We start from the raw sequence: 141882 nt of genomic DNA on the forward strand, positions 1-141882 counted from the left end.
TTCAAATGCTAAAAAGGCGTTCTGGTACACGGCTTTTCCCAAAACGCCTAGTTTGGTCTGAAAGAGCATTGTTTCTTCTTCAAATTAGTGAAATAAAATTTTGGGGTAAATAAAATCGCGAGCGCTGAGATAGCGAACTAAATGCAGCACTTCTTCCTGAAAACGTGACCTTTGACCCAAGTGTAACGAAACCGATTACTGCAAGAAAACCCGGAAGAAAAGCAAACGCTTCGTTATTTTGAAACAATTTCTAGGGATATCTCTCCGAAACCATGATTGCAAGAAACTATTTCCAGATATGAAATCTTACAGGATGAAGGAAGGAGCTAAAGGGTGCATTTTGACACAATAACTTTGTTTGCTGAGAATTGAATTGAAGTCAATTCCAGTGAAATTTGCAAACTTGAAGTATGTTAGCCGATACTTACCTGAATATTTATATTTATAGAAGAGTCGTCTTCTTGGATTAACCTTCAAAAGAAGCAGGATCCAGATTTGAAAACCTCTAAAAGAAGAAATGTTTAATGTTCCGTGACCTGCCCGCTGCTATAAATTCCATGCAGATGCCAACCGCATGTTTGTCGTAAAACCAACTGAACTCCACTGACAGTTTCCATGTGCAACCCCAAAATAGACAATCCCCAAAAATGTAAAGTGAAATTGGCTGTCTTCAAGAACAATTAGAAGCTAGAGTCAAGTTCCATTACGTTTTAAAAGTGCTTGATTTTACTTTGTTCACTCAGTAGTTACTGTCACTTTCGAATACTGTGTAGTATCGGTCACGCCAAAACACTGCAGACCGTGCAGACTGAGTAAGTTTCCCGTACAAAGTCTCGTACGCGTTTGTCTTTTGAATCAAGAGTCAAATATTGCGCTTGTGCAGCCTTTGGATAAATGACAAACTTTCAGATATATTTAACGCTATTTTGTAACTAGACCCAAAAAAAGGAGTCACAATGAAAAGCCCAAACAAGTGTCTGCAGTCTGCACGGTCTGCACTGTTTTGACGTGACCGATTCGCGGTATTCGAACGTGAGAGTAGTGAACAAAGTCGACGCACACAAATAAAATCAAGCACTTTTTAAAGGTAATGAAACTTGACTCTAGCTTCTAACTGTTCATGAAGACAGCCAATTTCACTTTACATTTTTGGGGATTGTTTATTTTGGGGTTGCACATAGAAACTGTCAGTGGAGTTCAGTTGGTTTTACGACAAACATGCAGTTGGCATCTGCATGGAATTTATAGCAGCGGGCAGGTCACGGAACATTAAACATTTCTTCTTTTAGAGGTTTCCAGATCTGGGTCCACCTTCTTTTGAAGGTTAATCCAAGAAGACGACTCTTCTATAAATATAAATATTCAGGTAAGTATCGGCTAACATACTTCAAGTTTGCAAATTTCACTGGAATTGACTTCAATTCAATTCTCAGCAAACAAAGTTATTGTGTCAAAATGCACCCTTTAGCTCCTTCCTTCACCCTGTAAGATTTCATATCTGGAAATAGTTTCTTGCAATCATGGTTTCGGAGAGATATCCCTAGAAATTGTTTCAAAATAACGAAGCGTTTGCTTTTCTTCCGGGTTTTCTTGCAGTAATCGGTTTCGTTACACTTGGGTCAAAGGTCACGTTTTCAGGAAGAAGTGCTGCATTTAGTTCGCTATCTCAGCGCTCGCGATTTTATTTGCCCAAAAATTTTATTTCACTAATTTGAAGAAGAAACAATGCTCTTTCAGACCAAACTAGGCGTTTTGGGAAAAGCCGTGTACCAGAACGCCTTTTTAGCATTTGAAAATAGGCTAAATGTAGACCTCTTGTAAAGCTGTCTTGGGTCGTTAATTTAGAAAATTCATCAAATATTTTTGTTCCAATCAAATCACAATCTATTTAGCTCTAAATAGACAAGAAAGGAAGTACAAATACGACGTGTAATCAGATTGTAATGAAGATTTTTACTTTTGAGTTTACGAGCCTCTGAATATGCCGCTCATTTTCGATGGATTTTGGCCGATTTGGGGCATCGAAACGAAAAAATTGCGGAAAAAAAAAAAAAAAATTTTTGATTTATCGAGCTTAAAACAATATTTTTGTAACTAGTACCCGTAGGGCTTCATTCTGGGCGAGTTGGAAGAAATTCGATTTTTTCGCTATTTCCAAGTCTAGTTGATATTTAGACGAAGCTGCTCTTAATATTTTGGTAGTTTGAACACTTAATATTTTAGCACTTTAAACACTTCATGTTTTAGCAGTTTGAACAGTTCATGATTTAGCAGTTTGAACACTTCATGTTTTAGTAGTTGGAACACTGACTTAATAATTTAGCAGCTTGAGCGCTTGATTTTTTAGCAGTTTGAACACTTCCTGTTTTAGCAGTTTGAATACTTCATGTTTTAGTAGTTTTAACGCTTCATGTTTTAGTAGTTTGAATACTTCATATTTCTTTAGGGTTTCTTTAGGAAAAGTGTTCATATGGATGTTTATTCCTTTGAGAATCTGATCGCTTTAAGAGGTAAAAATAAATTCCAGATGTTTTCATTGATTTCCGGCCGCCAAATATAGCGTTTCTAGACTGAACTTTATAATTTTTTGAGAACTGGGTTAACTGAAGCACGGAATATCCGACAGACCTGAGATTCGGAGATAAAATTCTTAAATTCTTTTATTCAATGATTTTAATTTTGCTTTTCCATAACTTGGCAATAAAAACAAACAATATCGAAAATTTGTATGAAAAACGCGAACAATGCGTGTTTTTTTTATCCAGCCAACTGTAATTTTTTGCAAATAAAGTCCATTTGATGAGTGGCAGTGCTTTTAGAAAACGAAATGATCAAAACAACAGAATGAAGCTATGTTTGACTAGTAGCCAGCGTCATTTTGATCAGTTCAGTTTCGAGCCGTTTAAAACTCGGCCCAAGACCCTTAAACTCAGTCCAACATACGTAGCGCAAGGCATATGGAAATTGCCCTCACGTTTTGCGAGAATTAAGCTAAAAGCAAAAGAAATGCATCAAGACAGAGAAAAACTTACAGCGATTGTACAAGTGCTAGGGGGTGTAAACGTTTCGTTAGAAACAAACTAATATTATTCTATTAAAGAAAAAGATATCTTTACAGCTGTGAAGCGTCTGGAGCACTTGTAAAGGAACTTTGAAAAAATAAACTTTTAATTCATTTGTTATGTTACTAAATTTGCACCATCTGAACGTCAGGAAAGAGTTAGACATACTTGTGACCAGTTTCGTGAGCGATTACGAGCGCAGTTTGTAGGCCCACCATATTGTTAACGTTTCCAGCCACTATCTTGCACATGCTCCTGAGAGAAGCGAGTCCTGAATCATAAAGAAGAGATAAAGTACTAACCGAAAACTACATGCAAGGCGGAATTGAATTGTGCATGAAAAACTGAGAGCAACATTCAGATACGCATAGAGGGAAGGAAGTGAAGAAGGCTCAATGTAAATGAAGGCTGCTAATAAATACAGCGAAGAAAATTTAACTGGCATATAATTATATGACAGAAAAAATGTCTCCTTACCGCCGACTCCACTTCTCATGCTGAGCGAAAGGATAAGAAAACAAAACAAGGTCAGTCTAAGAATTTCTGTTCAAATGTTCAAAATGTTCAAAATGTTCAAATGTTGTTGTTTAAAGTGGTCAATGCACTTAACTACATCTAGCTAGTTGACAGGCATGCCACTTAAACTGAAAGAAACAAATATATCAACTGATTATCATAGGCTTAAAAATCCCAACTGGCCTGAAGCAGACCAGTTGGCTATTCACAAGCATGACCAAGGAGTTGAACAAAAGTCTACCGAGAAACAACTCCAGCTTAGTGGTCAGAGCGGGACTTGAACCCGCGACCTCCGGATTTCAGGTCCAGCGCTTTAACCGCTCGGCCACGCTGACTCCTTACAAGCGTAAGAATAGCTTTTGTGCTTTCTGCTTATATCTGTGAAATGGCAAGGGACAGACTACCTGATTTATCTCTTCCCTCTTGTCAAATTCTTCTTCACCTCCTCTCCGACTGATACTCACAATACATGTAGATGTGTAGAGCGCGACCGCACACGGTATGAGTACCACATTTTTTTTAAAAAAAAAGGTTTAAAGCTCAAGGCGTGCCTTGCTTCCTGTTTCGTTCAGTCGACCACATCTTCAGTTTATGAATTTTTTATGCAGCGTTTTCTACAATTTTGTCATCAATATGAATGATTCTAAATCAGAGAACGTAAGCTTTGTTTCAGGTTTAATTTCTGTGCTTATCGTCGTTTTGACAGAAGAAGGTCACTCTTCCAACGGATTGAGCGAGATGTTTTCGTGGGTGCTTATTCGAACTGACGATTTTTTTTCAAGAAGGCATGCGCCACTGACCGCCCTTTTTGTCCTCTCAAGGCAATGTGAGTAAGTCGGCTTCGGCCGAGATGGCTGTGGTCGCTCGGCACCCGGGTTGGAAAGGCGTATAGAGTGGTCTGTTGCAAAAGCTCTCCCTGTTATTTTATGAAAGTTCCTCTCTTCATGAGGTCTATCACATCGCAAGAACCTCCAAACAAGAGTGCTGCATCCGACTCATCTCGTTCTCAAACTGTAAAGAAAACCCCGTATCCATCTAATCAGGGTGAACGTTCCTATGCAACAGTGGAAGATGTTGAGCTCTCTTCAGAACTTCTAGACCTTACCACCAAAGCTTCTACTAAGCCACTGACCAAGGCGAAATGGAAGGAGTTATCAGCCAATTCTCCCACCGGCATGCGGGAACCCACTATGGAGGCAGGCATGAAGGAAGAAATCCGAAAATCAAACGCCGTTCGGAAGACCGAAGATGTCTTTGTCTTTGACGATGGTCTTGCTGAGAAGCAGAGGCCCATTATCACAGTGGCAGGGCCAATACTATCAGCGCTGATGCACCTGGACTCACCCCCTGACGAGGAAGGGGAAAATGGAATTATCCTGATGTCATGCGGGAAATGTTAGAAGACGCTTTTGCCATGCTAGGTAACGTAGGATAGGATAGGGGATAGGAAGCCTTTATTTCAACACGATGAATTTTAAAGCTAGAAGCTCGTGGGGTCGTGTATAAAAACGTCATTGTACGTCTGAATGTTTGGCGGCAACGACACTTTTCAGAATGCTGATCTAGGGAAACAGGCATTGCGCAAGGACCTACTAACAGATAAACATTTTTTTCGCACATCAGTTACACGACACACTTTCACGACAAGGCATCAAACTCCAAACGGATTTGTAAGCCAAAGGAAGGCAACAAGCCACAGGGTCATCCTTTGGTGACCAAACCCCGTTTAGGCGGGGACAGCAGGCTAGGGCAGGCTGAAAAGGAAAATGACACTAGTCTGGAGGGTCAGGGGCTAAATACAGCAGAACCATCTGCGTATCTCCTCTCACTCCTACACAATCAAACGGCAAACCGACAATGAACTTTCCTAACGAATCGGAAGCTTTTTTCGATAGACAAATGGATTCTTCAAGCTGTTTCGGAATACAAGATACCCTTTGTCATGACACCATGTCAGTGGCGAGCTCCACCAACGGTGGTCCAGGAGGGGCAGTAGGCAGAACTGATGAGAGAGGCAATTCAGTCTCTCATGTCCAAGGGGGCAGTTTCCAGAGTACATCCTTGCCCACGGCGGTTCGTTTAAACACCTTCTGCTGGAGAGGGGATCAAGCACAGGGGAGTTTCGTTCTGTGATCAACTTGAACGTAATAAAAAGATTTCTCCCCTAAGGAGAAGCTCACAATAAAGGGGCTCGCTACTGCCCGCTCTCTCCTCTGCCAGGGCGATTATATGATGAAGCTCGACTTCAAGGTCAAGGGTTACTACGCAGTCCCGATACACCAGGAATCGAAGAGATATCTCCGCTTCCAACATTTGAATTCCGTTGCCACTTCACCAGCCACTCCACTCCGAATGCTTCTACTTCTGTCGCAGTGCATGCGGATGACTTTTGAAGACTATTCTGGTAGCAACGGACTGGTAATCGGCAGAGATCAAACGACAATGGGGGAGTTTGCCAGGGCATTACTTATGTGTCATTACAGTTTACTGGAGGTCAGGATTTACTGGACTCCTCATGCTACAGTTAGCGGAACAGTTATTAAAGCTACTGCATGTTCAAGATTTTGGATACTTTATCCAGCAACCCTTATAGTTCGCACATGTATTGCGAGTATTAATCGGAGAGAAGGTGAACAAAAAACATTATTTCCCCGGAAGGAAGATACTTACCTGCCGGGGAAATAAAGTTCTTCCAACTTCCTTGTAGACTGATACCAGCAATACTGTTCCCCAACCAGAGTCGGATCAGACTTCTCCCCTCCTTATTACTGTCTTTTGTGACCTTCGCACTACTCTCTCAGAGAAGCAAGGAACGTCTTAAACTTTTCTAAAAATGTGGTTCAGCTCTGCACCTGTATTGCTCGTATCAATCTACGAGGAAGTCCGAAGAACTACATCTCCCCGTCAGGTAAGTAAGTACCTGCCCTTCGGGGAAATATTATTTCTTGATGTAGATAAGGTAACGCTGTAGCTTTTCGATCGCTTTCACCATTTACATTCAGTTAATTTCCCTAATTTTTTCGTAAAAAATATCGAGTGCAGAGCTATTTTTCAATATTTGACTGAAAGGCATGAAAGGATTTCTAATTTCGGGCATTCTACCCCAGTTCCCTTTTCCTGTTTGGTTATTTACCTGTATATAAGGGAACATACGTCAAAATGATCGGGACTAGCATCGTCTGGGTTGTTAATAGATCTTAAATAACTTGCCAACTTCTTCATCCATAACATTTTGGTATCTGTGTATTCTACTTCTAAAACCTGAGGAAGTTGAAGATATCAAACATTAAAACTGACAGTAAAACGGGCACCAACATTAAACGGGAACAGTCACAATAACACTAATGTATTATTGTAACGGTAACACGATATAAACCGTGACAGTAATGATGACAATAATTATGAGCTATAACTATAGATTCCAATCCTAACCATGCAATTAGCACAAGGAAAGTAGTAAACCGTTCAGCGGCTTACCTTTTTGTCGATTACAATTATTCCCGAAACTACGTAAGAGATACGAATATCTCCAATGCTCGGATCCATTAGGAGACCTGAAATCTACAACAAACATGCAGAATATCAAAATGTTGAAAATTTAGCAACGTGATGTTCACTGGATAAAAGTCATAAAAGACAAGAGGAACAAAAAGAGCTCCAGAAATTTAACAAATCGAATGTGGTTTAGCGTTGTCTGTACTCTTATCGACAATGATATGCGTCATGACAGTGATGACGATTAAGTCTAAAATCTGAATGACACCAGTTGATAGCTCTTGATCAAACTTTTCTCTACGTTTTTTAAAGTTTAAGTCATAAGGAGGTTAATTTCCAGTTAATAGCCAGTGACAGCGCATAACTGCTAAACTACTAATCTTCTTAACAGCTAATCTGGACACTCCCCAGCCACTTTCAAGATATTTTAATGGGCAAGGGACGTCAATATTCAACACTAACAAAGTTAATCCGGGCAGGCTCTTGCTATATTTCTTACTATATTTCCCAACAAAAGAAGGAACTGTTGAGGGTCGCGATTTTCTCTCTCTAGACTGGCTGCTGTATCAGCTTCGAGCATCAGGAATGCCTCCATTGTTTTGAGTTTCATCTTTTCTTTCTTAACTTCGTCCGATTTGTTATTGGTGCTCATCAAATCTGCAAAACAAGAGCTTCTTTGAAATAGTATGATGCTATAAAACGAATTTTATTTAGGGCTTGTATGTGTCCCGAAAGTGGTACCTTTTTAGGCTGAAGAAACATGAAAATGTAGGAATTTCACGAGCTGAGGTAACGAAATTCATTTAGGTATTGAAATGTCCTTTCAAAATATCGGCCACAAACATATCTAACGGTTGACTCTCTTTTATGCGCTTTTATCTTACGTTCGCTCGCACGTATTTTGAACGAACTTTTGGCTCATAGACGTTGCCTGTCTAGATAAATGATTGATTGATTGATTGATTGATTGGCTGATTGGCTGATTGACTGATTGACTGATTGACTGATTGACTGATTGACTGATTGACTGATTGACTGACTGATTGACTGATTGACTGATTGACTGATTGACTGACTGACTGATTGACTGACTGACTGATTGACTGACTGACTGATTGACTGACTGACTGACTGATTGACTGACTGACTGATTGACTGACTGACTGACTGATTGACTGACTGACTGATTGACTGACTGACTGATTGACTGACTGACTGATTGACTGACTGACTGATTGACTGACTGACTGATTGACTGACTGACTGATTGACTGACTGACTGATTGACTGACTGACTGATTGACTGACTGACTGATTGACTGACTGACTGATTGACTGACTGACTGATTGACTGACTGACTGATTGACTGACTGACTGATTGACTGACTGACTGATTGACTGACTGACTGATTGACTGACTGACTGATTGACTGACTGACTGATTGACTGACTGACTGATTGACTGACTGACTGATTGACTGACTGACTGATTGACTGACTGACTGACTGATTGACTGATTGACTGATTGACTGAATCATGCAGTCATGTAAGCTTTATAAGGAGCTAACCAATGCAAGATTCTAGACAAAGGATGTTGTGTGCCTACCGTGGGCTTGGGAAGGGGGAGTCATTTACATGGAAGGTAAATGAAAGGGCCATATTGTCTGTCAAAAATCGATGTATAAATGGTCAGGTTTTGGAACTTGGGGCGTAGCCTTTTCGTATAAAACTTTGTCGGGCAATCGCCTGGGCTATGTTTTATTTTAGCCGAAGACTGTGACTTGTTCGTTCAAACCCTACGTAGCGTCTTACCTTTAAGTTCACATAACAATGGCTACAAACGTATTACGAGAATCTGATTTAAGTTTAGGATCTTGGCAATAATGTTGAAACTTCTTGATACGTCTTTGATGTTTATTGTAATTTATTTGGAAAGTTCCAGAGTTGCGTGATTCAGCATATCGAAAGTAATGAATATATACCGTACAATTCTGAAAGTAGCGATCTCTCCTAAAATAACGTTAATTTTTTACTTTCATATTGAATCCGGAAAATAACGGTCCCTCCGAAAGTAACGACCCACTCGAAAGTAGCGGCCAGGTGAAGATTACTACTCGACTGCAATAAAAAACCGAATTATATTTGATGTAATATTTGATATAACGTTTCAATCAGTATTAGTTACATTGCGATATAATATCACCATACCTTTCTTCCTACAGTACCAAAAATGGGGCCGTTATTTGTTTATACAGTCTGCTTTGTTTATGTTGGTAGTTGTTTAGTAATAGACATGAACAGAATTTTTTATTGTGTTACATGTCCGCTTTGTCTGAAACGACTGTTACCGTACAAACGTTTTTTAACCATAACGGCTGCCCGAAAGACGGCTACCCGAACGTAACGGCCCGTTTTGCCTCCTAAATCCGAAAGTTCGTAACGGGGGCCGTTACTTTCGGAATTCTACGGTAATTTGCTAAAAAAGGTAACAAGGTGGGGAAAGTGAAATTGCGACGAATAAGTGGGCAGGCTGTTAAGGTGTGAGCGAAGAGGATCGACCGTAAAAGAGGATCGATCAAAAAGAGGAAAGGAGGAAAAAGAGAGACCAAGAATGAAAAAAAAAAAAAAAAAAAAAAATTAAGGAAAAAGATGTACATAGCGGCAGTTTCTTCGATGCAGAAGGTATGCATAAATCAATCGAGTTAGAAAGTTGACAATGAACGATGATGCCATTCGAGAGGTTGCCGGAGGCAAATTTCTATTTCTTTGGTTTACAGAAGAATAATGGATATTTATAAACCTCGACTCCTCGTCAGTTGCTAAGGCATTAAGCCAGCAATGAACTGTTGAGTTAATCTTTATTGCATTCTCACCATTTGCTCATTTTTTTAACAGTAGAGAGATTGATTTAATATGGAATGAATAGCAGTATTAAACCAGTGTAGTTGCTCGTTTTGTTCTCGGGGTTTCGCTCTTGCAGTCAGTTTCCTTATTTTCTGGGATGTTCTCAGCACGTAGCAAACGAAACTTGTAATCATCGTTTATCGCATCAAAGACTGCCATACCGATATGCCCCACCCTCTCCACTCCCCCAAAATACCCATCTCCCATACGCACCAAATAGAAATATAATTCCTACCTGTTTTTGATGTTTGGTCATCAACGTGAATCTGAAGAGACCTCTTGTAAATTAAATGAGGTGTCGCTTTTTGTCCATTGGGAGCTGCCCTCTTTGCAAGATGAGTCGGTAGTGGGTGTATGAACAAAGTATCACTTGATAGTTTTAGCATCCCAGTCTAGGGTGATTTAAAAATGAAAATAAAACTAATAGTTTTGATACAATGTTCAAGTAAGGATTTTAAAACTTTTAATACGACACATGGACTGTGTCACCCATTAGTATATGAGTTATGGAAAACTGATCGTTTAAGTTAATGTAAAGTTTATCACAATTCTTTTCTAAACGTTCGCACTTTAAAAAGTGCACTGGCATTGAAGTTTTGATGGAAATTGTTGCATACAGTGTATGTACATACCAGTCCTCCTTCATTGCTAACTGCAACCATTGAATGTGGATCGGACACCACGTGACCAAGATAGTATGTGTTTTTGGGCACGCTAGCATGTGACACTGTGCCATCAGTACGCCTCGTCTCCATGATGAGGTTACGTGACATCAACTTTCGGTTCAATGTAAGGTTCAAGTCCAGTTCTCTACCAAATGCAGGGACTTTATAAAACACGTTTTCGCGTAGTTCATCCGTTCGTCGCTGACGTTGGTCATGAATTGGAAGACCTCTTTCATCTAGCTGGTACGGACTAGTTACATCATACTCTGGAACTGCAGCAGAAACAGGGAAAACAGAGTTAAAATGGTTGTTTACCATTTGGTGCAAATGGTGAGCAAAAATGCCTGAAAGTAAATTTCGTTCAGATTGGTCATTTACCATTTACTTAAAAACCTCCAATTTACAGGAAGAAACTAGGACGAGCTCGGCCGGATCATAATTCCAAGGTGCAGTGGCGGTGAAGAATTGCAAATAGTAAGCACATTTTCCACTTGAATAATTCGTTGAAAAAAATTTAGGACTTCCTTTCAAGAAGTTCCGTTTAATTTAAACATTTCCCGGTCAGTCCAGCCAAAATTGTCTTACATTAACATTGTAACCGAAATTTCGGGAATTTTTGGGTAAATGGTAAACAACCAATTTATGACTAGGCCGGGTGTAGAAAACCTTTTTCAGGGCTCGATAAAAGACTAGATATTCTTTAAGGTCTTGGACAAAACAGGGTTCTCAAAATATCATCAGAAAGAATGCAAACCACATCACACAAGAAAATAAATCAAGCAATGAATATTCAGTAATAAGAAAAGCGAGTCGATGGAAAAATAACCGTCTTGAAGAATCTAGCATTAGTGAATCTAACTAAAAGAGAACCATATTATTCAAGTTACTTTCTGCGACTTTGATCATTGCCCCAGGCATGATCTCGATCACTCTGAAGCACATTCATAGAATGTTAGAGAGATAGACATCTCACTTCCTAAAAATTTGAACTATGAAACTTCGGGGAAATGAACGACAATGGAAACTATCTTCATTACCACTTTAGCGCGAATTAAACCGGTTTTCCTACCTTGTAAATGATTATCAACGCCGAAAAAGTAATTCAGGTCGTTTTCTGTCATATGATGGTGAAGGGACTGTATGGGAAACAATCATGCATCAGAAATGAATGAAAAAAAACAATAGATTAATAACCTAAATCAAGAACATATCTAGTAGTTCTTAGTGTTTAAGTAGAAGCTACTATTATACGGAATTCTCTATTCTGATTAGGCTCACTTTCAGGCGCGCGTCGTATTTCTGCTGCAGAAGCTGGATCACATTTTATTGGACAATGTACTTAAATGGCGTGTTCACTTGTTAGCTGTGCTTGTATAGTTATTATGAATAATTGTACGACTTTCTTTGGGGTTTATCGTACTGGGTAACTTTGATATCTCGCTTTTGAAAAAAATTCACAGATGACTCCGTTTCTGACAATATTCGCTCGCCTTACTTGAGTGTAAAACGTTTCTTAGATAAAACTGGCAATCTTTGATCTCTTTACACTTTATTTAACCTGTTTCTTTTCTCTCTCTCTGGGCAAAACTAGAAGGGAGGCTGGTATTACATGGAAAATTACAGTCTTTCCATCGTAAAGCAATTGATGTACATGTACTTACGTTATGGCGCATCGTCCTTGCACAAGCTATGGATTATAAGTTAAAATATCAGTGAGAAAACAGTGATATTTACGACATTCTAAAAACGTATTGGAAGAGAAAATTTCAGTTAGACCCTAGATAAAAACGGTAAATATAGCAAATGTGTTAAATAAGAGCATTACTCAGGCACATTATACGTTTACGTAAAATTGTGAATTGTTTCCAGTCGACTCTCTGGCTGCCACTACTTCGATTGTCACTTGCTTAAAGGTTTGGTTTGGGACTTACGTCATTCCCAAGAGCTCTGCTGCTGCAGTTTTACAAACAATCAAAATAACATACATGATACGTGCGATTTACCCTGAGGTTTAGGTGTAATGTCATGCCAGGGTCGTGGGGGTTTAAGTGAAAACTTTCTTGTTTTCGTAGCATATGATGTATTAAAATAAATGGTCAAATGATTGTTTTACAAGAAAACATGTTTACCTACATGTATTTTTATGCATATGATGCTCCCTCAAACCCAAGCTCCTAAAAATTGCGTTAGTAAGATAGCAACAATGCCAGGATTACTGTAACTGGTTTCTTGGTCTCTTACCCTCACAAAACAATGCTGTTAGGAGAATCATGAACAAGGCCAGCGACTCAGTGAGCTTCATCCTAAAACTAAAGATTGCATAAAGTTGAAGTTATGTATAAATGTTAGATAAAGTCACTTTTAATTTATAAGAGCGATAAAAGATGTCTTGCCTCATTATCTAGCCCTCTCAAATGTATCAGGGGCAATTTTGATCAGTCAGCCGGTTGAACAATTTTTATCCCCGGAACAGCATTCATCATTTAAGCTCGTTCTGTACGTTCCGCCCCTAATAAACCCTAAATTATTGAAATTCATGAGAAACTATTTTTTTATGTATTTGAGTTACTCACGTGCTTTTTTATCGATCGAGATATTCTCTCCGCGCAAAGAAGATTTTTACCAGTTAGGAACCTGCCGTCAGTGAAGGAATTTCTCTTGATCGGTCGATAATCGACTCTGATAAGCAATTGCAACCCAGTGTGTTTAAATACCCCCTCGTCCCGTGAGTCTCCAGAGCAGGAGACTCCCGTTTTGTTTACTTAAATTATTATTATTTTTTTTTACATTAGTCAGGAAATATCAAAGCAGTTCTTAACTCTACTATTGAAAATGTCCTATAAGCCCTGAGAGACTTAAATTACTCACGTCTTTTTCAGTTCTGTCGACTTAGTAATTCGAAAAATTCATAGTTTTAAGAAAGTTTGACCGTCAGGCAATTTTTATTGATTGAAGACTTTGTGTCATTCGAAAGATTTCATTGGTCGAGTATAGACACTAAACAATCATAATTTATAACTGTCCGCTTGTCAAAGAACTCTTTCTTTGTGTACTTAGTTACTTACGCCAATCTTTGGATGAAATTCCGACAGCTACATGCCAGCTTGCCGGGACAGGGTTACTGAAAATTGAACTATTTGACTGTCGAAGGAACCTAAACAGCCTGTATACGCAAATCTAGAAAATACACTTTGGAACAAGGTCAAAATTTCATTTAGATTTATGCACTACTAAGCTCGTTTTGCCTCATCTGTACCTTATAAGAAACACGTTACATAAGACATGAACACGCTAGGACAAAAATAAGAAATAGATCTATCTTCGCTTTTACTTATATAATTGTGTAACGACAAATAAATGCTTATCAAGAGAAAAAAATAAAGAGCAAAGCAATTTCAAATCCATAGGGGCGAATCTAGGGCGTGAAAAAATGGATCAAGGGTCGTCGACATGCAGAAAATCCTTTTGCATCCAAACAAGTAACATTTTATCAGTTGCGCGATTTTTTTTTTTTTATTTCACCATTCCATCACAAAAACGGGGTGAGTAGAATAATAAAATTTCTACTGTGTAGGTTAGGAAATAGATTATATAACATGCTATCCTCTCCTCAGTTTGCATGCAAAATTATCCGCAAGTTATCTCCTACAGTTATCGATTTACAACGCAACAAAGTTCAAATAGATGTTAAACACATGCACAAAAGTTAAAAATTTAAAACTGTCAAAGAATCTTCAGTGCTTACTCTCTTTGCTACACCAGAGCAGATGTTTGGTTTCCCCTCGGTTTTCAGAGAGGATAGGGTTTCATTAATCTTCTGGGCGGACAATTTTGTAGTGACCGAGCAAACGTTGGATTCCTTACCTTATCAGTTTTTTCGTTGATGATACGCACAGCTTTATTCTCAGGCTGCCAACCGAGTCTTGTTTACAAAGCATCTATTACCACGGAAGTAAGATTGCAGAATGTTTGCTTAGGTCTCGGTTAAACTGTAAACACCTTGGGCATAAAAATATTGCATTTGAAAAAAATGTTTGTTTTAGTAAAGATAAGTGTAAACATGTTTTCAGGATCCGAAAATTCTGTTGACATTGCTGCACCAGGTGGAACATTACTTGCTAGGAACACCGACTTTCAGGGGTGAAAACGTGACTTTATACTAAAAAGACGCTCGTGCGTCAGATGCGAGTATTCCTTCGACATGAAGCAAAAACACATTGATGGACTCGTTACCTCTCTAACTGTGGTTTTGACAGCTATTTTATAAAAACAGGAAGACTAAATATTAAACACGATGTCTGTATTATCAGAAACAACAGATTTCTAAATTGTTACATGCTCACTAGTAAATAAAGCGAGCAGAACCCTGCCAAGTTTAGCTATACAGTTTATGTACAGTCTCAGTCAAGCTAAGTGAATTGGACTTTTTATGCAAATATTATATCTCAAAGCAAGAATTAGAGGAAAGTTCAAACAAAGGAAAACTGTTGTGAGCAAATATTGATTGAACTCAAAATAAACGTGATAAGATATTGACAAGACATACTTAGGCATAGTGGTAACAACAACGTTTCAGCCTTCCGAACGGATAAGCGAATAAGCAGACTGCTGAAAAAACAGCAACCTCTAGGTAAATTAGACTTGTCTCATTTTAAAATTGTGTAGGTTAAAGACTTGTCTCATTTTAAAATTGTATAGGTTAAAGAAGCCTATATTTGAAAGCCTCAAGAAAGGCTGGAAATTAAGCAGTCGCAATCACGATTATAAGACTACAGTCAAGTAAGCTTGCAATCCGCTCTAACTAATTAACAAATAAAGAAGCCTAAGCCGTTTATTACACTGTGATAAAACACGAGGGGCATTTGATAACACGAGGGAAATGTAGAAAACACGAGCCGCAGGCGAGTGTTTTCTACATTTCTCGAGTGTTCTCAAATGTCCGGAGTGTTTTATCAGAGTTTCTTTATTTGTTTTATGATATAGAGGTAATGTGGCGAAAAACAATAAAACAAGCTTTTTCTATGTTTTATACTCTAATAAAACATGGATTTTTGACCAATCAGAGCGCGTGCAGGGTCCTGTCGATATTCATGATAAACTGTGATAAATCACTTGTAAAGCCAGAAGCCTTTTTGCCCCATATCGCTTTCATTAAATGTGCAGTTCATGGTGATATCAAATTAAGATTTGAATGAAGGAAACGTTATCCAAGCCTTTCTTTTTCGTGCGTTTAACGGCAACCGAAAAAGCAAACAGAATTTTTGTAGTGAATAATACACAGAGGTTAAACAGGAATCATTTAAATATTTCTTTACTTCCATCTTTGTATTCTATAGGCGAGAAAAAGTTATCCATCGATTGGTAAATTAGTATCTCACGTTAACGGGTAAGATGATAAATCGCAAGAAATTCTAAATTATGATTTTCACTTGGCCATCATTTAAAATAATTACAATAACAAAACCAACTATCGTCAAAATATGTGAATAGAAAAGACCTGAGCACACTATTGTATGTATTTGAAGAAAATAAACAACAAACCCAATGCAATGTTCCCAGTGTTTATAATTTCTCTTTTTACTTATTAAGGTGGCTGACAACAGTTAATTGCTGCAATAATGGCATCAAACAAATGACTGCTTATGCCGTTGCTGTGGTAACCTGTTGAGTATCTTGAATTGTTTCCACAAAACGCTATGTAATTACTTTTGCGTGATTACATTGGATTACTTTTACCTTGTTTGCTTTTCTGATAAGGCAGACCGACATTTGTAAATCCTGTAAATTGTACATTGGCATCTCGGCCATTTTCAGCAGGAGTTTTGAAATTACCAACACCATAAGCGATCATAGTTTACTTTCTAAATAACCATCGATCACGATATAAGGGCAAAAAAAAAAAAAAAGAAAAAAAGAAAAAAAAAAGAAAAGTTGTAGAATATTAACTCAAATCTTCGTTGAATGGACGTTCACTTCAAATTTATCAAAGCCAATGTGGAAAATTTTAACGTTTACACGTACCGGCCGTAAACAGATGACTCTTTCTGCCCATATGACCAGGATAGCTCTACTACGTCAAATGCTGCGAAGTTTTTTTATGAGATGTCGGCCGAGTGACAGCCTGGTTCTCGTCACCGACCTATTTTATGCAGCTATAAATTTTAAGAATTTTGCTGTTTTTATTATTGTTATTATTATTATTATTATTATTATTATTATTGTTGTTATTATCGTTTTTCAGTGACTGTCACGGATGTGTTTCTGTCTGATGGTACTGCCATGTCAATAAATTTACAGGTTTTCGTTTTGTGGTCTTTAATCACTGTATCGGGTCTGTTGGCTGTTATTTTCCTGTCTGTGTGTATTGGCATGTCCCATAATATCGTGACATCCTCGTTTCTTTAGGTTTTTGTGTTCTTCCAGCACTTTTTAGTATTGTTATTGTTATTGTTATTGTTATTGTTATTGTTATTGCTATTGCTATTGCTATTGCTATTGCTATTGCTATTATTGTTATTGTTATTGTTATTGCTATTGCTATTATTGTTATTGTTATTGTTATTGCTATTGCTATTGCTATTGCTATTATTGTTATTGTTATTGTTATTGCTATTGTTATTGCTATTGCTATTATTGTTATTGTTATTGTTATTGTTATTGCTATTGCTATTATTGCTATTATTGCTATTGTTATTGCTATTGTTATTGCTATTGCTATTATTGTTATTGTTATTGTTATTGTTATTGCTATTGCTATTATTGCTATTATTGCTATTGTTATTGTTATTGTTATTGCTATTGCTATTGCTATTGTTATTGTTACTGTTATTGTTATTTTATGATTATTATTATTATTACTATTATTATTATCAATATTATTTCTTAAAACATAAGCAGGCGAATATTAACGTTAAAAGCCGACATTTCTGCGTCATCGTGACACCATTCTCAAGGCAAAGTGAATAAATAACGCGAAGATTTGATTTATATAGTCTCTACGAATTAGCATAATAACAAGGATCACAAGTTCTTCAAGTGAATACTTTTGCGCGAATTGAGTCCGTTTGCACGTTTAGGGATGGTTTAAGTTTTCTTATAAAAAGCATCCAACGAATGCTTCTAACGAATTTGATTGCCTGATATATAAATCAAATCTTCGCATTATTTATTCACTTTGCCTTGAGAATGGTGTCACGATGACGCCGAAACGTCGGCTTTTAACGTTAATATTCGCCTGCTTATGTTTTAATCATTATTATTATTACTATTGTTATTATTATACAGCAGTATAATATTGTACCTACACGAAAAAAGAAATTAAATAAAAATAACCCACGAGCGAAGCAAGAACCGCACTTGACCCATGGCCGCGCAGTTAAAAAACAATGCCCTATAAGCATCGTTAAAACCATTAAAAAAAAGAAAATAAATACCACGTTTCATCATCTTTAAAGTTCATTTCTTTATTTTGAAACGATTATATTCTTTCTCAACTGAGATAACATTCCTTGTTTGCTTCATCAGTGTCAATGATGAGTACGTTGCAATTCCTAAGCCATCACGCCTGCAATAAAAGAAAAAAAGATGGCAGTTTACAGCCTTTGTAATACGTCTGTATTTCATTTATTATGACTAGGCACAATTTTTAAAAAAGATCACGATGTTTTTCGATGTGTAATGCATGTTTTGGTATCACTCAACGTGAGTCATACCAAAACATGCTTTACGTCAGCTACAAAGGGCATTTGTAAAACCGTTTGACCTTATAAGAACCCAAGAAAGCATGCTCCATTAACTATAATTACATTCAAAGATAAATAACAAAGAAAGAAAGTGTGAATAATAACAATGGCTAAAGCGTAAGTGCTGAATTGACGTAATTGAATTGTTGATAGAATAAGGCTCTTCCCAGTTAACGTGTTTAACCTTCTTGGGTTTGAGTCTAAATCTCGAGGAGACAAATTACGGCGAAATTTTATCTGTCTTGGTTGCGTTTCGCCCAAGGAGATAAACACACCGTAGCAATATAGTGTTTTGTAGGCATCCCGTGATGCTGTTGTTGTTGCTCGTGGAAGCCATGATATACAGGGCATGTAGTTTGTTATTTAAGTAAACTTAGTTGTCTTAGGTCGGAACTCAGTTTACAAATCCTAACCATCAGACCACTCGCAACAGTTCTGATCCCAGAGCGAAACATAATTTAACTATTAAGATGATGGTAGAGGTTACGTAATAAGGAGATTCCCTAAAACAAGATATACGTTAAGCAACGAGAGAGCTAGACCAGTATAACTTGACTAGCTTACCTCAATAAAATTCATAGACGTAGAAAGTGTTAACTTTCCCGACGTTGTTCCAGCAATCTGTTGATGGTCCATGCAAATTATATGTATCCTTTGCTTTGTTTCCAGTCCAGCATTCTCCGTAGAACTGGATACCAAACACTTTGTTCTCAGGATAGTTGTCGTGGATGAATTGTGCACATTTTTCAATGATCTCGCTGATTTTGGTCCAATCAATATTTGAACGAAAACTTTTCACAAAATTCTGGATAGCGTGTGGTTCACCGTCATTAAAGCAGCCAAGACCTCTATACTTAAACAATGGCGCGGGAGCTGCAAACGGTAAATTATTCATTATAATTTTGAAATTGTTATGTAAACACATAATCGAAATACCAACTATTGTATGCGCTGCGAAGGGAACGCGCTGCTGTCAGTTTTACGGGGTAACGACATTGTATCCTCTTTCTTAGGAGATGGAAAAAATGAAAATATGGCAGACTGGTGGTTTTGCTTCGGATATGTTGAGACATATCGCGACAAATAACGTGGCAAAAAATAATACAAATAAAAATATATCAGGAACATAACATGAATGCAGCACATCAATCTCAATGTATGGAAAAAACACGATCCTCCTTATGGTGAGAAAGCTATTTAGGATGGGTTTCCATGTCTCTAGGTGATCGAAATTGTTAAATATTCATATCCCAAGGTGGTTTTTCGCAAAAAATTCGATTCCATCGAGAATATTTCGGTACATTTTATTTTTACGCGAGAGGTCTGCACCAACATTACTATCAGAGATTAAGTGAGGTGTTAAACAATGGGATTGGGCAAGTTACGCCTCCGAAAAATTTGGAACATTGACCATGCCTTAAAGCTAGTCCGTTTCAAAACATGCCGCTTATTGCATGTTGCATAAAATGCCAAACACTACTTATTATGCTACAGAGTTTACCTTCATAACTTATCCCATTAATTTAATTAGCACAAAATATATTTCTCTGTTATGTGAATATAAATCCAGAATAAATTATAATAATGATTTACAATTACAGTCGACTCCCGATAACTCGACCCTTCTGGGGAAATAGTAAAAGGTTCGAGTTATCGGGAGTTCGAGTTATCGAGGGTAAAATTATACAGATAATGGCCTGAAGGGAAATGAAAATTACTTCGAGTTAGCGGGGGGTTCGAGTTTGCAAGGGTTCAAGTTATCGGGAGTCAACTGTACATCCGAACAATGAGTATCTTACTTGGACAAAGCTCCATATTGCACTTCATTGCGGTCGGTGGCTTAGTAGCATAATAACAGAGAATCTCAGGAGCTATCACCAACTTTCCTTTGTCATTTAGTCGCTTACAAACGAGATTGCGGCTCTTAAATCCTCCGCCACACGTTGATGAGCACTGGAATGTCAAAAAGTAAAACTGTGAAAAATAATTCTACGCCAAATTTAACATCTTTTAATCTGTGTGGAGTTAAGACAGACTGCTAGTTTTGTCTTAATTGTCTCCTATCTTTTGATCAGTTTAATCTGCCATAAATAGCTTCCAAATTGGAATGAAAAGTTCGAAGAGTCATTTAAGGTGTCTCAATAATGTTGTTGTTATTTTTCTGAACCGTAGCATTTGCAATCAGCTTTATACCAGTCTTACCTTGATCGTATCGGTTGTTGGAAATAGATTCAATTTTCTTGTCATGTACTTCTTTTAGGATAAACAGTAGAAACAGATTTTTTTTCTATTCCCGCAAACTAGATTGTAAATTTTAGTAATGTCACTCCTGCTATAACATTTGGGCAATTATCGATTTCGAGCATTTTTTTAAACGCCTTGAAAATTGCTACATAACATATTTTTGTAACATTCAACACCATCTTGATAGTGCAAAGAGTCTTACTAGTAAGTTTTATTAACATTGATTCTCTGAAACCCTTTGAAATTTCACCAGAGGGCATTTGAACGCCGAGGTAAAATAGGGAAAACGACAGCGCGGTAAATTGCAACGTAATTTATCTATCACCGCGGGAATGTAGTACACTTTGAATATTTAGCATAATATTATAATTCGTAAAATTGTGACGCAACGTTTTCGTAGGTTAAAGAGTCTTCCTTACTGCTAAATTTTAGATCGTCGGTTGGCTACAAAATAAATCGTTTCTATTTTCTATTATCTGAGCTTTCTAAATTAACCAAATACGACGTGTCGTTTTCAGATTTTTGAAAAAGCGCTAAAAATTGCTCCCCCGCCCCCCCAAATAAATCAAGCTAGTATAGGAGTAATGTTATGAAAAACTCTCGCCCTCAAGATCTCGCAAAAAAAAAGAAAATAATAATAATTATAATAAAAAAACTTTTATGCCATAAAAACGTAGCTTCAACAGACGTTTTGGTGTTAGATATATTTTGATGCAATTCCATCAAAATAGGGTTCATCTGTCCGTCAATTTAGTATTGCTGATATTATGCCGGTAATTATAATGGTTTAAAAAACTTGTGTAATTGTCGAAATCAAACGTGCTGCAGTACTTTTATTTCTTGAGTATTACATGTTCTATGTGCCATAGTTTGATATATTTATTCAAAAATATGGCTCTTGCAAAATTCAAGTTTCTAGTTCATCGTTTCCATGGAAAGAGTGCCTTTTTAAAAGTACATTATACCAAATGTTATTCTATTTTCTCAACTACCAGTATAATCGATTCCAATGGTTGACTCGGGCTGCGTCCTCGTCAGCTATGACGTGATAGAAATCTCGAAGTCATGATCTAATCTTTAGTGTAAGTTCCACATCCATCTGACTAAAGAAAGAGTGATGAAAAACTGATTGAAAATGTTGGGAATTTATCAGAAAAAAAAACCTTACCGATGCTCCAGTGAAATTACTTGCCCATTTTTGCCTTTTCAAGCGATAACCATATGGAAATTATTAAGACAAACTTTTTAAATACACTGTAAATCAGCACCACCGATGATCTTACCTGTGACCAGGCGGTTGCCTTCCATTCCACGTGACAAATGATCTCATTACAGCTTCTTTTCGTACCTCCCGAAGGCTTGTCACCACTACAAGAAGAGTCCGGCAGGATCTCAAACTTGGTTTGCGAAATCTTTCGGCGACAGCGAATTTGACGCTTTTGCACTCCTTTGCCGCAAGTTCTGGAGCAAGAACTCCATTCTGATATGTACCAACTTTAAGAAAGAAAAAAACAAGGTTAGGTTAAATTGCATGCAGGTGGATGAGTAATCTTGGTCTAGATACTGGAGGCGTGCATTGTTAAGAAGAAATGCAGTCCTTCCAGTTTTATTCTGTCCCCTCCACACATTATTTTAAATTTGCCTACATATAAGCCCCTATTCGAGCGTATCTCGGATTTGAAACCTTATATTAGCAACGGTTAGTAATTAGCTTAGTCACAAGATTAGTATTTCGTTAAAAAACTGTTCAGGTCTGTCGAGTCAATAAACCAGGCAAGAAATGGGTTTGAAACATCATGTTAAGGTAACCCTAAGAACTAGAAGAAATATGCAAAACAACAACAACAAAAAAGCTTGCGGAAAAACTATACTGCACGAACTAATTACGCCACTGATCACCGGGAAACTGACGTCCATCGGGAAAAGCCATGTTTGTCCTGGTTCAACAGCTATCTAACCGGTATGCTTCGGCCACAGACATCGGTATTGGCTGGCGGCGTTTCGATCATGGGTTAATCAATCATTACATACACAGTTATTCATATGTCAACGTTCCTCCAAGCTACTTGTACTTAGGAATAGCAAAAAGAGGTGGTCAAGAAATCTTGAAGCTAGTGTTGCAGGGGTTAAATTGCCTTTAGTTCGGAAAAACTCCATGAGGAGAAAGAAAACCGTTGAGCTTACACAGGCTGGCATGGATGGGTGTTGCACGACCTTTCTACTGCTGGTTTTCTTGACTTCTGTAAACACAGCTTATGTCCAACGTAAGATCCATCATCGATTCTTGTACATTCCACTGTTCGCCTCTCCTTACCTTGAAAATCATCACAAATAAAAAAAAATATATAATGTTTATATAAATTATAAATAGGCAGGTACGTGACAAATTTTTTAAACTGAAAGAAAATAATTTTTTATATACACCAGAAATCGGGTGGAAACAATGAGATCAGCAATTTGTTAAAACTTTATTTTTATAAATGACGGTTGTTTTTAATCCTCTTTTAGCTTGTTATATTTTGGGGACGAGGTTGCATCTCCTGCGGGTGGGACGGAATCATGATGTGTATCATTCTGCTTTGACGGTTAACTGTCCTCAGCTTTACTGGGCTCAGTACATATTTCTTGAAATACGCATTTTTGTGATGATTTGTGATAAATGAGATACGCTATTTATTGATTAAACCGGCTTTGGGCCTTTGCCTTCAGCCATTTTATTAAGTCTCTCAATATTTGCGTTTTTATGGGCGCCCAGTAAACGAGCGTGGATAATGCAGCCCAATGTTTTTTTACGAGTTTCAGCTTAAATGGGAAAGAAAAAGGACATAAATCATGCATTTGAAAACACTCTTCAACTTCTTTAGACGGTCATCATAATCATCATCATCATCATCAAAATCAAATCTTTATTTTCTCATAATGATAAATAAAATAATATAATAAAACTTAATTATATATTTAGAGTTAGAATGATTAACTGAATTAAGTTATTTTAGAGCTCTGTACGTTGGCGCTGGACCTGAAGGCTAATGCCAGCCTTGCATATTACGACTTAACGAATAGACCTGGCCTTATCTCAAAAACTACCTTGATTATTTTAGAAAAATCTTCGTTTACCTGTGGCACATTTCCTTGAGCATTTACCCCAAGATGTTATGTTCCACTGAACATCCTCGACTCCAACACTAGAAATCAAAGTCGGATCATAGAACTCGTACCACACTCCCGTCTTTGGGTAGCCAGGAACAAACTACAGAATGGAAAGACATATTTAGAGTTTTAGAAAATAATGTTGCTGTAATGTCCCCGTGTTGCTGTTTGGCGTAACATCACATTTACAATTGCACCGTTCACATTACACGTGTCTTTAACGGCTCATAACAGCACATAAGCGGATTGTAAAGCAAATCCACGATCAGCTCTACAACACCCAATTTTTAAAATGAGGTAAGACAATCTTACCTAGACTCTACCTCATGCCCCCTATCAATATTGTATGAATTTAGAACTACATACATTGAAAGAGAGGTCTGAGGTGGACAGAATCAAGGGTTCTTTTTCCCATTTTCACTCTATCGCGTTCTTTCAAGATAGATGTGATTCTAGGGTTTGTTTAAGCAATGTTGCAGGTGGCTCTAGTTTTTAATTTCTGTCATTCAGGAGGAATTTCATGTACGACATTCAGAAATCATCAAAAAAAAAAAAAATCATTGTTAATGTCATTTGTCCTCAGCATGATTCCTTCACATGAGCCTTTATTGCAAGCCGGTTTTAGACTAGTTCAGGTATATCCTCCCTCCTCCATTTGATATTTTACATCACAATTGTGAATTCATCACTTTCCGTATCACTTACCACTATTGTTAGTTTTTCAGTAGTTGGCCCTGGAATGTAAACCGTGTTTATGTCGATGTCCTTTTCGTGATAGTAGTGGATCTCAGTTCCTGCCGCGTAAACCGTTTTGCTCCATGTAGGTATCGGTATCACATACCTATCGTCTTTGTCCTTGATACCTAATATATTTATCACATTTCTAAATGAAATTACAGTTACTAAGTCGTATATTGCAGGAAATGAATTTAACTCTATATATTAATCAATCAATAATTCAATCAATCTACCAATCTACCAATCCACCAAACAGTAACTAAACAAATACAATACAATGTATAGAGAGGAGCCGCATCAGCCTTAGCTGGTTTTCATTCGGTCGAAGTGAAATTTGTTCCAACGGAGCAAGGTGCGAATCAACAACAAACTCAACTCACATACATGTATGCAACCAGGTCGGAATCAAACGCGGCCCAAATTGGTCCTTAAACAGGTGTATTCTTACATTTACAAAACGTATGCCTGAAAATTCCAGTTTAGAAACATTTCCCCATTTAAAGCGTTTAATCTTCTTATTTTCTTTAAACAAAGTTTGAGTCCTTGCTTACCAAGCAGGTTTTGGTCTGGTGTGTCTTGTTCCACATACACTGAAGTGGACCCAATAGGAACTTCGAAAATCGTGCAAGCCACATTTGGTCCTAGACGTCCAAGAGAAATCAAAAAATGATTGGCTTGTTAAACAAGAACTGGAAGTTTCAGTTTTGTTAAGTTTCCCTTTTAAACAAATGGAAGCATACTGTTATAAATACTTGTAAATTGTGTCAACTAAATTTACTGTCAATTTCACGTAGCAAAAGCGCCGTATTGTCTCACAGTGCAGATGGTGTATATCAAGTTTATCAATACTATCGGAGCCAGTCTTACGCATAATCACTTGGACACTTACCAAATCCGGGACATTTGTCGTTCCAATTCCTTTCGACAAACTTGCATTTTGAACTGTCACCTCCACAGACTCCACATCGATCACGCTTTAGCCCAGAATCCAGCCCGTTATCACAGCCTACATGCTGTTTCAAAATACACAGGGCGGGGAATTTCAAGATTAAAGACATTCAAAACTATAACAAATTATTCTTAGTGGCTTGTTGAATATATATCATTTTTCTACCTACTGTAACAGACTAAACCAATGCAGGATATTATACTGTAAATTAATTTAGGTGTTAGTTTCTCGTAAAGAAACTGTTAGGCTGCGCCAATGGGCAAGTAGAAGACCTAGCTACTATCAATGAAATTGATTAATGTAAATAAACCGCCGTGGGGAAGTTATTGAAACTGAGGAGGGTTAGCTCTTTGATCAGAGGAAGGGCTAACGCTCAAGCCATCAGTTTTACTGATTAGCCTCCAACGGCGGTTAATTTACCTTTATCAACTTCAAGCTGATAAATAGCTAAGAATTACTAGATAGGTTTCTCTGGAGTCCAGGATCAACTCCTGCTTTTATTTTTGTTATTTGTCTTTAAAATGTGTCATTGGGTGGGTGATGCACTTATTTTCCTAAATAATTTTGAAATCAAAGTTAAATATTGTCATATAAATAATAATAATAATAATAATAATAATAATAATAAACTTTTTTGGGGCGCATTAAAAAAAAATTCAATGCGCTTACATTGCTATAAAAAATAAATATCAGTATTTCCACTGTATCAGATGGTAAAAATGTAAAATTAAAGTCGAGTCGTGTCAAGAATTTTCTAATAGTTCCCTTTGAAAGGACATTACTAGGGTCTAATATGCTTTAACCCTTTCCTCACCACGGTAAAAATATCCTAATTTATAATAATTAAAAGCAATTTCCAATTTCCCGATAGAAAGATACAGTTTCTTTAATATCTAACCCCTTGATTTTGTTTCTCCAGTTTTCTTTTAGAAAGTTTTTCTTTGTAAAAATTAAGAGAGTGAGGTGTTAAGTATCTTTCGCCTTTGAAAGGGTAATTTCACTTCTCGTGACATCCCAAAATACTTCTTGTGGTGCTAATAAAACTAGAAAAACCTTTTCAATTAACAATTTCTGTTTGACCCAGCAATTCAGTATTAAAATGACCAAACTGTATTGTGCTGATGACATATTGTTGCGCCTTTCACCACAGCGAGAACTTCTGAGGTTAAAAGTTTGTCCCAGACTGTGCGCCAAAACTCAACCTATATTTAAGACAGAAGGAAAAAGAGACAAAAAAATATCGTAAATCATCTTACCCTGCACTTTCCCTGGATACAGACGTCTTTAATTGTGGGATCATTGGTACACCTTGTCCCATCCTTCACGGGTCGATGTTGAGGATAAGCAAACTTTCCCTTACGGCAAGTTAATAAGCACTCATCTGAGAAAGAGTAGGCAATATTTGTTAGACATATACAGGCAAAAACTAACGATAGACAAATCCGACGTTTCGGCGACATCTTGGCGCCATTGTCAAGGGAAACTAATTAAATATGCGATTTCAAGAGGAACTAAGAGTTCAGAGTTTCTAATTTGTATAAGTTAGACAAAGACTTTAGCGCGAACTGAGTCTGATTGTCTTGAAATCGCATATTTAATTAGTTTCCCTTGACAATGGCGCCAAGATGTCGCCGAAACGTCGGATTTCTCTATCGTTAGTTTTTGCCTGTATATGTTTATCTAAATCATTGTGTTGATTAATATTTGTTAGAATTTTTATGAATAACAAAGTCTCAGAATCTATGCATTGCAATTGCAGGTCTTGCCTTCATACGAAGTCTCAACGGGCAGTTCTGCCAACAGCAAAAAACTTAGCTTACATATCTTTAAAACATCCGATTTCCATTAACCTCAATTGTTCACTTTAGTTATTTTCTAAGGCACATACAGCATTGTAGCTCTAGCCTCAAATCAAGTGGCCCATTTAAAGATGAAGCATATAGTTGCTTCACCACTGCCAATATAATTATTGTAACAAAACATACTTTTCTGAGCCCAGCCCAGCAATTAAAGGATGAAGTGGTTTGTTGAAACAGCGATAAAACAAGTTTGAATGAACTAAATATTTAGAGGAAGAAACTGCAAGAGGGAATACCCCTGCTTCTTTTATGGAATGCAGCGCTTTCTAATGCTGCCAAACATTATCTACATGTACATAATATGAAAACTATACATATCTTAAATAAAGTAACGTTAAAAATGCTCTTGTACCTGAGGTGAGATATTCTGAATAGTCGGGATCAATCTCTTCGCACTGGAGTTGACGAAAGGACTTTGAACCAGCAGGACATGGCTGTTGTAGGATAATAACGTGAGTTAGTTTTTAATACATTGTTAGACTGATCCGCCTTGCATAGTTTAGCTATTTGAGGATCTGTCCGATGTGATATTTACCATGCGATTATACAGCCGTGGCAGAATACCAATAAGGACGATGATAGGGAGGCGTACTCTCCAACCCAGATCCCCTACGGCCAAGCGTCAAGCAGAGTGAGATTTGGATATGAGATTAAGCGACAGCAGAAATACAACAACAAAACTGCAACACCAGTAACAAAACTAACTGACCTTTGGGTTGCAGATTCTCCAGTGCCCTTCAGCTGGGCCTATACAATTCTTTCCACCATTCTTTGGTCTTTACATGAAAATGAAGGAACGATTCGACGGATGGATCGATAAATGAATGAATGAAAGAACGTTTGAGTGAATCAACAATGAATCAACAGTCAATCAATCAATCAATCAATCAGTCAGTCAGTTAATCATTCAATCAGTCAATCAACAGTCAATCAATAATTCAATCAATCAGTCAATCAATTAGCCAATCAACAAGTCAATTAGTCAGTCAGTCAGTCAATCAGTCAGTCAGTCAGTCAGTCAATAAACCATTCAATCGACTAACCACCCAATGAATTAATCAATCCATCAATTAATCAATTAGTCAAGAGATCGACCGATCGAGCGAGCAGGCGGCAAAGCAAGCAAGCAATTAAGTGATCTGTGCCTCGGAATTGTTTATATTTACGTGATAAGAACGTTTTAAAAAGAAATGAAACGGTTTAACAAGGCCAACAACAGTATCAAGCACATTTCACTAGTTATACTTTGACGGATCAATACGTACACTTCTTAATATAACAATGGTCATAACACAAATGCTCAATTATTGGTGTAGAAGATTTGGTCATCGTATCTTCATAGCATAATAGGTCACCATAGTAACATTTCATCCTGTTAAAGGCACTCTTCCTTTTATCTTTAAGTCCTCGTAACTAAAAAACGTACTTGGTGACCCCCATGTTTATTATCGAATTGTGGCATGGTCACAGAGCTCGATTCTTAAGTTAAAACAACTTAAAGCTAAAGTTGAGGGTGTTTTAACAGGTGAGACTGTTGTTATGGTTGTCTGTTATACGAAACATTGACCGAGACTTGTCTACCAATGATTGGAGATTTGTGTGTTCATACTGATATTGTAGGGTCGTCCGACAAAGGGTGTCAGTACTGATCCATCAAAGAATAAGTGATAGAAATAACTGGAAACTGTTTTCAGCCACCCTTAATCCGCCACAAATCTTACACTGGATTCGTGCAAGTTCTTGTCCTAGACTGAACACCTCCACCACAGGGTCGGGTACACTTTGCAAACACTGACCAGTTGCTCCAGCGACCATTGATAACGCGTGATCCATCGTCTGTACATTGACCATTTATACACCACTGAAAAACAAACACAGGAGTACTTAGGGATGTAATGTTCATCAGAAACAGTAGATACTCATACAGTTGTACTGCACCTAAAGTTAACATGACTTCACTGTGACTGCATCAACAGCCATTTTATAGTTAGATTATATGAAGAAAGAAACGGACAAAGAAACGGCCGCCTATTTCTTAACAAGCGCACACTGTTACGTTACTGACTATCTGCAACAGAAGAAATAGTAAATAGCGTAGCCAATCTGAGAACGACATTCGCGATAGAACGGTAGTAGAGTTATACTAATACTGAACAGATACACGTCAGCATGGAATCTAATTGTTAAAGAGCCAAACGTTTCGATTAGCGTTTAACTTGGCTTGTCGCATAACTATCGCCATCGGTCCATTGTTTGACATCGTTTAGTTTAATGTAAATTGGGTTTAGTTTACTTTAATTTGGTTGTTTGATTACCTAAAACACGAAACGAAGAAGAGAAAAGCAGTATATCTGATGACTGCGTGATTTCATTGTTTATGCTCACTATTAAGAGTGTTCTCGGTTACGTCTATACGATAAATTAAGCATATTTAAGGATGTTCGCGCCCAAAATGCTCCCACATACAGATTTTTTTAAAACTTGCCACTCAGAAAGGTAATGATCTACTTTTGCCAAAAAGGCAAAAAAAAATGGGGGGTCATCGACTTCGTCTTAGAGAGAACATGCCCGGAAGAACACCCTAAATCTTAAAAAATCGGGCTTCGTTAGCGAATAAGGCTACAGTGTCTGTAAGCCCCAAAATATTGCAATTAGATCTTTAAAGTGAAATGTTCCCTGCCAAATATTGTTTAAGTGGACGTATTAAGTGAATTTAGTCAACTGGTGAGGTTCCTTAAAGAACAAGTTCGCATTTAGCGACCATAGTTTCACGCGCCTTGCAGCCACAAGATGGCGGGATTCGATGTCCCGTGAACAGAAATCTTGATTTTTTTTTTTTTTACTTCCCACATTGATTTTTTGTTCATTTTTGGAAAATGTGGAGATAATTGTAAATAAATCTGTTTCTGGAAAGAAAAGTAGGGATCACCGAACGTCCAAGATCGTTATATCCAAGTAAAGCTATAGCAAAGGTCATCTGCCCTATTTTAGTAATTAGCGCGCATGCTCGACGCATGACGTGGCGTGTGAATTTGCGTGCGCAATAAGGATGCGCAGTAACAACTAGCACGAGCGTCCTTAAGGTGCGCAGTTCAACGTAAATGTTCTTCAGCCAGTACACATTAGCTACATTTAACACACTTACATTTCACCTGTTATTTTGCCTGTAAGATTGAAATATGTGCAATCAGGAGCCATAATCAGGGACGGAGACCGTTAGTCGGGATCCGCGCTCACCTGTGATGTGGGACAATTTTGCTATTTTAAGAATAAATTGCGCCACCCTGATGACATATATCCACCCGGATCCACGCGCAAGTCTTGGGTTCTCTTTTGGATGTTGTCATGTTAGCGTTGACGTTTTCGTACATTTTTTGTTCTGAGCTAATGGAAAAGGTGAGTTTTTCGGGGTTGAAAACAAGACTTTAATTTCGCTGCGCTGTGAATGAATAGCATCTGCTCGCGCTAGTTGTACGCGTAAGCTTTTGCATTTCTTCTGACTTATGAATATAGCTTTATAAGAAAACTCTCTACATGTACTCTGGAATCCGGTTAATTTATGAGTTTCTAAGATCAATGCTTAATCATAACCATTGTTATTCTTATTGTTTCTGCTTGTTTGACGCGTTTATGAAACGTTTTGGAAGGAAAGTCCGACGCGTACAAGTAGCTCATTTGCATGGTGCAGCGCGTGCACTTTCAAGTCCGAGACGGTGTTTTCAATCCTCCGTAGGAAAAAAGATGGCGACTGGTACATTTACCCATAGGTCTTAGCGAGCGAAAGCCTTAACAACTTTCATAAAAACGCACAGAAGAGTTACAAAATCTTCAAACCTAGCATACACAATGTCCTTCGTACAGGGACAAATATTGTAAAAATTTGGCTTTCTTTGTGCCTTGCAGGCTGTGTTAAGTTCGCAAGGTATTGTGGTAAAATGTACAGCCGCCATTTTTTTTCCTACGGTGGATTTTCAACAAATTTTGACAAAGATTTCTTTCGTTCTCTTTTGTGCTGAGACAGACTACGAGTAGTCCCTCTTTCGTTTAGTTCGTCGAACGAGACCGTAACTAAACCGCGAGGAAAAAAGGCCGCGTGAAATAGAGTGTAGTAATGTAAAAGCAGTAGTAAATTGAAACCAGTTACCAGCTATCACCAAATCTTCGACCACTTTGGCACAATTTCGTTCTCGTTTGAAAGGTGTGGAGTTTACAGGGTGCCAGTGTATAAACTGTATTTTCTAACTCAAATTTTTAATATTAGGATTAGTTGCTCTTAGGAATATTTTATATTTTTATTGTGATTTTATCTTAGCGAAAATTGAAATTGTAAGTAGTAACGTTATTGTAAATAGTCGTGCGTTTTTTGTCATGAGCCCCTGGCTCGGGAGATTTGGCAACCACTCCCTACGTTTACAACTCAAAATAAATTTACCTTACCTTACCTTACCTTAACTTACCTTACCTTAAAAGAAGCAACGGAACACAATTTGGTCAGTTATAAGGGGGACATACTTAAATTCGACACTGTCTGTACTTCACTCGAATTCGAGCAGTTTACGAACGAAATACTTAAGCAAAATTCCAACAGACATAAACGTAATGAGTTGTGGGCCAAAAGCATAAAATTTCAGACGACATTTCCCCTGCGCGACATCCGCAAAAATGCTCGCAGCATGTACGCGCGTGTGCCCCACGCGATGGCTTAAGTTGTAAAAATAACAAAATTGTCCCATATCATAGGGACAGTCCCAATACTAGAAATGGCGCGCGCTTACGGTCTCCTTCCCCGATTATGGCTCCTGGTACAACTAAAAGATCAAAGTATGCTTACATGTCTATCTCCACATCTGGTTCCATCAACAGGAGATGTCGGAGAGAAATAACACTTCTGGCCATCTTCCGTACATCCCAATGCTTGACAAGACGTCTTCAAAAAAATTAAAATAATATTAATAATAACGATTAAGTTTTTTTAGTTTCGTTCTGAATTTCATAGCTAATAATCTCGTGTAGAAAAACTGTTTCACTCACCAAGCGTTGCGGGCATGCGTAGAAGCGGTCGCCGAAAGCCATCTCGCACTGTTCATCTCTATTAATGACTTGTCCTGGAAGTTTGCCGTAAAACTCTTTTGCATCTTGTATAACTTCAGATATTGGGGGGATGTCATCTAGGCAGTTTGATCTCTGGCTTTGAGGGCAAATAAATGGATTACAAACCCATTCATCGCAAGAATTCTTTGTCAACGTCTTTGATTACCTCACAAATCCCAGTGCGACATCATTTATAGGGAAGAATGTCAACCAAGAACATATGTTTGAGCAATTACATGCCTGTTCAGTTAATACACTGAATAATCCAAATCAAAGTGGCTATGAACTACTCAACTTGGAAAATTGATCGTCTGTAAACAGTGACAATTTTGATGCCACTGACTTGAAGTTTTAGTCCGTAGGTTAAATTAAAGTTAAAGCCCACTGGCAAAACGCAACAGTAAGAGAATACACGAGGAGATGCAACACTATTGGAAACATTCATGAAGTTGTTGGTGATCCTCGTCCGAGTCACTTATAAAGAAAGTACGGCTTCTTGTCCGATCAGCAAAACAATTATAATCGGATTCTCATTTTCATTCCTACTTTTTTCGCTCTTTATTTCCCAAGCGATATCAGTGATTTTTTCTTTCTTTGTTACCTTTTGACAGGAAATTAATTATCCAACGTAGAGTCATAATACGACAAGGACCGCGCTGCTTCTCGTCCGCTCAACAAAATTAAGCCCTTTTCGCCGGGGTTCCTGCTTGGATGGATTCCAAAATACGGAAGCCCCGTGTTGTAATAACTTCTGTTTTTTTTTCTTTTTTTTTCTTCTCTTTCCAAGGCGATATTAGTGACTGTGTAACTCCCAATCTTGTTTAATGTCTTTTTTTTCTATTTATCAACTATTTTGTTCAAATCATTTCGCCATGTCTGTATTCATCTTTGAAGCATTTATTTCAATACTGTATAAATAATAGCGAAACACGTCGTTTGAATTCTCCTCGATTCTCTTGTCTGTTGATCGTCCAAAACTTTTAATCACGGCTTAAATCATAATTCGAAAATTCATACAGATCTTCAGTTTTGTGATCTTCAATATCTCCTCATTTTTCGGCAATCGAGTACTGTTAAACCTGCACAAGCGGACACCTGCGGGAAATAAGCTAGTTATATAATTAGCTTCTATTTATAAAAACGTTTGTGCGAAAGTCTATTCAATGTAGATTATTTCTGCGTTAATATATTTAGTACTTGCGTCAGAAATTCAACGAATATCTTAATTGACACGATGTTTGAAACTCAGGGGAGGGGGGGGGGGAATCCTCTATGAAAAGGTCGGAGATTCCCGTCGTCTCGGGTACAAATCAAGGTTTCTGGTCTCACTTAGGGTGTTGATGACGAAACCTCACCATTCTTAGCTGTCAAAGTGTCCATTAGGGTGCACTCGAAGCAATGATAATAATAAAAGAAACGCTCTCATTTGTTTTCCGCTGATCTCTCGAGTACGCGAGGCGGGTCTACAAGTGCGCGCAGGATCCTTTCTTGAACAGTGGCTAGGAATCGAACCTGTTCCGTCTTAAGTGATATCTTTTAGGGGTCTAATGAAGCACGAGTAACGATCACATTAGTCTTCTTTAGGAGTTCAATTCAAATTTTCAATTCCAAATGTCTAGCAGGAAGTGACCCAGTGAAGGAGTTATGGAGTGAAATCGTCCCACCACTACAAGTTAAAAAATAAAAATATTTTCCAAGTTAAAAAGGCAGCTGTTGAGGTATTAAAACTGATTTTCTTTTGCACTTTGGGGAAATGAAAAACCACAATCCATGTCATGTCTAACTTTTGTGGTGTTAGTGTACCTCAAGAAGTCCTGAAAACGTTCCCGGCTACACGCAGACCATTTCATGGATCCAGGTCCGATTGGTATTGTCGATGCCATTAAATTGATATGATTCGCACAGCCGCTGGAGGAACCATCATGCCCAACGCCCATCCTTTGTCATGAAATTTAATCAATCGACAGATATGTCATGAGTATAAGGTGTCTTAAATTCATGGAAGAAAAATAAAAAATAAAAATGTTCTTTTAATGTTTAAACATGAAATTAAAACAGGAAACTGAAGAAGGCCGGGAACTAACAGGGGATGTTGAGAACCCAGCAAGGGAGCGGTATCTGATATAGGGAGGGCAAGTGTAATAACATTCAGCTCCGCTTTCTTTCATTTTTGAGGAAACGGGAAATAACTTACGTATGAGCGAGTTCATGAGTCAGGACTAAAGCGCTTCCAAGACCAATGTCGTTAGAAAGAGCAGCGCCAAAGACATCTCTGCAAGTGGATCCTAAGCTGGCAATCCCTGAAGGTTGAAATGATGCCTTTTTTAGAAGTCTGTATGACAACTCCACGTTGTTTTCGATAACTTCGTGAAGAAACGAAATGTGGAAGGGTAAACTGAGTTTAAATAATCATTGATATGAGTATGTTTTATTGTGAAGGAGCGTCCAGTTCTTACTGCGTACAACTTTTCGTTTCTGGCAGATATATCGTCAATCAACGCTGTAATAGGCACGACTCTTTATTGTATGTTTTGATAACAGTACGACACAGAAGGATAACACGTGACTATCTAGAGTCCTGTAATGCTCAAATCGAAAACATAACAAATTGGTTATTTATGTCTATTTCGCTTTAATTACCCACTTTGTGGTAATAAATGATCCGTCTAGTAGCCTAATGCTATCAGCGGATCAGCTGACATTTATATCAATCTTTTAACTTCAATTGCAATTAAGTCTGAAATTGTGTAAATTAACAAGGAGAATGCGTAAACTAACCTCCAGAGCTCCTATAGAAGACGAAGAAAAAAGAGAAATTAAATTACATATTAAACTGATTATCGAGATAACATGACATTATAACTTGTGTGACCATGTATGTACGGCTAAGGGATATTGAGTTAATAAAGCTCTAAACTGAGTTGTGTTATGTATCTTCTCCGCAGACTTTACTCACCTTCTTGTAATGAGAACGACGGCATCAGCATGATCAGGATCGCTGTCTGAATGTGGAAAATTTTCTTTCGCCCAGGACTCCATTGCCTTGATACGCTCTGTTCTCGATGAACTTGAATCATATCCAAACTGACTCAGAAAAAAGTAAAAATGTCTGACTGGCTTACATGCAGACTGGCTGACTGGCTGACTGGCCGACTGGCCGACTGGCCGACTGGCCGACTGGCCGACTGGCCGACTGGCCGACTGGCCGACTGGCCGACTGGCCGACTGGCCGACTGGCCGACTGGCCGACTGGCCGACTGGCCGACTGGCCGACTGGCCGACTGGCCGACTGGCCGACTGGCCGACTGGCCGACTGGCCGACTGGCCGACTGGCCGACTGGCCGACTGGCCGACTGGCCGACTGGCCGACTGGCCGACTGGCCGACTGGCCGACTGGCCGACTGGCCGACTGGCCGACTGGCCGACTGGCCGACTGGCCGACTGGCCGACTGGCCGACTGGCCGACTGGCCGACTGGCCGACTGGCCGACTGGCCGACTGGCCGACTGGCCGACTGGCCGACTGGCCGACTGGCCGACTGGCCGACTGGCCGACTGGCCGACTGGCCGACTGGCCGACTGGCCGACTGGCTGACTGGCTGACTGGCTGCCTGGCTGCCTGGCTGACTGGCTGCCTGGCTGCCTGACTAAATAAATGAATGAACGATTTTATACCCCATCTTTCTTCAGAACCAGTCCAACAATCACCGGTGTGATCTTAATAGAACCAATACTGCTGTCGTGGTATAGTTGTGTAGCCTTTGGTATATAAACAAATTTATGTGTCAGTGCTGTATACGTGGGAATTAAACAAATGTAAAAAATGTAGGTTTTATTCTGCAGGCGGAGATGTTTCCTTCCGGCCGGTCTGCCTGTTCAAATTTCGGCAGAACTTAGAGGTTAGGCGTTAGGGACGCGTTAGATCAGTCACAACAATGTAATATTTGACTACATTGGTATTTAACCATAAATTGTCAAACAAGAGTTACAAAAGTAAAAGAAAGATCATAGAATTTTAATCCGAAAAGGGCGTGGGCTGTTAGTTTGTTACTCGCATTTCTACTTGAAAAATAAGTAATGACTCCAAGACGTATCTGTAAAACCATCGGAAAAGTTGTAAATATCTACATCCCTGAAAGGGAAATGATGGTAGCAATATACACTGCTCATGGTCTCGCAAAGGTTCATCGTGGACTTCAATTTCAGAATGGTCGGTTTGAAGCACTTAGCATTAATTTCACATTTGTACATATCTTCCTGTTTTACCAGAGAAACCCAGATATCACTCGCTGAAATGTCGCATCGGTTCTTCCATGTTAGCGGCCAAGATTCATAACGTGACATGCTTCCCACTTAACCTTCCCTTCAACTTGGAAAATGTATGAACTGTCGAAAAAAAAAGCTTACGTACAATGTGAGCGATTGCCAGTAAGTGAAAAGTCATCTCGTCTTCACCGTAACCTGAAATCGCAAAGTTGTCTGCTACTAAGGCCATTTCCAAGTATTTATGTGGGGCATCACGTTTTTGCCTTCGGTGCCGGTTTGGCTTCGCTCTTTTAATGCGATGTTCACCATCTTCTAAATTGAAAAAGTAAAAACACTCGTTTAAATACAGCTGTTTAATTTCTGCAGTTATACCGTGGACTCGTTAGTGAGAAAAACAACAACAAAAACAACAGCTAACAAAACTGAAGAGTTTGTACCTGAAATATGGTAAGTGGACGAAAGATCTTCAATTGATCGTCGATAGATGACGTGAGGTTGTCCAGCATTGAACTTAATGCTTCTAATAACGTGGGACGGAAGTGGGTTTATATAAAATGTGTCGTTGAGAGTCCGAATCATCCCTGCCTACGAAAGAACGACAGAAATGTATCCCAGTTGAATGTAAATAGTAAACTAAACAATAAGATTATTCGCTCTCGATTTCTACCGCGTGATAGTTGACGAGGGCTGCGCGCTCGTCAACTATCACGCGATAGAAATCGAGAGCGAATAATCTAATTGTTTTAGTATAAATCTACTAGTTGTTCAAAACTTTATCTACATCCTATTCACAGACACTTCGAAAACGCCAAGAAGCGGCCTTCATTTTGTCAACAAGCGCACACAGATACGCCACTCACTATCCATCACAGAATAGATAGTGAGTAGCGTAGCCAATCAGTCACAGAACGGCATTCGTGATAGAACGTTAGTAGATTTTTACTAAAATTGAATAGAATTTGCTAGCATTGTGCTTAAAGGATACTTGTAAATATTTCTTAAACATGTAGCAGGTTGTAGATGCAACATTTGTTACTTATTAGGGTAAATTCTTCTTTGTTTAAATAGAAAACTTGACTCTGCTTTGTATGTACTAAGTTGGACATTTTGCTTAGACTGATCGGTCTCGTAACCATACCAGTCGTTAAACAGAAATACATCAAAAGTTAAAATTGATTCAGAAAAACCACTGAGACCATTACAGTAAACACTTTGTTTCCGATGAATTAATAATGTTGAAAGCAGCTAACAACAAACACCGTCTGTTAAACTAATGAATGAATACTGTTTCCTTACCAAACCGTTGTTCTCATTTATAGCAACCAGTGACCCTGGATCGGACGTCACGTGACCGGTGTAATATACGCCACGTGGAATCTCCTTATACGTCGAACTACCGTTGATATGTACCGTCTGAACTAAGGCTGCCGATGTTATAAAAGGTCTAGCTTTCGTGAGATTCATGTGAATTGATCTTCCAAACGCTTCCACTTTGAAAAACCAAAAGTTTGCTTCATGTGCATTTCTACGCGTTCTTGTTTGGGTTCGGAGAGAGTAACCAACCAAATTCCCAAATTCATCTGCCTGGTAGGGCGATATAACCTCATATTCTGGGACTGAGAAATAGAAAGTTCGTTTTAGTAGGACCACACAGCTGATTGGCTACTGAGCTATCCGAGGTGTAACTGATTAGGAGTAACGATGTGGTATTTACTCCATGTTGCCTAGTTTGTTTTGACTCTGTTCACAATATTAAAAAAAGCGATAGCATAGAGAGAAGTTCTTAGAAGTGTTTCGAGTGTTTCGTGATATCCGCAGAAGAATCGATCCCTAAAGAAGAAGAAGAATAAGGACTTTATCATCGCGTCAATTACAGTTATCAGTTGGGTATCCCCACTGCTAATAGGGGACACCTATAGCTATAGCTAGAGCTATCTAAAAATAATATACAGAAAAGTCCTAAAAGAGAAATTAAAATTATGGGTTACAAAGGTAACAGCAACTACATCCATCTAGGATGTTGCCTAGATCTAGCCTCCTTACGGGGGTCTTAAACTGCTTGAATGAAACTGTGTTGATTACGGTATTCCATCCTTTTTAAATTTAGAACTTGAGATTGTTTCTAGCGAGTATGATACGAAATTGGACAATCAACGGAAGAAAATCTTAACTGTGGCATTTGATAGAAGCTATGCAAGCATCCCATCATATATATCGTTACTGGCGTAAAGTGTCAGCAGCTGTCGAGCATTATTGGAATAATAGGAATATGTATAATATTACCTCAATATATATGCCGTCGTTGAAATTTAACACCAAATCCGTCGACATTTACTACGAACTGTTATTTTTTATGAATGATCGGTTTAATAAATGGAACGATTAATTGACGCCGTCCTACAACACGAGACAATTCGGGCAAAGAACCACCCAGTGTTGATAGATCAGTGATAGAAAAAGTGCATACCTGTACATACAAGGAAAAAAAAATAGCCAAACAAAATGTCTTCATTCCCTAGGAAACCACGAGGGGGGATTCCGTTCATTGTGTGCCGCAACTTTCAGAATATCCGCACGTATACATAACATAATAAAATATAGAAAAAGCCCATTTAAAAATAAAGATGGGCAGTTAGTTCAACACCTTGCTCTCGTGGGTCAACTCCAAATGTTCTCTGTATGTCTTTATCTTCCATGCGATGATGCAAATCATTAAACTGCAAAATATAGCAATATTCTTATTAGAACATGTCAGTAGAATAGAATCATGTGGCCACCGACATCAGCAGGCATGATACTAAAATTTATATCACCATCTGCTTTGTGTAAGAGCCGTTACTATGTCAGCAAATTTACAATTACACTTTTAACCGAACTTGTTAGTTAAAGTTAGAGTATATATCGTTTGAATCTAATCGAAAAAATAGCACAGGCATTGACATTTCTTTATCACTGTCCACTTTTAACAAGCGTTATTACTGATCTTTGAGTAACACAGACACTGAAGGGTGGACATAACATTACCTGTTGTCTGGAAAATGGAGTGCTTACAACCAGTCCTAAGCCAAGGGAAACAACAGCAAACGAATTAAGTATACTACGTAAGGTTTAAAAAAACTCACTTCAATATGACTGGGAGTGATGATATTGCTACTAAAACGCATTGAGCACTGGGTCGCTTTAATTGTTTTTACACCTGCGAGAGCTTTGTGAATTAGAGGTGTCCTTAGTCACTGAAGTGGAGGGTATTGTTTTGTTTTGTTTTGTTTCTTTTTTTGCACGAAGTATGTTTTTCTCGGTAGGGTCCAAAACATCCAACCTATACTGAGCCTACTGCTGCAATGTTTCCCGAGCTGCTTCTTGATCTATTCTCAATAAACTTCAAACTAGACCGGCTGTTTACTAACTGTGAGGTCAGAATCTAATGACAAGCAGTCATCATACACGGACTTCGACGCATTCGATGAAAATATCACTTACAAGTAATGAGCTTTAATCGCTGCTTAATTTAGTTATTACATTACATTAAATTACATTTTTTCTGTTTAACATTTCTTTACGATAGACATGTTAAAGTTGCACTTATTCGTAAATTCAGAGATTATCTCTCGAAGTTCTTTTAAAATAATGTAACAATCCTGTTTAGACAATGTTCAGTTAATCGAATTATAGAATTATATTATTGGTCTTATTTCTTTTAGACCTGTAGAATGAACGCAGATCTGATCAGTCGTTGAAAGGGCTCAAACACAAATTATATGCGTATAAACTGATCAAGGTTATAATAGCCATGGTTTAAATATGCAATTTGTGATATAGTGGAAAGATATACATGTACATGACAAAACATGGTAATGCTACGGGAGTAATACGGTAAAATGTTTTTGTACGTGACTCACCTACGAAGAAATTACACATGCAGTAAACAACAAAGAGCATCGTGAAATCTGGAGACGACGAAAGTAATCTATTAAAGAAAAACAGCAGTTGAGAATAAAGAAATGCTTAGGCCGTGGCGTGTTCCCGAAAAAAAACAAAAATCAAAAACAAAAAAAGAATTGCAATCAACTTTAAAGTTGTAATTAAATTACCCTTTTAAGGGAGATATAATTGTCCTTGTAGACTGACTCCTAGAGTAGCGCAGAGGGTTTTAATTTCCAGTACTTTACCTCTTTTTCCATAATTTCCTTTTGTTTTTATACGGTTGACATAACTATATATGAACAGCTGTTGGATCTTGAATGTCAAAGTAACAATGTTACAGCAAACAGATTTTTTGTTTTACATATCACCCTTGAATTGTTTTCCAAGCTTTTTCCGGTAATTACTAGAACTGACATGCTTCCATTCAATATACAATGAGAAGATTTGTCAGGGAACTGGTATCTTTGTGTACTGTATTAATGGATATATGTAAACTTTACATGTGGTTTTTATTTTAACGGATGCAATAATGAAAAAAAGGGTAGGAAGTGTGCCATCGGCGCGAGTTTGGATTTCTTTCCGTCTTTGTTTGGAAAACAACAGTTATACTTATGTTCTAAACTATTTCCTCTCTTGACTAATTACTTCTGTTTTTTTTTTTTTTTTTTCATCGCGAGTTCCTCATTACCTGCAGTAAAGGATTTTGTTGATTTTTGCTGTACAGCGTTTTATAATATAATAAATGTGACAAATTCTTCTCAAAAAATTGTTCGTGGCAAGTCTGACGTGGCGTTTGGTCTCGGCCAACAGACTCTTCAAGGACCTTTCAGAATCTTACAGTAAATTCGTCGAGCATCGGGCACAAACTCCTGTTCGCGAATTCAAGATGTTAGCAGTCTGACCCTCTATGGGGAAAATTTCCTACCGTACGTTCACGAGTTCATTTATCCAATAAATGTGACAAATACTTGGGGAAAATTCTTATTCTTATTTTCATGTCACAGAATCACATTCAATAAACTGACAGAGCCACTTAAAGTCTCTCAATACATTGTGCGGAAATTCTTCGGGAAGATAGGGCTAGCCCTAGTGATGGAGCGAGAAGTATGTAAGTGAAATAAAAGCTACATCTTATCGTCACCTGCTTGTCGTATCAGCTACCAAGTACACCTTTGTCAAGTGGCAAAATGTCTCAAATGCTTGCCGGTTTCTATTAGCGGGGGCTTTTAAATGTTGATTCTTAACTGACAGTACGCCCCAAAATGGCTTTCAGTTTGCAGAGCACTGACAATACACAGTGGGAGCTATTGTTCCAGAACAACAGTGGCACGTAGAAACTAAGAGGGAAAGGATGTTTTATAGTACAAGCGGAAAAAAGAGTCTTAGTAGTTACACTTACAACGTATTTGGACAGAACAATTCAAAAAGAAGGCAAAAACGTTGTATGACATGGCGTTCCCGACTGAAAAAATGTTATGGAGGTAACAAATCCTAAGAAGGTTAAATATTTTTTGTTTGCCTTAATGGCTCTGTTAGAACTTATTCTAGCATAAATTTAGAGGGAGCACCAGCAGAGCAAGCCCAGTTTAACAACAGTATATTCTTTTGTACTTAAAGAGGAAGCGTGTAACAGTAAAAAAAAAAAAAAAAAAGAAAAAAAAACAGCAAATGTTTGGCCTTCTTAATTAAGTAAAAATAAAATAAAGGGTACAGCGCCCCTATATATATCATCAGTCACTTTCAACTGAGGGCAAAATTTCGTACTACTTACTTCTCGCTGTTAGGGTGGCTTGGTTTCCATACTAGCGCCATTATTTCTCCATCAGCTGGACTCTACAGTGGTTTAAAACGTCCATTCGCCAGCTCTTCAATTTATTCAGACGTCCATTGCCAGTTACGAACAACTTACGATTTAAAAGGTATTGATCGGTGAGTTTCATATCTAACGAGTTATCTAATATCGGTGAGTTTCATATCTAACGAGTTATCTAATATCGGTGAGTTTCATATCTATTCATATCTAAGAATTAGCGAACTAAATTATAGGCTTTGATTGTGATTCACACAAGAAGAGAGTTTTTAAGTGTCTTGCTTGCATACACTAGTTTTACCCTTAGTTTCATCCATCCGCAAGTATATTTTCATCTCTCCGCCTACTTTTGTTTAAGCTCGTGTCATTATTTTAACGTGCAAGTAACAAGGGAGAACATCTGACCGGTTCCTCGTTGTTTTGATGCCCCGATACAAGTAACGGCCACTAATTCAAATTTAATTCCCATCGCGGAAGAATCTTTGAGACGCGGCTCTTTCTTTCGATGAAGCTGCTAGTCATTTATTGTCAACGTTCTCTAGACTGTGAAATTAAAACTTTTTTTTTACTTTTTTTTTTTTTTGAAATTTTTGGAGAATCCTGCACGATTTAAGCTGAAGAAAGTCACCAAACATCGTTCTCGAAATAATTATTCTTACTAGTATTTGCTAAAGTTTTTTTGAAAGAAATAAAAGCGGAGATAAGCGTCGACCCGGATTAGCCCCTTGGCTCGTATGTAGAATTTACTTTCTGAAAGAAAAATAATTGGACCTAACCCAACTAAAGAACCAATTCGAGAAATTCTTAAATATAATTTTTATTATATTTTAGCATAGAAGTTGTGGGTTCAACAAAAATGCTCAAGATAAGTTTTGATATAACAGAGTGGACACTCAATATAAAATTTTAGTAGGAATTTTTTTTATTTTTTGCTATTTTGAAACACATTGACAGTCTTTGTGACAATGCCGAATTGTGAATGTTAATCCATGTGGCCAGGTTAATTGTCAATGGAGAAATGAAAAATTGACAACCGCAACCTAACTTCTGTCCTACTTAAATAACATCCTCCCCTATAAAAAAAAACAACTGGTCATTTTAGGCTCGAATTACTTGGGATGGAAAGCGGACGGATCCCTCATGGGTTACCTCTTCCCCCTTTGCTACGCAAAACTAAGAGCAATTTGTAAAACCCTGGGACATACGCGTAACAATGCACCCCTCCCCACCTCGAGATACAAGATGGGTGGGGTGGATGGATCCCCCTTGGGTTGCTTCTTCCCCTTTTGCTGCGGAAAACAAAGAGTAGATTGTAAAGCCCTAGAACGTATGCATTATCTTGCTCCAACTCCTACCCCACCCCGAAGGACAAGAGGGGTGTTGCGGATGAAATACCCCTTTTATTTTCGTTGTGACAAGACTTGGCCTAATTTTTCGCATTTAATAAGTAGTCCCTTGCCTGCTCTACAAGAAGAGATATTGTTGGTCATGACGATATGTGGTGTCAAATGACGTCATGAACACTGCATCTTGGATCCGCAGTTTTGGATCTCACTATTTCCTCACAAGGTCAAAAAATAAGGAAACTTGATGGAAAATTATATCAAAATGATAATGGAATGATTATGTAATGCTGCAGGAAATCTGTCAAATAAGACGAAATTTGCCTTGATCGTCATATCCAAATACAGTTGCCAAAGCAATTTCGAATGACGCAAGAATAGAAAAATCGACAAATCCAAACTTGGACAAGGGAATAATGAAATGCTAATTTTAAAACGTTTCAGGCTCACAAACATTCTGAGAAACCTCTGGGATCTCGCTCAAGACTTTTTGTTCCGGAAGCCTCTAAATTCCTCTGTGAAGGCGTGATAGGTTCTATGAATTCTCGATGCTATAAGTTTTGTTCTACTGATATTATCAAACTAAAACTAGCGTATACTAGAAGTTGCCACGGTTACTTTACAAAATTGCAGACCAAAATTAAATCTGAAACCTCACCGAGTTTTCTCGTTCACAATTTATAGCATGAATGTAATATACGAACTATGAGGAACTGTCCTATTTAGAATCTCACATTTCGCTATGGCTGACGTCACATTTGAATAATTTGTATATGGAGGTATGGAGTTGGCAATGTCTTTCAAACTATCAGTAATAATGAAATGCAGCTTTCAGTCACTGATTTTGTTCTGTGAGATAAAGTGTAAGTCCTTAAGATCAGTAAAATGAAAGGCTGAAAATCTCTGAAAATAATAATGTTAACGATCTAGGAAAACATCTCCTAGAAATGTGTAAATCTTTAGATTTAAGAATATTGAATGGAATATGCAAAGGTGACTCGCTCGGAAAAATTGCTTTTCACGGAAATCAAGGTTGCAGTACGGTTGATTACATAATTGTTAGTCATGAAATTCTGCACCTTTTCGAAACGTTTGTTGTTCGAGAGCCATCACTTTTTTCAGACCATTGCCAGCTACTAAGTTGGATAAAAATTGACTCATCATTGTTAAATAGCAAAGATACAAGTAACGAAGGTGAATTCTTCAACCTTCCTAGACAATTTAAGTGGACAGAAGATTCTAAAGACTCATTCACTTCTGCGCTACAATCCGATGAAATTAACAAGTTGATTCATGACTTTGAAATTTTTAACTTTGATCATGTAGGAGACGTTAACGAAATAGTAGATAAATTCATAAAAATATTAGAAACTGCTGCCAAACATTCGTTACCATTGGTAACAGTGAACAAGAACTCCGAAAAAAGGCACTCTCAAATTTGGTTTGATAGCGACTGCAGTAATGTAAGAAAACTTTTAAGCCGCCTTTCACATAAAACCCATAAAAATCCTTTCGACGAGCAATCTCGACTTGAATATCTGTCTGCGAGAAGACAGTACAAACAGTTATTACGACATAAAAAACTCAAATATCGGGATAACAAAATTGATGAACTCATTAAAACTAGAACCTCAAGCGGGTTTTGGACCAATTTAAGATCTTTATCGGCTCAGAAAAAAGCTTCACCTGACTCGAATGTTCGTTTGCGCAAGCTATACAATCATTTTCAACAATTACATTCGGCACCAAATGCCGATAATCTCTGTGAGAAACAAGATGAAATTATCAAGAAGTTAAAAGACAGAGAAACAATCCTGTCACAATTTGCTGAATTAGATCAACCTTTTTCTGAGGATGAAGTTAAACATTCTATAAAAATGCTCAAAAATAAGAAAACTGCTGGCCTTGACCGAATAAGGAGTGAAATGTTAAAATGTGGAATTCCTTATCTGACTACCTCTTTAACAAAATTATTTAATTTCCTACTCAATAAAGGAATCTATCCAGATAATTGGTCTACTGGACTAACAAGTCCTATTTTCAAATCAGGGGATAAGTCTAATCCATCGAATTATAGAGGCATTTGTGTCACTCGCTGTTTGGGTAAATTATTCTCGGCTGTCTTAAATAAAAGATTTCTCTCTTATCTTAAAAATCACAATTTATTACATTACTCTCAAACTGGTTTCCTTAACGGTTTCAGAACAACCGACCATATCTTTTCCCTAAAAACACTAGTTGACAAACATGTAAAACATACAAAGAAAGGCAAATTATTTTGCTGCTTCATAGATTTTCAAAAAGCATTTTACTCTATCTGGCATAATGGGTTATTACACAAGTTATTACACAATAAAATAGGAGGACAGTTTTATCGTTTAATCACTGATATGTGTTCAAAAACTAAATGCGCTTTAAAAAACGGAAACAAAAGAAGTTCCTTCTTTAATTACAACAGAGGAGTGCGACAAGGATGTATTCTTTCACCATTGCTATTTAATTTATATCTAGATGAATTTCCACGCATACTAGAATCCTCAACTAGTACAGATCTAATTATTTTACCAAATGGGTCTCCTTTCAATTGTTTATTTTATGCAGATGATCTCATATTAATATCAAGCAGTACTGCTGGTCTTCAAAACCAACTTAATACCCTCCAAAATTATAGCGAGAAATGGTCATTAAATATTAATCTAAAAAAGACGCAAACCCTAATTTTCCTACTACAAAATCGTAAATCAACACGTGACAAATTCTCCTTCTTTCTGAATGGAACTCCAATTGCCAAGGCTTCACAGTACACCTACCTTGGCGTTACTTTTAGCACTGATGGAAGTTTCTCAAACTCTAAAAAGACTTTAGTTGAGAAGGCTAGAAGATCTATTTTCGCATCCAAGCGTTATCTTGATTTCAATAAACTTCCTATCAATATGTGTAATAAACTATTTGATACACTATTTCAACCTATACTTTTATACGGATCCGAAATCTGGGGAGCATATGATAGCATAAACCTCAAAAAATGGGAAAAAGACCCTGTGGAAAGACTTCATACACAGTTTTACAAATATTACCTCGGTCTCAACAGAAGAGTACCAAATATTGCTGCTCGAAACGAAACAGGACGGTTGTCATTAAAATGTAATATTCTTTCAAGAATTATTAAATTTGGGCTACATCTTATCTCTCTCCCAGAAGATAGCGTTGCCAAACAATTCCTCAATATTTCCAATCAACTAGCAAATGAAGCAAAGTCCTCTTTCATGTTAACAGTCAATGAAATCATCAAATATTATCTAGATGATCGAAACCATCCGCATAATATAAACACACACAATTACAGTGAACAAATCATTAAACATAATTTACAAACACTAAAATGTCACATCTCAAATGATATGAAAAGACACAAAATGGAGATAATTCGGTCTAACAGAAAGTTGAATTTCTACTCAAGTTTTAAAAGAGATGTAAGCAAATCTGAGTAACTAGAACAAGTGAAGAACCTCAAACACAGACAAGCTTTGGGAAAACTCCGATCTGGTAATCATAATCTTAGAATTGAATCTGGGCGACACTGTACTCCTAAATTACCTGAAACTCTTAGAATTTGCCAGTACTGCTGTTCTAACCAAATTGAGAATGAAATGCATTTCTTGTGAAGGTGAATTAATCAACATGACACGAGCGTGGGACAAAGAAAAATTCTGAGTCCCCGACAGGAATCGAACCCATGACCTCCCGAACACCGGGCGGGCGCTCTATCCACTGAGCTACAAGAACTCATGGAGAGCAAGGTCATTTAACTGAGTTCATATATGATAGGTGCCCTGCATACTGCTAGGATCAACGCTATCGAATTAGGCTAAATTTTAAATATTAAGTAAAACTCTGGACCTGTTTCTTGACGGGTAACTATCGCAACTCCAGGTGCAAAGTATTTGGCGGTATTGTATGTTGATAACTTAAATATAACCATCCATGCTATCCCGACTCACATACAGGAATTAAGATCAAAATTTTCCTGCCGTGAAGAGAAGCATCACCCCTATTATATTTTTAGGAGGCAGCGTGGCCAACAACATTTTTACCCTACCAAACGCGCTATCCGATTTTATCATATAGACTCAAGCGCTTAACTGGAAAATATACCACTCGTAAAATTCCTACGAATTTACATCCGGGACCGTAGTGGCGTATTTTCCTCATCCTGACTAGTGTGGATGTTGATGACGGCATTTCGCGCCATTGCATTGTACGGCTGCCAAACGCCTGTTGAAAGAGGGCGAGCGATACGGGATCGAGTTGAAATCGCTGAAGCCGACATAAAATCGTTGACTTAGGAGCACTAAAATGACAAAAATGCCAAAATGAAGAAAGAACTTCATGTGGCTTAAAAATATTCAAAGGTGTTTCTTCAAAGTAAACCAAAGGAGAGATATTCAAGAAATTTCAGCCGCCGAGCTACAATTCACACACGGTTTGTGCCTTCGACTCGCTTCTGTAGTTTTTGTTGACGTAACAAGAAACACATTACACGTTGGCTCAAAGATATGAATTTTATGTTCTCGGGGCAAAAACAATAAGTCACTCGTTCTCTACGCTCACCCGTGAGACATTGTTTTTGCCACTCGAACATAAAATTCATATCTTCTCGCCACCGTGTAATATCTCGTGTATCCGAAGTCACAGAGCTTTACATGTACGAGGCACTTTGAAAGAAATGGGATAGCGTTTGAGCGCTTTGCTCCATTTTTTGAATCAAACAAAGAAATGACCCGTCACATCGCGTGTAATTTCTGTTTTACCGGTTTTACAGTAAAGTAGTCCTAACTTGTGTTTTGCAGTTAAAGAAACCTGCTGCTTGCGCATCTAGGATGCCTTGAGTTAAACATGAAGCTTTCTAGTATAAGCTACTCCTTTTTATGTGATGTAAGGTCGTTTTTAGTTTCAATTTTTTCCCGTTTGTTTAAAGTTTACTCCTTGTCAAATATCCCCACTTAAGTCTTCCTTCGCCCTTGCTGTAATGACTTTTGATATCACTTTCGGGTCCGGCTTCGGGAAGTCCTTTCTTTCTTTCTCACGCCCATAGATTAAGATCTCTGAGAAAGCTTCTATGAAATACAACCCGGTGACTTAATGACACCTGATACCATCTTAAGGTTTTGTTCTGTTATCGTGTCTTCATCTTAATGATACCAGTTCTTCTAAAAAGGTTGGAGCTATTTTGAACATCGGGGCTTTATTTTCCTGGTGATTCAATATATATAAATAAAATAAATAGAACGTAAAAGATCTTTTTTTCACATTTTTGAACATTGCAAAATAATATAGTCTTCTAATGTCCGTTTCTCTTTTTATCGCTTAAAGGAAAATACATTTCGTGTCAAAAATTGAAATGGTTTTGATTTATTTCGTTGTTAGATCCGGACTGTTGTAGTAACTCTAGGGAAGATAAGACAACCCTGCAGACTAAAAACACTTAACTTCATTTATTAACTGGACTTTTGTTTTACCAGTAATGATAATTGCATGGTGACGTCATTTGTGTGATAAATACTTCTCAATAATACATCCAATTTTTATAGTAGTGTAGACTACAAGGGACATCTTGCTCTTAAGCCGTCTTTAGCAAAAGGGTTAAATGACCCGTCGTATATAACGGCGGTGATATCTTTGATTCTTATAATTACTTGACAAAACTACGGGTAATATTACTGATTATTCTTTAGCGACGTGAAGTCTAAAACAGATCCCTAAGCGATATTTTTGTATTAAGGCAAGGTTATGAAACATCAAATCAATGGCTCTATTTATCAAAAAAATACGTTTCAGCTGAGAATTGAAAATTTTTTAGAAAACACTATGCCATTTTGAAACTAACCGAGATATTTTGGTCAGGTGCGAATGCTGAATACAAAAGGGGAAAACGTTTTGCCTTTGAATAGTGATTAATGTAACAGTCAGAGATTAATATATTGAAACAAGAAGACGTTTTGGAACTTTGTAAAACAAAATTTCTTTGAAAATAGTTTGTTTTAGATATAAAACAAACCTGACATTTAGATCTCAATTTCATTATGTTATGAGAACCTTGCAAATGCTGGCACCTGTTCATTAAAGAATTGTAAATCGAGGAAGTGATTTAAATAGAGAAACTCATTTGCTTTTATTCACTTGAAGCAGACAGTTGCCCCGAACTTTTCATCCGACATTAATGCCTTATTCTGTCACTTGGTAGGTTTCTTGTCTTGGCACGTTTCTAAAAAGGTAAGTTTTAGACCTTCAACTTAATATTAACTTCCTAGTTTTATTCCCTCTGTTGTTTTCTAACCTGAACAAAAGTGTGTAAATTTTGATGTTAAAATGCCTATAACGCACTAGTCTGAGAAACCCGCTTTAACTTGTCGGTCAGTTCCTTCTCAGATCCATACAAACTTTGAAATTGAAAGCAATTAGTCAAAGTCAACTCCCCGAGAAGATTCTTTTGTTCATCATTGATGCTTTCTATTCTCGTGAGCTGTCCACTCGACTGTTCACAGATATCTGCATACATTATGTTGTTACAATCCAGTTTATGTTTAGTAATAAGTCATTTCATATTTTCCAAGAAGCTCTTTCTGAGGGCTGGCGCAGAACTAGAAAGCAATTTTGAACTTTTCTTTCCAAAAATGTTCGGGCTGATATTTGGAAGAGATTTTCCGTCTTAAATCTTTGGGCTTCCCCTAAGAACACATCACAGTAAAAGTTTCTGAACATAGCAATATGGCAGAACTATATACATTTCAAAATAAGCTCTGAAAAAGCACCTTACAAAATGAAGAATCGATATCTTTCCTTAATATTCCGCTATTACACCCTTTCACCTTATTAAGTCAGAAGAGAACGCGTTGAATATGAGCCCGTATTGCACTGTAGAGTCGTCTTTTGTTTTCATCCGCATGTGTCTTTTGCGATAGATACGATTTTCGGAAGTTACAGGATGTATTCTTAAAACTAAAAGTAGAAATACCAGAAAATAACATAACATAGGCGATATAATTGCTTGTATTTTACTCACACTTTTGGAGCTCGGAGAACATTGAATAAGATGTATTTATAAACAACATATGAAAATAAACCCACGGGATCATATTTAAACAGAAAGACATCATTATCAAGTGAGTATATTCTGTGAAGCTGTATAAAGGTGTAATTAATCCTGGACTGTATCTCACTCAGGAGAGGTATCATTTTCTTGGATTTAAAATACCCACAATTTAAATCGATTAGATTATCAGTCTAACATCGCTGGATCTTTTTTTTAATTTTTTTTATTTGTTATCTTGCACAGGATGGCAGCCATTCCAAAACTACTCTTGATTCTCTGGTTCTTTCCAGGAGGTAAAGTGATTTTTGCTTTTATGGAGTTCGCTAACTAACCGTCAGGGTTTTCAAATGGCCTACTTGGGAGCAGGTAGATTTATATGCGGTATTTAACAAAAAAAAAATTATTTGATTATGAAACGCTGAAATCCCAGTGTCATTTAATTGCGAGACGTTTCCTGTTACTCAACAGTCTGCACTCTACTTGTCTAACTGTAAGTGATATTTTACAGTACAGTATTTTGGTGGACAGGGAAGTGGTGGTGAAAAGGATGTTATATTCACATGCTGTAACTCCTTAGAGCGCTTCCTAAAAGCGTAGTAAAACGTTTGAGAATCCTGTCACTGGAGAATCCTGACTTTGGGTAAACATTTCAAAATCCATCTGTAATTGTCATAAGCATTATAAAAATAAAACAAACATTACATCAAGTTCCGAGTAGTATATATATAAAAAATAGCAACACCTAAACATCAGTTTGAAAATGTGCACTATATTTGTTGGAAAGATGCTTTCATGCCACTCATTCTTACAACATTTTATCGACTGTACTTAAACTGATGTATTCTCAATACATACAGTTTGTATTTCGTTTTGAGCTCGCACACTCGTCAGACAGCGACAGAACAGTGACTGAAACACAAACGAACAGGCAAGGAATGTTTTTATTCACATTTCTTCGTATTTTCAGCGTAGTATTTCTACAGTACAATCACGAAAAATGTGAACCTAATAAACATTATCATCAATATAACTGAAAATAAGATCGATTGGAACATTTGTCAGGGCAAAGCAAGAGCAAAATACTCACGTTTTCGATACGACGGCAAGTCGGGTAAAATGAGGTCCTCGGCGAGGCGAGCACTGCTGATAGATGAGTCGAGAGTTCTCGTGCGCATGCGCGGTTGAATAAATTTCCTTTGGGAGCCGTCCTAGCTCGTCCCCCCCCCCCCCCCCTCCCTGGTATCTTAACGTCTCTATGAATAAGATCGATAACGGAAAAGGTTTCTTAAGGGCATTCACTGTGGTAGTTAACTCAACCTTACACGGCATTGAAAATTGGTTTTCGGGCTATTTGAAAACATGCTCTATACAGTTTTGAAACTCATTTAGCCGTAGATAAAAGTTTAGGAATTATCAGTCACGTGACCAGAATCATCTCTGAGTAAACCAATCAGAACGCATAAAAAGCAATATTCACTCGTTTGTATATATTAAGGCTGATTAACAATATTGACAACAAGAATTCTGAAAATCTTAAATATAAATGTTGTCTTTAATATCTTTAAAAGAAGCTGTATGTCTAATCTGACATTGTATAGTCGACTTTTTACTTTAAGTCATTTTTAATCACTGTATAGATAGTATTTCTCCTCTTTTCCATTTTACGCATGTGCCTCTTTTTTTCTTTTTTTTTTTTTACCAACAGTTCAAGCTGGAACTATCCCAGGGAAGGTGAGTTGTCTATTAAACAAAAAAATAAGGTTTAAATCACTAATATTCAATAGCATCTTGTCAACAAAAAGATAATGCATTATTATATTTCTGCATCTGTTTTTTTTTTTTTTTTTTTTTTTTTCAGTCCTCTCAACTGCTTCACCATAAGATGACCAAAACAGAATTAGAAAACTTTTTTGGAAGTGATGATCTCTCACAAGGTAACAGTTGTTTTAATACCGGGACAAAACGACATTTAACTTTCAAAAGAATGACATTGAATGTTTTTACGTAATCATAAATACGTATTTTCGTACGTATTTTTTTTCAGCGAATAAGTGACCAAGCACCCTTCTGTGATCTCCTTTCTCTTCAACGTCTTCTTGGATCCCTCTTCATCTTTCTCTCATTGTAGTTGGTGCCTAATGAAGTCTTCATCTCTCTTTTCATGGTGCTTCGTCAGCTATTCCTTACCCCCACTCCCCTCCACCCCCTTTTGCTTCCCGTGTAGGTTCCATCATAGCGCCCGCATTATTATGCCGGTGTTTGGCTTCCAAAGAGTTCGTACCGGCTGGTGCCATCGTCTTCTCTTGTCCTGTTGCTTTCAACGGAAAACCAGTGAATTTTAGATTTATTTGGAGGCTCTTAGTGTTTACGAAAGTCTGCATCCTGTTTTATGTGGCTCCGGTTGTCCTTAAGGCTTCAACGACGTATATGAACACTGATCTGACAGGTGACTTGTTTAGTCCATCCACTGCAATAGTATTGTTCTTTAAAGTAGAACAACAGTTTACCTCGATTATTCAATGTTATCAGTGACAGCAACTTCGACTAAATGTACGCAAACAATGTTATTGTTGCATATCATGATCCCGGCGCGAATATTGCATCGATATACTCATCGCGCCAATGCGTCTCTTGACTAGAGTTCTGCCGATTTCTCTCGTTCAGAGTTAAAACTCCTTTTCTCTTTATTTTTTTTAGTTCCTGACTACGATATCACTGAGCTGTATCCATCTCCAGAGGAAAATAAAGGTGACCGCGAAACGAGAAGTATCCGAAAAGATGATCAGTCAAAAGAAAAGTTCTATAAGATGAAGATTTTCGACGAAGAGCTTCCTCTGAAACTTTCGTTAAACGATAAGCTCGTGTCACCTTACATGATGGTAGAAGTTCAGCGAGGTGATGGGACTACCGACTATCATCCAGCCCCTGAAAATAATTTTTATCTCGGAAAGGTGACATCTGACCCCGAATCTATGGTCGCTGTACGCGACGCGGAAGGAATGGTGAGAGCTAGAACATTGCTTCGTACTTAACAAGATAAATTGAGGACCATAACACCTGCGTCTTATATTCAGCCACCAAGAGAAAACATAATAGAACGTTCTAGAAATGGCACGGTATATTATGGCATAATTGATAATCCATAATGGGGATTAGACCATACACACTAGATAACACTGAAAAAAGATGCTTTCCCAGTTCAGAGACGGAATATTTCATGATAGGAATACAAATACATACACTATCTTTTTTTTCTTGGCAATATGGAAAGCTACAATCTCGTGCAATCTCTCTTTCTCTCTCTTAAGGGTTGCAATGGCAATTTATACGACTCTGCATTGCATTTTAAGTTATGGCACTAGCAGTTGCTTTGAAAGCACACCTCATTTTATTGTAATTCAAGTCAATGTTCATTTTATTCATCTAGCATGGAGTGATCCGGCGTTCTGCTGAAACTTTGTACGTCCATCCGCTGCCGACTCATCTAGCAGAACACGTCGGACACAGGCAGTTACAAAAGCCGCATATTGTCGTCAAGAGGTCCATGAAGAGCTCTTCAGGTAACGGCACCAAAATAAACAGCTATTACAGCTCGTGGAATTCTAATAAAAATTTTATTTCCTGCTTTCTGACTGTATTCTTAATAGGTCGAACCCTAGATGTACTTTTGTACTTTCACCGTATTGATTATTATTATGACAAAGTAAAGAAATAAATATGTTTTGAAGATCAAAGGAATCCATCCAAGAGGGAAGCGCGCTCAGCTGGAACATCAAATAAATACTTGGAGGTTGCCCTTTTAACAGATGATTTCACAGCTGCGAAATATGGCGAGTCCAAAATATCAACATTTATGCTCACCTTAGGGAACATTGTAAGTGTTTTGCGTTGATAATATGCCATGATTTTAAAGGTATTCTACGCTGTTAGGTTGATGAATCACTAAGAAAATAACTGAAAAACAAGGCAACTGCGACGTAATACGTCCTATATTTTTGCGTCTAAGCTGCACAGTGCTCTGGAATGAATACTGCAGAATACGGGGACCAATTAAACTAATTTTTGACTATAAGTGTAATCTTGGATTTCACTTTCTTTATGGCGTCTGACAAATTATTGCATGTCATTTGCCTTGACCTGTATAATTCCTAGGTTGGGGAAAACTTCAATGTAAGGTAAAGTTGCAAGACATGTCACGACAGAAACGGCTGGCATGGTCAGTTTCAAACTTCAATAACTTTATTTTTATTTTGCCTGGTAAGACGCCTTAATTAAAACAAAATTATTATCACTATTTTAGAAGAGAAATCACCCTCCACTGTCACGCACTGTCTTTGTTAATTACATGCAAACGCGCGCCCTACTTACAAGAACACGATTCCTTGATAAATTGGACATTGGCATAAATTACAACACCCTACTCGATGTTTTTAAACTGTTGTGTATGAACCCTTAAATCTTAAATCGTCTCTCACTATGTCTGCTTCAGGTTGCAGGAATGTTCCAAGATGTCAGTATTGGTGAAACAAAAGTTACTTACGTTATCAAACGTGTTGCAGTTTTGAATTCAACTAAAGTAAGTTGACTTATGCAGAGGGCTTCACAATGCACGCACGTTCTGAACATCACAAGATGAACACAAGGGAAACCCGTATTTGTTATTAGATAAAAACACGCCTTACCGAGGAATTGTTTCCCTGAACTTGGAAAAGTTTTAAGTAATATACTCTGTCGATTGTTTGATATGTGTCTCTTAATCGAGATAATGAGAAAACGGAGAAGTAGAATTACAAAAGTCTACGCTAAGATCACGTTAGCCGTTATTACTTGCTTTGTCTTGGCTTGAAAAAGGAAGAGGTTTGTCTGAGCCAAATGTCCTTCTTTTAACTACACAGCTCTGATAAACTTTCCTGTGACCACTAGATTGATAAAAATGGCATGTAACGTGCTAAGCCGAGTGCTATTTACAAAAACCCCTTTTACATAATAATAGAAACTGACCGTTGATTACTTACGGGTTACAGAACTTCAATTATTCAATGTTTTTACTCATTTATATTGTCCAAAATCACATAACCTTTGATTTAAAGTGCCTTCTAATCTCCAATATAACATTTGATTGCTTTTTTTTTTTTTATCAGCTTGGGTTAAAAAATCTGAATAAAGACTCTCTACTTAAGATAATCAACGAATGGACAAAAAATAACCATCACCTGGGACATGCTGATGTCTCTTCATATGTTTCCATGTAAGTCAAAATGCAGACAATTGTAGGTTGGCACTTTCGAACGGTATATGATTTTTATAGTGTATGGAAAAAAAAATTCTGTACATAGGGTTCAGAGCCACCTTAAATTTTTAAAACTTTAAGCTGGCTCTAAACCCTATGTACATAATTTTTTTAAATTTTGTCAAAAGTTAGGTCTTATCATGCCTATTAAAATTTGATAAGATAACTTTATTTCACCGTGCCGTTTTGAATTGTATGTCCCTGAAGCTGTAATTAAGGGTGTTGCCTTGGTAACCTATTGTGTAACGAAAATGATGACAACGTGTTAACCAATGACTGGGCAGTATTTTGATACCATAATTGTAGCATCAGTTGACAGAGTGGTTATAATGACCCATCAAAATCTAACCGCCGCAAAGTGTTTTTAGCCACCTTTAGCCACCTTAGCTTTGCCTACCTTTTGTGTCGCCTGAGGCAGTACTATTGCAGTAGCCTCCTGTGTGACAAATCGATAGCTACCTGTGAGCTCTATACAGATGGGTTTGTGGTGACATTTGATCAGAACATTCTCCGTAATCTTCTCAAACATTTGTTGGGAAAAGCATTTAACTTGTTTTAATTCCGCTCACTGATTTTCCATCGTTCCACTCCTTGTATCAAAAACGAAAGCCCTTTACTTCTTAAATTTGGTCTTTCTGATTTGCTGATTTGATGCCCCTATTTTTTTATGTGTCAAATTTAGATCGTGCTTTCCCAACTATACTTCTTTTAGTATCAGCTGCTGATGTTTCCTCGCCATCATTTTCTGAACCTGGATAGACAATTTTGCTTACATTATCTAGGTTATCAACCTCTAAAGTTAACTGGCTCTACGATCTCAGTAGCTTTCACCGCATCACTTTCGTTTTTATTTGCAATCCTGTCTCTCCGTGATATTTCACCTAGCTCACTTTTGCATTTGCTTGGTGGTTGTTGTCCAGATTATTTGATACCGCGCTTCCTATGATTAACCTTCCTCGTTCAATCAGTAACCATCAAGAAACGGAAAGCTGATATTATAAATTTTTGTCTCCCATCGGTTTTATTTCAAACCAGTCTGCGTAATCGCTTTCAAATTTTCTTGGATGAGATTCTGTATAATTGCCTTCTCTGTCCGACTAGTTGGGTGATACTAAAACAATTAGACCCTTCGCCCTCAAGGGCCACGGGTCAATAGCCCATTCGGCCTCACCTCATGGGCTATTGACCCGTAGCCCTTGCGGGCTACGGGTCTAATTGTTAATTAACACATAAGTAAAGTTATCAGTATGATATTGCAGTGAATTACCAGATTTTTACACAACGATTATAAAAGGACCTTGTTTCGGAAGTTGTCAGCACATGTAAGATATGTTACATTTTATTTAACACCTCGTTTGCATGTCAGTTCCCTCTTTATGGACTCTTTATATATATATCGTCGTTTCAGTTTTGTATTTTATTCCTTCCTTACAGATTACTTGCAAATACTGGTGAGTGTTTCATTGTCATCATCCTCAGAATAATCTTTTTTCTCAGGAACATATAAAGTCAAAGTGCTGTACTACCGAAATGGCACGATAAAAGTCTCTTCCTACGCATTAAAAATAAAGACAAATTTTAAGCTTTTCTGAACTTTTCTATTAAATCGAGAATCAGTGTACTTTTAAAAGCGTTAGTAATTGGTAGCAGAGCTCCGGCGGCCCGAAGGGTTCGGGCCACCAGGCGGAGCACCATAACTATAGGAAGAGAAGCACATGCATGGATAGAAATAGAAAACCATACAACTATTTTTTCATGGTCATCATAGCTAGCGGCATGGGTCGCGGGCGAGTGCGCCCTACGAAAACCGACGACGACTTCGCGCAACATAGCGCCATATTCCAGCTAATAGGTCGACCAAGTCCGTCCTTGGTTTATGGCGTGCATCTTTGATATTGGGCATCCGTGTTATGGTCAATTGACACCTGTCAAATGAACCCGCTGACCAGTATTACGTGACCATATCGCGGGCTCAAATTTAGAGCTCTTGCATCGTGGTCACGTAGGGTTTTTTAAAAGTTGACCGCTGACCAAGTTTGGGTTTCGATTGGATTGCGGGCTCAAGCCAGGTTAACTTTTTGTACTCAGGGCTGGGCTTTTCGGAAGCCGGTTAACGCTAACCCAGGAATAAAAGTTAACTGGACTGTAAATTTTTCTTGTGTAAAAATGTTTTTCACTGCTTATGTTTTGTGTAGTTTGAGGTTATTCAAACTCAAAAGAGAAGGCCAAACAATATAAACAGAAAACCTCATCGCAAAGTTGCAAAACCCAAATCAAATTTCTCGCTTATCCTGGGTTAGCTTAATCGGGCTTTGAAAAACCCGGCCCAGGAGCTCCGCTTTTTAGGCTTGGCTAAATCTATATGTTATGATAATTATTTTCTTTTGTGTTTTGGTCATAGTTTTGTTGTGTTTTAATACGTACGTACTTACATACATACAAATGTTTCTTAGTTTTAATTGGTTAGTAGCCTTCATGGTTTCTGGAATTTAAAATCCCTTTCTGTGAATGCAGTCTTTACTGGTGAAAAAAATGGCCCTACTTCAATGGCTTTACTATTAATGAACAAGTGACATCAGGACAGTTCAGTGGTCTCCCGCCTGATAAATTTAGATGTTAGATGCACAAGCCATATGCAAGGTTAAAGGGAAGAACAATTTTATTTATTGTATGATCTAGCAGTGCTCTCGCTAATTTTCATGGTTATTTAGCTAAGTTCTGTTTTAACTCGGACAGGGAGGGCAGGCCTTGATACAATGTGCAAAAGACCACATGGTGCCACCAACATTAACGGTGACGTCGGGTTGCAAACTGCTGGAATGATCGCTCACGAAACTGGTCACAAGTGAGTCCTTTGTCATAATTAGCATTTCTAGATAGACTGTTTTCGTGCAGTTGTCTAGCCCGATTGACGCTTTAGCCATTTTACAGCTATCAGTTTGTTCTCCAGATCTCACTCCACTTTCAATTCTCACTTGCTTTCACTGTATGGTCTTACCAAGGACGAACAGTGTATCGTGTGATGATTTGGTAGGAACTGTCATTTGATTGCGATCTCGTTCAAGGGTTAACACTGCAATTGTCAGTTATTAGATAGCCTTATCCAGACTAACTAATGTCTGTGTACAGCAAAGATTGGAAACTCAAACACACACTCACACTTTATTTCAATTGAAGTTACACAATTAATACAATTGTAAATCGATCCTCTGGTAACATTGGGAGGTGGATCAGTTATTATCAGATTACTAAAAAAAATAACAAACAACTAGAGAGGCAAAGAAAATATTGACATTACTTTTAAATTAGTTCTACGCTAGATAACTTATTAAAAGTACATACGACGTGAAAAGAATAACTAATATATACTAATAAACTTCACAGGAACACACTATTTCATATCCTACCTTTGTTTCCTTTTTTCTAGTATGGGTCTTAAGCACGATGGTGACAACCAGTGCCAGGGGGGTAGGTACATTATGTCTAGCTACCTCCCCAGTGGTATGGATGCCATGAGATGGTCGACCTGTAGTCAAGAAAAAATTCAAACATTTCTCAGGTAGTCACGCCATCTTACAAACTATTTTGATGACAAAGCGAAGTATTCGCTTTGAGTTAGTTATTTAACATCATCATAGTTAATTATCACAGTGCCCTTGGTGATAAATTAGAATTGAACCAAACGGAATTCATAATAAACCCTATTCAGATCAAACTTTTTGATCTTCTTCGACCGAGATGAGGGGGGAGGGGGGAGGGGGGAGGGCGGAATCTGACTCTGTTCCTCCGTAACTCCAACAATGCATGTATATAGTTCGTCCAACAGTGTTCCCTTTGAGGTAAGGAACGTGCACGAGAAAATGACGTCGTTTAACTTAAGATTATGTCCTGATATCGTAACAGCCACCATCTTGGAAATCGTTAGAAACACTAAAAATGACGTAAAAGTTTTCAAAATCAGCGAATGTAAAACGTAAATGTAAAACGTATTGTACAAAAGCAAAATTTTGTTAATAAAAAGAAGAAAATTCCACATTTTGAATTTTTTTTTTAAATACAGTTGCCGTGGAAACATGAAGTTCTGGGCAAAATGAAAAAATATGAATTTCAGGCAAAGTCATGAAGTATAGCAGTCTTCACAAAAGATTCAAACGTTTAAAAAGTCCGAATTCCCCCCTCAGTCAAAAAAAGGAGCCAAGATATCAGTAAATTTTAATAATGCTTTGAATTAGTTGATAATAATGCTACAACTGAAAGCGGGCTCACTAAGATATTGTTATGGGACAGGCAATCAATTTTAGTCAAGTAAAATGAATGAATTCAACATAAAATGGGATTTAAATCGAAGCTGAAACTTTGAATTAGATTACGAACTAATTGTTCCTAAGACATAAAGTTCCCATTCGTTGTGTCTATACTGCAAGATGGTAAAAGAAAAAAAAAGTTAATGTAAATCTTATTTTCATACACTTAGCTATACAAGCACTAAGCTTAGCTAGTTTACGGGCATGCCACTGAAACAAAGGAAACAAACATTTCAAATTTCGATGGTTTGGGTTTCAGGGGTTTTAATATTAACGATGTTAAATTTTACATCCATCATCGAGTTAAATTTGGAAGTTGCTTCTATAGAATAAAAGGTAATCACGTACTTTTTTAATATCCAATTTACAGTAGTATCCGTTCGAAGTGCTTGGATAACGAGCCACCCGCTTCGGACGTTCTCTCCACTCCTTCTCCTGACGTGGTTTTATCTCGACTGCCCGGCGAGATTGTAGACGGCGACACGCAATGTAAACATCAATTTGGGAAGTCATATTGGCGCTGGACCCAAGAGCTGGTAATGAACTATGCGAAACGCACAGATTTTTCTTCTAAGTAAACCAGTAAAACATAAACAAGCGAATATTAAAGTTAAGAGCCGACGTTCGGCATCATCGTGACACCTTTCTCAAGGCAAAGTGAATAACTTAATGGGAAGATTTGATTTTGACAGTTTATAAAATAATACATCATTGAAGTTAATTTGAAGCCGATTAGTTATAAAAAGTTCCACAAAAGGTTTACGAAAAGATTTCAAAATTATGTCAAATTAACTGTTAAATTTAAAGCTAAGAAGGATTCTAGCTTTTATGAGTGAATGACGGTAAGAACTGAAGAATATTTTTAGAAAATTGGCCACAAGGACCCAAAACCCGCTGTCATTTTTGTGAATCTTGTAAATCATGTAAATGAACGTCGAAGAAACTTGCTCAAAATTATAATTTCCGAGTCTTTGAAATATACACCATTCTTCATTCCATTCCTTTTGAGAAATTTTAATCTCCATGGCAAGTTAAAGAAGTATTCCTCGCTTTTAAAAATAACAATCTGGTAAGTCATCACCTTAGAATTTTTAAAGAAGAACTTCGTTTCTGTTAACAGACTTAAACTGCGGCGAAGTCGTTCGTGTATGACATAAATGAAAGCTCAACTGTGATTTTATGAAACTTTGATTAGCGTTCATCGAAAACTCTTCTATATTCCACAAATATGAAATCATAAACCTAAAAAACAATGACTAAACCATCTCTGGCAAAAATCAGTCACAAGATTTGCCGCCCAATCGGTCAGCTTTTTGAGCTACTTGATTGGGCTATTTTAGACTTTTTACTCTAATTATTCCGGCCTCAATTTGTTCATGATGAGCTACAGATTAAAATAATAACGTGCCTTGACTGAGGAAGGACCATTGTTTGCAGATTATCCTAAGAACGATTCACAGCGATTTAAATGCCTGTGTAGCGAGAACCTCAAAGGGTGTGAGATTTCGCGTCCTCGATAAGCGAAATCTTTAAGCTTCCAGTACAATAACCGTCTTCCACAGATTTCTACCTTTATACTACATTTTTCCAAGAACTAACCAGGTATACTTCAATTAGTTATCTAAGCCTGCCAACTGACGAAGTTTTAGCCAAATTGACTTTTTGACCATGGCCACGATTACTTTGATTTTTACTGACATTTTAAAATATTTTTATTGTAATTCTAATTGTCTAATTTAATTTTCGTAGCTCTCTCTCCGTGACAATTATAGGGGCGAAATTATCTTTGGGGCAATGTAAAGTTCAGTCAATTACTTTCTGTTTGCAAGGGTACATGCTCTAGGAATAAATTTAGCTTGAGATGGATTCAATTTAAGCTATATATTACGAGGGGAGATTTCGAAACTTCCTTCCTTTGTTGTAACAGTTTTTCTTTTCCTTTTAAGAGTAATTGTGCCGTTTTGTACTGTACACCTGATGGGTATTCCCGCGAGAGTATCAATACTCCTGTTGCAGATGGAACAGCATGCGGGCCAAGGGATGTATGTTACACTCTTTACATATAAGCGAAAGAATCACTGTATTTTGTCTCAATTTCTGTTTTGAAATATCCTATTTTAGTAGAATTCTGCGAGCATACTATCTTCTGAAATGCTGCATTGTGATTGGCTAATCTTTCGCTCGTTTCAGTGTCCTGGGTACAGTGGTTGTAGTTGAATAAAATAGCGACGTTTTATCCTTTCGCAAAGAGTGGAGTGGAGAAGAGTGGAGAAGACTAAAAGAGGGACATTCAATTCATTTTAGTCCACTCGTTTACTTGGAGAAATAACTGGCTGTTATCCTAATCCAGCGCAGGCTACTGCCAGCGGTAACTAATGGCAGCTTCCTAAGTGGAAGTGTGAAACACTAGTAGATACCAGACCGTCGTCGTTAAAAAGCTGTTATTTATCGTTGTGATGGTAGTCTAGGGTTTGCAGACATAAAACAGGAGTTATTTGAGAAGCTACACAGATCGTCTTAGGTTATATAACTCTTCTCCTCATTTGCAGTTTGAATTATATGGTGCCTCTGACAGGTTAAATGTTTTTGCTGTGCAGGAAACTAAAAAACGTGGTTTATCGTTTCGATCGAGTTATATGTAGATCAAAAAGCCTTCGAAGAAGCGAAAGCCATGTATTATACTGTCATAAGTTGTATTTTTGGCTCGTGTTGTTTATCGTATGCTCATACATGCCAGTTGTGTTTTCTGAAAGCAAAAAACAAGGGGGGAGGGTGGGTTGTTATTTGCTAGACGAACACTTTGTTTTCAGTCTTGGCTGACAGCTAGTTTGTTTTTTATTCTTGGTCAGTGGTGCATTAAGGGAAAATGCCAAGATAATGGACGTCCACGTGTTGATGGAGGCTGGAGCAAGTGGTCAGGCTACACCCCATGTACTCTCACCTGTGGGGGTGGGGTACAGTACAGAAAAAGAACGTGCACTAATCCAGCGTAAGTCAGTAAACAGCTTTAGATTACTAAATGTATAACTTGTTCGCTATGGACTGAATTAAAACAAACATAAAATAAGCTGTAGAATTACATGAAGAATGAGAAACGGATATGAAAGGTGACTAAGCCTGATATTTTCCGCCATCATGCCAATACTTTAATTTGAATTTGTAATTCAGTGAATTTGTCATGTAAATAAGGATATTCAAACAATGTACATATTAGTTTTTCTAGTTATCTCTGCTATTTATTTATTATTTTAACATTGATGCTGAAAAATCCTTTTCAGGGATTCTCAACAAAGTGTATGTACGTTATATAATGCGAATATTTCTGCTGCATGTGTTTTCCATCAGACCTAAGTATGGAGGCAAAAGCTGTCAAGGATCAAATATAGGTCACTGGCGGACCTGCAACTTTATGGTAAGCTAACGTCCGTCCGAAGTAGACTACATTATACTAATACTAATAATAATAATACTAATAATAATAATAATAATACCAGTTATCATTGGAGCACTTGGAGCTATCAAAAAGGGATTAGAAACTTATCTTGGAAGAATTCCCGGCCAATTAAGCATCAGTAAACTACAAAAGATAACCTTGCTAGGTACAGCACACATTTTGAGGAGGGTGCTATCAAGCTAAAAACTGGCTATCCCCTGGTGCCCCAGGACCATGGTTTGGTCTCGGCCCTAAGGACTCTAAGCAAACATTACGTGAGGACGATAATAATAATAATAATAATAATAATAATAATAATAATTACAAATATGGGTTATTGACCAAGCGTGAGGTCAAGATGGCTAGATATTGGCCAAGTTCCTCGACTCCGTCTCGGTCCATAAACTCGCAAAAAAAGAACGAGCAAAATACCCAGGCATCTTGACCAAACAAGCGTGGTCAATAACGGATTTATTATATGGCTTTCGGGGAAATTTTTCTTGCGGGACGCGCCGGGTAGTCCCGAGCGGGCAAGATAGCTCCATCTTGCCCGCGCGGGTAGCCAACCGCAGCGCAGCATTTGATTCATCTTGCCCGCTCACGGAACTAGCCATAAAATAAGAAATAATAATATTATAACAACGCTATGAAAATAAGTTTCCCCGCGACATTTTCTGTTTGTACTGTGATCACTGTTATTTTTAAAGAGCTCGGATAAATCGGCAATCTCCACCATCAGTTTCTAAACCCACCACGTCCCGACCTATATATAATAAAGTTGTCATGGCCATGTATTAAATGGATTTGTTTCTTTTTTAAAGCAATGCGTCAACGCGACATCCACGTACAGGCAAATGCAGTGTATGGCATTTGATGCAAGTTTTGTTCCCTTTTACAGAAAATCAGGCAAGATCTTTGACTGTGAATACTAATAACTAGGTATTAGGAAATTCATGATATTGACAAAGCCCAATCATACTGATGATTACGAAAGAAGTCCTGTCTCCTAACGTTGAGATTCTTTAGATTTACATTCAACTACAAGATATATAGGTATACATATATAAATAACAGGAGCAAAGAGCTGGATTAGTTGGTCCAAGACATTTGTTTGCTACTCAGAATTTCATGCTTCTTCTGAAGCAATCATTGGGCAACTGCGTGACAAAAACGGCTACAGGGAAAGATATTTGAAAAAAATCACAGCACATGATAGGTGTGGCACGTGGCGCGTCAAATGAGATGCTATAGCTAATTAGGTGATGACACTTTTCAGCAAAAGTTTCCTGGAGTGTCTAAAATAAAATATTTCTCCAACAAGCACAAATTACATTTCTTTGCAACGTTCGAATAAGATCTAGCTTCTTTTACCTTACGCCATTGGATGCTTTACTCAATGAAAGAACGGCCATCGCAGATTATCAATATTCCGATCTGGTCTTTCAGGCTCCATATATGCTTGCTAAGCTCTGTGGCGTTTTTATACCTTTCCTTTCAAAATGAGTATATATTATTTCTGTTTCGTAGTTTAATCACAAAGTCCGAAATATGTCGAAATAGTTGTTTGTGTAATGACTTCAGCCTGGTATCGTACTTTCCACGTTGCAGTTGCCATTCATGGAGCACATGTCTGGTTTCCGTACGTCAGCTACAATATTTTTCTTATCTTTGTCAGGATTTGCAGATTTGATGATTACAGCCTTGTCGAGAACAAATATAATTGATTTGACGTTATTCATGCAGCTCAAGCTTAATTTAAGAGTGTCTATATTATATATTTGAGTGAAGATTGTTTACCAACAATGCCCTTGAAGGACAGATCCAAAAGGATACTGCACGCTTACACTCACAGAAAATTGCAGTTTGTGTGGTGGGAGCAAACAGCGAACGTCCTCACATGTCAAACACATTAATATTAACATAAATATAAGTTTTCTATCTGTAGCAAATTCTACTGATGCTGTCAGGCCACTTAGCAATGTTTCGGTTTTATTTTCTCAGGTTTATTTCATTCTTAATTTCTTAAACTTCATTTTATCATGCTAAGCAGATCCCTGTGGACTAAACTGCCGGGTTGGAATTTTACTGCATGAGAAAGGACGTGTTAAAGATGGAACTCGAGTAACGAAGACGATGGAGGACCTAGATGTTTGCATAAAAGGGAAACCTGAGGTGAGGCTACTTTGGAATCACATCACAAGTTGAAGAAAAGGATCTCTGCAATGTTCTGAGTGAGCCCATATTTTTTCAAAACCTCTCTTGACGAGAAAAGACACAAAGATATACGTCTATCAATATAAAGATATCAAAGATATAAGTCTATCATTTGCTGTTGAGATGAACTTCTCAAACTCATTGATAATTTATCAAGTTTAAACAAAGAAAAACATGACCATGACTGTGGTTGAATATATGATTTTACGATTATATCTCGCCGTTTTCTCCGTAGTTTTAGTTTCAATTGAGAAGATATATCAAACATTCAAGTTCGTCAAAAATACTCCGTTGCGTGTTATATTTTAAACTCTCTTCTAGAGTAAATGCGAAATGTGGTCAAACACGGTCTCCAAGTTTGATACATTTAATTTACGTACATTTAACTTGTACTGTTGTTAATCAAATGTATTTAATACCATTCCCTAGGTTGTGGGCTGCGATCATTTGTTGCATTCGAGAAAAATAGCGGATCGTTGTGGTGTATGCGACGGAAAGGCCGACTCTTGTACTTACGAGATCAGCAGCTTTACAGGAAAGATCGCGAGTAAGTCAACGGTAGCTCCTTCAGCAAAGAATTGATTGTTTTCTTATGATTAAACACATGCACACCCTTTATACCTCTTTTTCCATACAATACCTTTTAACAAACTCCTTTTGGGCTTTTGGCTAGTCTATATCTCTGTTAATATTCCAAGATGCACGTACTATTTAGGGACCGTCGAGATATTCACTTGTTCGCCGCTTAACTTCAACTGGACGTTTAGGGAGGAGTTAGGGGGTAACGTAGTCAATGCTTGGACGTCAGCGCGGGGCACGTTTGACCAATAGCATCTTGATTACGGGACGCAACAAAAACTGAGGAAATTGCATGTGCGGTCGCGACAAAGCCGGTTGAATAGACTTTACAAACATCGGGGGGCCTTGTACTGACAATTATGGTTCTCTCCTCTAAAATCCAAAACGTTATAAGAAGACACGCAGATGTTTTGAGAAATCAAGAAGGAGAAAGATTTATTTGATTAATAAAAAATGTTTCTTTTGATTTGAAAAACAACACATTTGAAAGACAACAAGTTTCGTTAGTAACGTACGTTGTACGACTGGAATGCTGTGACTCGTGGGGCAGCAAACTTACAAGTGGACGTTAAAAGTAAGGAGGTCAAGTAGGCATTCAATGGGGAACAGGTTAACGTGTCCACGACCCCTAACATGGAAGTTAAATTAATTTCTTTGCAGATATCCGCGAGTCAGCTTTGATAACAGAACTGCCTCCTGGAACATCTTACGCCTATTTCGAAAAAAGAGCTAGGAAAACATACAACGTAATAGGTCAGTAATACTAGAGGGTGGGAAAGTTAAACCGCAAGCTAAGACGACAGATGGGACAAATTGTATCACCAAAACTAATTGAAAAATACTTATTAAGCAAAACTGACACTTGCATGTTATTACTCAAAGTAACCTTTTATTCAACAATTAGATTCTGAGTTCGGAATTTCTATCACGCGATAGATGACGAGGGCCCGAGTCAACTATTACGCACAGAAATCGAGAGCGAATAATCTAATTGTTTTAGGATAAATCTATTACTCGCCCAAAACTTAAATCTTCTTCACAGAAAAAAAGGGGCCGTCAGTTTGTCACTGACGAGGGCACGCTACTGGGCTACTCACTATCTACAGCAGAATAGATAGTGACTAGCGTAACCAATCAGAGAACGACATTCGTGATGGAACGCTAGTAGATTTACTCTAAATAACTAACAGTATATTCTCAATAAAAATGTGACCTAAAATACTCATAAAATATGTGCTTTAGAAAATTATCAGTTGTGTTCAAAACAAATGCAAACTGTCTTGTTAAATATTCCTTGGGTATGGTATCTATCTCTGGGAATCTTTCTTTTACAAAGCTTACCTTCTGGAATTTTTAACAATGCATTTCGTTGTTATGTAGGTATTCAGGATGTGTATGGAAAATACCTCATCAATGTCCCTTATGTCTATTCTAAAACTATTACATACGCTGGAGCTAAGATTATCTACAAGCACCAGAGCACGAAATATAAAGATGTACTTGAGATACGTGGACCAACCAATGAAGCACTCAGAGTCGTGGTAGGATACTGATGTTTTTTTAATTAAATTCGTTAAAAATTACAAATTAGGGATGCTACCCAGTCAGTTAGTTTATCGCCGGGAAAGTGAAATCTGGACTACTAGGACCAAGGCATTTTAAGTTCAGTTTATTAAACTACTCAGCTACCCTTTCTCCTAACTACGTCACTTACTATAGCTGAAATTTAATTTATAACACTTTTGTCACTATCCCACTCGCCCACTCGGTCAAATTCTCAATGATTTATGCATGGTGAAATCAAATATCGTAGAGTGCATCGTAAATTTGTGTAGGTGCCACAACCGTGATTTAAAATTAATATATCTGTTTGTTCTTAATTAGTTTCTACGGGTAAATGAAGAGAATCAAGGTGTAGACTATGCGATAAAAAGGCCCCTCCTACCTGGTGAATCTTTGAATCTTTCCTACAAATGGATGAATATGACGGATTGGTCTGACTGTTCCAAAGATTGTGCAGGAGGTAAAAGTTATCTACACCAGACTTAATACAGTTTAATATCTTTATGGTGTCGGATTAAAGTAAAAAGGTGCTGGTGCCAGTGGTTTTGGAGGGTTGGACGCAGGGTCCATGTGAAGTCGATAGGCGGACTTGTGTTTTAAGAGTAAGGGCTACGCAAGAATGGCGCATTTTTTTCAAATTTGTTAGTCAGTTAAATTTTTTGTACTAATTCTTTACTAGCTAATCAGTGTTATGGCTTAAAGCTGCAAAATCTTAAGAAACGTAACTGTCTTTTGTCTTGGATGAGTTAGTGGGTCTGAACGCGGTCGTTTCCTATCCTACACAAAACAGATATTTACAAGTAGCGCTGGCGATCCTATTGATTGAAAAAATATGTTCCATCGCAATATACTACGAACAACGTTTTTCTTTATTGTTGTTTGCGAGATTGATGTATCAAGTGTGGTCTTAAATCTTTTCTGGCATTTAATACTCCTCGAACTCAAGAATTTTAAATAACTTTGTCGTTATTCCTCATTCTAATCTGGTAAAAATGGTTGTGACATTAGTACAAGAATAACTTACCCCTTTGCAGTAATACCTGTGTAACATCACTACCAATCATACCATTCAGCGATAGGTTAAATTTAATATAGGTATACTACTATAATAGGGATTTGCTTCTTAAATTTACTAACAATTCATCTCGTTACTTTAAAAGGAAAGGAGTATTTCATTAGTCATCACCAATGAAGGTTTCCAAAGTCGCGAATTTCCGATTTTCGTTAAAAAAGAACTTATTTAGCTTTATTTCACTTCTGGTCGTGTTTTCTTGTGTCTACACTCCATGATATGGTTGTTTGGGAGCAGAGCATATCAAACTAGTCTCGTGTCAAATCATTTCATTCAGAAGAGAATGTGACATTTGTCCTATTTGATCGATCCCCCTTGTTTTGTTTCTTCAGGTGTTCAAGAGCGAGACGTCCGTTGTGTTTTAACAAGCGATAGAACTGTCGTATCTGATGAAGCCTGTGACTTATTAACCAAGCCACCAAGCTCTCGGGAATGCCACATGCAAGTCTGTGCACCCATGTACGTAATAAGAATTTCTTTAACTGACTTTAGTTCATAAACTTTCCAGCAAATAAACGACAATTTTAGAAAAAGTAGAAGAAGAAACGGAGATAACCGCAGACCTACTGGGCCAGATATTTAGCGCGATCTCATTGTTTAAAGTAAAGAAACATGTTCTATCGCGATATGATACGCGGGAAGCTATGCTTTACATGTAATTTTTTGGGAGATGGATGCATCAAGCGTGGTCTTGAGGTCTTTGTGGGTTTTAATTCTCACCTAACTCAACTATTTTGAATGAGCCCGGGCAAATGACATGTAGAAGTAACTTGTACCAGAATAGTCACTAGGGTACCATTACGTATAGGTCTAACGGGCCCTAAATATTGATATCCTTTAGCATGTGGGTTGTAAGGTATCTGAGAAATTTCATCAAAAATGAACTCTTCAGTTCCAGGTGGTACGTTACAAACTGGTCACCTTGTTCTAAGACTTGCGGCCGTGGAAGTCGGACACGAAATGTCATTTGCAGACAAGAAGTTTCCTCTACGGAGACCATAGACGTACCAGAGTCTCAGTGTTCAGCAGAAACTAAGCCGAGTCTTGCTTCAGTTAGCGAAGTCTGTAATGAAATACTTTGTCCTGCTGAGTGGATTGTTAACTCGAGCTGGTCCATGGTAAGGGCACAGAAGCCCAAAACTGGGTAAATCAATTTTCTTTACTAAAGCTAGGTCGCTAATGAAAAAAATATCACTTTAAACATTGGTAACCCGGCTACGCGGGTCGCTGGAAGACTATCACAGCAAGGTAGTTTTGGTAATATGAAAGGTGAATTGATCAACCGAAAGGAATCGAACCCATGACCTCCCGAGCACCGGGCGGGCGCTCTATCCTCTGAGCTACGTTAACTCATGGAGAGCAATGCTGACTGAGTTCAGATGTGACAGGCGTCCTGCATACTACTAGGATCACCACTGTCGAGCTATTCGCATTGGTTATGTTGAATTGAATGCTTTTCATAAATTTGATCATATCAGTTTAGATGATACATCGACCAACATAAAGTCTTTCATCCTATTCCAATTAGTTTGTTAAGAGCTTCTCCTAGAGAGACCGGAGAAGACTTGAAAATGACGGCTGGCCGAGTTTTCTAAAAATCCACGCACAAAGTCCTCATGCAGACTTTATGTGAAATGCCAAAGTTTCAGCTTGTTTTCCACCCGAGTTGTGGAAATCTGACCCATGGGGGTCCTGTGAGGTTAATTTTCGATCAACATCGAAGCACTTTACAACAACTCCTGCACAAAGTAAGAGGCAATTCCAAACAAAACTAAAGTCATCTAAGTGAAGCCAAATGCTTACGCTTTTATAGGTATAAATATTGGCTCGAAAGAATATTTCTCTTGGTTATACTATTAATCAGAATGTTGGCCTCCTCTGTCATTTCAAGTATCACCTGTGCCTTAATGATTACTAACATGGTAATTAAGTAATCAAAAGTTCATGTGACAGATGTTGATGGAGTTAATATATACCTTCTCCTCTCCTCGCAAGTGTTCGACCTCGTGTGGTGCCGGCATCATGACACGTCAAGTGGTCTGTCAACAAACTGCTGAGAACGGTATAACATCAACTGTATCGGAATTGGCATGTGCTTACGTCCGCAATAAACCAGTCACTGAAATATTGTGCAGCGTAAACATACCATGCCATGTTAACGCGAATATTGAAGGTATGGATATCAAGTACTCTCAGGGGCACGCAACGACCGTTTTCTCTCTAATGCTGTTAGATGCTGTTTTAGGCTATCTGGAGTACTTTTAAAGCTCTGTAGGTTAATTTTAGGTTGCACTAAAAAAATTTTATCTGTTCGGATATTCTAGGGGAACTTGAGTATTCTCGAATTTATTAGGGCTTTTTTGTCCATTTCCCGAAAACCTTAGGTCTTATCGCCTTTCCGAAAATGATAGCTGACCTTTTTTCGGTACTCAAAACGACATTTTCAACAGTCCGAAAACAACAGACATTAAATTTCTCATATCACGAAAGTTCGAGGTGCCAATTCTCTCAAGAAAATCAGAGGGGATTAAAGGCCTTCCGAACAGATAATTTACCGAAACGATCCGTTGGGTGCCCCTGTACTCTATAAAACCAATACAGATCTAGACAATCGCGAATTTAATTCGCTGGTAAAATATAAGTTCATTTTTTACTAGGCGTCGTCTTCGGCGCGTCGTCGTCTTTGCTTTACCCAATTTACTCAGCTATAAATTAAAATTTTAGTTTTAATGAACGATATTGTTGTTGAACGGCGATATTTTTTATGACGTAATGCTTTCGTCTTAGTTTCAGCTGCGTGATTTTATTACAGGTATGATCTGTAGTCCAGATCCTTGCCAGAATGGTGGAACTTGTAATGGTAACTCGGTGGATAGCCCATGTTTATGCCTAACCGGTTTTACTGGTTCCTTTTGCGAAGGTAAAATATTTAAGTGGAAACCATCTAGCTAAAGCTTAAGAATGAGACAATTCTACTCGCTTTTCTAAGTTTGCGAACGAATTTCTATAAATCCCTTGCATAGTAACATCCAAACAGCATCGAATCCGCGTTTGAAGTTATATGTTACCAAGACAGAATGAAGGATTAGAGAGTTGATATCCAACAAACATTAAGCCCCGGCCATACGATCGCAACATTTCAACGCAACATGTACATATCGCAACATTGTTGGGCGCAACATGTTGTCCGCGTTTGGCCACCCTGTTGCGACATGTTGCGACATATTGGTTGTTGCAATATGTTGCGACAAACTGTTGCGATCGTTTGGCCGGGGCTTTAAGCTTTATGATCTTATTCCTACGGTTATCTCTGTCAAGTTATTTTGAGATCACTCACGCCTTTAGAAATTAAATCTAAGGAAGGTCGAGAAATAGTCAATCTGTGTGATACTCACGAGGACAGCTCAACCGGCTGAATACGCATTTTCATCTTCCACGAAATCATCTACGTTACGCGCTTTGTACAATATCCGCTGTGGGGACTAAATACAACATCTAAAAATAACTAGAGGAAGCTTACCTTGTGATTGCCTTGCCCCTATTGGGGATTGACTCTCCTCCCCTTCAGCCTCTCTTGACGTTATGCAGTTATTTCTCATTCTCAGTACTTTACTTTTTAGCTAGCTGTATCGAGTGCTAATTTGTAGAGGTATTGAACATTAGTGCGTGTCTTAATATGTGGGTTATAATAGTAAGAATTTGTTTTATTTTATCGTCTTATAGTGAAGCTCAACCCGTGTGACAGTAGCCCCTGCGCAAAAGAAGAAATTTGTACTCCTGAAATAAATTCACCTCTTGGATACACTTGTCAAGGTAGTCAGAATACGCAAGATTGCTATGTTCTGAGCAAAGTATTTATTTCATGGGAAGAAAACAAAAAAAAAATGCTAGGTTCCAGGCAAACGTCTTTAACGCAAACACGTTCGGTTACAATTTTTTTGAGTCATATGAGATATCATCAGAGTTTTGAGGAATCGCTTCATGGGATTGTAGGATCGTGGCAGTCTCTGGGTTCTTTATTTATTTTTCTGAGTCTACGAAGAATCACCCAAAGGGTTAGGAGATAGTCAGCTACCGTCAAACGTCAAACGTCACCCCGAAGTAAAAAATAAGACTAATCAGCTCCCCTCATTGGTGGAAAAGAAAGAAAATTAATTTGGCAGAAACATGCTCAAAACTCTCTTTTTTTTTTCGTTTAGAGCGCGTTTATCCTTGTGACAGCAGTCCATGTTACAATGATGGGACATGTGTAAACGACCTTCAAAATGTTTCAAAGTACCACTGTCAGTGCCGTCCCTGGTTGACTGGGAGTAATTGTGAAGGTGGGCTATAAGCTTTTAGTATGACAGACTGCAGATATGCAAGGCAAATGACAGTGAATGCTAAATTACGAATAAACTTTATGAACAGCTTCACCAAAAATATTCTAAGCTGTTAATGGGAGCAGGTCAACACTGAGTAATGTTACAGGTTAATGATATATATTGAAGTTAAGGCTTAGTTACAAGATAACAACACAGTTGTCCTAGAGATTATGGCCTCGAATACCTAATTGTTCCTTATTATGGCCTGGTGTGTCCTGAAGCACAGATTAATGGTTCTGGTTTTACATACAGTGTATTGTTTTTCCCCACTTAGAATACTTATTAACAGCCACCAAAGCATGTATCTGCGGTACTCTTCATTTACACCAACAAAATAATCATAACTTTTGCTGGTTCGACTCCTAAATTTGATCACTAAATTACAATTACTTTTTCTTTCTCCTGGAAGTTTTGACGAGTGCGTGTGAAAGTAATCCGTGCGTCAACAATGGTTATTGCAGTAGTGATTTAGCTGTTGATCCATCTCAGTACAAATGCGCTTGCAGTGCTTGGTTCACTGGCAAAAATTGTGAAGGTGAGAGTAAATAATTGTTCTTAAATGAACCATTTTCGTAAACGTTTTCATTTCTATTAATCTATTTACTGATTCGTTTTTCATTTCTACATGCTCTTAAAATACTAATTACCTATTATTGTGCATATGGCATTTTGACACGTATGACATGTATACATGATATGTATATGGAATTTTGTACGAAGTGGGCAGCTCTCATTCAAACCTCCTACCCACACCAAAAAGAAAAGAGAAACTAAATGTAATACAATATTGTGCAGCGTTGTTTCCATGCGGGAATAAACTAAACCAACGGTAATGTCTACTTCGAACACAGGAAGACCAAGCTTAGTATGTGACTGCTGTGACTAAAGGTTATCAAATGAGCGCTTTATAGACTTTGTATGGGAAATTTACTTAAGGCCAACTAAATAAAGCTATAAATGTACAAATAAACTTCACTCACCTCAACATAGGGTTGTCTTTGTACCTTTGATGCAATTTGGGTACAAATTATGTCCATTTTAGACGGGTTTGAAGCTTACGAAAGTTTCCGATGTCGTTTGTTGGGGTCTCTTTCCATAAAGCGAAGCTGGTGTTTCGAATTGAACAAGGAGATAGCAGAATATAATATGATCGCGATTACGCTCCAACGGCCATAGTCGCCAAAAGAGGCGAGTGCGTGGAGGGATATTACTGACATTCATGAAACATCTCAGCCTAAAATCGCGGTGCGGTCGCCGTGACGAGTTGATGTGGATGGTGAATTTATTTGGCCTTATGGCTGTGGTGTCTTAAGGCGATTCTGTACGTTGCTTTGTGATGTGGGAGCGAGGCCTAGGTCGCACCGAGTCACCGGCATTGCTTCGCTTTATGAACAAGGCCCACACTTTCAATTAAAGTCCAGTTGTGAAAGAGTGCTTGCTTGTTATTATTCCATGCAGTTCAAATCTTTCCATGCGACAGCAAACCGTGTCTTAATGGCGGAACATGCAGTAATGATCCTCACATTATATCAAAGTATCACTGCCAATGTCCAAATTGGTTCATAGGTGACAGATGTCAAGGTAACCCTTTTTTTTTTTTTTTTGATGCTCTTTTAAATTACCCTAAGATAAATATATCTATATACACTAAACCCCTTACAACACTAGCAAAAAAAAGCTAACTACAGGTAAAGTGATGCAATATTATTTTATAAAGTGCAAACACAAAGAAGGCAAAGACCTTTCCATGTTCTTGCACTTGACTTTGCATTCCGTGTCATTAACCATCTGCATCTGCATCAAGCCACGCGTTACCAGTCGGTGACTTTGCTACCTCAAGTTCTTTGCTACTGTCTCACACTTGCAAACATCGATGGAGCAGATACTCAGTTATCTCAGAGACTCTCAGTAGAATCACCTATTTTACAACAAAGCTACTACTGCGTTCAGCTTTCGCGTTGGATATTCGTTTATAAAAATGTCAATTTTAGCAGGAAAGAAGGGGTGAATTTTTGCAAAAGACGTCAGGGCATCTACCGCACTCCACTACTCTCTAATTAAAGCTAGCTAAACTGACATAAATTGAACCTCAGATGTTTTTCTTTATTACATGCATCATATTCACTGATCGAAAGAAATTGAACTTCTTGCATTTCTTTAGTTGCACAAACCATATGTGATGTTGACAATCCATGCGTTAACGGCGGAACTTGTAACAGCACTTCCGATAACCCCGCACAATACTCGTGTGAATGTGGCGATTGGTTCACTGGAAAAGACTGTGAAGGTAATTTAAAACTTACCCAACTAGTATTTTGATTGGTCTGTTTTCCCTTGTCCTTTTGAGTGAGCATATCAGTTTAAGACCGTTGTAATTTGAAATGCTTGGGCTGGTTTCTAAAGCATAAGATAACAGTTAAATCAATTTATGAAAAAAAGAAACACGCTAATTATTAATCAGTATAAACAAAATTCCTTACAAAGATAGAAATTTTTTTTTTATTTCAGTTCGAATCTTTCCATGTGACAGTAAGCCTTGTGTTAATGGAGGGACTTGTACAAATGATGACGTAGATGTTTCATTATATCACTGCCACTGCACAGGCGGATACAGCGGCAAAAACTGCCAAGGTATGTTTCCTCTATGAACTGTTTACATGATGCGGTCATGCTTTGTTATCTAAAACAATTGTTTATTGCATTATTTTTTTCGTTTAGGGCAATGGTAAGAATCGTACGGTGAGATGCATATCTCCCCATTCTTGGCCCCAGCCCCTTGTCTTTCTTGACAGGGTGCCGCCCCTCATGCGCAAAACAGAAGAGCTCTGGGGTCGAGAATGATATCACCCCGTCAAATAATCATGATGGCTGGCAATAAATAAATATACAAGACTGGTTAACTAACTTTCGGAAAAACACAGAAAATCGATTCTATAATACGTTGACTTAGTATAATTAACACAATTATCATGTTAGTTTACGAGAAAGTTTGGGGCGGATATGTTAGTTTTCTAGTTTATTTCAGTAAGTTTGTCCCGAAACTAAAGATTATGATCATGAGAACTAGCTCACAAAGCTGTACGTGATCTCTTTATAGTGGCAGAAATGTGGTAGTGAAAAACAATTTTTCTCGTTTTTCTCTTTCCCTTTAGTTCCTTCTTTCACGAGAATCGCCTGCTTCAATATTGGAAGCAATCTTCTACCCGATGTGCTCGGTGACTTTAAAAATCTAGTCAAACAGGGTAGGTCTAAAGAATCAATCAGCGCATGCGCTGAGTTGGCCTTTGGTAGAAGCTACAAGTTCTTTGCACTAGGATTTAATGGCATATGTCGGTCAGGGCCGAATGCACGGCAACAGTACCACATCAAAGGCTCGACCAAAGAAATTAACTGTCCGAATGGCATCGGCATCGACAAACGTATCGCTGTCTTCACTTTTGGTAAGTTCGCCTCTAGAAACATGAACTGTGATATTCAGTTACTAGATATTAGGTAACAACAGCAACAACAATACACGTTTTATTACCAAAATACAAGAACTCTTAGTTGCGATGAAAAGATAATTGAAACAGAAAATTAGGTCAATTCACCCTGAATAACTAAAAGCTTAAATTCGTCAACTTGTTGTTTTGCGTATATTCAATATTCCTGGGCGAGGGGGGGTGGAGGCATTTCGGAGAGGAAAATGGTACCAATTTGACTATCCCAATTGGTACCCAAGTAGTACAATTTTTATGGGCTGATATGGACCCACGGTTTTAAATGTGTTTAATTGTGGGCTGAAAAAGATTGTTCATAAGGCCAAACTGTGCTCAAGGACTCGACAATAGACTGGATCAGACTTCGAGTACCCGTGGCACAATTGGCGCTATGAACAGAAACAGGTCAGCGTACCGCCATTGATTTTCCTCTTTTTTAACTCCTCGTATAGAATTGCTTCCAGAACGGAATCCTCTGGGTTGCTTTAAAGAGAGAAAAAATGACCGAGTACTTAAGATCAAGTTCGGGAGTTTTGAGAGCTCGTACAACGCGTCAGATCCAAAAGCGACAGTAGTCAAATGTGCGCACCTCGCGCGCGACATGGACTACGAATACTTTGCCGTTCAGGACTTTGGTGACTGTTGGACAGATCCAAAAATAGTTGGCAGCTATGACAAGTATGGGAAGGCCCTTCCAGAAAAGTGTGCGGGAGGGGTGGGTGCATCCTACACTAACTTCATGTATCGACTGAGGCCTGCATTCACTGGTCCAAACGTGTGCGACACTTCGCCGTGCAAGAACGGAGGAACATGTGTGGTGCATTTCAACGATCCTGATAGATACTACTGTGAGTGCGGCGACTGGTTCACTGGAGATAATTGTGGTGGTAAGTAAAAAGCAGCTTTTGCAGAACACATCCACGCTGAGTTTTACTCTAAGTGTGCTGTTGAAATGTACTTAATTCTACAATCCGATCAAATGCCAGCTTACTGCTTAAATTTCAAACGCTTTAGTTTCGATCGTTTTTAATGCTGTTATGGACATGAATATTAACTGAGTTACTGTGTTACTTAAGGCTGGTTTTCACTAGTGACGGAATTGAATGGGATCAGATCAACTTTTTTCTGATTCCGCGTACCATTGCGCGTCGCTCATGATCCAGTGAAAACTAGATTGTCGGAGTCGGAAGAACCAACCAATCTCAATGCTACATCTCAGGACTTGTGATTAGTTTATTCTTGGGCTTTCTTGGGTTTAAGATCCTGGAGAGTAAGAATCAAATAAATTATATCATCGAGAAAACTGTGAGAGCAGGTTGATTTGTAACAACTCTCGCTGATACTTCCAGGATAAATTTTTCTTTTATTTTTACAGTTCAAATTTACCCATGTGACGGCAGTCCCTGCCAAAATGGCGCCACTTGCAGTAATGATGCTAACGACATTTCCAAGTACAAGTGTCAGTGCCGAGACTGGTTTACTGGAGTAGACTGTGAAGGTAATCAATCAAAGAAAACGTACAACCTCTCATGATAATGAGCAAAGGTGTTAGTTACTAAAGAAACTATTGGTCTGCGTCGACGAGCAAGTCAAGCACTTAGTTATTTGTCAACTTAAAGGTTGTAGAAGAAAATTAACCACCGTGTGTATGTATATATGTATATATGTATATATATATATATATATATATATATATATATATATATATATATATATGTAGCGAGATCGTGAAGCTGACACTTTGATTAGTAAAGGCTGGAAACGTCAGCTTCACAAACTCGCTACGTACGGCGGTTAATGGACCTTTTACCAATGTCGGGGCAATATCAACAATTCTTCGTAGTGTTATATAAACATCAAATTACCTTGATAGATCAATTAATCATGCCGAATTTAGTTTATTATTTAGTAAATTTGTCAATTTACGTAAGAATCCGTTACAATTTCATAAAAATACAGGACCCCAATTTTGGCAATTTTTGCAAACAAACGTACGCCAGGGAGGCAAGTGTTACCCCGGATTCCCTTGGAGATGATTCCAGGACATTATTTTCAGTCCAAGGAATTACAATTCACTGGTCTATTTAAAAACGACAGCTTTATTTTCTCATTATAAATATAAATACTAACAATTACTGAACAAATATTTTGAATGTCACAAGTTGTTGGAGTGAAGGTTTATCCCACAAAGGAGACCAAGCTAGTTTTTCCAGTGTAACAAAACTCTTATATGTAACAGCGTTATCTTTTGATTTCCCTGTTAGTTGCTCAAACAATCTGTGATACTGATAGCCCCTGTTTGAATGGTGGACATTGTTCAAGTAATACAAGCAGCCCGACACACTACACTTGTGACTGTGGAGATTGGTTTCAAAGCAAAAATTGTGAAGGTATCGTTTTTGTTTTTCTCACTTATACTGAGGTTCCATCAAGGCCGAAGGTAGCTCATTTGAAAAACTGCAAAAAATTGAAAAAACCGCGACCTAAACAACCCTCTAAAAATCAATTAATGTGACCAGTAACTAAACACCTGTCTGTACCGCCGTTATAGACGTTATATGTAGCATGAAGCGACAAGGAGTACTTCTACTGCCCCTGTATGGGGTGCTATAATCGCAGGGTTACCCTCAGCATTAAATTTGGCAGCACTCATTTATACACCTATGCTGGGTTGATCGAAAGCCAGTAAACGTTAACCCAGGATTAAAAGTTAGCCGAAATATCATTTTTTTCTTGTATAAAAATGTTTTTCAATTCTTATGTTTTGTGTACTTTGAGATTATTCAAGCTAAAAACTGAAAGACAACAATATTAGAAGAAGACCTAACGGGAAAAAAAATGCAAAACTGAAATCAAAATTCTCAACCCAGCCCTGGGTCGAAATACGTGCTGTGAGTGTCTTGCCCAGAAACACAGCACAATGTTCACGGCCAGGGCTCGAACCCGAACTGCTCAAGAGAGGTGAACAAAGGCTAATTTAGATGTTTAGAAGGCAATACATTGACTCTGATGAAACAAATCCGCTAAATCCTGACATTTTAAACCTCATAATCTGCACTTCTTTGTGTTTGCAGTTCAAATCTACCCTTGCGACAGTAAGCCTTGTGTTAACGGAGCCACCTGCAATAATGATGACCAAGATGTTTCATTATATCACTGCCACTGCACTGGCGACTACAGTGGTAAAAATTGTCAAGGTACGAAAGTTTTCTAGCGGGGAAACTTGTCAAAAGAAAAGAGCAACATAATTAAAGAGATACACTTTGTTATAGGAAATCAACACTCGCGTTAATAAAGGTAAACTGATTAACATGAATCGAAAGAAAAATAACTGCAATACGACGGAAATTAACGCGAAAGAAGTGTAAAATCTCAAAATCAGGGAAATTAACGCAAATTATTTCACAAGGAAGCATACTTTTTTCAAAGAGAAGAGGAAAAAATTTTATAATACATTTAATTAATATTCATTTTACATTTATTTTTAACTCTATTGTAATAAAAATCCGAAATTCTAGTAATGATCTCGGTATTGCCCCAAAACGTACGTAGCGGTTAAGCGAAGATTTATGACCAAGCCATTCATAAAATGGTATAACGTTGTATCAAAAATTTGGGACGTGAAAAATGGAAATGAAGGTCGCGGAAATTAACGCCCCACTTAATCAATGACGCTGAAATTACCGTGACCAAAAATAATCCCCGCTAAAATTAACGCAAATCATTAACGTTAATTACATGAAGCGTTAATTTCTTATAATATAATAAAATAATTAACATGCTACATTGTAGTTTCTTTTGGCCCTTTTTCCTATAAACTTCCTGACACTAAAGTGTATTTGGAAAGGCTCCACACTTTATTCTAGTAATATACGGCCTTTCTGCGGTTCATTTTGTTGTCAAAACAACCTTTTTGAAATGTATGCGTCTGGGAAGCTTTTGACACAGTGCTCTTAGAGGTTGTCAGCCATGACGTCATTTACTGTTTTGTTTGTTTGCTCGTTTTTTTTTTTTTCTTTTTTTTCTTTTTTTGTTTTTTTGTTTGTTTGTTTGTTTGTTTTGTTGTTGTTGTTGTTGTTGTTGTTGTTGTTTTTTATCAAGAGGGATGAGTAGCAGTAGGTAAAGGTAAAGTGTGCATACGAGCCAAGTGGCCCATCAGGCCGGAGCTTATCCCGGTTTCTGCAGCATGAAGCGACTAGGAGTATTTCTACTCCCCCCTGGATGGGATGCTAGTCCATCGCAGGGTTACCTCCAGCATTACGTTCGCCGGTACTCATTTATACACCTGGGTGGAGAGAGGCACTGTGAGAGTGAAGTGTCTTGCCCAAGAACACAACACAATATTCCCGGCCAGGGTTCGAACCCGGACCGCTCGATCCGGAGACGAGCGCACTAACCATGAAGCCACAGCGCCTCCCAAAGTAGCAGTAGGCATGGATTAATTATTCTTTAGGCTACAGCTACATTGTCGATATGGGATTATCAAGGAAGAATATCTCTTGTTTTACTCTTTCTAAAAGTATAAGAGACAGACCTACAATAACTACAGGTATACTTGAATAGAAAATCAAAAGTAAGAGCAGAAAAACAAACGAAGTTAGAGGTAATCGGATAATCGTTTTTCAAGCTGGACTTGGTGAGTGTCTATTAACGCTTGAATATCTCAGACAAACTACTTGTAACTAATGAGCCAAACACATATTTTCGATTTAACGATTGCATGATGTTTCCTTTGACATCTTAATACACATTCCACTCGTTTAACCATGAAATATTTCCCTCTTTGCTTTTCCAGTGCCTTCTTTCAGCAAAATCGCTTGTTTTGACACATCAAGCAAATTACTGCCCGATGTACTCGGAGATTTCAGGGACCTTGTCAAAGATAATATATTTCAACAGGCTATCAGTGCATGTGCTGAATTGGCGTTTGATAAAAGCTACAAGTTCTTCGCATTAGGATATCATGGTATATGTCGGTCAGGGCCGAATGCACGGCAACAGTATCACAGCAAAAGCTCCGTTAGTGATAAGAACTGTCCGAATGGCATCGGCATCGACAAACGTATTGAGGTCTACACTTTTGGTAAGTCCCATTTGTAGACTGCATTCAAAACTTATTTTATACCATACCATGATAGAAAGCAGTTTTTAATGCCTTCCAATCTCTGTCAACTTTATTTACATGTTATGCGTGTTAAGAACTTCGGAACAAATGTAAATGATCTCACTTTCAGAGATATATCAGGCAGTTTATATTTGATCGGTTATACGGCTATTGATTTTTCTCTCTTCTAATTCTTCGTATAGAATTGCTTCCAAAACGGAATCCTCTGGGTTGCTTTAGAGAGAGAAAAATTGACCGACTACTTAAGATTAAGTTCGGGAGTTTTGAGAGCTCGTACAACGCATCAGATCCACACACGACAGTAGTCAAATGCGCGCACCTGGCGCGCGACAAGGACTACGAATATTTTGCCGTTCAAGACTTTGCTGACTGCTGGACAGATACGAAAATAGTTGACAACTATAACAGATTAGGGAAGGCTCTTCCAGGAAAGTGTGTGGGAGGAGTGGGTGCATCCCACACTAACTTCGTATATCGACTGAGGCCTGCATTTACTGGTCCAAACGTGTGCGACACTTCACCGTGCAAGAATGGAGGAACATGTGTGGTGCATTTCAACGACCCCGATAGATACTACTGTGAGTGCGGCGACTGGTTTATTGGAGAAAACTGTGATGGTAAGTACCACAACCGACCGCTATAAGTGCTATATGTGCCTCGCTGCTCTTCAGTCCGTTATGGTAAACATTTAATAAGATTCTTAGGCTCGTATCTCTGGTCAAAACTGCACCCATGATAGGCAGCGAACAATTTTAAAATAACACTAGTCAAAGAGACCTTACTGTTTTCATTGAGGGCACGGGCACAAAGTGTGTTAGCTTGATGATTTTATATACGTATTCTCACAAATACTTTTAAAAATACTTGCAAACTGATTGATAAGTTTTACGTTTTACGTTCTTAACTTTCGATAATTTTAGTCTGTGCGCAAATTTATAACCCTTCTTTATTTATTTTTATTACTATATTATTTTATTATTTTTATGTCTACGATTAGTTATTTAAGCTAAATACTCAGACACTTAAATATTGTTCATTCATTCTTTCCTTCATCCATCCACTCATTCATTCATTCATTCATTCATTCATTCATTCGTTCATTCATACATTCATTCATATGGATCCAACTAAGGCGCGCGAGAAAGCCGAAATCTTAACCTTTGTCTTGAATGCCTGCCGACATTCTGTTTCCACCACTGACATTAGTACATTTCGAATCACGAAAACGGTGTTTCTTCCATACTTTGACATTAGCTACCACAAAGCTGGACTGAAACAAATGCGATCACAAGCAATACTGAAACTAAATTTTTACGCGCTGCATTTGCATGTGCCGCGTGCAAACCCAAAATGCACGCAATACTATGAACACACATTAACGACTATTTAAGTACCCCCCCCCCGCCCCAAACAAAAAAAGAAAAACAAGTACTCAACGTTCTTTTTGCAACTAGTCCAGTTAACTGTTTACTAACGTTTTTTTTTTCTGTTCCTGGCAAAAAAAGTTTTTCAAGCTAATTAGGCTGACAATACTTTTTTCTGCACGCTAAAAACGGAAGTCTTTAGATTACATGCTAACAAGTTAGGCCGTGATGCAGATTTTGCTGAGTGTAGGATATAAGAGGTTCTTCATCAACGTCCTTCAACAGTATGAGCTATTATTTTTTGCATCTTTTACAGTTCAAATCTACCCATGTGACAGCAATCCCTGCCAAAATGGCGCAACTTGCAATAATGATGCTAACGACATTTCCAGATACAAGTGTCAGTGCCGAGACTGGTTTACTGGAGTAAACTGTGAAGGTAATCAGTCAATGAAAAACAACCTATCATGATAATGAATAGGAAAGAAACAGCAGCAAACAAACAATGCATGATGACAAGCAAGATAGTTATCTGTTGTCAGTGACACCACTACTGTTATTTATCTGCCGGTTATTTTTATTAACATTACCAGCAATATAATTGCATGCCAATATCTGCTTTACTGTGTTGTCATCGTTTGCATATCTCTTTGAATTGCACCATTTATGAGCCCTGGAACCTCTGAATTTCCAGAAGTTGATTTCCCATACTCTTATACACAAAAGTTGCATTTGATTCTCTACCACGAACGCCGTAACTTTGATTAGTTTACTTTCCTAACACACTGGAAAAAAAAAAGATAAAAAGCTTATTTTGACTCAGCGACTGATACATTTACGCAGAACACTTGCTTTAGGTCAGAAAATAAGGCCTTATGATGACATGTTCCTGTTTAGGCCAAAATAAAACCACTGAATATTATCACTGTAATTAAAAATTTTCAAAATCTTTGGAACAAGGAGTGAAATATTCCTTTGTGATTTACCTGTGTAAAAATGTGTGAATTGTGTTGTTTAACTTGTTTTACAAGGATTTCCAGCCCTGCGAAAAACCGTTTTTGAACACGTGTAAAATTGTGTGAATTCCAGAGTCGTGATATGGACGACGTAATGTTTGAAATCATTTTTGACCCTTTCACTGAAATTAAGTTGTTGGTGTATGATCTTTTCAGTCGGAAGTCTTCAGCAATCTTTGGTTATAATCGAAAATCTTCGGTAATCTTCGGAAATTTTCATATTCGGAAACGTTCATGTGGCCTTAGAACAACTTTTGGAGAATATTCGGAGATCTACAAAAAGTGGTTAGAAACAGTCGAAAAATCGTCAGAAACGTCGTTATGAGTGTGTTTATATTGGTAATAAGCAAAATAATAAATGGTTACCTTTAGATATGGAATTCCTCTTCTCGGGTCAACTAAATATCTCACTCAATCACTGTGTTCACTCGTGCGATGATATCGAGTTGAACACTCGAAGATAAATTCCATGGCCATATCTACGCTCGTCCATGAATTATTCTCTGTATCGTCTTCTTTCCTTGTTAGTTGCACAAACAATCTGTGATACTGATAAGCCATGTTTGAACGGTGGATATTGTTCAAGTAATACAAGCAGCCCGACACACTACACTTGTGACTGTGGAGATTGGTTTAGCGGCACAAATTGTGAAGGTATTATCATTTTTTACTTGCTGAGTTTCGTTCTTGAGCGCCTTTAGTTCTCTTTAATCAACTCTCTAAAAATCATCCTTTATGACCAGTGGCAAACAACTGGCTCAACCACGCTTGCTCCAAGCTCTGTGGTTATAGACCCGTCAGCATAATTCATCTTCTCCGCTCAGTTATGATCCCTTCAAAATACTGTGGATTTCCTCTCCCTCTTCCACAATCTCCTCGATCATTATTTCTTCACGTAACTTTGTTGTTTTAAAAAGAAACAATCCTTTGAAATGCCCCTCCCCCAGTTAATCATCCATGAACTTCAAGTCGTGTATTGCGCACATTAGTTGCAAACTCAGTGCCAACTCTGAAGAAGTAAATCCACGAAAGGCAGTTTTAACTTCATGAAGTGCACTTTATTCTGTGTTTTCAGTTCAACACTACCCTTGTGATAGTAAGCCTTGTGTTAATGGAGCCACCTGTAGTAATGATAAAGAAGATGTTTCATTATATCACTGCCATTGCACTGACGACTACAGTGGTAAAAACTGTCAAGGTACGAAATGCGTGTTATTTTTTTCTGTCATCTTTTCTTTTATTACACTTTTCAAGCTTCCATAACAATGAAATATTTTTATCTTTACTTTCCCAGTGCCCTCTTTCAGCACAATCGCTTGTTTTGAAACATCAAGCAGTTTACTACCCGATGTACTCGGTAATTTTAAGGACTCCGTCAAAGAAAATAAAATTCAACAGGCTATCAGTGCATGCGCCGAGTTGGCCTTTGATAAGAGCTACAAGTTCTTCGCTCTTGGATATCATGGTATATGTCGGTCAGGGCCGAATGCACGACAGCAGTATCACAGCAAACGCTCCCTTAGTGATAAGAACTGTCCGAATGGCATCGGTATCGACAAACGTATTGAGGTCTACACTTTTGGTAAGCTCACTCTTGGTAGCATTTCCTAAAAGCATTGGCAATTTAGTTGATGCCACGCCATGATGGAGAGAACTTTTCTATCCATTTCCTGCTCTTTGATCCTTATTTAGACGGTAAGAGAAATAGAGAAATTCAGTACAGATATATCTTCATAGTTAATTGAGGTGAGATGTAGTCAAGCAGAAAAACGTTGCTCTTGACGACATCAAACAAGCCTGATACGCCGGTGAGGTGAACCGAACAAAGTATGATTAGGTATTTACCGTACACAAATTCGACTATCAAAATCGGCACCATATCAAGTCTGTGACTTGATATCGCAGGATTTCAGGACAGTAGGCACACCTACTAATGACCAGTTTCGAATTTGGGTACATCAAAAGTACGAGCCATGGTTCGAGTTTTGACTATAGCCGACGGTAATAAAGGACATTAGACACGGCTCCTGATTAGTTGATTACGAATTTGGGTTGAGTATTGAATCACAGAAAATTGAGGCCTATCGTCTCTGTGTTTCTTCCTCCCCTAGAACTTCTTCCAGCTGTTAATCCTCTGGGGTGTTTTCTGGAGAAAAAAAATAACCGACTACTTAACAAGAAGTTCGAGAGTTTCACGAGCTCCTACAACGCGTCAGATCCACACGCGACGGTAGTCAAATGTGCGCACCTCGCGCGCGACATGGACTACGAATACTTTGCCGTTCAGAACCTTGGTGAGTGTTGGACAGATACAAAAATAGTTGAAAGCTATAACAAGTATGGGAAGGCCCTTCCAGGAAAGTGTGTTGGAGGGGTGGGTGCATCCTACACTAACTTCATGTATCGACTGAGGCCTGCATTTACTGGTCCAAACGTGTGCGACACTTCACCGTGCAAGAACGGAGGAACATGTGTGGTGCATTTCAACGATCCTGATAGATACTACTGTGAGTGCGGCGACTGGTTCATTGGAGATAACTGTGAAGGTAGGTAAAAAGCTATTGTTTTTGTAACAAATTCAATTTATTGGTTAAATTGATTTTTTTTCTTCCTTGAAAGTGCAGGAAGTCTTTTTGAGACAAAAACATTTTATTGTTAATAGCTAATTAGGCTGACTAAGTTTCTTTATGCATACTGAAAACAGAGATCTTTGGATTACAAACCAATAAGTCAGGGCATGATACAGATTTTGCTGACGGTACGATGTACTGCAAGAGATTCACAACATGCTTCCTTCAACAATATGAGCATATTTTTTTTATCTCTTGCAGCTCAAATCTACCCATGTGACAGCAATCCCTGCCAAAATGGCGCCACTTGCAAAAATGACGCTGACGATATATCCAAATACAAGTGTGAATGCCGAGACTGGTTCACTGGGATAAATTGTGAAGGTAATCAATCAAACAAAAACAACATATTGTAACAATGAGTAGAAAGAAAGTGGTAATGATCTGATTTCACGACATGGAATCTTTAGTATTAGTTACCCGTAACATCATTAATGCCATTTGTCTTTCATTATTGACTTTACTAGCATTATACCCGAATGTCTGACGGAATAAATCATTAATCACTTAACTCGGAAATTATTTAACATAAATCGCAAGATTTATAATTTCCTTCGACGTAACGTCTGAATGCACACAAATTGATTATTTCCCTCATTTTCACGAACAAAAAGTTGCCTATGATTGTATACCTCAAAGGCCACTCCGTTGATAAGTTTGCTTCCCTAATATATTGCAATAAAACGTCGGTCACTTAATGACTGATAAAGTGACGCAGAAATCTTCTTTAAAGTCAGATGTATGCACAGTAAGGCAGTAATTAACAATTATTTAACGAAGATTGGCGAATTACCGAGGTAAAGTAGAGGTGAATATTCCCAATGTTTGCTAAGCCTTCCACTAAATATTCAGAGGTGAATATAAAGAACCAAAAAATACCGCACTAAAACATAAAAAATAATGGACAGAGTCGTTCGCTGCATACACGTATGTGGAGGTAGTTTTAATAATAGTACCGGTATCGATTGTCATGTTAATTAATTGACAGGTCGATTCAGGTTGTAAAATAAACGAAAGAAACAGTAGGAAAAAGAAATTCACCCAGTACCTTTGTTCATCGTTGCTTACTAAAATGAGTCTAAATATGAGTTGTTTCAGTTTGAAGAAAAATAAATGTCGGCCGGTCGACACGGTTTGTACTGGCTGTCCATTTACGAAATCACAACCTTTACCATTCTCAAAAGCCTTGAATACCAATACTTGAAAACATTTTTGGCCCAAAACCACTGGTAATCTTTTTTTTTTCTTTTTTAATTTCCCATGATTTCAATGTCCTGGACTTGGTGCCATGTCTTTCTAATAAATGAAAATTTCATTCAGCAACTTCCGCCATGCTTACTTCTAGATGGCAAAACAGGCGCAGCTTAGTTATATTTACCCAGCGAGGTGAAGATAGCGTCAGACGCCGAACTTTTCGACAGAAAGTCCTCTTCTTGAGTTCACCTCTGAAAATTGTGCTAAAAGTAGCATGTTCCCGTTCCGGTCAAAAAACCCTGAATACTGACAACATTAAAAGATGTCAATGAACGAAGCAATTACAAAACTATGTAACCTTCTGTTTTCCCTGTTAGTTGCCCAAACAATCTGCGATACTGATAACCCATGTTTGAATGGTGGACATTGTTCAAGTAATACAAGCAGCCCGACACACTACACATGTGATTGTGGAGATTGGTTTAAAGGCACAAATTGTGAAGGTATCTCTCTTTTTGCTTACTGTGTTTCGATCCTTGCCGTAGTTAGTTCCTTTTGAAAGATCGCGAACCGAATAGTTGAAGCTATCAGCTCTCTGAAAATCACATCATCATCATCATCATCATCATCATCATCATTTATTTACCACGTAAACAATCACAAAAGATATTGACAATACTCAAAAAGCGGCGAGGAGACCTCCAAAAAAACCCACCAAGCTTATAACGGAGGCCACCTCAGAAGTTAATGTATTGATAACTTTAAGTTCTGCCGGCGCGGCATGACCAATTCACTGTTTTCTAAATAAAAATCAGCCATCAAGACTAGTGAGAAAACTAATGGCTCTAACCCTAATCCCTGACGCAAGATGGTTATAGACTCCGTCAGAATAAGCATTTCTGTCCTGTTAGTTATGGTACCCCTAACACACTACACATCGCCTTAGCTTCTTCCCATCATTATCATTGTCATTGTCATTATTTACAAGAATAGCAGGCACTAGTTGATCATCATGAAACAGACAGCTGACAAGCAGGACACATGATTAGGAGTGCAGGGCGTCCAGAGGGGTGCTCGTGACGTGATAATCCCTTGGGGAGTGACGTCATTCTTCCCTTTGGAAGATGACATCATCGGGATGGAGAGGCGTATGGAGAGGTGCTAGGGTGTTGATGATATTTTTTTTTTTTTTTTACCGTGGAGTGAAGTAATTGCCTCGACATTATAGGGAAAAGAGGCTAAAAATTAAATAGATTGGACGATATCTTTCATCTATGAACTTCAAGTCCTCTATTCGTCAGTTTTTAAAAATTCATAAAGTGCACCACTTTTGTGTTTTCAGTTCAAATCTACCCTTGTGACAGTAAGCCGTGTGTTAATGGAGCCACCTGTAGTAATGATGACCAAGATGTTTCATTATATCACTGCCACTGCACTGAAGGCTACATTGGTAAAAACTGTCAAGGTACTCAAAAAGATAACAGCCACAAAATACAGAGACTTGAAATAGTTAAGATGCTATGTTCTCTTAGCCATTGTTCCTGGTAACCTCCCATATACTTGCTGAGAACCTCCTCGCTGTCTTGAAATATCTCATTTCTGTGGTTCATTTTGTTGTTAAAACAACCCTTTTGAAATGTTTGTAAAAGATTCCAAATCTCTGAAAAGCTGATGGAACTGCGTCGACTAAGGCCTCGTCCACACGTATCTGGATATTTTTGAATCCGCAACTTTTTCTTTCCGGATACGGCTTCCGTCCAGACGCATCCGGCGAATTCGGCAGCGAATCCGGATATTTTTGAATCCGCTCTCCATAGCGGAAAAAAATAAGTCTGCAACGAATTCGATAACGTGTGGACGGTGAATCCGGATATTTTCGAATCCGATTACGCAGCAGAACTGCGTCCAGTCTCTTCCCGAACAATAAAGCAATATGGCGGCACAACGTGTAGGCCTAGTTTCTCTATAGTGAATCCGGATACAATAGGATGCGTGTGGACAGGCGAATTCGATTTGAATACGCTATATGTGGACGGGAAAAGTGTTGAATCCGGAAAGAAAAAGTTGCGGATTCAAAAGTATCCGGATGCGTGTGGATGGGGCCTAAATATTGTCTAGGTTGCAACACTGTCGGGAGGCGGGGGGAGGGGTAATCAACAAAGGAAAACCTCTTTTCACACTCACTGAAAACTATTAATAATAACCTCTTAATGGCTGGTCGCAGGGGAAACAGTGAGTTTTGTTTCGTTGAGACAATACTCGTTATAAACCTACACTAAATAGACGAATCTCAGGCGAGAATCAAAAAGTACAACGAAGAAAATAAAAAAATAAACGACGTCAGAAGCAATCGGACAAGATCAGAGTATTCAAAACTGAACTCAGTAAGTGATAATGCTTGAATCTATCAAGCAAAAACTATTTGTTACTAATGAGGCAAACGCATAAAGACTTTCTCCACTTTATTATATCTCTCAGTTAGTACGCGCGCTGTGATTGGCCAATTTAGCGGGTCGTATTCTATTGTACGGCCCGCTAACATTTAAAGCTGCTTTTGTTGCCAAAATGTTTCGGGACTTATCGCCAGAGTGTTGTTTACTTTTATAGCAAGTAAAAGTTTAAAACTTTCTTTTTTTTCTGCAACTGTGTACTAACACGAGTTAAGAGTCTAACGACGATTTCAAATTGACTCGTTTTGCTTTCGAGGTGATTCAGAAATTTGAACCCGTTCCGCGTGAATAGAAATTGTTCCCGAACCCGGCAGACACAGAACAGAGATATCACAAATATCTTACTAACCTCGTCTTCTCGTTCCTTACTGTAAGTTACGGATCCTCGTTTTCTCCCCCTCGATTTATGGCCCGCGGGCTTCGCACTTGAGCCATAAATCCATGGGGAAAAAACTCTGTCCTTAACTTACAGTGCGGCGCTCGGACTGGGTTAGTAAGAGGTGTGTATTGTCACATTGAAGCAATCTTGAAGAATACAATCAAGTTTTATTTTTCATTTTTTTACAACGAAATATTTCCCTCTTTACTTTCCCAAGCCATTAAAACTTTACTGTTCCAAGCCATTCATAAAATTCCTTTACTTGTTCGGTATGGCATGGTATCGACAATTTGGGGAGTACAAAATGGATATGCATATGAAGGTCGCAAAAATTAGAGAGTAACCAAGGAGGTATGTGCCTTTTTTACACTGTCAAAAACCATAAGAGAGTCGCCGTAAACCTATAATAATTACATGCAGGTATTTTAGGATTGCACGATGTTTTCTTTTTCATCTTAACATACATTCCACTCGTCTAACCATGAATTATTTCCTCTTTACCTTCCCAGTGCCTTCTTTCAGTAAAATCGCTTGTTTTGAAACATCAAGCAAATTACTACCCGATGTACTCGGTGATTTCAGGAATCTTGTCAAAGACAATAAGATTCAACAGACTATCAGTGCATGCGCCGAGTTGGCCTTTGATAAGAGCTACAAGTTCTTCGCTCTTGGATATCATGGTATATGTCGGTCGGGACCGAATGCACGGCAACAGTATTACAGCAAACGCTCCGTTAGTGATGAGAACTGTCCGAATGGCATCGGTATCGACAAACGTATTGAGGTCTACACTTTTGGTAAGTTCAAACACGCGAACATCTCTTAAAAATAAGCTCTTGATGAAAATAATTAATAATTAATTAATAAGAAAGAAATTTTCAGTCTAATTCTCTATTAAGATGTAAAGAAAATAAAGAAGTTTAGTACAGACATATTTTTATTGTTTACCGTTCGGCAGCACGTCAGGCGAGTTAAATTTGGTAAAGTTTTATTCGAGTTTTGGCGAATCGTAGTCGAGAAAAAATATCCTTGATCGTCATGACACCAAACAAGCCTGGTATGTCGGAAAGGTGTACCAGAGAAGGTAAGATAAGATATTCACTGCACCCAACCACAAATTCCAGTGCCATATCAGGTCAGATATCGCAAAAATGCAGCACAGTAAGCAAAGTTTCTGATTGGCTGATTACGAATTTGGGTACAGTAATTTATCATGCCAAATTGAAGCCTATTGAATTTGCGTTTTTTTTTTTTTTCTTTCTTTAGAAATTCTTCCCAATGTGAATCCCCTGGGATGTTTTATAGAGAAAAAAAATAACCGAGTACTTGAGATCAAGTTCGGGAGTTTTGCGAGCTCGTACAACGCGTCAAATCCACACGCGACAGTAGTCAAATGTGCGCACCTCGCGCGCGACAAGGACTACGAATACTTTGCCGTTCAGGACTTTGGTGACTGTTGGACAGATACAAAAATAGTTGACAGCTATGACAAGTATGGGAAGGCCCTTCCAGGAAAGTGTGTGGGAGGAGTGGGTGCATCCTATACCAACTTTGTGTATCGACTGAGGCCTGCATCCTCTGACCAAAACGTGTGCGACACTTCACCGTGCAAGAACGGAGGAACATGTGTGGTGCATTTCAACGATCCTGACAGATACTACTGTGAGTGCGGCGACTGGTTCACTGGAGATAATTGTGATGGTAGGTAAAAAGCTGTTGTTTTGCAGCATGTCGACATTAACTACTTACTGTCTATGCTGTTGGTATCTGCTGTTTATGCTTTGTGGAAGAAAGCTCTATTCGGTGAAAACTATATTTAAATAATTTAGAATGCAGGTAGTAATTTCTACACTTGCCAAAACCTTTTTATTTTCAATAGCTAACTAACTCTGGGTTAGCATTTGTAATGCACAAAGCTCAGACCGAAATTGCTATAAAATCAATGTAATGAGCTAAAGCTTACACTAGCAAAGGACATCTTTTGATAATATGCCGATAAGTTAAGCCATGATGCAGATTCTGGTGGTGTAGAAATTTACAACTCGGTTCTTTTATATACCTCCCTTCCCCCCTCACCACCTCCACAGTATGAGCAATTAATCATTATTGATGAGCCGGTTTTTCTTTCATTATTTGCAGTTCAAATCTACCCATGTGACAGCAATCCCTGCCAAAATGGCGCCACTTGTAATAATGATGCTAACGGCATTTCCAAATACAAGTGTCAATGTAAAGACTGGTTTACTGGGATAAACTGTGAAGGTAATAAAACAAATTAATACAATATCTGAATGTCCAAATGATATTTGTCACGAATCTTCTTTTCAAGAACACAAATTGCCTAGAATTCACTATCACCAAGGCCGCAAGTTTGATTACATAGTACATTACAGTAAGACTTTGAAACTTATTTCCCAAACCAATGATAAAGTAGTGCAGAAAACCTGTTTAACATCTGACAGTAAGGCCGTGTAACGGCATTTTCCTGTTCAGGCCAAAATAAAACAAGCAAATACTAAACAATAACTCTGAAATGTCGAGTATTAAAACTGTCAAAAAACGTGAACAAACTATTCCGTCTTAATAATTTTAACCCGTTTAAGAATGTTATCTTTTGATTTCCCTATTAGTTGCTCAAACAATCTGCGATACTGATAAGCCATGTTTGAACGGTGGATATTGTTCAAGTAGTACTAGCAGCCCGACACACTACACTTGTGACTGTGGAAATTGGTTTACAGGCATAAATTGTGAAGGTATTGTGTTTCTTTTTCTCATTTACTGAAGTTCAATGAAGACCGCAGTTAGTTCCGTTTGGAAGATTTTAGACACATTGCAGGTTTACCTATGACCCGCACCCTTAAAATCAAGCAATAAAACCAGTGAAACAGCACTTGGTTTTATCGCACTTTGCACCACCCTCCTGGTACCTCTCAGTTTTACCTTCATAACGTTCACCTCTTTTGTGTTTTCAGTTCAAATCTACCCTTGTGACAGTAAGCCTTGTGTTAACGGAGCCACCTGTAGTAATAATGACCAAGATGTTTCATTATATCACTGCCACTGCACTGAAGGCTACAGTGGTAAAAACTGTCAAGGTACGAAATTTTTTACGCCTGGAGAATGGTCAAAAGAAAATATCGATAATATTTTATGAGAATATCAAATAATTACGAGTACTGTACTTTCAAATAACAATAACAACGTTTTATTTACTCTAGACACTCAATACACATTTGCAAAGACTACTATGCTTTTTTCACAATAAAATGTGCATTCCTGTGGTTTATTTTGTCACCGTAACAGCCTGTTTGAACTGAATGTAAAACAATCATAGTGTTTGAAAATCTTTTGAAATTGTGATCTGTAGTAGTCGTCGATTGAAGAGTTAACTTGGACAACGTCATCAACCAGCGAGAACGTTATTGCTTCTTGATATGTTTGAGCGGAGGTATAGGGATGGGTACCCGGGGATGGCTAGCGGTTGGCAGGGACTATAAGTATTTCATAGGCCGCAGCATTGTTAATATTGGGTAACATGGGTGGAATATGCTGATTTCACTATACTATAATTGATAGCCGTCATAAAACTAAAGATCTATAAAGCTATATCGAAAACTGTAAACAATGAGCGAAGAGAGAAGGAAGCGTTTTATTTTTAAATCACGGTATCTACTAACGCTTGAGAGTATAAGGCAAGGTTTTATCAATAACTTACTTTATAATGAAGCACAGGCATAAAGAATTGCTCAACTCTGATCGTGAAACTAATATATGATGTATTTATAAGTTTTAAAATACAGTCAGTTTTTTTCCTAAATCTCAACAATTTTTTTTTTCATAACCCATCAAGCCTAAATAGCTAATGATTTATGCTGTTTTCGATGGTTTGATAATATACTAATGCTTGCTATATTCCCTGTCATCTGTCCCCTAATTATATTTTCCGCTCTACCAACGATGAATATTTTCCCCCTTACTATAAACCTATAATAATTACATGCAGTTATTTTAAGATTGCGTGATGTTTTCTTTTTCATCTTAACATACATTCCACTCGTCTAACCATGAATTATTTCCTCTCTACTTTCGCAGTGCCTTCTTTCAGTAAAATCGCCTGTTTTGAAACATCAAGCAAATTACTACCCGATGTACTCGGAGATTTCAGGGACCTCGTCAAAGACAATAAATTTCAACAGGCTATCAGCACATGTGCTGAGTTGGCGTATGATAAAAGCTACAAGTTCTTCGCTCTTGGATATCATGGTATATGTCGGTCAGGGCCGAATGCACGGCAACAGTATCACAGCAAAGGCTCCGTTAGTGATAAGAACTGTCCGAATGGCATCGGTATCGACAAACGTATTGAAGTCTACACTTTTGGTAAGTTCTCTCTTTTGAATTGTTGTCATAGCATGGTAATTGAAAACAAACTTATTAGCAAAACAATCTCTACAACAGAGCAATTGTTATGTTGGAAGTGTCTAAATGTAATCGCATATAGGAGAAGTGGGGTGGGGAAGGGGCTATTTTCAAAAGAGTTTTTTTTTCTGGGTGGGTTTATAGTTGTCTCAACAAATGTGTTTTTGTTTTTTTCGATTTGTAATCAAATATGCTTATATGAGTCATTGTTTTCTCTCTACAGAACTCCTTCCGAAACTGAATACCTTGGGATGTTTTGTGGAAAAGAAACGAAAATTGCGACTACTCAACATCAAGTTCGGGAGTTTTGCGAGCTCGTACAGCCCGTCAGATCCACACGCGACGGTAGTCAAATGCGCGCACCTCGCGCGCGACATGGACTACGAATACTTCGCCGTTCAGAACCTTGGTGACTGCTGGACGGATAAAGAAATAGTTGACAACTATGACAAGCATGGGAAGGCCCTTCCACAAAACTGCGTGGGAGGGGTGGGCGCATCGTACACCAACTTCGTATATCGAAGAAGGCCGGAGTCTTCAGTGAGTACTTCAAGAAGCCACATTTGAGTTTTAATGTCTTGATTTCTGGAAATCACTGGAAAACTCGTTTTCCTGTGTAAATTGGGGGACTCAAAAATACAAAAATAAGGATTACCCTACCCAAGACAGCACAATTAAGCTAGAATATATTACCAGGACAGCAGTGGCAACAGTCGCAAACTAATAAACAACAACAATAACAACAACAATAATAATAACAATAGTAATAATAATAACAATAATTATAATATTTTTAAAATGATATTAATTTTATTATCTTAAGGTTTGTTTGTTTCTCTCAGGTGCAGTAAAGAAGTAAACTTACGATGACAAAGGATACGATAGCTCTGATATCAATTGATAGAACACTATTGACCTTCATTACATTGAGAATTAGTTTAAACGGACGGAAAACGTATAAACTTGTATTAAGGGAAATTAAAACAAACAAAATGTAACACAATGCTGTTGAATGAGATAATAATTTTTCGAGAAACGGGATGGATTAATTCTTCCTGGGAGGTACTCCCTAAAGTCATTGATGGGGGTGCGCGACCCTTGTAACCTGTACCTTATTTCAGATCAAAATCTGTGATTTTCCATACGCTACTTCAGAACTGAGCGAAAACTCGGTACCCCGTTTCATACCTTTAAAATTAGTACGGGTCTCTAATATACGACCACAGCTAACCAGAATTGGTTTCTATCTGCGTAAATATTTGAGAAACGTTACAAATTTGCCTATAGAGAAAAGTCTGTACACGAGCCAAGTGGCCCATCAGGCCGGAGCTTATCCCGGTTTCCGTCGCATAAAGCGACTAGGAGTATTTCTGCTCCCCCTGGATGAGATGCTAGTCCATCGCAGGGTTACCCTCAGCATTAAGTTCGCCGGTACTCATTTATACACCTGGGTAGAGTGAGGCACTGTAAAAGTAAAGAGTCTTGCCCAAGTACACAACACAATGTCCCCGGCCAGGGCTCGAACCGGGACAAATTTGCCTATAGTGATGCAAAAAATACAGTTCCTTGTAAATGAAATACCCAAGGCTAAGCCACAATAAAAAAGATACTTACCGTAGTTTAGAAAAAATGGTAAAAATGTATACCTTTTTAAGACCAAAACCGCTCAAAAATCATACTCTTTGGGGCCCCACATACCTATATGGCCTATGTAAGGGAGTACTTCTACCCCCGCCGGGTTAAAACCCGTACCCAGACTGGCTTTATGTATTTGCAACATTCCTTCTTTTCACATGTAGAGCTCCGTATTCAAGACGTTCTTAAATAATTACTAGGTATCCTTTAAAATTTGGAAGTCGAAAAGATAGCAAGAGATTTGCGAGCATGAGTACCGCGTGATAAACGACATCTGATGGGTTTCAATTCAATAAAGATCGTAACCGGATTCACTTATCGCAAAAGGTCTATTAGTCATGCAGGATACGAGTTATTACCGTTGGAAATAACAGAGTTTTTTTTTATTTCTATATAGAGACGTCGCCATTTGACCTAGTCTATAAATCCGATGTTAAAACTTTCGGAGCACTCAGGGAGTTTCCAAGTGTACTGAATCTAATAACGTAGCCTATGCCTTAATGTTATTTGGTTATTTATCTGTTTATTTGACAAAGCGTACACCATAGAGATTTCATTTTATTATGATATTTTCTACACCTTGGCTATTTGCCCACGATCTCTACTAACTAAAGCAATTTACCTACACCTGTTTAAAAAAATATTTTTTTGGATTCATCCTTGTTAATCTGCAGCTCTCAGCTCATATCATTCCTAGGGCAAGGGGCATCGTTTGTGCTTTTATTTGTTGTTTTGTTTGGCCGATCACAAAGACCCTTCTAACCCGGTCATGTCGCCGCCCCAACTCAACACAAAATAGAGGGTCTGTGCCACACTCTTATTATGCAAAATTTTCAGAAGTAATTTAAATAAACTAAAAATGAACACGCTGCATCGCTTCGCTTCCTCAAGGCTGTACTATCGACATGGCGTGTCAGAACCTAGGCAGTGAGTATACCAAGCCAGCTTATGCGTTTTGAAAAAGAAATTTGAGATAAGACTGTTGCATTAATCAAGCCGCCTTTTGATAAACGCACGAATAAGGGTTTCAATGCTTTATAATTTGGACAGAAATTTTCTTGTGTGACTAATGTTGTAAAGTTAAAGAATAATACTACTCCATCTAACTTCTAAACTTGAATGCACGTAGTAAACTTTTAATCAGCTAAACCTTAAGGTCTCTGGCTTCATCATCCGAAGAAACACCTATAGTTCCACCCCTAATCATGTTAGAAAATTCGTCGGAAAAGGATCTCTATTATATAATATGATTGTTTCCGTATGCTGTTGCCGGTCTCGCCACTGGTATAAGTAACCAAATATATGTATCAATTCAACATTGAATTTAAACTTTGAGTATTTCGCCTTTTTAGTGACTCCGCCGTGATACAAACGTTTAACCCTTCCTGTATCTCCAAATCATTCTGCAGTTTTTGAAAGGATCTTACTCGATCGAGAATCCTTTAAAGCAACACAGGTTTTCCTTGGAATAGTCTGGCAATTAGGACCTTTCTCTTAAATTTGAAGTCTTAGGCGTATCTCAATTAACACTTCACGGCTGGCCACAAGGTAAACATTGTTTTTTTATTTCTCAAGGATCTCGATGGAAAGAAAATCAACTGGTTTCCATAAAGGATTACTGTTTAAGTGATTTATGCGTAACAGTATGCTTTTACACTCTGGCGTCATAGATTCTGCATGTTTCCGCTCAAAGACTTTTTGGGAAGAAACAGTTTGATTGTTAGATGTCATGTGATGTTGAATTACAGCGTGCGTTGTAGAGAAAACATAATAACAAGGATAAGGATGTATTTGATTTTAATGGTAATATTTAATAGACAGCTAGCTTAACAAACGGGGGAGATAATATATCATACTTGTTTTCATTTTATTTGGACACCTGTTTCAAAACAAAGCACACTAGGGCGTCGTCTGCCATAGTTCTTTCATCTTAAATTAAAACTGGGCATGGCAGACTATTCCACAGCTTAATTTCTTTGCTTTTTTTATCCTCGCTATCAGAGATGTTATTACTAAATTAACATATAAATTTCGTCCAAGCCGTTACTAAAGTTTATTGTCTTTTTTATCTACTCTGCTCTGTAACTGCACGAAACACTTAAGTAGTCACTTCTGTTATTTACTCCATTTTTCCATCCATATCACTATCACAAGAAAATCTTTTGCAACTGAGTGAAATGAGCTCGGCGACGATATATCAATGAGATACTTATTTACATTTTGCTTTTTGATTGAACTTTTTTTTAATTCAATAGTAACATATTAGCAGGAGTAGCTCCCTTAACGGTTTTAAAATAAGGTTTAAGACTCCCATTAGCGCAGTGCACCACAACATTTGAAATTGAAATGTAACTGTATGTTTTAAAAGGCTTGGTGTTTATGAGAGCTTTCATCTAAGGAAAAAAATAGAAATTTATCAAAACACTAAAAGCATGTGTTCGTCTATTATGATCGTCCGGGTGAGGATAGTCCTGAAAAGGATTTCAGCAGGCTATTAATCTCACCAGGATCACGGTGGAACTTATCACCGATAATGACAGTCCTTTTCAGATTTACGCCACCCCGAAAATCACACTACAGGCACTAACTAACCACTGATACTCCTAAACACTCTTTGTAAACATGTAGACTCTTATTCTGAGTCTCTCTCATCCGCAGGCTGAAAATTTTATTTATCTGAGACTAAATATATTGTTACTTCATTCTTGGATCTCAGAATATAGTATAATCATATGTCAATCTAGTAAACACATGTAACCGTGATAAAGAATACCTATTTGAAATACTTTTCAATGATTTTATTGCATGAAATAAAATTCTATCAAAGTTCAAACAAGAGTTATTACAAGTGTCATTTTGCCGATCTCAGTTTCAATATCCTTATAAAAAAAATTTTACAAACCAAAAAAAGAAGAGTGTACAGTAGGTTACATCTGAAGAAACTGTTTTTCCGAAGGCGGGATCCTTAATAATTAACTATTTTCACGACTGCAGATACATGTATTCGATTTCATTGTAATATAGTCGTTTTGCCATAATGTATGCCAAAAGCAAATCAGAATATGATTGCTTCTGCATATGCGCCGACCTGTACTTTTGTAAGTATTTAATTAAATATTAATAGCGAAATAATATTATGGGGATCTTTTTAAAAAATCTCAACTGAGCTTGCTGGATCTCCTGCCTTATCAAGTATTATCTGATTGTATTGTAAATGATTGTAATGTAAATGATTGTAATGAATGATAGAAGGCGAATAAAGGAATAAGTAAACTAGCAGCCAATAGAGCGGTTATTATGGTTTCAGTTTTTCCTCATCTTTGCGTTTTCCAAGCATGCGGCTAAATGCTATGATAGCCGTCGCATCACACGGAGCAAGTTTAATGAGACACCGTGCACGAAGTGCGTTCGCGCGATTAATCCAGCAAAACGTCAGTTTTTTAAAAAAAAAAATAGATGTAGGTCTATGAACAAAACTAAGAAACTGCGAAATAACATTTAAAAATTACATCTATTTAATAACAGAATGGCATAAAAAAGCTAGTTTTTTTGTCTTTAGCGAGAGATCTGGATTAAGTCCGTCATCTCATGTAAAACATTCACTCTTAGTAGCTTTTAAAGATAGGAACTTAATCTACAAATAAATATACAATTCAGTTGCTAAGACAAAGGGGCGGATATCTGTTGAACTGAAGTGTCAAGAAACATAATTAGGATGGTATTGAAAATAAAAATACACGATCAAACCCTGTATACACGATCAAACTTTATATATGAAAAACCTTTTGATATTAATAAAGCTTGAAATCCCTCACATGCATTATTCCCTCCGTAGCAATGCGGAGAAACTCGACAAGTGTTCAGTTGAATTTCATAAATTGTCTCATAGGAGGAGAGTTCGTCTTCGTCCAGCCAACCAAATATAACACGGCCGGGAGAATTAGATATTGTCAGGTTTATTAACAAAAACGTGTCTCAGTGAAGCCCGCCTCTGCCGGAAATTTAGGATTCACCCCATTTTAACAAAAAAACATTTACAATTCACTTAGTTCTCTTAACACTAACCTTGACAATGGGAACAATTCGAAGTGTCTTTTGTGAAACCAGACACAAGCATAAAAGAATAATAGTACTCACAGCTGTTGTAGACAGGTAGATTTGTAAGGGTCGTTTGCTTATCTTCACGTATTATTCATAAATTCAGATTTGTCACCATGGTGAAGATAATTAAAGCTCAACTTAATAAGATTCTTCGACGAGAAATTTACTCTATTTTATAAGAAATTATCGTTCTTTGTTTCGTTCGTTGCTCGGTAGGGTAGTTTTTGTTCTCAAACATTGACATGTAAATGATGTTTGGATTACAATTCAGGTTTAATTGCTTTTTGTAGACTTAAACACCACACTTCATTTTAACAACCGCTTTCGAGACCGTGTCTTCAAACGGCTTCTTTATCACTGTTTCTGCCACAGGAGATAACGGGCGGACCAAAACTGTTTTTCTTCTTCTAAAATTCCTCAGTAAAAGATAGAAGACTTAAAACTATCACCGATGAATGTTACTGTTTGTTTTGAAGCTTGTTTTTCTGCCCTCATTAATTTGCGGTTAGCAATCAAACTATCAGTTGAGGCTTTTTAATCTTTTGAAAAAGCTATCAGCTTTTTTCCGTTTTGGTAATAAAGTTAATTTAGAATGCTTACCGGCAGTTGAAATATGACAGTCAAGCCTTAGATTGTTATCATGACTGCTTGCACAAAATCTGCCGTCTGGCTGTTAGTAATTATTATAAAAGGTTTCGCTTTAAAGCTCTGGTCTAAGAAGAGAACTGAAACTTTAGAGTGAAGACCAAGCACAGGTAAAACACTATTATCATCTTAGAACTTGCTGAGCCCAAAGGTTATCTATGTTTTTATTCCTCGGGTTGATATTGTTCTTAAGATATATATTTTACTACGTTTGTTTGGTAGCTTACTAAGAATTCCCCATTCACTTAAATTTCATTTCATAAGATCATGATACTTAATTTTTGTAACTGTACAAAACGCGACTGCAGCTAGGGTTTCTCGGTAAAATATTAAGCAACTGGGAATATTGCTTCAGTTCCATCTGTATGATACGCTGTGAACTGATAGCCAATTATATTTCACTTTTTCGTTAGCGAGATTAGTTAAGATTTCGGAAAGCATATCAATCGAAGGAACTTATCGATACAATATGCGGTCAACTGTCCGTGAAGCGTTTCAGAAAGTCGACATTTTTTCAACTTTATCAATTATTATCACGTCTTAATGTTACTTACAAGGTTTTGCATCATCACTGGAAAGAATTCGCGAATGAAGGAATGCAATTATTGTCTCATAGTAAACAGTATTCTTAAAAATATAGATATTGGATATCGTACAATGTCGATGTTATAGTTGATTATTTTGGCGATAATTCTTGTCATCTGAAACGGTCGTATCCTTATGATTACCATCCAACTGAATTCACTGGGTGTAATAAATTGAGCAAAATTTTTCTTGGAAGTCAGACCTAGAATTTAAAGGTATTTTATTAGCGGTTTATTTTATTGTTATACATTTTTATATTTTGATTTGTCTCATTACACGGTTAAATTAGCTCAAAGGGCCCATAGCTATGCCAATCAATATTTGGACCGATCAGTGCTTCCCTGTCTCCGCTAGGTTATATTGTAGTTTAATATTTTACGCTTCTAAAATCAATAATTGCATGTAAAAGGCAATACTTCCCCTCTTCCAACTTCCTTTTCCTTCAGCTTTTCTTTGAACTCGTCTGACCTGTTTGACACTAAGTCGGCCTGCCATCAGAGTACAATGCGCGCTTGACGTTTACGGTGTTTTACCCGGCAGTCTGAGACAAGGAATTTCCTCTCTAAACATTTTCAGTCGTCTAATGTACTCTTATAACCAAGTTTGCTTGGAACCATGCTGGGAACACAGTGACCCTTGGTGTTGTTGTACGGACCTCGTGGTTATCGCGCCGATGCCGTCTTAATAAAGCCATCGCGCTTGGCTTACACTGGGAAGCAAGTATTAAAAAGAAAATTTCAAGTCATTTATTACATAATTTCCACATATTTCAGAGTTAGATATATCTGAAGTGATTCGTGTCTGTTTTGTATTGTGTTGCTGTAAGTTCAGATTCCTTCTCCGCATTTTTTTTATAAATGTGACAAGTCCTGATCAGTGGGAAGTTCAAAGGAAGCGAATAAATTTTTGTTTGCAAAATCCATTTGAGAACTCCAGAGCGCGATTTTAAATGATTTTGTTGTCCATTCCATCGAAAAAGCAAGAAGGCCTAGTGTATCGTTTTAATGGAAACCACAAGAAGAGATGCACTGTAGACACGCAATCAATGTGCAGTTAATCCGTGGTTACAAAAGGTGCGTACAAACCGAACGGAAAATATGTGGGTCGTTCTTATTGAGATCACGTGGTTTCAGGCAATTTGCCAAACTTCATTAACATATTGCTGCTTATTACCTGGATTATTCCAGAGTTAAATTCGTCATCACATTTGACATTGAGAGACCTCAGAGGGAGATTGCTTTATATTTCAAACTTCAAATAGTCACTTATTTTAATGAGTCCTTGTTAACGTGATGGTTTCAATCAGGAGAGCGAAAATTTACAGTTTACTGAGAAAATTACAAGCATTTCTTTTTCCCAGGTTCAGTGAAGCCCCGCCCTACGCACACCTGCTTAATACGGACACCCACTTAAAACGGGCAGTTTTCTTTGTCCCGACAACTTAAAAGCTCATATATTTTCTCTTAAATTAGCCCGCTTAATACGGACACCCGGATAATGAGGACATTTTATCATGCCCCTTTGTTGTCCATATCAACGGGGTTCCACTGTACTACTAGTACTACCTAATTATGAATTTTTTTGCCGATGTTGTAGGAAAACGTAAATCTAAGGCCAAAGATCACTCAATGATTCGTCCATCTCTCCCCCTTCCCCCCTTACTACTTACCTCTCCTGTCCCCCCTGTGTGCCTTCGTTGTTCCTTCCTTCCTCCCTCCATTATTTCCTTGTTTGTTTGATTGTTTGTTCGTACATTTGTTAGAGCTGTTGTTGTTGTTTTTTGCTGGAACGAAAACAACAACCCGCAACAAAAACCCCATGAAAAGCAAGATATATGCATGTGTATTAATGGAGATGTTTTTCGTTTGTTTGCAGCGAACTTGCCTTGGAAACTGGACCATGAATTTTTTGACCAGCCTCTGTCTATTGATTTGTCTCACGATTTGTGATGGTAAGCTTTTATTTTCTGATCCTTGCCAAAACGAATAACGAGGCATGAACAATCATTCCCTTACGCCAATGGAGACTGCAGTGAATTGAGTTTTGAGACCTCTATGGTTGTAGCACATGTTAGTTGTTCGGACATACGTCAAAATCCTTTCTGTTTTGCGCACAGTTAGAAACAAATCAAGAACACCTAACAAATAACTGTTGGGACAGTAATAAGGCCCTTAATAATTTTGTGGAAACCGTATACTTTTAGAAACATACAGTCCAAGAAGTTTTAGTCGGATTGTAAAATTCAATTTAAAGATAAGCATGGGGAAATTACAGTCACCGAAGAACAGTATAATGCGTCAGATGAATTAGTTTCAATACTTAAGTTAGTTATTTAAATCCAGTCCTATACAACTATCTAGTAATATATTTATGTTTGAGTCACAGGAACTTATGTGAGGTCAGGGGCAGAGGACAACCAGGGTGTGGCTGCTCAATTCAAACGGGTATGGACAAGATACTTTCTTTTTTTCTTTAGATTAAACGGTCTTTCAGACTTGATTTTCGACTATTTTGTATGAGAATTCAAATACATGCTCGAGAAACTCAGAATCAGATGGCTTGTTTTATATGTCTTCTCTTTTCCTCCAAATTATGTATACATGAGTTAAAACGTGTGGAACTTGTTGGAAGCAATTACATTTCCTTTCCTCGTAGGACAACATTCATCTACGCATGAAAAGGCATGAACTTGAACAATACTTCGGTGCAAGCTCACCTGAGGAAGGTAACTATAATGTGACTTCAAGCAGTGCTCATCGTGCAGTGCTGTGTAGTGTAGCACGGCGTGGCTTAGTGTAAGACAGTGTCATTTATATGCGTGACGTTTTTTCACACAGTACCAGAATACGAAGTCATTTCTCCCATTCAAGTTGACAAAGCCAACAGGTTTCTTTCGCACAATCTTAACATTCACGCGAGGCAGAAAAGACACGCAGAAGAACCACATGTCTGGTACTATAATGTCAAAGCTTTTGGTATGTCACTGCATCTAAACCTTACTAAGAACGAAGAACTCATGTCACCATGGCTGACTGTTGAGCGACACGAGAATGGAACAGTTACTAGCGAGGATCCACCGCACAATACCTTCTTCAATGGTCACGTGAATTCGCAACCTGGGTCTTCGGTTGCCGTTGGTAATAAAAACGGACTGGTGAGTCCCGGATAAAATAAGATTTTCCGTGAAACAGGCGCCATATAGTTATATTCAAACTAAGTTTTCACAACTTTTCACCCTCGGAACCCACCGAATTAGACCAGTAGACCAAAAATATTGACGTGCCCTTTTGTGTATTTTTGTAAGCGTGCTGACCGAAACTGTTAAGAGCGCGTGATAGCACGTGCACGTGAATTCGAACACGTTCAAGTAAACTCCACTCGAAAAGAATTCTCGTGCACGTGATACTTTTTTTGAACAAGAATTTTTGTCTTTACTGTTTGCTGCTAGTTAGTTCACGAAGAAAGCTTGTTGTAAACTTGTTCAGAGAATTTTGAGGTGAGCGTAGACGTGGTGCGTAGAAAAACGCATATTGAGCCTAAAATGATAAGTCCCTGTGAACTCTTAGGCGAAAGATTCGAAAAGGGCAAGAAATAAAACGTGGAGTTTTACAACTAGGGATGATCAACACCAAGTTAGGCGACTAAGAAGGGTATGTCTTCGTATCCAAGTAATCATTGATCACTTGGACAAGAAGACAAGTAAATTTTTAATGTTTCAGATTTTATAACTTGTAAATGACGTAAATCTTTGTATTTTAGGAATACACGTACGAATTTTGAACGAGCTTTTATAGCTCTTCGACGTGACGTGTTCAAATAAAGGATTGTTTTTGTATTGTTGATGACGGACGTGTTATTTTTGTCCCTTCAGATGGGGATGATTCAACTGATGGACCAGACGCTCTTCCTTCAGCCACTCGCCAGCCATCTTGTATCTGACAGCAATGCTAAAGTAAACAACCACTTAATATACAGACGTTCAGTTGGCGAGAACACAGGAAACCAATATGAAGGTATTGAAATGAAAAACAAGTGACTTTTATAAAGGCTGGGTTAAAGTTCAGGATAGATCGGATTTTGAAAATTCTAACATGGTGTCGAGGTCTAAGGTACCAAAACGAAAGAAGCCACATTGAGGTGAAGGGATGATGAAATAAATCCTTTTAAATCATTGAAGTGTACTTAACTGACTACCAAAGGACATACATGTACGTGTCCAGTTACAAGCAGTCAGCTACTAAAACGTTGCGAATGAGCAGCTGTAACTGGGTACTGCTGTGATCGCGCTCCACTTACCGAGCCAAGCGAGGCGAGCCAATCAGAATCAATAATGTTCCGATTGATATGACTAGCGAAAGGATAGAGCCTTTGTTTATTACAAGACTTTGTTAGATAAGAGGGCCAATAACTAAGATCAACCAATAAGATCAGTTGTTCAAATTCCGGTCCAATATTCTCTAAGTATGGACCGGGCAGGCACTGTCCCGAATGACCCGCGCGATTACTATTGAATTATTTTCTGGTAGTTTTATGGCTTACGTTTCTGAAAGAACTTGCGTCCACATGAAAGATTCCTTTTGTTTTTCTTCCAACTCTCCAACAAAAAGTACTGTCAAGACCTCGGGCCGATTTTCTCCTAGTGCGGTCCTCGCGCTTGGTTAACAAGATATATCTGTACACCACAAACACCATACCTTTGCCTTCCAGTAGCAGTAAATCACACCTAACAACATCCTTCAATGTCTTCATTAATAGGTTTACCATCTGAGAAAACAATCAAACAAAATGACGATGATGATGACGATAATAGTCATAAGTTTATGGAGATTACTCTAGTTGCTGACAAAGACACAATACTCCACCACGGTGACGATACCGCGACACACTTGCTCATGCTCGCAAACTTGGTAAGTTTATGTCAATCGCCGTCCTGTTGGATTGCTGTTGACAAAACATACTGCGCTGACCACGAGATGGTGTGTTATCCGGAGGATAACGCTATCCACCATTTGAACATTAGAAGCCGAAAAAAAAAAAAATAGCCTCATCGCTGGTTACTGAAGCCGGGCTGTTAACAAGAAGCTGAAAAAAAAAACACACCACCTCCAACAGAGCAAAATGTTTTCCAATTTTGTCAGCGTCACAATAAACAAAGATAAAACGATCTACATTTTGCCATCTGGCTGAGTAATAAAACATGCCTAGTTTTTTGATCTTCAGATATCTTTCGGTTCCTGCGGCAGGTTAAATGATGGTTCAAAAAATTTCAACCACGTTGTCAAAAATAGAGTGAGTTTCTGTTAACACTCATAAGTTCTCTCGAGCCCCAAGTCTTGATTTGTTTGTTTGTTTGTTTGTTTGTTTGTTTTTGCACAGTATATCGTTTTAGTTTAGAAATTGATCAAAGTCTCACCAAAGATGCCATGATATGCAGAAAACTGCAAAGTGAGTGCTCACGTCAACGCTGGTGGCATCTAAAATAAGACAACCCCGTGGGGTGTAAGTAATAAGACAACGCAATCGGGAAAGTGATATCGTATCATTCCCCGGGAAGTGAAATCGGGTCGGCTTTATCACATCGATAACCACGCTTAATCCATAATCCCACCGTCCCCGCCGTCCCCCCCCCCCCCCCACCCCTCGTCAACGCCCCTCCATTTTTCTATTCAACAATTAGGTCATGAGATCGCAAAAGTTGACGAGGGCGCAGCCAAAGTAAACTATCAAGAATAGAAATCGAAAGGGGATAATCGTATTGTTTTAGTATAAATCTACTAGTCTCGTTCAAAACTTTATCTAAATGCTCTTTACAGATACTTCAAAATCACAAAGAAGTGTCTGCCAGTTTGTTAACAAGCTGACACTGCTTGGCTACGTGATGTCTACCACAGAATAGATACTGAGTAGCGTAGCCAATCAGAGAACGGCATTCGGGATAGAACGCTAGTAGATTTATATCGAGAGGTGATTACGCGATAGAAATCTTGAGCTCATAATCTAATAGTAAAATCGGTTACAGATTTTAGCACAATCCTTCTTATTGGGTGTAAACAAATATGATATCAGAGCCTTCACAGTGCTGTACAATGATGAGTAATCACGCTAATCTTGTGTTGCAGGTGAACGCTATGTATCATCATGATTCTATCGGCAAGAAGAAAATCACCATCTCAGTTGTGCAGGTTAAGCTTGTCAAAGATGGAGTAAGTCGAAATTTTAGTTGCTCCAGAAACAAAAATAAGACATAAATGGTGGAAACATATCTAGGGCAGTGTAACTTGTTGTATGTTACTAACGTCCTCCGTATTTCTTTTATTGTTGAACCTCTCATCTCAATATAACTCCTAACTGCTAGAATTTAAATCAATACCTTCAGGTCCGTGTTAGGACAGGCTTGTTTGGTTTTGTATTACTTTTGAAATTCTTTTTTTTTTTTAGCGTTAAATGGGCTAGGCCACGTAAACCCGAGATGTTCTGTTAGGTTCTGACAGAAATAATCAAATAGAATTTCGATAAGCTTTAAAGGAGACTCAAACATGGCTCATCATAATTTATACTAGCGACAAACGCCTACGGAATAAAATAGTGAAAGCCCTACAGGGCCATTGTATAACCTGTTGCCTACCACCTGCGCTCTCCAAATTGATTGATACAGGCCACGTTCTACCACGCGTTAGGACAGATCGTTTAAAATAACTTTATTTAATTGCCCTCTTCATTTTAATTGCCCATTGTGTGTATTTTTACTTTCTGTTAAGCCTTTTTTATTGTAACAGTTCAAAGGGATGTTTTGAATCTTAGTTCTTAATAAAGACCATTATTATATAGCTGAATTCATTTTGTTTTTGTGTGCGGTGACGATTTCACGTTCAGTAGTACAATTCATCACTAGTTTGGATTTGGATCAGTGTTCAGAAACAAGAACAATTCTGACCTCCCAAACACCTGGTTTACAATTCGCTTTTTATTCCCAGCTTGACTATAATCAGAATTCTGGGAACCCAACAAAGCTTTCAGCTCTTAGGAACTGGGCAAAAAGTGTCAATATTCCAACATCAGATTCAAATCCCAATCACCCTGACGTCATAGCATTAATTTCCCGGTAAGATATATGTTAATTAACTGCTATTACCCAGGTGGCTTCTAGGCTCCCATAGGTTGTGCTGGCATAATCTTTGGCATTATTCGTCAATACGAGCATAATTTTCAACGATTTTCCAAAATTTCGTCCGCGGCAGCGAGTGCATACAGTGAGGTACATGTGTTTGCCAGTTTCTTATTTGTTGCATAGTTATTCTTACCAAATTTAAAGTAAAAAGTAATAGCATATTTTCTGCATTTTTTGCTATAATGAGCATAATTTACAAAAGCTAGCATAGTCATTAGCATAATTTTAGAAATATACGAGCACTACTTTTACGACCACAATCTATCGAGCCTAGTCGCTTCCTTCTTCTAAGACTGTGAAGATCTGAAGTTCTGCATATGTAAATATATGTATTTCCTAATCAAACATAAGGTGTAGTAAACCTCTTAAGCACTTTGAAATGTTTGAATTATTGCTGAATATGGGACTTTCTCTTCCCCACCCCTTCCCTCCCCCCCCCCTCCCCCAACAGGTTTGTGTTTGACAGCTTTTACCTTCATTTTTTCACTGTCTTGCTGTTAGTTCTCTGATTATTTGCAAAATGTTTCTTTGGTGCCTTTTCACTGCTCCTTGCCTGTAAGTAATAAATCTGTAGACCTGGCTGCCTGCCCTGTTAACTCTCTAGTTATTTCAGGTAGCCAGGCCCATAACTTTATTTTAAATATACAACCTTGTAAAAATATTTCTGTCAGTCTAAGGGGTAATAAAGTTTGTTGTTGTTGTAACGTGTGTTTTGTGCTAATTTCGTCTTTTATTTTTTCTTACAGGGGAAGCATTGGAGGTAATTATTTTAGCTTCTGCTAAAGCTGAAAATGTTTTAGAAGATTATTTAAGTTTCTTAGCAGGGCCTTCCCCTACCTGAACACAACAATCGTATGTTTATTTTCTTAATTTTCTTCTTTTAATTTCAGGCTTGGCAGATTATAATACAATATGTCACAAAAACAAAATGAGCTTCGCGGTCAATGCTGATGGCATGGGATTCGGAACTGCTTTTATTCTCGCTCATGAAACTGGACACACGTGAGTTAAAGCACTGTAAACGGGAATAACAGTGTGAGGTCTTTGTGAATGTGCAGAGCTAGAAGTTGATACTGACATATATATCGAGACAATCTGTATCATGTTTCATTAAACTCCTAATTTAACACTCCAGCTGTTCCCAAAAGAGCATAAGTTGGGATAATAACTTTAATAACTCTAACATTTTTACTCCTTTGTATACCTTTGCCTTATAAGGCAATAGAGAACTTTCATGGTTTATTTCTTGATTTTTCTAGATGCCTTCCAGGGAGGATAAATGCTCCTTTGATCCCTTTAATTTAATTGTATTGCTTCCTGAATTTATGTGTCACTTAAGTTCGTTTTATTTAAGTAGAAAGTTACCTTGTCACCTCAAATTAATCCCAAAAATAGTCCTTGCGCCATTTAAGCTAATGATTAAGTTCCTTGTCCCTGTAATTAGAAAGCCTGGGAAACTTTCATTAGTAGCCGATTATATCTATCTGTATTCTCAAAAACATAGCCACAGAATTTGACATGTCACTGATAATCTTGATACAATTCTGTCTTAGAGCTAGCTTTCGACACGCAGGTCTCAAATAAAAGGAAATAACTGTCCTGTATGCCTTTCGAGGCCAGAAAGACTAAATTCACGTTTTTTTCTGTACAATTTAATTAAGAGTGTGAAAGGTGAATTGATCAACAAGACACGAGCTTGGGACAAAGAAAAAATCTGACTCCCGAAAGGAATCGAACCGATGATCTCACGAACACCGGGCGGGCGCTCTATCCACTGAACTACGAGAACTCATGAAGAGAAACTTGGTCACTTAACAGAGTTCATATGTGTTCATGAGCGTGTTTTCAACATGAAATGGAGGTCTAAATCAAAACAAACGTACACTTATCAAAGTCCTTGCGGATAGCTGATCTATAGGTCTGCATTGTCCTAAATGGACTGAACAAGAGCTTCCCGGACATCGAGAACTGACTAAACTTCAAGATTAAACTTCAAGCAAACTGGGCCATAAATCTGAACAACCGAAAACTCCACATGTTTTCGGCGTCAATCATCGACCGGAAAACCACACATTGAATTCCCTCCGCGCTAGCGAATCACAGACAGCTCTGATTGTTAGCTATTCTGAAAACGTCTAAAATTGATAAAACAATGAAATATTACTCACATCAGCGCTCGATGATTCTGACTTGACTCTGTTCGTGGAAATGTTTTCCTCGTAAATAACAATGACCCGAATGTATTTGGTTTCATCGAGTACCCTTTCCATCACTACAACATTTTTTTTTTCGAGGTCTTGGGCCAGATCAAAGTTCAGGCCAAATATCGCCAACAGCAGCTAGAAATATCTTTTCAGTTTGACGTCTAAGCCGTAATTGGTGTGGCAGCTCTTTGCTGTCCAAAGCAAGCACAGCATTATCGCCACATTGCAAATTGCTTAATTAAGGGGATAAACGGCGACCCGTTAAATCTCAGGGCCGTTTCATGTACGACAATGGACGCCGCTAACCACCAAATCGTTAGACTTGTACCTTCACTGGACTTTATGATGTTCCCGGGAAGTCTTAAATAAATGAACCATGCAACAAGCAGTTCTCTACATTTCAGGCTAGATAAGCTTTACAAACTACTGCGTTAAGGAAGCAGAAAAAATTCAACAAAAAATATCAGGTTACATGAATGAAGGGGTTCTATACGGGTATGTTTTTGGAAAATCAGTCAGACAAATTTCTGCGATTAGAGGACATTTACGTTGTGATTTTGAAGTGCCACATGTGATTCAATCCTGGTCTTAGTTATATGCTTTGTTTTTACTCGTAAGGCTTGGCTTGAACCATGATGGGGGCTCAGCGAACTGTCCAAATTATCAATATATCATGTCTACATCCGTACCTGGTGGAAAAAGGGCGGGAACGTGGTCTCCTTGCTCTAGGCAGAGGATTGAAGTTCTGTTAAGGTAACTAAAATGCTGTCGACTGTTTTTCGTTAATTTAACAAGCAATATAATATTATTTGATGCTAGGAGGTGTGAATTGTAATACATGCTCAGAAATCGGATTCAATACAGTGATTAAAAGAATGAAAAAAAGAAAAAAATCTCAAAGAAAGAAAAATAGTATGAATAATAAATACAAACAACTTTCAATTTCTCATCACGTGCACACAGGAACTTTGGGGAATTTGGGAAAAAAATAAAGTACGTAAAAGACAAAAATTCGAAGCCAGGGTCTGTTGTGATCGCTGGTGCGCTAAATGTCTGACAAAAAGCATAACTTTCCGGTATTACAAGTATTACCGGATAGCAAACAGGAATGTGCCTCGAAGTCATAGCTCCCTCTTACTAATTAAAACTAGTAACAGAGAAAAAATATACAATTTTATTCAATCGTCCTTTGTTTAAATCTGATCATTTGATTTGATCCTCTGTTTCCATTTAATTTGCTAGAAGCGGTGCATCCAGTTGTTTTGACGAGGTACAGCTTAAGCGCAGACCTTCTTATATGAAGGTCTTTAAGAAAGATCTCCCAGGAAGATTTATCACGGCAGATGAACAGTGTAAACAGCAATATGGAAAGGGAAACCGGCATTGTATACATAAGCAGGTAACAAAAACAAAATATAATTGGGTTTATATCGCATCAGGAAGAGCTTTGAAGTAACAAGGTTACGAATTTTATTACAGCTTGGTTTTCAGTAGTTCAAGAGTATAAAAACAAATACAGTAGAATCCCGATAACTCTAACTCGGATAACTCGAATTCCCCGCTAGCTAACTCGAACCAAGTCCTATTTTCCTTAGATTTGACCCCACTTTTCAGTCGTTTTTGCTCGGTTAGCTCTAACTCGGATAACTCGAATTCCCCGCTAACTCGAACTAAATTTCGTTTCCCTTGATAAAAATTTAACCCAATAAGTCGAATTCTGGTTCATGTAACTCACCAGGGATGTCATTCCATTAGCTTTTGTTGTCCTGTAGCCGGTAAAAACACTCAAAACTAACACCACAGCAATTTGATGTTAATCAGTGCAACCGACCGCTCACATATATGACAGTCATTTCCCGATGTTATGAGTCATACTGGATGCAGTGCCTTTAGCTGTCACGGTATACCGAAGTGCTGAAAAATCAGCAAACTATCAATTATTAGCATGGCAAGTTGGATATTCAATTGACCCCGATAACTCGAACCCCCGCCAACTCGAACTGTTTTTCGTTTCCCTCCAGAGTTCGAGTTACTGGGGTTCACCTTTAAGTAAAGTCTACATACGAGCCAAGTGGCCCATCACGCCCGAGATTATCCCGGTTTCCTTAGCATGAAGTGACTTGGAGTATATCTACTCTCCCCTAGATGGAATGCTAGTCCATTGCAGGGTTTACTCCTCATCATTAAATTCGCCGTTACCTCTTTGTAACGGCGAATTACTGCGAGAGTAAAGTGTCTTGCTCAGAAACACAATGTCCCCGGCCAGGGCTAGAACCCGGACCGCTCGATCTGGTGTCGAGTGCACTAACCATGAGGCCACCGCTCTACAAGTCAATTCTTGCTATTCTTTTATTTATTTATGTCTTCCTTGTCTTTTTATTTTCAGTCTGACTGTGGGGCGTTGTTCTGTACAGCCAACGGATATTCGTGCTATAGCAAAGTTGCTCGTCCTCTTGATGGAACGTATTGTGCAACAAGACACGTGAGACTCTTTAAATGCTTTAAACATTTATAATTAACGTCCGCCATCAGTTAACTCCCCAACAACAAAGACAACAGAAATACCTACAGTTTTCAATTTACAACTATGTCTGAATGATTGCCATGGTGGAAAATTACCAAGTTCTCGTGTACAGGCAGCTTTAAATTCTCAGAGATCACGGTAATGTTTGTCTTAAAAATTTGTGTGCATCCTCCAGTCAGCAGTCTGCTTGGCATTGACTTTGTGCTTGACATAAGGTCGATCAGGGCGGACACCTCCTAAGCTAAAGAGGAAACAGGTGGCTTGTCAGATCTTACCTGATCTGTCATGACTGAACTTACTAGGACAGCTAGAAAAAGGCTTAGGAATATTCGTCTTACAAAGAGTTCACTGTCTACTAAGGAGATACATGGCCGCGGCAAGGTCTAACACAGTCACGTTTCTTTTACAGTGGTGCATAAGCGGTGAGTGTGTTGACGACGGGTCCCAGATAATAAATGGAGGATGGAGTAAATGGGGTTCCTACACTGCTTGTTCAAGAACATGTGGAGGTGGAATACAGTGGAGAACAAGAACTTGTACAAATCCACGGTATATCTGAAAACAGCTACAATGCACGTCCTTAAACGATGAAGGCTATTTTGTAATCACGTGATCCATCACAATTCTCTCGAATGGGACACCATTATACCCCTATCCTAAAAAGTAAATTATTATATCCAGGTTCCAGCCATCGAAAAGTGATATAAAACCCTTCCTCCTTTCCCCCGCCCCGCCTTTAAACTCTATGTTTCGATTATTTCATTGTTAGTTCGCTTGGGCTATTTTTATTAGCGGGTTGTAGTGAAGCACTGCTCTGAGCATAAAAGTAAAACCATTTCGAAATTGTGTTTTAATCATTTCTTATAAATGCTGGCATTCATCTGGGTCAATTGAACGGTCGTAGAATCTGCGACCATTAACTTGGAAAGAATACCAGTTTTCTGCATCAGGTGACACAATTATGCAGTTAGCTCATTCAATTTTATTGGACTTATTAGTCTTTTTGGTCTTAGGATTTCTTGTCAATTTTGAAGTCGTTAAAAGTAGAACATAGATGGAAACACTTATATCCAGCTATAGAAACACTCGAATAACTTGAGAGCTACTTACGCTAATAATAATTCTCTTTTGTTTCTTTAAGACCCCAAAGTGGAGGAGAAAATTGTAGAGGAAAGTCACAAGGATTTACTAGGATCTGCGAAAAAAGGGTGACAATACCTCACCAATTTCAGTTTTTTCTTTCAATCAATGATTTAAATACCAAAGATATGAAATCAATTAATTAATTGATCTATTCATGAGACTGTCTGTCGGCAAGTATCGATAAATCTAAGCCAAATAGTTGATAGGAATTACTTAGATACTGATAAATTTGACACAGAAACAACCGTTATAGTCATCTCTATAAAGTTCTACCAACGTTGGTAGGTGAATCAAGAAAACCAACAACAACAACAACAACAACCATTTATTTGTACTCACAATTTATAAAATAATTACAATGAACATTAAATTAGTATAGAGTACTGCCTGCCCAAAATAACCATAAGGGCTAAAAAGAATGGGCGGACATTAAGTTACATAGATTATTTATATAGTTATCGGTTGGTAACACACTTACACACACACTCACAAATATAAAGATACAAACAAACCTGCTGCTACTTATTATTTTTGTCAAACATTATTTTTCTTTTTTTACGGCACCCGATGCGAAATAAAAAAGAGGATGTTTTTCGTAAAGAACTCAAATATGCACATCGGTCATCTCAGCCAAAGTGTTACGCAATACAATTCTGGAAACAAGTTGTACATATTTGGCCGAACATAACATAGCTTAACACTGGTTTGCCGCTTTAACATAACATGCCAGAAAATATGAAGTGGAAGAGATAGCTTTTTATGACATTATATACTACATTGCATGTGTCATAATTAATAGAGGGAACTGGTTATGACGCCTGGCAAACATCAAATGAGCAAACAAATATTTCAAGATTTATGTTGGAAGGTCCACGACCGTGCACAATTTTTTGTTTGCGCTCATACACTATGCATGAATTACGTCACCAAAACGTTCCTATTGGTTAGTTCCTCAGTACGGAGTAAACAACTATTGTGTTTTGTACACGGTCAAGGCCAAAAACAGCGAACAAAAACATACAACTAAGAACTTTGTCGGGTTTTATAACCATTCCCCTTTATTAACTATGATTGTGTGATTGATACTAAATGACTTGATTATTCTACGAATTGTCTTTCCTTTTTCCCCACGACATCCACTCTTAATAACACGCTCCTTGAACTAAATATTTAGCTTTTTAAACTCGTTTAAGTTTAATTAAGTTTTACTCAGCACACGTAAATCGATGAGATGCCTCATAAATTATTGTTGGACTCGTTTTTTTCAACAGCCTTGTCCAGCTGGCTCCACAAAATACCGAGATCTTCAGTGCAAGAAATTTAGTGCAGATTTTGTTGTATACTACAGGGGAGGAAAAGGTAAATATATTTAGAAAAAAAAAAACATCAATTTATCAGTTCGGATTTAAAAGCCAAATTATGTGGGGGTTTTTTCGGGTAGTTTTGGTGTCGAAATGAACTAAGTTTAAGGATATTATCACAAGAATTAATAACTGGATAGGTGAGGCTATTTTACCTATTTAGCTCTATCTAATAACGCTTAAATCTCTTGGTGCTTATTCATTAATTCCCCAGGAATATTTTCAACATTGCGAAAACTGTATATGTTTACCTACGAGTTTACCTAAAGCTCAAGTTTTTTTCATTGCAACTCTTTAACATTTTTATCGATTATCGCGTCATTAAGAATAATAAAATCCTACATGGTGGGCATCCTGACATCACATCACATCACATCACGTCACATCACATCACATCACATCGCATCGCATCACGTCACGTCACGTCACATCACGTCACGTCACGTCACATCACATCACATCACTGCTACCAATTCACTAGATCCTCTAGATTAATATGGAAGCTTTATGTTGGTATTAGGTTTCCAAGAACTCTGCTTGTAGCAACGAAAATTTAAGGAGGTAATTTTATCAACCCTTAACTTTCGCATGAGTTTGCACCGTACCACCAAGTGGCAATTTTGATGTTATTTCTTGTTTTCCGTATTGTTGGCTGTAATTGCTATTTAAGCTTGTGTGTAAAGATATAGTCCCGGCGTGATTAGCAAAATGTCAGATTGATCCATGATTCAAAGCCTTATAATAATCAGGTAAGAAAGAATTAATGTTGTCTGTGAAAGTTTTCAGGGCTTGCTAATGTAAAGCAATAATACTTTTATTTTAGATACCTGTACATTGTTTTGCCGAAGAGGAAATCTCCTTTATGTTAAGGGTTTAGTAAAAGACGGGACAAAATGTCTCCACGGTGTGGAAGAGGGTAACGACATTTGCATTGGTGGAAAGTGCATGGTATGATGCAACACATTTCATGCTTGAACCTATGTTAGGATCCCTAGCATATAGTATGGTTTGATCACAGACACGAGGGACGGCGGAGTGGAGACAACCGTGAATTAGACGTCAGGCTAATAAACTTAGAACGGGTTGTTAACGGAGTACTTTAGGCATACAATGAACGAACGAAAGATCGAGCGAACGAATTGAAACGAATGAATGAAAGCGCATGGCAGAACTAATTCACTAATAATATTCCCTCCACCCAATGATCCTCCACCGCAAGCTAACTAGAGACTTTTGTATGAAAAATTAAAAGTACAATTCCTCGCCTGACAGCAGGTCTATGTTCTTCGCATTTGGCAACCAAAATCTTCTGTTGAGTATCTGCTCCCTGTAACTCATTAAATAATTTTAAAAAAACATCAATCACCCTCGAACTATTGGGCATCGAACTTTTAAATTTTCCCATAAATTTACTGCAATTTTTGCTCTACTTTTCCCTCAAGCAAGATGGCGTCAGGAAACGTGAAAAGGTCTACTGAGTAATTATTTAAAGGAGAAAGTCACTTCAAAAAACTTCTATTTTGTCTCCACGCGTATAGCAAGTAAACATTGGGTTTTTGCACTCACCGAAGTTTCAGCCTCTTAAGAGTCTGCTATCGTGAAGAAATTTGTCTCGAAAGAAGCCCAAAATTCGACTTTGGAGGACGCCATTCTGAAACTGTACTTGGCAGTCAGGTTGTCTTTATGTGATGTCATTCCGTCCAACTCGAAATTGGCGGTAAGCAGAAAAACCTGCAACTGATTTGGCATCCTTCACAAGATCAGCAAAATGTATTTTTTTTCAAACGATTATCCACGTCACTATCTTCACTGCTATCATTTTCGGGTTTTGGGGCACGTGTGGCTCAAAATGACACTGCCCAGAGTGGTAGTTGAAAGGCTTCTCGGAAACCATCGGGACAAAATCCCTTCGGGACGGAAAGACGTCACGAAAACGCGGCCTGGCTGCTGAGTGCTGTTTAAAATGGCGGCGACGATCCCAGGTTTTGGGTTTATTTGGAGAAGAATTTCACGAGGAAAACCTGCACTTTAGAAGCTGAAACTTCGGTGCGTGGTTTTTATTACCGTTTTATTAGCCTATTTTAGGGGTAGCATTATCCTTTAAAATTTTACCCCGTTCCATCGAAGTATATAGTGGCTCGATACTAGTCTGATTGGCTCCTGATTATCAATTTACTAAAACTTTTAACACAGACATAATAGTTACAGATAATATCTAGATGACATTAATATTATCTTATAGCCTGTCGGGTGCGATTTCAACATCGGATCTGGCTTTTCATTTGATCGTTGTGGAGTTTGCAATGGAGACAGCACCAAATGCACTAAGGTGATGCTCACCTACACTGATGACTGGCGTGAGAAAGGTAAGAAACGTAAAATTAAGTAAAATTACGATATTCACATCAGCCTTAGCTGGTTTTCGTGCTGTTGTTTCTTTGTGGAAAACCGAAGAAAAGTCTTTGGGACAAGGCGAAAACCAACAACAAACTAAACCCACATATGGCGCCGAGCCGAAATCGAATCGAACCCGGGCCATGTTGGTGGGAGGCTGAACGCCCTCACCACAGCGTCATCCTTGCTCCCCAAACACACCGACTTGTTTGGTCATACTTGTTTATATCTTAACAAGGTGCTTTAGATACGAGGGCTCGAATTTCCCAACTTATTCCCTTACTCTGTCGCGCAGAACCATTTAATTTCTAAGTTGTAGCTCACGTTCATAAATTTTCAACTAAATTATATTTTGCTCGGTACAATCACAGGAGTTGACAACGCGGACCTTATGTGTGTGGTTCCCAAGGGATCAAAAAATATATGGGTGTTCGAAAAGGCTGCTGATAAAAATAATATAGGTGAGAAGTAGATTTTGTATGTGGTCGTAAAAATTAGCTACCCAGCCACACAGTGCTTCGTTTATATATTTCTGTACATTTATTTTAACACTAACACACTTTTTCTTTTTATTTACCGTCAGGTGTACAAGATGCCAAGAAAACCTACCTCATAACACCGCCTAGGGCTACAAAGATCAATGCAGCTGGTAGCACAATCACCTATGGTAGAAAATCTAACAAAGAATTTGTGTATATTCCTGGACCAACTAACCAGCCCCTTAGATTCATGGTAAGAAACATAACTAGAACCATCTTTTGTTTAATTTAATGGATGGTGTTAGCATATGAGCTATATTTCACTGCTACATCAACATCGATTGCAATTGACGTTAAGCAGCTCTGAACTATGTGATTATATCAAAATTTGTCTAATTTTACACCATATCAAAAGCTCAGCAAAAAGAATATTGACTGATAATCTCATTCAAGCCATTGTCCTGCTGAAGATCACTTATGGACTGCAAGGGTATGGAGTGAGTATAGCGGACCTGGATGCTGTTCAGAGTTTCCTCAAAAGATATTACATCTTTTTCAATCTTTATAGTTCGTGTATAACAGGGGCATAAACAATGGAGCTGTTTGCAGTTACCTAAAAAGAAAGAAATCAGTGATTAGTTCAAGCGACGTTGAGTGGATCATTGATGAGAAGACAGGATGGTCAACGTGTTCTGAGGATTGCGCTGGAGGTAAAGGCTAGATCTGGTCCACAATGCGTACGCATTTATGAGACTACCTATATTTTAATTCCAAAATAGATATATTCAGACACCTTGCCCGTTGCCAGTTTTGTTCCTGCATTTCACGCACGTCACAAAACTCAGAAACATGCACAATGGTAGCTGCAATTCAGTATTAACAGTCCGGTAAACATAGACACGGACACAGGTACCTACAGTGGACTTTTTCTAAAGTCCTTTTCTCTAGAACTCGTCAGTTATCCTGAACTCTCCGCTATCTCGAACTCAAATCATTTTATTCATATGCGTTGTCACTCCGAAAGATATTTTTGTACAGTTCAATTTTACTATGCAATGAAGTAGTTAAAAAAAAATTGCAGAAAAAAACTTAATCAAGTATCCAAGAACGAACTGGCTCTGCGATAAGAAAAGGACGCAGCTAAATAACTTGAGATACTATTTAACGTCAAGATAATTAAAAGCGAGAGTTTTTGAAGAGCTCACATGTTAATTCCAATATCGGCCAGTAACTTACAGGAATCTACTACAAATTAAAACCATACAAGTGTTTTGTATTGATGTTTTATTCGCAGGAAAAAAAACTCGACAAGTAAAGTGCAAACGAAAGGATGATCAATCAATAGTTGCAGATAAGATCTGTGAAAAAGGTGCCGACAAACCACAAGATGAGATGCCGTGTAATACTCAAGCTTGTACTCCAAGGTTTGTCAATGAACTGTGCTCCGCCGAATGGCTAACGATTCACAACTTAACTTCACCTTCACAAACTCGCTACTTTGCTTAATTTACCTTTGTCAACAAATCGGCTAAGTGTATCACTCGCCCGCTGACGTAGCGCAACCATCGTTTTTTCGAAATTCGCACACAAGTTTAGTTAATCTTTGAATATATAAAATGCTCACTCTAACTTTGAGAATTAGAATAAAACCTAACTCGCATACTGACCACAGGAGTGACTCGATGTTTCCCAAGCCCCGAAGAAAGCATAAGTTCCATCAAATTAAACTATGTCCCCATGTCTGAAACAGATGGCACCTGACTGGATGGAGCTCCTGTTCAAAGACATGCGGACGTGGTGTAGTGACGCGTGAACTGTCCTGCAGAGAAAAAGTGAGTCAGGACCCAGAAGAATACAAAACCGTGAGTGAAAGCAGCTGCAAGGAACCAAGACCAAAGGAGCTCCAGAGAGCTTGCTATAAAGTAGTCTGTCCTGCTGAATGGGTTCCTTCTCCATGGGGAGAGGTAAAACCGTTGTCTGTTTGACGTGTTCTTATACATATACATTCTTCAATATTTTATAGTAGTTATATAATCTAAGATAGTTTAGTTTAATATTTACACCCAATTGCACATTTTTCTGTGTTATTTTTTTTTTCTCGGCGCACCTGTAAACTAGCTGGTGCGTCTTGTAGACTCTACTTATCAAGGGTATGGGACGCACCGTTACCATAGCTAAGTGTGTGTCCAAGTAAAATAATCTCTCTCTGTCTGTCTATGTCTATGTGTTCTCAATTTGTATGCATGCAGGTAATAATCTGTATTTTTGGTGCCAAAAGAACGATACTGTCGAGTGAGTAATATTTCGGGTGCAGTTTGGGAATGTCATTTTTACTAAAAGTGTCATTACTAAAGCCAAAATTAGAATTGACCGGATGCTAAGCACTTATACCACAGGGTTCCACTTAACAGATGCATGCCCCTTAGTAGGTGGGCACTTGGAGGGAGAACCCATACATACATACACTGTAGTAATAAAGCTTTGAGTAACATCTAAAGCCTGGGTCTGTATTACCAACGTAATGCATACATACAACCTTTATAAAGACACGATTACATGGCAAAAGTTTCAGCTTGTGGGGTCGCGTACCAGCTAAATAAAACAAATAACAATTATCAAAGTTCAATGTTTTGATTTACAATAAAAAGGAAAAATCTACATCAAAAAAGATACGGAAAAAACATCTTATAGGAAAAAATAAACGCTATAACATGATGTTTCGGTGTCATCTTGTCGCCATTACCACCTAAGTTAGTATATGTCTGAACTGAACGACTTTAGTCTGCATTTGATAATGGCCACAAGGTGACGTATATTTTTCCTTTGAGATCTACATTAAACTAGGAAGTTAGACAACACTTGTTAAGATTAAAAACATTTAATTTCCATTAGTCTGTAATTAGTCGTTTGTGAAGACTTTTCACAAAAGACTTGAAGCTACTTTTTTTTATTTATTTTTTTATATATATAATAAACTTTTATTTGCATACAATACAGTCAGTTACATAACTTACACTACTAACACTCACGCAACTAACATTACAGTACATCTACGTATACAGCTTGAAATACAAACACAGCTAAAGACTTGAAGCTACTTGATGTTTCTGCAGTCAATTAAAAGACCGATCCATCACTAAGAATGTCCTAATGCATTCCAAAGGACGGCCCCTCCGTACAAAAGATAGAATTTTGCATGTATTTTGAAGAAAAACTCGGCGATACGAGTACGTGCTTCATTCAAAGCAGATCTACAGTTGCGGTTCATCAATTGTTTAACCAGACCATGTACGAGTAATCCAAAGTATCCTTTACAGAGAAGTTCAGTTAAAGAAACCTTATATAGATGTGCCGAGTTGCTCTACTTGGCTGTTGCTAAGATCTCTTCCGAGGGCATGTCCGATGGTAAAACGAAAATAATCCTGGCAATACGGCAGTTTTCTCTTTCTAATGCTCTGAATAACTCCGCCTGATTATCTCCAACCCAGACAGCCATCGCGTACGTTGTAGATTATCATTATTATTATGATGATGAAGATGATGATGAGGTAAATCCTTAAATTTTTCTCTTTTCAATTATGGTGTCGAGTTCAGTCCATGAGCTTAGCGCAGTCATAAGTTTGCTTGATTACTTGATGGAGAGAGTCCTCCTAAGTATGTGAGCAGTTCCAAGTAGGACGATTAATTTATTATTATTTTTATTATAATTATTATTACTATTATCATTATTATTATTACTATTATTATTATTACTTTTGTTTTCATCAAAATTTTAGTCTATGATAGTGGAATGTGTGAAGATTTGCAAATAGGTTTTCTGAGGAGATTTCAATGAAGTTCTTATTATTATTATTATTATTATTATTATTATTATTATTATTGGTAGAATATCCCTCAGGTAAAAAGACTCACATATATGTTTGGGAAAAAACTCTGAAATTCTTCGAAATAACTATTTTACTTGTAAAACGTTGATTAATGTTGCTTTATTCATTATTTTTGTGGCAGTGTTCTAAAACCTGTGAAGGTGGTATTATCATCCGCACTCTGAGCTGCAAGAAGCTGAACAGCGATGGTCAATATAGCGCAGTGCCAAAAGTCTTTTGTGAAAACGCAGTCAAGCCGCCTGTATCGGAGGAATGCAATTATGACGTTCCCTGCTCTGGTTTGTAAAGCCTCGGTATGCTTACAATAATTAGATTTCTTACGTATATCAAATTTATTCAATAAAATACGACTAATATCTCAATTAAGGGGGAACTCTTTAAGCTATAGAGGCCCATTCACCTAAAACGTTTGAATAGGAGCTTTAAAGTTTCGGGCATTTCGCTTTTATCTTTTATCTTTTAAACTTGTAGTAAAAGGAAATACATATACTCAAAGGGAATCTTATTTTTCTCCTTTAACCGGGAAGCCTCCATGTTAGCCAATAACTTAGAGGATCACCATCATTATCTGAGAACATTTTAGTTTTTGTTTTGTCTTTTATCCGTCCATCTTGACTGGTTAATGTATCTATTTGTTCTTAAAATATTTGACGCTTTCATATTATCCTTATATATAAAATTAATGCGAACCCGACACAAAAAGCTTGGATATCTTAGACGTGCAAATTCCACCTCTTTTCAAACCTGAATGAATTTGATGGAAATTGATGCCGCAACGTAACAAAATCCAAACATTGTCAATAAAGTAAAACTAAGCAAACGTTTTCATTGAGATAACAGTTCTGCACTCATTCCTGATTTCCTTTATTGTTTAAAATGTTTTAGATGCTCGTGGAAACAATTATTTTCCGTTTCAACGGGCCACGTGCGATATATATTAATATTCCAACATGGCTCTGAGGCTTTCGGGTCAAAATTGTAATTTTCATAAGTTTCTTTTCTCTCTCAATTCCTAAAAGAGACTTAGATACCAAGAAAACAACATTAAATATAGAAGTTTGTCCTGAAAGCCTCGGAGCCATGTTAGAATATTGATTTACCAAACGTGGCCTATTGACTCAGTAGAATTCAGTCTTGTCTTGCTTCCTACAGCTTTGATTGTGTCACTCCGTGATATATAATTTTAATAAAATTTACATTTAACGCAATTAATATTCTTTTTATATATATATAGACACAGGTGGTAAACCAAACAAGAGAAGAAGACGTAATAAAAGAAAAAGATCAAGAAGAAGATGAACTGTGATAAACGTCCTACAAGTCGTTTCTTGATTTAATGTTTTATTGTTAGTTGCATGCTTTTGCAATGTTGTAAGAATTTATAACCATGCAAATAAAGCTACTTGTTGACAATGTTAAAGCATTAAAATGATAATAATTAAAAGATATGAAGCCACACGAGTAGTTTTATCAAACTAGCACTGATTACACTAAATTATTCGCTCTTTTAATAAACGAAGCTTGAAAATAGCTTCTTCTGAAAAATGGGTCCGCAATGCGAACTTGTGTGGGATTTCAGTCAAATAAAAGTTGTTGCGCTATGGATAAATCAGAGAAATTGTAGCTTTACAGTGGATATTTATACATTTTGTCTTGTTTTAGTGACGGATTTCGAGTAAAGATACCGTACAGGAGTACCCAACGACAGTTTTGAAGAAAATCCACCGTACGGTCTGCTTAACATTACCCGAGTGTCGCTACGTCAATCTTGTTTAATATTTAACTTTCCTGGGAAAAAAATACCCGCTCTTCACCGCCAGCAAGCAGGTTTTCGAAGTTATCGGACTCCCAGCCAGCGCTCGACGATGAGGTCGTCAACGAGCCAGCATGCTTTAAATTTGTCACCTAGCTAGCCAGCATAAGAAAAGTTTGCCAAAAGTTTGCCAGCATGTTCGAGTATACCATTTTTTGCCAGCCAGCGAGCGAGTAATTTAAATATACCATAGCAAGGTACATTTCCTTAAAACTATTAATATAACAACGGATTTAGTATTACGTACCATGAACGCAAAAAGTACGTTAATGGTTTCATTTTTACATTTGACTGGAAAGTTTTTGTAACACTTAAGAGATTACACTTACCAAACAACAGTAAACAAAAGAGAAAGATAAAATGTGCTTAAAGTGTCCAAGCTTCACTCTGAAAATAAGTCGTTAATTCCCTCCAAAAGAAGCGTGAAGTATAAACAATGTCCATTCAGTTAACAGACGTAATCTAGATATTAATGAAGATCTATCGTTGTTATTATAAGTACAACAAGCAACCTGTCAATCAGTTTCAAACGCTTACATACGACAAACTTTCACATTCATTTCATTTCCCACAGTTATTGTTCCAAAAATTCAACGAACATCCATGCAAAGAAAAATTGTTTAGCTTATGAAGTAAAAGCAAGACAAGATTACCAAGCCCTCACTAGGCTTTGGCTACCCAGTGTCTGTCATTTTAATTTTCAAATGAACCTACGATACAAACAGATGTCACTTACCTTTGTCAATATGACATTTCGTTGGCGAGAGGTTCAATACAGAACCCGGAAGGATTTGCAGCAAAAGCAATCGTCAGTTGTTCCTCAGGCGATCACCGCAAAAGACTCACGACAGAAGCCGCAAGGATTCGCAGCAAAAGCAATCGTTAGTCGTTCGTCAGGCGATCACCGCAAAAGACTCACGACAGAAGCCGCAAGGATTCGCAGCAAAAGCAATCGTTACTTGTTCGTCAGGCGATCACCGCAAAAGACTCACGACAGAACCCGCAAGGATTCGCAGCAAAAGCAATCGTTACTTGTTTGTCAGGCGATCACCGAAGAAGACTCACGACAAAAGCCGCAAGGATTCGCAGCAAAAGCAATCGTTACTTGTTTGTCAGGCGATCACCGCAAAAGACTCACGACTGAAGCCGCAAGGATTCGAAGCAAAAGCAATCGTTACTTGTTTGTCAAGCGATCACCGCAAAAGACTCACGAAAGAACCCGCAAGGATTCGCAGCAAAAGCAATCGTTACTTGTTTGTCAGGCGATCACCGCAGAAGACTCACGACAAAAGCCGCAAGGATTCGCAGCAAAAGCAATCGTTAGTCGTTTGTCAGGCGATCACCGCAAAAGACTCACGACAGAAGCCGCAAGAATTCGCAGCAAAAGCAATCGTTACTTGTTTGTCAAGCGATCACCGCAAAAGACTCACGACAGAACCCGCAAGGATTCGCAGCAAAAGCAATCGTTACTTGTTTGTCAGGCGATCACCGCAGAAGACTCACGACAGAAGCCGCAAGGATTCGCAGCAAAAGCAATCGTTACTTGTTTGTCAAGCGATCACCGCAAAAGACTCACGACAAAAGCCGCAAGGATTCGCAGCAAAAGCAATCGTTAGTCGTTTGTCAGGCGATCACCGCAAAAGACTCACGACAGAAGCCGCAAGAATTCGCAGCAAAAGCAATCGTTACTTGTTTGTCAGGCGATCACCGCAAAAGACTCACGACAGAAGCCGCAAGGATTCGCAGCAAAAGCAATCGTTAGTCGTTCGTCAGGCGATCACCGCAAAAGACTCACGATAGAAGCCGCAAGGATTCGCAGCAAAAGCAATCGTTACTTGTTTGTCAGGCGATCACCGCAAAAGACTCACGACAAAAGCCGCAAGGATTCGCAGCAAAAGCAATCGTTAGTCGTTCGTCAGGCGATCACCGCAAAAGACTCACGACAGAAGCCGCAAGGATTCGCTGCAAAAGCAATCGTTAGTCGTTCGTCAGGCGATCACCGCAGAAGACTCACGACAGAAGCCGCAAGGATTCGCAGCAAAAGCAATCGTTAGTCGTTCGTCAGGCGATCACCGCAAAAGACTCACGACAGAAACCGCAAGGATTTGCAGCAAAAGCAATCGTTACTTGTTCGTCAGCCGATCACCGCAAAAGACTCACGACAGAAGCCGCAAGGATTCGCAGCAAAAGCAATCGTTAGTCGTTCGTCAGGCGATCACCGCAAAAGACTCACGACAGAAGCCGCAGGGATTCGCAGCAAAAGCAATCGTTAGTCGTTCGTCAGGCGATCACCGCAAAAGACTCACGACAGAAGCCGCAAGGATTCGCAGCAAAAGCAATCGTTAGTCGTTCGTCAGGCGACCACCGCAAAAGACTCACGACAGAAGCCGCAAGGATTCGTAGCAAAAGCAATCGTTACTTGTTTGTCAGGCGATCACCGCAAAAAGACTCACGACAGAAGCCGCCAGGATTCCCAGTAAAAGCAATCGTTACTTGTTCGTCAGGCGATCATCGCAAAAAGACTCACGACAGAAGCCGCCAGGATTCGCAGCAAAAGCAATCGTTAGTCGTTCGTCAGGCGATCACCGCAAAAGACTCACGACAGAAGCCGCAAGGATTCGTAGCAAAAGCAATCGTTACTTGTTCGTCAGGCGATCACCGCAAAAGACTCACGACAGAAGCCGCAAGGATTCGCAGCAAAAGCAATCGTTACTGGTTCGTCAGGCGATCACTGCAAAAGACTCACGACAGAAGCCGCAAGGATTCGCAGCAAAAGCAATCGTTACTGGTTTGTCAGGCGATCACCGCAAAAGACTCACGACAGAAGCCGCAAGGATTCGCAGCAAAAGCAATCGTTACTGGTTCGTCAGGCGATCACTGCAAAAGACTCACGACAGAAGCCGCAAGGATTTGCAGTAAAAGCAATCGTTACTGGTTCGTCAGGCGATCACCGCAAAAGACTCACGACAGAAGCCGCAAGGATTCCCAGCAAAAGCAATCGTTAGTCGTTCGTCAGGCGATCACTGCAAAAGACTCACGACAGAAGCCCCAAGGATTCGCAGCAAAAGCAATCGTTACTTGTTTGTCAGGCGATCACCGCAAAAGACTCACGACAGAAGCCGCAAGGATTCGCAGTAAAAGCAATCGTTACTTGTTTGTCAGGCGATCACCGCAAAAGACTCACGACAGAAGCCGCAAGGATTCGCAGTAAAAGCAATCGTTACTTGTTTGTCAGGCGATCACCGCAAAAGACTCACGACAGAAGCCGCAAGGATTCGCAGTAAAAGCAATCGTTACTTGTTTCTCAGGCGATCACCGCAAAAGACTAACGACAGAAGCCGCAAGGATTCGCAGCAAAAGCAATCGTTACTGGTTTGTCAGGCGATCACCGCAAAAGACTCACGACAGAAGCCGCAAGGGCTCGAAGCAAAAGCAATCGTTACTTCTTTGTCAGGCGATCACCGCAAAAGACTAACGACAGAAGCCGCAAGGGTTCGTAGCAAAAGCAATCGTTACTTGTTTGTCAGGCGATCACCGCAAAAGACTCACGACAGAAGCCGCAAGGATTCGCAGCGAAAGCAATCGTTAGTCATTCGTCAGGCGATCACCGCACAAGACTCACGACAGACGCCGCAAGGATTCGTAGCAAAAGCAATCGTTACTTGTTTGTCAGGCGATCACCGCAAAAAGACTCACGACAGAAGCCGCCAGGATTCGCAGCAAAAGCAATCGTTAGTCGTTCGTCAGGCGATCACCGCAAAAGACTCACGACAGAAGCCGCAAGGATTCGTAGCAAAAGCAATCGTTACTTCTTCGTCAGGCGATCACCGCAAAAGAATCACGACAGAAGCCGCAAGGATTCGCAGCAAAAGCAATCGTTACTGGTTCGTCAGGCGATCACTGCAAAAGACTCACGACAGAAGCCGCAAGGATTCGCAGCAAAAGCAATCGTTACTGGTTTGTCAGGCGATCACCGCAAAAGACTCACGACAGAAGCCGCAAGGATTCGCAGCAAAACCAATCGTTACTGGTTCGTCAGGCGATCACTGCAAAAGACTCACGACAGAAGCCGCAAGGATTTGCAGTAAAAGCAATCGTTACTGGTTCGTCAGGCGATCACCGCAAAAGACTCACGACTGAAGCCGCAAGGATTCGCAGCAAAAGCAATCGTTAGTCGTTCGTCAGGCGATCACTGCAAAAGACTCACGACAGAAGCCGCAAGGATTCGCAGCAAAAGCAATCGTTAGTCGTTCGTCAGGCGATCACTGCAAAAGACTCACGACAGAAGCCGAGAGGATTCGCAGCAAAAGCAATCGTTACTTGTTTGTCAGGCGATCACCGCAAAAGACTCACGACAGAAGCCGCAAGGATTCGCAGTAAAAGCAATCGTTACTTGTTTGTCAGGCGATCATCGCAAAAGACTCACGACAGAACCCGCAAGGATTCGCAGTAAAAGCAATCGTTACTTGTTTCTCAGCCGATCACCGCAAAAGACTAACGACACAAGCCGCAAGGATTCGCAGCAAAAGCAATCGTTACTGGTTCGTCAGGCGATCACTGCAAAAGACTCACGACAGAAGCCGCAAGGATTCGCAGCAAAAGCAATCGTTACTTGTTTGTCAGGCGATCACCACAAAAGACTGACGACAGAAGCCACAAGGATTCGCAGCAAAAGCAATCGTTACTGGTTCGTCAGGCGATCACTGCAAAAGACTCACGACAGAAGCCGCAAGGATTTGCAGTAAAAGCAATCGTTACTGGTTCATCAGGCGATCACCGCAAAAGACTCACGACAGAAGCCGCAAGGATTCGCAGCAAAAGCAATCGTTAGTCGTTCGTCAGGCGATCACTGCAAAAGACTCACGACAGAAGCCGCAAGGATTCGCAGCAAAAGCAATCGTTACTTGTTTCTCAGGCGATCACCGCAAAAGACTCACGACAGAAGCCGCAAGGATTCGCAGCAAAAGCAATCGTTAGTCGTTCGTCAGGCGATCACTGCAAAAGACTCACGACAGAAGCCGCAAGGATTCGCAGCAAAAGCAATCGTTACTTGTTTGTCAGGCGATCACCGCAAAAGACTCACGACAGAAGCCGCAAGGATTCGCAGCAAAAGCAATCGTTACTTGTTTGTCAGGCGATCACCGCAAAAGACTCACGACAGAAGCCGCAAGGATTCGCAGTAAAAGCAATCGTTACTTGTTTGTCAGGCGATCATCGCAAAAGACTCACGACAGAACCCGCAAGGATTCGCAGTAAAAGCAATCGTTACTTGTTTCTCAGCCGATCACCGCAAAAGACTAACGACACAAGCCGCAAGGATTCGCAGCAAAAGCAATCGTTACTGGTTCGTCAGGCGATCACTGCAAAAGACTCACGACAGAAGCCGCAAGGATTCGCAGCAAAAGCAATCGTTACTTGTTTGTCAGGCGATCACCACAAAAGACTGACGACAGAAGCCACAAGGATTCGCAGCAAAAGCAATCGTTACTGGTTCGTCAGGCGATCACTGCAAAAGACTCACGACAGAAGCCGCAAGGATTTGCAGTAAAAGCAATCGTTACTGGTTCATCAGGCGATCACCGCAAAAGACTCACGACAGAAGCCGCAAGGATTCGCAGCAAAAGCAATCGTTAGTCGTTCGTCAGGCGATCACTGCAAAAGACTCACGACAGAAGCCGCAAGGATTCGCAGCAAAAGCAATCGTTACTTGTTTGTCAGGCGATCACCGCAAAAGACTCACGACAGAAGCCGCAAGGATTCGCAGTAAAAGCAATCGTTACTTGTTTGTCAGGCGATCACCGCAAAAGACTCACGACAGAACCCGCAAGGATTCGCAGTAAAAGCAATCGTTACTTGTTTCTCAGGCGATCACCGCAAAAGACTGACGACAGAAGCCGCAAGGATTCGCAGCAAAAGCAATCGTTACTGGTTTGTCAGGCGAGCACCGCAAAAGACTCACGACAGAAGCCGCAAGGGCTCGGAGCAAAAGCAATCGTTACTTGTTTGTCAGGCGATCACCGCAAAAGACTAACGACAGAAGCCGCAAGGGTTCGCAGCAAAAGCAATCGTTACTTGTTTGTCAGGCGATCACCGCAAAAGACTCACGACAGAAGCCGCAAGGATTCGCAGCAAAAGCAATCGTTACTTGTTTGTCAGGCGATCACCGCAAAAGACTCACGACAGAAGCCGCAAGGATTCGCAGCAAAAGCAATCGTTACTTCTTTGTCAGGCGATCACCGCAAAAGACTCACGACAGAAGCCGCAACGATTCGCAGCAAAAGCAATCGCTAGTCGTTCGTGAGGCGATCACCGCAAAAGACTCACGACAGAAGCCGCAAGGATTCGCAGCAAAAGCAATCGTTAGTCGTTCGTCAGGCGATCACCGCAAAAGACTCACGACAGAAGCCGCAAGGATTCGCAGCAAAAGCAATCGTTAGTCGTTCGTCAGGCCATCACCGCAGAAGACTCACGACAAAAGCCGCAAGGATTCCCAGCAAAAGCAATCGTTAGTCGTTCGTCAGGCGATCACCGCAAGAGACTCACGACTGAAGCCGCAAGAATTCGCAGCAAAAGCAATCGTTAGTCGTTCGTCAGGCGATCACCGCAAAAGACTCACGACAGAAGCCGCAAGGATTTGCAGCAAAAGCAATCGTTACTTGTTCGTCAGCCGATCACCGCAAAAGACTCACGACAGAAGCCGCAAGGATTCGCAGCAAAAGCAATCGTTAGTCGTTCGTCAGGCGATCACCGCAAAAGACTCACGACTGAAGCCGCAAGGATTCGCAGTAAAAGCAATCGTTACTTGTTTGTCAGGCGATCATCGCAAAAGACTCACGACAGAAGCCGCAAGGATTCGCAGCAAAAGCAATCCTTACTTGTTTGTCAGGCGATCACCGCAAAAGACTCACGACAGAAGCCGCAAGGATTCGCAGCAAAAGCAATCGTTAGTCGTTCGTCAGGCGATCACCGCAAAAGACTCACGACAGAAGCCGCAAGGATTCGCAGCAAAAGGAATCGTTACTTGTTTGTCAGGCGATCACCGCAAAAGGCTCACGACAGAAGCCGCAAGGATTCGCAGCAAAAGCAATCGTTAGTCATTCGTCAGGCGATCACCGCAAAAGACTCACGACTGAAGCCGCAAGGATTCGCAGCAAAAGCAATCGTTAGTCGTTTGTCAGGTGATCACCGCAAAAGACTCACGACAGAAGCCGCAAGAATTCGCAGCAAAAGCAATCGTTACTTCTTTCTCAGGCGATCACCGCAAAAGACTCACGACAGAAGCCGCAAGGATTCGCAGCAAAAGCAATCCTTACTTGTTTGTCAGGCGATCACCGCAAAAGACTCACGACAGAAGCCGCAACGATTCGCAGCAAAAGCAATCGTTAGTCGTTTGTCAGGCGATCACCGCAAAAGACTCACGACAGAAGCCGCAATGATTTGCAGTAAAAGCAATCGTTACTTGTTTGTCAGGCGATCACCGGAAAAGACTCACGACAGAAGCCACAAGGATTCGCAGCAAAAGCAATCCTGACTTGTTTGTCAGGCGATCACCGCAAAAGACTCACGACTGAAGCCGCAAGGATTCGCAGCAAAAGCAATCCTTACTTGTTTGTCAGGCGATCACCGCAAAACACTCACGACAGAAGCCGCAAGGATTCGTAGCAAAAGCAATCGTTACTTGTTTGTCAGGCGATCACCGCAAAAGACTCACGACAGAAGCCGCAGGGATTCGCAGCAAAAGCAATCGTTAGTCGTTCGTCAGGCGATCACCGCAGAAGACTCACGACAGAAGCCGCAAGGATTCGCAGCAAAAGCAATCGTTAGTCGTTCGTCAAACGATCACCGCAAAAGACTCACGACAGAAGCCGCAAGGATTCGTAGCAAAAGCAATCGTTACTTGTTTGTCAGGCGATCACCGCAAAAGACTCACGACAGAAGCCCAAGGATTCGTAGCAAAAGCAATCGTTACTTGTTTGTCAGGCGATCACCGCAAAAGACTCACGACTGAAGCCGCAAGGATTCGCAGCAAAAGCAATCCTTAGTCGTTCGTCAGGCGATCACCGCAAAAGACTCACGACAGAAGCCGCAAGGATTTGCAGTAAAAGCAATCCTTACTTGTTCGTCAGGCGATCACCGCAAAAGACTCACGACAGAAGCCGCAAGGATTCCCAGCAAAAGCAATCGTTAGTCGTTCGTCAGGCGATCACCGCAGAAGACTCACGACAGAAGCCGCAAGGATTCGCAGCGAAAGCAATCGTTAGTCATTCGTCAGGCGATCACCGCACAAGACTCACGACAGACGCCGCAAGGATTCATAGCAAAAGCAATCGTTACTTGTTTGTCAGGCGATCACCGCAAAAAGACTCACGACAGAAGCCGCCAGAATTCCCAGTAAAAGCAATCGTTACTTGTTCGTCAGGCGATCACCGCAAAAAGACTCACGACAGAAGCCGCAAGGATTCGCAGCAAAAGCAATCGTTAGTCGTTCGTCAGGCGATCACCGCAGAAGACTCACGACAGAAGCCGCAAGGATTCCTAGCAAAAGCAATCGTTACTTGTTCGTCAGGCGATCACCGCAAAAGACTCACGACAGAAGCCGCAAGGATTCGCAGCAAAAGCGATCGTTACTGGTTCGTCAGGCGATCACTGCAAAAGACTAACGACAGAAGCCGCAAGGATTTGCAGTAAAAGCAATCGTTACTTGTTCGTCAGGCGATCACCGCAAAAGACTCACGACAGAAGCTGCAAGGATTGGCAGCAAAAGCAATCCTTACTTGTTTGTCAGGCGATCACCGCAAAAGACTCACGACAGAAGCCGCAAGGATTCGCAGCAAAAGCAATCGTTAGTCGTTTGTCAGGCGATCACCGCAAAAGACTCACGACAGAAGCCACAAGGATTTGCAGTAAAAGCAATCGTTACTTGTTTGTCAGGCGATCACCGGAACAGACTCACGACAGAAGCCACAAGGATTCGCAGCAAAAGCAATCCTTACTTGTTTGTCAGGCGATCACCGCAAAAGACTCACGACTGAAGCCGCAAGGATTCGCAGCAAAAGCAATCCTTACTTGTTTGTCAGGCGATCACCGCAAAAGACTCACGACAGAAGCCGCAAGGATTCGTAGCAAAAGCAATCGTTACTTGTTTGTCAGGCGATCACCGCAAAAGACTCACGACAGAAGCCGCAGGGATTCGCAGCAAAAGCAATCGTTAGTCGTTCGTCAGGCGATCACCGCAGAAGACTCACGACAGAAGCCGCAAGGATTCGCAGCAAAAGCAATCGTTAGTCGTTCGTCAAACGATCACCGCAAAAGACTCACGACAGAAGCCGCAAGGATTCCTAGCAAAAGCAATCGTTACTTGTTCGTCAGGCGATCACCGCAGAAGACTCACGACAGAAGCCGCAAGGATTCGCAGCAAAAGCAATCGTTAGTCGTTCGTCAAACGATCACCGCAAAAGACTCACGACAGAAGCCGCAAGGATTCGCAGCAAAAGCAATCGTTAATCGTTCGTCAGGCGATCACCGCAGAAGACTCACGACAGAAGCCGCAAGGATTCCTAGCAAAAGCAATCGTTACTTGTTCGTCAGGCGATCACCGCAAAAGACTCACGACAGAAGCCGCAAGGATTTGCAGTAAAAGCAATCGTTACTTGTTCGTCAGGCGATCACCGCAAAAGACTCACGACAGAAGCCGCAAGGATTCCCAGCAAAAGCAATCGTTAGTCGTTCGTCAGGCGATCACCGCAGAAGACTCACGACAGAAGCCGCAAGGATTCGCAGCGAAAGCAATCGTTAGTCCTTCGTCAGGCGATCACCTCACAAGACTCACGACAGACGCCGCAAGGATTCATAGCTAAAGCAATCGTTACTTGTTTGCCAGGCGATCACCGCAAAAAGACTCACGACAGAAGCCGCCAGAATTCCCAGTAAAAGCAATCGTTACTTGTTCGTCAGGCGATCACCGCAAAAAGACTCACGACAGAAGCCGCAAGGATTCGCAGCAAAAGCAATCGTTAGTCGTTCGTCAGGCGATCACCGCAGAAGACTCACGACAGAAGCCGCAAGGATTCCTAGCAAAAGCAATCGTTACTTGTTCGTCAGGCGATCACCGCAAAAGACTCACGACAGAAGCCGCAAGGATTCGCAGCAAAAGCAATCGTTACTGGTTCGTCAGGCGATCACTGCAAAAGACTAACGACAGAAGCCGCAAGGATTTGCAGTAAAAGCAATCGTTACTTGTTCGTCAGGCGATCACCGCAAAAAGACTCACGACAGAAGCCGCAAGGATTCGCAGCAAAAGCAATCGTTAGTCGTTCGTCAGGCGATCACCGCAGAAGACTCACGACAGAAGCCGCAAGGATTCCTAGCAAAAGCAATCGTTACTTGTTCGTCAGGCCATCACCGCAAAAGACTCACGACAGAAGCCGCAAGGATTCGCAGCAAAAGCAATCGTTAGTCGTTTGTCAGGCGATCACCGCAAAAGACTCACGACAGAAGCCGCAAGGGCTCGGAGCGAAAGCAATCGTTACTTGTTTGTCAGGCGATCACCGCAAAAGACTAACGACAGAAGCCGCAAGGGTTCGTAGCAAAAGCAATCGTTACTTGTTTGTCAGGCGATCACCGCAAAACACTCACGACAGAAGCCGCAAGGATTCGCAGCGAAAGCAATCGTTAGTCATTCGTCAGGCGATCACCGCACAAGACTCACGACAGACGCCGCAAGGATTCGTAGCAAAAGCAATCGTTACTTCTTTGTCAGGCGATCACCGCAAAAAGACTCACGACAGAAGCCGCCAGGAATCCCAGTAAAAGCAATCGTTACTTGTTCGTCAGGCGATCACCGCAAAAAGACTCACGACAGAAGCCGCCAGGATTCGCAGCAAAAGCAATCGTTAGTCGTTCGTCAGGCGATCACCGCAAAAGACTCACGACAGAAGCCGCAAGGATTCGTAGCAAAAGCAATCGTTACTTGTTCGTCAGGCGATCACCGCAAAAGACTCACGACAGAAGCCGCAAGGATTCGCAGCAAAAGCAATCGTTACTGGTTCGTCAGGCGATCACTGCAAAAGACTCACGACAGAAGCCGCAAGGATTCGCAGCAAAAGCAATCGTTACTTGTTTGTCAGGCGATCACCGCAAAAGACTCACGACAGAAGCCGCAAGGATTCGCAGCAAAGGCAATCGTTACTGGTTCGTCAGGCGATCACTGCAAAAGACTCACGACAGAAGCCGCAAGGGTTTGCAGTAAAAGCAATCGTTACTGGTTCGTCAGGCGATCACCGCAAAAGACTCACGACAGAAGCCGCAAGGATTCGCAGCAAAAGCAATCGTTACTTGTTTGTCAGGCGATCACCGCAAAAGATTCACGACAGAAGCCGCAAGGACTCGCAGTAAAAGCAATCGTTACTTGTTTGTCAGGCGATCACCGCAAAAGACTCACGACAGAACCCGCAAGGATTCGCAGTAAAAGCAATCGTTACTTGTTTCTCAGGCGATCACCGCAAAAGACTCACGACAGAAGCCGCAAGGACTCGCAGTAAAAGCAATCGTTACTTGTTTGTCAGGCGATCACCGCAAAAGACTCACGACAGAACCCGCAAGGATTCGCAGTAAAAGCAATCGTTACTTGTTTCTCAGGCGATCACCGCAAAAGACTAACGACAGAAGCCGCAAGAATTCGCAGCAAAAGCAATCGTTACTGGTTCGTCAGGCGATCACTGCAAAAGACTCACGACAGAAGCCGCAAGGATTCGCAGCAAAAGCAATCGTTACTTGTTTGTCAGGCGATCACCGCAAAAGACTCACGACAGAAGCCGCAAGGATTCGCAGCAAAAGCAATCGTTACTGGTTCGTCAGGCGATCACTGCAAAAGACTCACGACAGAAGCCGCAAGGATTCGCAGCAAAAGCAATCGTTACTTGTTTGTCAGGCGATCACCGCAAAAGACTCACGACAGAAGCCGCAAGGATTCGCAGCAAAAGCAATCGTTACTTCTTTGTCAGGCGATCACCGCAAAAGACTCACGACAGAAGCCGCAAGGATGCGCAGCAAAAGCAATCGCTAGTCGTTCGTGAGGCGATCACCGCAAAAGACTCACGACAGAAGGCGCAAGGATTCGCAGCAAAAGCAATCGTTAGTCGTTCGTCAGGCGATCACCGCAAAAGACTCACGACAGAAGCCGCAAGGATTCGCAGCGAAAGCAATCGTTAGTCGTTCATCAGGCCATCACCGCAGAAGACTCACGACAGAAGCCGCAAGGATTCGCAGCAAAAGCAATCGTTAGTCGTTCGTCAGGCGATCACCGCAAAAGACTCACGACTGAAGCCGCAAGGATTCGCAGCAAAAGCAATCGTTAGTCGTTCGTCAGGCGATCACCGCAAAAGACTCACGACAGAAGCCGCAAGGATTCGCAGCAAAAGCAATCGTTACTTGTTTGTCAGGCGATCACCGCAAAAGACTCACGACAGAAGCCGCAAGGATTCGCAGCAAAAGCAATCGTTACTTCTTTGTCAGGCGATCACCGCAAAAGACTCACGACAGAAGCCGCAAGGATGCGCAGCAAAAGCAATCGCTAGTCGTTCGTGAGGCGATCACCGCAAAAGACTCACGACAGAAGGCGCAAGGATTCGCAGCAAAAGCAATCGTTAGTCGTTCGTCAGGCGATCACCGCAAAAGACTCACGACAGAAGCCGCAAGGATTCGCAGCGAAAGCAATCGTTAGTCGTTCATCAGGCCATCACCGCAGAAGACTCACGACAGAAGCCGCAAGGATTCGCAGCAAAAGCAATCGTTAGTCGTTCGTCAGGCGATCACCGCAAAAGACTCACGACTGAAGCCGCAAGGATTCGCAGCAAAAGCAATCGTTAGTCGTTCGTCAGGTGATCACCGCAAAAGACTCACGACAGAAGCCGCAAGGATTCGCAGCAAAAGCAATCCTTACTTGTTTGTCAGGCGATCACCGCAAAAGACTCACGACTGAAGCCGCAAGGATTCGCAGCAAAAGCAATCGTTAGTCGTTCGTCAGGCGATCACCGCAAAAGACTCACGACAGAAGCCGCAAGGATTCGCAGCAAAAGCAATCGTTACTTGTTTGTCAGGCGATCACCGCAAAAGACTCACGACAGAACCCGCAAGGATTCGCAGCAAAAGCAATCGTTAGTCGTTCGTCAGGCGATCACCGCAAAAGACTCACGACAGAAGCCGCAAGGATTCGCAGCAAAAGCAATCGTTACTTGTTTGTCAGGCGATCACCGCAAAAGACTCACGACTGAAGCCGCAAGGATTCGCAGCAAAAGCAATCGTTAGTCGTTCGTCAGGCGATCACCGCAAAAGACTCACGACAGAAGCCGCAAGGATTCGCAGCAAAAGCAATCGTTACTTGTTTGTCAGGCGATCACCGCAAAAGACTCACGACAGAAGCCGCAAGGATTCGCAGCAAAAGCAATCGTTAGTCGTTCGTCAGGCGATCACCGCAAAAGACTCACGACAGAAGCCGCAAGGATTCGCAGCAAAAGCAATCGTTACTTGTTTGTCAAGCGATCACCGCAAAAGACTCACGACTGAAGCCGCAAGGATTCGCAGCAAAAGCAATCGTTAGTCGTTCGTCAGGCGATCACCGCAAAAGACTCACGACAGAAGCCGCAAGGATTCGCAGCAAAAGCAATCGTTACTTGTTTGTCAGGCGATCACCGCAAAAGACTCACGACTGAAGCCGCAAGGATTCGCAGCAAAAGCAATCGTTAGTCGTTCGTCAGGTGATCACCGCAAAAGACTCACGACAGAAGCCGCAAGGATTCGCAGCAAAAGCAATCCTTACTTGTTTGTCAGGCGATCACCGCAAAAGACTCACGACTGAAGCCGCAAGGATTCGCAGCAAAAGCAATCGTTAGTCGTTCGTCAGGCGATCACCGCAAAAGACTCACGACAGAAGCCGCAAGGATTCGCAGCAAAAGCAATCGTTACTTGTTTGTCAGGCGATCACCGCAAAAGACTCACGACAGAAGCCGCAAGGATTCGCAGCAAAAGCAATCGTTAGTCGTTCGTCAGGCGATCACCGCAAAAGACTCACGACAGAAGCCGCAAGGATTCGCAGCAAAAGCAATCGTTACTTGTTTGTCAAGCGATCACCGCAAAAGACTCACGACTGAAGCCGCAAGGATTCGCAGCAAAAGCAATCGTTAGTCGTTCGTCAGGCGATCACCGCAAAAGACTCACGACAGAAGCCGCAAGGATTCGCAGCAAAAGCAATCGTTACTTGTTTGTCAGGCGATCACCGCAAAAGACTCACGACTGAAGCCGCAAGGATTCGCAGCAAAAGCAATCGTTAGTCGTTCGTCAGGTGATCACCGCAAAAGACTCACGACAGAAGCCGCAAGGATTCGCAGCAAAAGCAATCCTTACTTGTTTGTCAGGCGATCACCGCAAAAGACTCACGACTGAAGCCGCAAGGATTCGCAGCAAAAGCAATCGTTAGTCGTTCGTCAGGCGATCACCGCAAAAGACTCACGACAGAAGCCGCAAGGATTCGCAGCAAAAGCAATCGTTACTTGTTTGTCAGGCGATCACCGCAAAAGACTCACGACAGAACCCGCAAGGATTCGCAGCAAAAGCAATCGTTAGTCGTTCGTCAGGCGATCACCGCAAAAGACTCACGACAGAAGCCGCAAGGATTCGCAGCAAAAGCAATCGTTACTTGTTTGTCAGGCGATCACCGCAAAAGGCTCACGACAGAAGCCGCAAGGATTCGCAGCAAAAGCAATCGTTAGTCGTTCGTCAGGCCATCACCGCAAAAGACTCACGACAGAAGCCGCAAGGATTCGCAGCAAAAGCAATCGTTAGTCGTTCGTCAGGCCATCACCGCAGAAGACTCACGACAGAAGCCGCAAGGATTCGCAGCAAAAGCAATCGTTAGTCATTCGTCAGGCGATCACCGCAAAAGACTCACGACTGAAGCCGCAAGGATTCGCAGCAAAAGCAATCGTTAGTCGTTCGTCAGGCGATCACCGCAAAAGACTCACGACTGAAGCTGCAAGGATTCGCAGCAAAAGCAATCGTTAGTTGTTTGTCAGGCGATCACCGCAGAAGACTCACGACAGAAGCCGCAAGGATTCGCAGCAAAAGCAATCGTTACTTGTTTGTCAGGCGATCACCGCAAAAGACTCACGACAGAAGCCGCAAGGATTCGCAGCAAAAGCAATCGTTACTTGTTTGTCAGGCGATCACCGCAAAAGACTCACGACAGAAGCCGCAAGGATTCGCAGCAAAAGCAATCGTTAGTCGTTCGTCAGGCGATCACCGCAAAAGACTCACGACTGAAGCCGCAAGGATTCGCAGCAAAAGCAATCGTTAGTCGTTTGTCAGGCGATCACCGCAAAAGACTCACGACAGAAGCCGCAAGGATTCGCAGTAAAAGCAATCGTTACTTGTTTGTCAGGCGATCACCGCAAAAGACTCACGACAGAAGCAGCAAGGATTCGCAGCAAAAGCAATCCTTACTTGTTTGTCAGGCGATCACCGCAAAAGACTCACGACTGAAGCCGCAAGGATTCGCAGCAAAAGCAATCCTTACTTGTTTGTCAGGCGATCACCGCAAAAGACTCACGACAGAAGCCGCAAGGATTCGCAGCAAAAGCAATCCTTACTTGTTTGTCAGGCGATCACCGCAAAAGACTCACGACAGAAGCCGCAAGGATTCGCAGTAAAAGCAATCGTTACTTGTTTGTCAGGCGATCACCGCAAAAGACTCACGACAGAAGCCGCAAGGATTCGCAGCAAAAGCAATCGTTAGTCGTTCGTCAGGCGATCACCGCAAAAGACTCACGACTGAAGCCGCAAGGATTCGCAGCAAAAGCAATCGTTAGTCGTTCGTCAGGCGATCACCGCAAAAGACTCACGACTGAAGCCGCAAGGATTCGCAGCAAAAGCAATCGTTACTTGTTTGTCAGGCGATCACCGCAAAAGACTCACGACAGAAGCCGCAAGGATTCGCAGCAAAAGCAATCGTTGGTTGTTTGTCAGGCGATCACCGCAAAAGACTCACGACAGAAGCCGCAAGGATTCGCAGCAAAAGCAATCATTACTTGTTCGTCCAGACGTGTGCTCTTTGGTCAAAGAATTTTAAACTGGCAGAAGTGTCCATTTCGATATACAGTTCATCGATAGATCATTCATTTCACGACTCTAGTTAATTCACGGCACTAGCTTGCAGAATGAAA

The 141882-nt window shown here is 39.2% G+C and overlaps 6 protein-coding genes and 1 non-coding gene across 11 annotated transcripts in view; 4 read left to right on the forward strand and 3 right to left on the reverse strand.

The window, feature by feature from the left end:
• Positions 1 to 14636, reverse strand: part of LOC145493225 (A disintegrin and metalloproteinase with thrombospondin motifs 6-like) — a 39808-nt gene extending 25172 nt beyond the window's left edge. For 3 of the 5 annotated variants that reach the window (XM_081472646.1, XM_081472642.1, XM_081472643.1), the window contains exons 1-11: positions 14509 to 14636; positions 12886 to 12953; positions 12306 to 12331; positions 11714 to 11780; positions 10612 to 10916; positions 10215 to 10371; positions 7573 to 7730; positions 7056 to 7139; positions 6712 to 6839; positions 3540 to 3559; positions 3231 to 3333 (exon numbers count right to left, since the gene is read on the reverse strand). In XM_081472646.1, coding sequence (XP_081328772.1) covers positions 3231 to 3333; positions 3540 to 3559; positions 6712 to 6839; positions 7056 to 7139; positions 7573 to 7730; positions 10215 to 10371; positions 10612 to 10916; positions 11714 to 11780; positions 12306 to 12331; positions 12886 to 12953; positions 14509 to 14582 — 1190 coding nt within the window. In that variant the 5' untranslated portion in view covers positions 14583 to 14636. Of the gene's footprint in view, positions 1 to 3230; positions 3334 to 3539; positions 3560 to 6711; positions 6840 to 7055; positions 7140 to 7572; positions 7731 to 10214; positions 10372 to 10611; positions 10917 to 11713; positions 11781 to 12305; positions 12332 to 12885; positions 12954 to 13217; positions 13279 to 14389 lie in introns of those variants that run through there. The other 2 variants (XM_081472644.1, XM_081472645.1) reach the window with 2 other exon arrangements.
• On the reverse strand, positions 3841 to 3914 carry Trnas-uga (transfer RNA serine (anticodon UGA)). The gene has a single exon. It is a non-coding gene; the product is annotated as a tRNA-Ser (tRNA).
• A 3486-nt stretch (positions 14637 to 18122) lies between the features above and the next one.
• Positions 18123 to 41004, reverse strand: LOC145493228 (A disintegrin and metalloproteinase with thrombospondin motifs 6-like). The gene is made up of 27 exons (XM_081472647.1): positions 40773 to 41004; positions 40581 to 40648; positions 39706 to 39740; positions 39326 to 39398; positions 37978 to 38297; positions 37119 to 37266; positions 36827 to 36993; positions 36091 to 36174; positions 35374 to 35501; positions 35196 to 35206; positions 34612 to 34717; positions 34221 to 34355; positions 32358 to 32514; positions 32158 to 32253; positions 29048 to 29187; positions 28036 to 28102; positions 27679 to 27760; positions 26724 to 26848; positions 25408 to 25531; positions 25070 to 25159; positions 24486 to 24643; positions 23748 to 23880; positions 22815 to 22944; positions 21914 to 22124; positions 20186 to 20339; positions 18951 to 19259; positions 18123 to 18208 (listed from the first exon to the last, which is right to left on the reverse strand). The coding sequence occupies exons 2-26, from the start codon at positions 40618 to 40620 to the stop codon at positions 18952 to 18954; spliced, it is 3222 nt and encodes a 1073-aa protein (XP_081328773.1). The 5' UTR covers positions 40621 to 40648; positions 40773 to 41004; the 3' UTR covers positions 18123 to 18208; position 18951.
• An 8946-nt stretch (positions 41005 to 49950) lies between these two features.
• LOC145493229 (uncharacterized) lies at positions 49951 to 97462 on the forward strand. Its single transcript, XM_081472648.1, has 55 exons — positions 49951 to 50031; positions 51095 to 51144; positions 52557 to 52582; positions 52710 to 52785; positions 53549 to 53853; positions 54279 to 54411; positions 54580 to 54725; positions 55341 to 55427; positions 55993 to 56099; positions 57576 to 57592; positions 58878 to 58986; positions 59569 to 59700; positions 60816 to 60981; positions 62392 to 62487; positions 63295 to 63434; positions 63791 to 63857; positions 64700 to 64784; positions 65929 to 66050; positions 66522 to 66639; positions 67332 to 67424; positions 68052 to 68212; positions 68556 to 68694; positions 69639 to 69765; positions 70199 to 70424; positions 71302 to 71479; positions 72119 to 72226; positions 73030 to 73119; positions 73506 to 73628; positions 74080 to 74205; positions 75129 to 75251; positions 75832 to 75957; positions 76179 to 76301; positions 76823 to 77110; positions 77602 to 78036; positions 78525 to 78647; positions 79414 to 79539; positions 80224 to 80346; positions 81945 to 82232; positions 82457 to 82891; positions 83955 to 84077; positions 85183 to 85308; positions 85730 to 85852; positions 85949 to 86236; positions 86766 to 87200; positions 87486 to 87608; positions 88856 to 88981; positions 89821 to 89943; positions 91817 to 92104; positions 92574 to 93008; positions 93447 to 93569; positions 93938 to 94063; positions 94283 to 94405; positions 95403 to 95690; positions 95953 to 96269; positions 96572 to 97462. The coding sequence occupies exons 2-55, from the start codon at positions 51096 to 51098 to the stop codon at positions 96578 to 96580; spliced, it is 8718 nt and encodes a 2905-aa protein (XP_081328774.1). The 5' UTR covers positions 49951 to 50031; position 51095; the 3' UTR covers positions 96581 to 97462.
• Positions 97463 to 103889: 6427 nt separating this feature from the next.
• On the forward strand, positions 103890 to 125303 carry LOC145492763 (A disintegrin and metalloproteinase with thrombospondin motifs 6-like). Its single transcript, XM_081472150.1, has 25 exons — positions 103890 to 104646; positions 105081 to 105139; positions 105351 to 105420; positions 105533 to 105849; positions 106567 to 106708; positions 107451 to 107602; positions 108815 to 108898; positions 109670 to 109797; positions 110610 to 110623; positions 110748 to 110865; positions 112686 to 112820; positions 113310 to 113466; positions 114454 to 114549; positions 115001 to 115140; positions 115733 to 115799; positions 117006 to 117093; positions 117919 to 118043; positions 119338 to 119461; positions 119861 to 119950; positions 120073 to 120221; positions 120537 to 120678; positions 121263 to 121392; positions 121719 to 121932; positions 123977 to 124133; positions 125090 to 125303. The coding sequence occupies exons 1-25, from the start codon at positions 104514 to 104516 to the stop codon at positions 125152 to 125154; spliced, it is 3096 nt and encodes a 1031-aa protein (XP_081328276.1). The 5' UTR covers positions 103890 to 104513; the 3' UTR covers positions 125155 to 125303.
• An 801-nt stretch (positions 125304 to 126104) lies between these two features.
• On the forward strand, positions 126105 to 137946 carry LOC145492764 (uncharacterized). The gene is made up of 5 exons (XM_081472151.1): positions 126105 to 126125; positions 130417 to 130797; positions 132106 to 132184; positions 132252 to 132768; positions 137733 to 137946. Exons 1-4 carry the CDS (start codon positions 126105 to 126107, stop codon positions 132395 to 132397), a joined length of 627 nt encoding a protein of 208 aa, XP_081328277.1. The 3' UTR covers positions 132398 to 132768; positions 137733 to 137946.
• LOC145492767 (uncharacterized) lies at positions 133101 to 140652 on the forward strand. Its single transcript, XM_081472153.1, has 3 exons — positions 133101 to 133133; positions 136622 to 137008; positions 140434 to 140652. The coding sequence occupies exons 1-3, from the start codon at positions 133101 to 133103 to the stop codon at positions 140650 to 140652; spliced, it is 639 nt and encodes a 212-aa protein (XP_081328279.1).
• Positions 140653 to 141882: the final 1230 nt, after the last annotated feature.

This window comes from Orbicella franksi, chromosome 7 (genome assembly GCF_964199315.1).
Source record: "Orbicella franksi chromosome 7, jaOrbFran1.1, whole genome shotgun sequence".
Taxonomy (NCBI): domain Eukaryota; kingdom Metazoa; phylum Cnidaria; class Anthozoa; order Scleractinia; family Merulinidae; genus Orbicella; species Orbicella franksi.

Coding starts and splice junctions, on each gene's coding strand:
- LOC145492764 (XM_081472151.1), top strand. CDS start 126,105: ATGTCCATTCAGTTAACAGAC. Junction 130,798..132,105: donor AAAGCAATCGTTACTTGTTT/GTCAGGCGATCA, acceptor AGCAATCGTTAG/TCGTTCGTCAGGCCATCACC. Junction 132,185..132,251: donor AAAGCAATCGTTAGTCGTTC/GTCAGGCGATCA, acceptor AGCAATCGTTAG/TCGTTCGTCAGGCGATCACC.
- LOC145492767 (XM_081472153.1), top strand. CDS start 133,101: ATGATTTGCAGTAAAAGCAATCGTTACTTGTTT. Junction 133,134..136,621: donor AAAGCAATCGTTACTTGTTT/GTCAGGCGATCA, acceptor AAGGATTCGTAG/CAAAAGCAATCGTTACTTGT. Junction 137,009..140,433: donor AAAGCAATCGTTACTTGTTT/GTCAGGCGATCA, acceptor AGCAATCGTTAG/TCGTTCGTCAGGCCATCACC.
- LOC145493229 (XM_081472648.1), top strand. CDS start 51,096: ATGGCAGCCATTCCAAAACTACTCTTGATTCTCTGGTTCTTTCCAGGA. Junction 85,309..85,729: donor TAGCGGCACAAATTGTGAAG/GTATTATCATTT, acceptor CTGTGTTTTCAG/TTCAACACTACCCTTGTGAT. Junction 94,064..94,282: donor TACAGGCATAAATTGTGAAG/GTATTGTGTTTC, acceptor TTGTGTTTTCAG/TTCAAATCTACCCTTGTGAC.
- LOC145492763 (XM_081472150.1), top strand. CDS start 104,514: ATGAAAAGCAAGATATATGCATGTGTATTAATGGAGATGTTTTTCGTT. Junction 105,850..106,566: donor TTGGTAATAAAAACGGACTG/GTGAGTCCCGGA, acceptor TTGTCCCTTCAG/ATGGGGATGATTCAACTGAT. Junction 115,141..115,732: donor AGAACTTGTACAAATCCACG/GTATATCTGAAA, acceptor TGTTTCTTTAAG/ACCCCAAAGTGGAGGAGAAA.
- LOC145493228 (XM_081472647.1), bottom strand. CDS start 40,620: ATGCTCTTTGTTGTTTACTGCATGTGTAATTTCTTCGTAG. Junction 39,399..39,705: donor CTCCATTTTCCAGACAACAG/GTAATGTTATGT, acceptor TATATTTTGCAG/TTTAATGATTTGCATCATCG. Junction 32,515..34,220: donor CGTTTTCAGGACTTCTTGAG/GTACACTAACAC, acceptor TTGCCCTCAAAG/CCAGAGATCAAACTGCCTAG.